The 137343-nt window shown below is 45.8% G+C and overlaps 17 protein-coding genes and 1 pseudogene across 31 annotated transcripts; 10 read left to right on the top strand and 8 right to left on the bottom strand.

Annotated features, from left to right (window-relative positions):
• Positions 1–8463: 8463 nt before the first annotated feature.
• LOC112877517 lies at positions 8464–13444 on the bottom strand (annotated as a pseudogene).
• Positions 13445–15580: 2136 nt separating this feature from the next.
• Positions 15581–17958, top strand: LOC112876590 (protein HOTHEAD-like). The gene is made up of 5 exons (XM_025940734.1): positions 15581–15807; positions 15888–16535; positions 16641–17059; positions 17138–17715; positions 17829–17958. Exons 1-5 carry the CDS (start codon positions 15714–15716, stop codon positions 17890–17892), a joined length of 1803 nt encoding a protein of 600 aa, XP_025796519.1. The 5' UTR covers positions 15581–15713; the 3' UTR covers positions 17893–17958.
• Positions 17959–19034: 1076 nt separating this feature from the next.
• Positions 19035–24134, top strand: LOC112874348 (hydroxymethylglutaryl-CoA synthase-like). Its single transcript, XM_025937626.1, has 13 exons — positions 19035–19281; positions 19416–19519; positions 20915–21021; positions 21465–21597; positions 21773–21916; positions 22060–22218; positions 22316–22389; positions 22471–22546; positions 22716–22771; positions 22886–22973; positions 23062–23202; positions 23293–23442; positions 23612–24134. Exons 2-13 carry the CDS (start codon positions 19448–19450, stop codon positions 23804–23806), a joined length of 1395 nt encoding a protein of 464 aa, XP_025793411.1. The 5' UTR covers positions 19035–19281; positions 19416–19447; the 3' UTR covers positions 23807–24134.
• A 720-nt stretch (positions 24135–24854) lies between these two features.
• LOC112874347 (ataxin-10) lies at positions 24855–27809 on the top strand. Its single transcript, XM_025937625.1, has 3 exons — positions 24855–25739; positions 26090–26931; positions 27430–27809. The coding sequence occupies exons 1-3, from the start codon at positions 25076–25078 to the stop codon at positions 27433–27435; spliced, it is 1512 nt and encodes a 503-aa protein (XP_025793410.1). The 5' UTR covers positions 24855–25075; the 3' UTR covers positions 27436–27809.
• A 502-nt stretch (positions 27810–28311) lies between these two features.
• On the bottom strand, positions 28312–30256 carry LOC112874350. The gene is made up of 4 exons (XM_025937627.1): positions 30055–30256; positions 29390–29637; positions 29102–29288; positions 28312–28659 (listed from the first exon to the last, which is right to left on the bottom strand). The coding sequence occupies exons 1-4, from the start codon at positions 30235–30237 to the stop codon at positions 28537–28539; spliced, it is 741 nt and encodes a 246-aa protein (XP_025793412.1). The 5' UTR covers positions 30238–30256; the 3' UTR covers positions 28312–28536.
• Positions 30257–31823: 1567 nt separating this feature from the next.
• On the bottom strand, positions 31824–36047 carry LOC112876013 (phospholipase D beta 1). The gene is made up of 10 exons (XM_025940040.1): positions 34983–36047; positions 34571–34687; positions 34267–34461; positions 33904–34152; positions 33745–33813; positions 33501–33648; positions 33156–33304; positions 32851–33021; positions 32492–32689; positions 31824–32289 (listed from the first exon to the last, which is right to left on the bottom strand). Exons 1-10 carry the CDS (start codon positions 35871–35873, stop codon positions 31996–31998), a joined length of 2481 nt encoding a protein of 826 aa, XP_025795825.1. The 5' UTR covers positions 35874–36047; the 3' UTR covers positions 31824–31995.
• A 2528-nt stretch (positions 36048–38575) lies between these two features.
• Positions 38576–41233, bottom strand: LOC112877711 (subtilisin-like protease SBT1.2). The gene has a single exon (XM_025942068.1). The coding sequence runs from the start codon at positions 41083–41085 to the stop codon at positions 38833–38835; it is 2253 nt and encodes a 750-aa protein (XP_025797853.1). The 5' UTR covers positions 41086–41233; the 3' UTR covers positions 38576–38832.
• An 8391-nt stretch (positions 41234–49624) lies between these two features.
• Positions 49625–77104, top strand: LOC112876295 (callose synthase 9). The gene is made up of 51 exons (XM_025940373.1): positions 49625–50050; positions 50836–50933; positions 51428–51591; positions 51736–51859; positions 52174–52287; positions 52373–52498; positions 52902–52991; positions 54154–54251; positions 54342–54459; positions 55474–55596; positions 55667–55743; positions 55847–55925; positions 56316–56432; positions 57150–57252; positions 57355–57478; positions 58192–58369; positions 58469–58521; positions 58614–58674; positions 58751–58832; positions 59053–59102; positions 59737–59823; positions 60836–60921; positions 60996–61020; positions 64849–64943; positions 65015–65096; positions 65207–65367; positions 65538–65658; positions 65831–65931; positions 66030–66120; positions 66230–66390; positions 66525–66634; positions 67956–68090; positions 68595–68663; positions 68752–68926; positions 69125–69239; positions 69522–69641; positions 70004–70119; positions 70205–70288; positions 70385–70497; positions 70691–70743; positions 71591–71767; positions 72190–72237; positions 73049–73207; positions 73764–73877; positions 73963–74051; positions 74143–74301; positions 74391–74493; positions 74870–74989; positions 75878–75928; positions 76027–76209; positions 76529–77104. Exons 1-51 carry the CDS (start codon positions 49852–49854, stop codon positions 76763–76765), a joined length of 5718 nt encoding a protein of 1905 aa, XP_025796158.1. The 5' UTR covers positions 49625–49851; the 3' UTR covers positions 76766–77104.
• A 256-nt stretch (positions 77105–77360) lies between these two features.
• On the top strand, positions 77361–79549 carry LOC112876294 (pentatricopeptide repeat-containing protein At1g52640, mitochondrial-like). The gene is made up of 2 exons (XM_025940372.1): positions 77361–77605; positions 77835–79549. The coding sequence occupies exon 2, from the start codon at positions 77963–77965 to the stop codon at positions 79220–79222; it is 1260 nt and encodes a 419-aa protein (XP_025796157.1). The 5' UTR covers positions 77361–77605; positions 77835–77962; the 3' UTR covers positions 79223–79549.
• A 705-nt stretch (positions 79550–80254) lies between these two features.
• On the top strand, positions 80255–80792 carry LOC112876123 (histone H4). The gene has a single exon (XM_025940174.1). The coding sequence runs from the start codon at positions 80341–80343 to the stop codon at positions 80650–80652; it is 312 nt and encodes a 103-aa protein (XP_025795959.1). The 5' UTR covers positions 80255–80340; the 3' UTR covers positions 80653–80792.
• A 481-nt stretch (positions 80793–81273) lies between these two features.
• On the top strand, positions 81274–92773 carry LOC112874412 (NAC domain-containing protein 86-like). 8 transcript variants are annotated; one of them, XM_025937715.1, is made up of 12 exons: positions 81274–81415; positions 81563–81650; positions 85272–85341; positions 85660–85727; positions 87627–87757; positions 87860–88200; positions 88444–88769; positions 90058–90335; positions 90574–90933; positions 91018–91509; positions 91626–91704; positions 91840–92773. In XM_025937715.1, the coding sequence occupies exons 7-12, from the start codon at positions 88613–88615 to the stop codon at positions 92514–92516; spliced, it is 2043 nt and encodes a 680-aa protein (XP_025793500.1). In that variant the 5' UTR covers positions 81274–81415; positions 81563–81650; positions 85272–85341; positions 85660–85727; positions 87627–87757; positions 87860–88200; positions 88444–88612; the 3' UTR covers positions 92517–92773. The 8 variants fall into 8 exon arrangements, with proteins under 8 accessions (XP_025793500.1, XP_025793498.1, XP_025793502.1 ...); XM_025937713.1 differs by having other exon boundaries at positions 81298–81415; positions 81550–81650; XM_025937717.1 differs by having other exon boundaries at positions 81298–81415; positions 81550–81650; positions 87854–88200.
• A 326-nt stretch (positions 92774–93099) lies between these two features.
• LOC112874416 (THO complex subunit 7B-like) lies at positions 93100–95897 on the bottom strand. Of its 3 annotated transcripts, none has more exons than XM_025937727.1 (3): positions 95607–95897; positions 93883–94515; positions 93100–93454 (listed from the first exon to the last, which is right to left on the bottom strand). In XM_025937727.1, exons 2-3 carry the CDS (start codon positions 94474–94476, stop codon positions 93326–93328), a joined length of 723 nt encoding a protein of 240 aa, XP_025793512.1. In that variant the 5' UTR covers positions 94477–94515; positions 95607–95897; the 3' UTR covers positions 93100–93325. The 3 variants fall into 3 exon arrangements, with proteins under 3 accessions (XP_025793512.1, XP_025793511.1, XP_025793513.1); XM_025937726.1 differs by having other exon boundaries at positions 93883–94498; positions 95607–95889; XM_025937728.1 differs by having other exon boundaries at positions 93883–94463; positions 95607–95889.
• Positions 95898–96075: 178 nt separating this feature from the next.
• On the top strand, positions 96076–99537 carry LOC112874413. Its single transcript, XM_025937722.1, has 11 exons — positions 96076–96616; positions 96728–96830; positions 97234–97247; positions 97532–97750; positions 97846–97917; positions 98059–98148; positions 98248–98286; positions 98389–98493; positions 98746–98911; positions 99034–99143; positions 99247–99537. The coding sequence occupies exons 1-11, from the start codon at positions 96380–96382 to the stop codon at positions 99331–99333; spliced, it is 1242 nt and encodes a 413-aa protein (XP_025793507.1). The 5' UTR covers positions 96076–96379; the 3' UTR covers positions 99334–99537.
• Positions 96830–102997, bottom strand: LOC112874414 (ALA-interacting subunit 1-like). Of its 6 annotated transcripts, none has more exons than XR_003224951.1 (11): positions 102779–102996; positions 102151–102202; positions 101944–102002; positions 101774–101848; positions 101574–101681; positions 101357–101427; positions 100786–101112; positions 100405–100689; positions 100169–100275; positions 97090–97320; positions 96830–96993 (listed from the first exon to the last, which is right to left on the bottom strand). XR_003224951.1 is itself a non-coding variant. In XM_025937723.1 (10 exons), the coding sequence occupies exons 1-9, from the start codon at positions 102797–102799 to the stop codon at positions 100215–100217; spliced, it is 1059 nt and encodes a 352-aa protein (XP_025793508.1). In that variant the 5' UTR covers positions 102800–102996; the 3' UTR covers positions 96952–97320; positions 100169–100214. The 6 variants fall into 6 exon arrangements, 3 of the variants coding, with proteins under 3 accessions (XP_025793508.1, XP_025793509.1, XP_025793510.1); XR_003224952.1 differs by adding an exon at positions 99172–99323 and having other exon boundaries at positions 96952–97320; positions 102779–102997; XR_003224953.1 differs by adding an exon at positions 99172–99318 and having other exon boundaries at positions 96952–97320; positions 102779–102997.
• Positions 102998–104220: 1223 nt separating this feature from the next.
• On the top strand, positions 104221–104484 carry LOC112873453. The gene has a single exon (XM_025936399.1). It carries the CDS (start codon positions 104221–104223, stop codon positions 104482–104484), a length of 264 nt encoding a protein of 87 aa, XP_025792184.1.
• A 230-nt stretch (positions 104485–104714) lies between these two features.
• LOC112873452 lies at positions 104715–107542 on the top strand. Its single transcript, XM_025936398.1, has 3 exons — positions 104715–104896; positions 106504–107236; positions 107342–107542. Exons 1-3 carry the CDS (start codon positions 104715–104717, stop codon positions 107432–107434), a joined length of 1008 nt encoding a protein of 335 aa, XP_025792183.1. The 3' UTR covers positions 107435–107542.
• A 6090-nt stretch (positions 107543–113632) lies between these two features.
• Positions 113633–113908, bottom strand: LOC112873968. Its single transcript, XM_025937084.1, has one exon. It carries the CDS (start codon positions 113906–113908, stop codon positions 113633–113635), a length of 276 nt encoding a protein of 91 aa, XP_025792869.1.
• A 735-nt stretch (positions 113909–114643) lies between these two features.
• Positions 114644–118379, bottom strand: LOC112876158. Its single transcript, XM_025940207.1, has 6 exons — positions 118229–118379; positions 117344–117458; positions 116889–117251; positions 115763–116216; positions 115397–115478; positions 114644–114987 (listed from the first exon to the last, which is right to left on the bottom strand). Exons 1-6 carry the CDS (start codon positions 118265–118267, stop codon positions 114784–114786), a joined length of 1257 nt encoding a protein of 418 aa, XP_025795992.1. The 5' UTR covers positions 118268–118379; the 3' UTR covers positions 114644–114783.
• Between the last annotated feature and the right edge of the window lie 18964 nt (positions 118380–137343).

The raw sequence follows: 137343 nt of genomic DNA, 5'->3' as shown, positions 1-137343 counted from the left end.
CAGCGGCTCAAACTTTGTGCACTGCTTCGCTCAATTATTTCCTTTTCTGCTTGCATTGACGGATGGCAGTATGGCACCGCCGCTCTCGGTGGGCCGTCGTGGTTGACGAGTGACGCCGCCCCCTCTCGCCGCGAGTGACACCGAGGCGGCGAGGCCTGCGGCGACACGTTGCACCGGGCGACCGCTTGGCTGGTGCCACGCAAGCCCAACGGCTGCGTCAGCCGTCAGGAATTTAATGCTGACGTATGGTCCTCAGCCGTTTTGCTTGCATTCTCAAAAAAGAAAAAAAGAAAAAAAAAAGCCGTTTTGCTTGCATCGCATTGCTTCTTACCTGGATCTTCTGTTTCGCAGCAATCACAATGCAGAGAGGATTGGATGGATACACTTTGCTGTGTGACAGGATGCCCAAGACTAAGAACCGTCTGTTTGCATTTGTGCGAAAAGAGGTGAAGAGAAGGAAGTGCACATATGTAGAGTACGAATTCTAACTTTGGGATTGACCACTACATAAGCAAACAATGGTTCAACACTTGCTAACAAAATCGCGACCATGACCGACTACATTAGTGCAGAACACGAGGCGGTGAGCGGGAGCACATAGAAGACGAGCTCTCTGCACGAAAGATGCATGGCTGCTAAAGACGTCGTGGTCTGTGGAGCAGTAGATCAAACAGAACACACACACACACACACACAACATAAGACCGGGAATTCAATCAAACAAAGAAACAATGCCGCATAAGACCTGGTTGAAACAGAAGTGAATACGGTGATAAATCAGGGATGCGTTTGCATGCAAATGGGGCACAAGGGAAGAGATTCTTTGGATGAGCGTACCCGACCCCCATTATACCGCCCGCGTTGAAGAATGCTGGTTCGAAGGTCAGGTGTGGCATGTTCCGGAGTCCGGGCACCTTCAGCAGAGCAACGTCCGACCATCGGTGCTGACTTCCGAATCCGAAATAGCCGGTACGAATCTTGTTGATGATGACAGCCGCCGCCGCCGCCTCAACCGCCGGATTGGGATTTGTCTTCGACATCTCTGTTAAAACATGTTGATCAAAGACTCAAAATTCGCAAACGTCGGAGGTTTGCGAGGCCCACGAGCGGCCCAAATAAGAAAACAGTCCCAGCAGAAGAATTAATAAAACAGCAAGTACAAAAATGAGTAAGTATCCAATCGCCCCACCAAGCTAATATCCCACCAGCCACCAGAAGAATTAAGAAGCATGTCCTACTAAATGTCACTACACTTAATCTAACCTAAACTAGGGCTTTAGGAAAACTGGGGTTTTGTAGCGTGGCTCTGTCTCTCGCCGTCGGCGAGAAGCTGGTGGCCGGCCGGCAAGCCGGACTTTATTGACTGCCGATCGGAGGAGCCGCGCCGGTTGGGGAGCAGGGAAAAAAGTTGTTGTTTTTTTTGGCCCGGGGGTTCCTTCGACCTCCCGCTGCCGTGCGCCATGGGATTGGGGATATCCGCGCCAGCACGGGGAGGCAGGCGGCGAGGATGCAGTAGCGAGCAACTGAGCAAAGCCGCAAACGCCACGAGATGCTACGGCGATCTTTACCACGGAGGGAGGTATACATACGGCTCAGAGGGTGAGGGCAAGGGGGAGGGTGGGATGAGGCGGTGTTACCTGCTCCTAGGTACGAACTCCTCGTCCCGGCGGTGGCAGCGGCGGCGGCTGCTGCTGATTGTCACCGGAGCAGAAACGGCGGAACTCACCACAACTGGCGGAAGTCTCGCTGCGGACTGGCGAGTTGGTGGATGGGTGGGAGAGGGGTGCGCGGTCAAGAAACCGTCATCTGATCATGTCAGGGAGCCACCGTGGCTGACGTTGTGCGAGCAGCGAGAGCGCTCCACAACGCTACTTTTTTCCCTCTTTGGAAGAAAGAATCTGACCATGGAGGGCCACAACGCAGTGATACAAGTGGGAGGCATGGCTGTTTTGTCGTACCCGTGTGCTACTGTGCTCTATGTATGCCAATCCGGCCGATGGAAATAGTTATCGCGTCAATTGTTTCCGCTTTCATTGAGTAGTTAATGACTTGTTTCATAGGGTATGGGCAATTGGGGCCTGTTAGGATTGGTTCTGGTCACTCTTGAGCATAGTTCAACTCACAACCTAGGGCATTGGATTTTTCTTTTTATATGTGAAATGTTTGACCATAATTTTCCAAATAGCTTTCCAATGTGATCAAACACAGTCAGTTGAATACTTGAAAAGGAGAGCTTCTAAAAGGTACAATACATATAATCGGGAAAACGAAAGTTACGAGGAAGTTCAACGTTAAGATCATGGGTTAAAACGAGGAACATAAAAGAAAGTAAGAAACTGCTTTGTAGCGGGGACTCAATGGACATTTCTAGTTCGCATTTCCGGCAACGCAGAACTTTCCTTTTTTGGAAAGTTTTATTTTCCGCAATTTTCCATTTTTAGAAAGTTATGAAGTTGTGTATAATTTTTATGTCCAATTTTTTAAAATATCTTTTCAATGAAATTGTTGTTAGAGAAGTTTTGAACAAACTTTTAGGTATAACTTATCCTTATAATTTCTTAGTGATACCCATCATCACAAGTTCACATGAGATAGTGCCAACGAAATTTACGAGTAAAATTATATTGAAAACTTCTCCGCGTAAATTTTTAACCTAATTTTTTATAAATGACCTGTACAAGTGATCAACGTCATCATAAATCTATCCACACAACTTTGCGCGTAACTCTTTCTAGAAAAAAATTTCAAATACATGAATTTATTAGCCATATAGCTAATGGTTGTAGCTACGTACATGTTAAATAAGGAAGATAAGGGGAAATAAAAGGAAAGAAAAAAAATGGAAGAAAACATTCCGTGTACTAATGATCTACCCATGCTAATAATTGTAGCTACCCACATGTTGAGGAGTAAAAACAAAAATAGAAAACTAAAGGAAAGAAATGATAAATGAACGTTACTAATATAAAGTGGGAGTGGGAAAGAAAAACCCCGCGGAGTGGTGCGCGTCAGGCACATCGCGCGCCAGTAGTAGCTCTAGCGAGCAATCGCTCAATTGGATTTGCGGGACTCAATTTGCATTTGGTGGTCTCCTAACATTCTATTCATTTTTGTCACAAACGGCAAGCCTTCCTCTATATTAGAAATTTGATTACTTATTTTTTAATCTATAGAAACTAAAATTGTTGATTACCAAGTTTATTGCTACGCACGTGCATTTATGTTAAGAGCGATCACATGCAAAGAGCGCACCGCAGCAATGACAACATGATCACACCATATAAGCGAAGAAACCACAAACGATCTTTCCAAACAGAAATTGCATGGTACAAGACATGCTTGGTCTAGCCTGGTGGGTTAGAACCAAGCCAGGCTAGCCCTAAGACAGCCTCACCAAAATTAGAGATCATAGATGATCGACACTTCAGACAGTTCACCTGAGGCTGTTATGGTTGCAATTTGCCAAAGACGATCAAACACAAGCCATTCAAATTTCAACAACACTAATGCTGCCGGGTAAGCAAAGCATATCAGTACAACCGCAAACGATGACACATGGATCATTGCCAGGATATCCTTTGGAATGGGTTTCAGGAATCAATACAGATGACTTGGAAACCACAGCCAAGCAAAATTTGAAAATATAATACGCATATAGCAGGGCAGCATATGTTATATCTGCTAGAGAAGAATGACGGGAGAAGAATGACGCCCACCATGGATTGTTCAGATTAGGGTTACATATACACAGATTGGGCCTATAGGCCAAAAGGCCTACATGGGCCAAAATAGACATCTACACTACTCTAACACCCCCCTTCAAACTAAAGGTGGCTGTGAAATTACAGAGTCAGATACATTTAGTTTGAATACATGAAATTGATGTTGATCCCTAGTCTGAGCCTTGGTAAAGAAATCAGCAAGCTGAAGTTCAGAAGGTGTGTACTGAAGGTCAACAGTAGACAACTGACAATGTGATCTTATGAAGGAGGCATCAACACCAATATGTTTAGTGAGTTCATGCTTGACTGGATTGTTGGCAATTTGAATAGCACTAGTGTTGTCACAGCGGAGAATAGTAGGATGAGCAGAATCAACACCAAAATCAGCCAACAGCCAACGAAGCCAAATAATTTCTGCAGTTGTTGTGGCAAGGGCTCGTAGTTCAGCCTCAGCACTAGACCGAGAAACTGCAGTTTGCCGCTTGGACTTCCATGCCACTGGCGAGCCACCAAGACAAATACAATAACCAGTGACAGATCGTCGATCAACAGGATCACTTGCCCAAGTAGCATCTGAATAAGCATGCAGTGTTGGTGGACTGGATGTGGCATAAAAAAGACGATGAGAAGCTGTACCTCTCAAGTACCGCAATACCCTAAGCAAATGAGCATAGTGAACTGTGGTAGGACAACTCACAAACTGAGTGAGAATGTGGACTGCATAGGCAATATCCGGTCTGGTAGCGGTGAGATAGACAAGACTGCCAACTAGATGACGGTACCTTGTCGGATCATCCAGAGGAGAACCATCTGATGACTTCAAATGAAGATGAAGTTCCATAGGAGTAGCAGCAGTCCGAGTATCAGTGAGGCCAGAACGAGTAAGAAGATTTTGAATGTACTTGGCCTGAGAAAGATAATAACCAGCAGCAGTTGATTCAACCTCAAGGCCCAGAAAATAGCCGAGAGGGCCCAAGTCAGACATCATGAACTGGTCACAAAGGCATGCTTTGACAAAAGCAATGTAGTCCGGATCATCTCCAGTGATCAGCATATCATCAACATAAAGCAGAATTAAGGTACGTCCACGAGAAGAGGTGTGAACAAAGAGAGCAGGATCATGGTCACTGGGAGTGAAACCTGCAGCAATAACCACTGAACTGAAACGTGCAAACCATGCACGAGGGGCTTGCTTGAGACCATAAAGAGCACGCCGCAGATGACAAACATAGCCAGGAGGAAGTTGAACCCCTGGTGGTGGATGCATATAGACATCTTCTTGCAAATCACCGTGAAGAAAAGCATTCTTAACATCCATTTGAGAGATTTTCCATGAACGACTGGCAGCCACAGCAATGAGAGTACGGACTGTGGTCATGTGGGCAACAGGAGCAAATGTCTCCTCATAGTCGCGACCATGGGATTGCTGAAAACCTCAAGCAACCAGACGGGCTTTGTACCTTTCAATGGAGCCATCAGCTTTGGTCTTAAGTTTGTACACCCATTTACAGGTGATGGGAACGACATGAGAAGGTAATGGAACAATCTCCCAAGTACAAGTGCGGTGCAAAGCTTGTAATTCAGCAGACATAGCATCACGCCAAGCAGGAAGTTGAAGAGCTTCCTGATAAGAAGATGGCTCACAGACTACACCAGCAGTGGGAAAAGCATACCGATCAGGGATTTGAATAGCAGAACGATCCCTGAGATTATAATGGTGGTAGAAGAAGGTGCACGGGGACGACGACGATAATAAAAAGGAAAAGGAGTAACAGAGGGAAGTGGAGGTGGTGATGTTAATTCAGGTGGACTTGATGGTGTGGAAACAGGAGGTGGAGTTGGTTCATGTGGATTGATAAAGTCATAAGGTGGTAGAAAAAGAAAGGACGGAGGTGCATTACATGATGACGGAGGAGTGGATGAATGAAAGTAGGGTTTGTTTTCAAGAAAGGTGACATCACGAGAGAAGCGAATACGGCGAGCGGAGGGGTCATAACAGCAGTAGCCCTTATGTTCAAGACTATAACCAAGAAAAGCACACTCAACAGACTGAGCTGTCAATTTTGTGGACTGAGTAGAAGGAAGAAGAACATAACAGGTGCAACCAAAAACACGAAGATGAGCATATTTAGGAGGTGACCCATGCAAGATTTCTCCAGGACTTTTCCCTTGAAGACGAATGGAGGGCTGAAGGTTGATGAGATAAACAGCAGTAGAAACAGCTTCAGCCCAAAAGTGAGTTGGCACAAAAGAAGAAAGGAGAAGAGTCCGTGCAGTTTAAGAATATGGCGATGTTTACGCTCAGCCACTCCATTTTGAGCATGAGCACCAGGACAAGAGAGCTGAGGCAAAGTTCCTTCAGAAGAAAGAAATTCACGAAAAACAGTGGATAGATACTCCCCCCCCTGAATCAGATCAAAAAATGCGAATAGAAGAGGTAAACTGAGTATGAACCATTTGAGCGAAGGATTTATAAATAGACAACAGCTCAGAACGATGCTTCATGAAATAAATCCAAGTATAGCGAGAATAATCATCAATGAAAATGACATAATACTTGTGACCACCTTTGGAAACAAAAGGAGCAGGACCCCATACATCAGAATGTACAAGAGCAAAAGGCTGAGTAGTCTTAGAATCACTAGATGGATATGGGAGTTGAATCTGTTTCCCAAGTTTACAGCCAGTACATTCAAAAGAAGAATCCACAGATACATGACCAAGGACCCCCTGCTTAACTAAGGTAGACAGACGTGAACTACACAAGTGACCTAAACGGTGATGCCATTGAGGAAAGGTGGCTGCAGCAGAAGCGAAGAATGATGGTGGAGAAGATGCTGGTGGCGATGCAGAAGGTGGCAGCTGAAGATGATCAAGGATGCAGAGACCGGATGAGCTCTTATGGCGATGGCCAGTACCAAGAAGAGCTCGGGTGCACCGATCCTGAACACAACAAGAAGTGTCATCAAAAACAACGACACAGTTCAGATCAGCAAGTTGGCCAACTGAGATTAGATTCATGGAAAGTTTTGGCGCAAGAGAAACATCAGAGACAGAAAACTGAGAGCTATTCAGATTGCCTTGATGAGTAACATGGCAAAGGTTACCATTAGCAGTCTGAACAGGACGAGAATGTGAAAGAGGCCGACAAGAATCCAAGACAGAGGAATTTGAAGTCATGTGAAAAGAGGCACCCGAATCCAACACCCAAAAATTAGTACCTGACTGTGATGTCGATGATAAGGATGCGTGGGACGTATAAGCACTGAGTGGAGCAGGCATAGTACTGCTGGGTTGCTGATGGAACTGAGGAGCACTGACTGCTGATTGTTGTGGCACTAAGTGTTGGGGGAACAGCTGGTATTGGGGCGCTGATTGTTGTAGACACTGAGGCATTGCAGCTGTTGCTGAGAACTGAATTGAAGGCTCCGGTGTGCTGGAAGGTGCTGCATGTGATCCTCTACGAGAAGCAGCACGTTTGTCTCTCATTTCAGCAAGGAGGTGAGGATACTTTTTGAAACACCTGGAATCTGGATGAGTGGTCTTCCCACAGTGACTGCAGGGAGTCTTCTGAGAAACCTTCGTAGAGGTTGCTGCGGCAATTTCAACTTCAACAGGTAAAGGAGGAACAGCCAGAACAGAGTGCTGCTCAGACACCATGGACTGTGCAGCAAGAGACTTAAGCCGGGTTTCCTCAGCCATGAGAGCAGATAACGTCTCAGAGAGAGTGGGAAGGGTTGGTCGCCCCAAAAGTTGAACACGGATAGGTTCAAAATCAGATCGCAGACCCATCACAAAATCAAACATAGTGTCCTGCGCATCATATGTCTCCCTAGCAGTCCAGGCTGGAGTACAAGTGGTGCACAAGGAAGAAGGCTTGGGTACCATGGAGGCAATTTGACTTGATATCTTGTTGAAGGCAGCATAGTACTCCTCAATTGACATGTTCTGCTGCTGAAGATGCTGAAGATTCTGACGAAGTGAATAGCGAAGGGCTGAGCTGCTTTGTTGGTAGCGATTCTGCAAGTAATCCCACATTTCTTTGGCAGTCTTGTGATCCTCAAGACAAGAGCGAATACTGAGATCAGTACTCATGCAGATGATGGCCATCACACGGTCATCAGTAAGATTCCAAGCTTGTATCTCCTTTTTATTGGTAGCAGTAGCTGCAGGAGGAGCATCGGTGAGATGATGAGCAGAACCACCCCATTTCAGCAGCATCTTGAGGGAGAAGGCCCATTGTCTGTAGTTGGAGCCATCTAGCTTCACATCCAGACCGGGAGACCCAAACGAAAGGCCGCTGAAAGGAGCAGCAGCCGCAGAGGACCCCATGGCGGCGCGAAGCAGAGGAGCTCCGCCCCGACCGGCGGCGCGGAGCAGGGTAGGGGAGGGAGGGATGACGCCGACGGGGGAATCACCGCGGTGACGGGCGGAGAGCAGCGGAAAAAGTGGATCTTGGCTCTGATTCCATGCTAGAGAAGAATGACGCCCACCATGGATTGCTCAGATTAGGGTTACGTATACACAGGTTGGGTCTATAGGCCAAAAGGTCTACATGGGCCAGAATAGACATCTACACTACTCTAACAATATCATCATTCAGGCCTATGTCTTAACTGGAACAACAATATTTCTCCCATAGATTCAAACCGGACAAATACAATAGCAAGATGTGACAGGTCTCCTTGAGCCTTCAAAACTGTGGTCACCTACAAAAACAAGTCACAAGAAAGATGTGGACCTAAGCCTTTTTCTTAGATTTCTTGAGAGGTTTCTTCTGGGGCTTGAGCTTATCAGATTTCAAGGACATCTATTTGTCTTACCTCCTTTGCTTTTCCTTCTTCACGTTGTACATTGTGATTGCCTGCTTACAAAATGTTAACAGATGCTGTTAGCTCACTCAAATAGAACAATCAGTGCCACTGATGGTGGGCAAAACACAATTTAATGTACTCCATTGAATCCTGGAACTTGCCTTGCCAACATCAAGCTGTTCAGAGTTTCTGGCAAGTAGAGAGTTCAGGATTTTGTCATTCTGCTGTTTCTCCAGGTTGCTCATTCCCTTCCCTTCAGCAACTGGGAGAAACTGCAGAAATGACGTGATTCAGCTAGTGCACAAATTCAGCCTACAAAGGCAGACTCATAAATCAACGCCATTAAGATATAAAAACCTTTCTTTGTTTGCCAGGATGCTTTGCAGGTTTCTCGCTAGGCAACTTCTCATCAAACTTCCCACCACTTGCTGTTGCAGATAAAGCCATGCCAGCAACATTCTCAAGATCCTCTTTTCTAGATTTTTTCGGAAGATCAGCTTTAGTTCCTGTGATGGGCAAGGCCTTTGCAGCAAGTTGTATGACTGAACACAAAAGATATCGGAGAGCTGTTAAATGACTATACTGCATAATTCTCAAGGTTCCTTACTGGTACGAAAAGGAATTCATGGGAGAGGGAGGGGGAAGCATTAGGTGAGTGAAGGATTACAACCTTGGCAAAGCACCAACTTTTGCAGCTTTCTTTAAGTTCTCTAGTCTGTTTTTTTCTTGCTTCTCTACCCGCTTCTTCTTTTTCTTTCTTTGTGCAGAAGAATCAACTCCAGGCTCTGTAACAAATGAAATTTTCGATTAAAAGGGTATATCAGGTTATCAACCAGGTTTAGGATACATGCACTTCTGGAAAAAGAATCATTAATGATAAGAAAATATTTGTCAGATTCAGGTCCTAAACTATGAAATGATTGCTTATCAAAATAAATGGAGGTAAAGCATTGCATATGAAAAATGCTAGAAAATTTGCTGGACGGAGTCAACTAACATAAGCAGATGAATATGACAGCTGCAATACTGGATCAGGGAGAGACAGCAGTCAGCACAACAGTCAACAGGATTGTTGGCAAAAAGTTCATGAAGACAAATTACTAACCATCAGTGGATTTAGCTTCAATAACCGGAGCCGATAAAGGGATTGTGAGACCAAGGAGCTTGACTTTCCGTCCCAAAATGTAACTGCATTGCAGCTGGCCAAAAGAGTCAAAAGCTAACTTATCATTATCATCAGATTCAACATCTTCAGGATGGCACCAGCGTGGCTTGGGCACAGGCCACCTGCAGTTCATTTCAATGAAATAATTTATATATCCAAAACTTAACTCCAGCCTAATAAATAGCAACATGGATCAGAGCACTAACCTGTTAACCTTATTTTTGACATCTCTAGGCATTCTCCAGAAATTCGCACCAGAGGCATTGCCAATATCACCACCAGATTCACTGTCAGATTATGCTTCAGCAAGCTTCTTAAAGTGCTCCAAAAAAGAACAATGCTAGAATACTGACATTAACAATGCTAATACCTTTTTGTCTCAAATGATGCTAGAATATTTGCAGATCTCTTCCCATAACAGGAAAGGAGTTCCTATTCTCGTGTCATAGAAGTTCATGCCAATAACATTGCCATCAAGATTAACAAGAGGGCCTCCAATCCCAGCCTAGCAAGTTGACATAAATATGTTGTGATTTCTACTCAAAATATTGCTAGCTAATTCATTCCAATGCAGCTATATGCTTCCTTTGTTCAGAAATACAAAGCAATGTTTTGTCTGTCCTATTTCAAGCTTTGACAATTGATTAATCCAATATTATCTTGGTTTCATCAAATGATAATGTTAGATTCATATTCCAAAGTACTTTACCATGACTATATTTTACTATCAAAGCTCTCTTTTAGACAGTCAAATTACACCTAATAGAAAAAACAGAGAGTATTTACTATCACCATAAAAAAGGCAATAAAATGATTACCTTAGTGATTTTACATGTGGAACGTGTGAGGAACTCACAGTCAAGTGTGCCTGTCTAGGGAACTAGACAACCACTAGTAGCCATTAACGTGCCTGATTTGAAGCAGCGCCCTACAGCCGCTACTCTATAACTTGATTCCCAATCAAGGCTCGTATTTAATGGACGAAGAGCACGGCACTTTACACTGACTAGAGCAATGTTGTAATGTAGATTGCAATGCTCTAACTTCCCTTCTTTGCTTTGGTTGTTAAGCAATACTTCAATCTGCAAATAATACAGTGATCAGACTTAAACAGCACCTTAAAAGAATATCAGACACAAAACAATTAACACCAACCCTTAAGTTTTCATCAATCTTGTTCTCATCACCAGAATCTCTAACCAAGCTTGCTGATGTCAAAATCATCGTAGATCCATTCCATTCAATAAAAAAACATGTGCATGAAAAGAACCTTTTTTCTCCTGCATGCCATGATTCTGTTTACCAGCTAGTTGTAATCAAAACAGAGATGAAATAGTAAATATCACATCATTGTAAACTCACCATTGAATGAAGCCAGTGCGACAACATTGTGATTTAGGATAGAAGCTCTTTTGCTGAATTTTCTCCAGACACCTTCACCACGTATGTCACCAAAAGGGTCTTCAAAAGAATTAACCAAGATCATGCCAGCTGGAGAAATACATTGTAGAATAGTTGTTAGTGGTACATGAGAGCTGTAAAAGGTCAGCAAATTTTAGAAGCACTGACTCACCTCCTAACATGGAGGATGGTAACTTAGGGTAACCCATGGAGTCTAGATCTAACTGTTCCTGGTTGAGAAAGTCTCCATGCACTGGTGCAACAAGGTCAAGTGATCAGCACTGACATATACTAATACTATACACAAAAAGTAAATTCATATAAACTCTGTGCATAACAATAGCATGTAACATTAGTTATATCATGATAACAGCCTGAGCAACAATTAACATTAGAAGTCAGCGTGCATGAACATACCCATAGTGTACATATGTTAACTAATAAGATCTAACAATATGAGAGTACAAGTGAAAGGGCCGGACTAGTTGATGTACAAATGTAAACGCTAAACTTGCACAACTTCTAAATAGGTATCATTACGAACTGCAACAATTTGCATAATAATACAATGTTAAGCAGTTTTGATGAGTGCCTGTGTGCTCACCTTCTGGATGGCTGTTTGATTTCTCACCTATGGATCTTGCTCCAGGCCTGCAGAACATAAAAATGACTAGTTGACTACTAACCAAAAAGTAAAATGGTCAAACCAGTACACTAATACGCAAAATGGTGCCGAAAACTACGTGGGTAGAATCATAGGCAAGGAACAAGATAGAGAAACAAGGAGAAGTCGTGCGGAAAATGTTTCATGAAAACATGATCATAATGCACATTCCAACAAGATTAACATACAGTTTTCAACATTGGCACAAGAAATAAGACAAACATAGTACAGGACAACTGTGAACCTGTGATACATGCCAATGGTCACTAAATGTTTTGATTGGTAAACACTGAGGACTGCAAAGCGCAGATGCCAAATAGGCATAGGCTAAGGTATAGCAGCAAATGATCCAGATTATTGCATACATATTTTGTTCGGCACGCAATAAGGCTTACCTTATAAGCTCTTTTAGGAGAAGAGCTAAGGTAGAATAGAGAGGTGATCTAATAAATTGCATGCATTGAATAGAATAGACATACCTGTGAACCTTCATTTTTTTTTATTGTGCAAGACCAATCTTCTTTTGCACGAATTCCTTGAGAGTTGTGCCCCATGGTAGAAAAACGGCTCTTCTATTAGTCAAAAAAAGGTTCATGCCAACCATATTCCCATCAACAGAAAGAAGCGGCCCACCTTCCCAAGGCTAATAAAAAAAGGTGACAAGCAACACGGGTTACATTTGAACAAAATGAAGTTGTACAAAACAAGAGTTAAGTATAAACAAGAAATCATCTCTGTTGCCTCCATGCATAACAGAAATAGAATGAAATGCTTGTACTGTCATGCAGGTGTGCCTTCGAAATTTTACAATAAAGATCTTTATCATCCTTAGATACCCTTGAATCACCATTCATTTCCACAGTCTCAACCATTATTTTGCCAGAGATGTCACGCCCTACAGCTAATACCTCACCATGTGGCAGATTTTCCAGTGCACTTTGGAAAGGTCCAACCTGAACATCACGGACATTATAGACTTCGACAACAGCAAAGTCATGATCCAAATCAGATCCAGCCATATACCCATCATACAGTTTGGTGCCGTCAAGGCGCACTTGAATCTAAAAAATGACAAAGCAAGAAATGAGCACACAATGATCAGAAGTAAAAAAATTAGTAAAGGATGACTTTCAGCACCAACCTTTAAGTCATCATGGTGTTTGCTTGTAGCATTAAGAGCTTTAACCAGAGTTGCAGTAGTCAAAAACTTTGTAAACCACTGGTGTTCCATAGCTATGCCTGAGCATGAAAATAAGATTCTGTCTCCTACAGAAGATCACAAGTTAAATCATTTATAACTGGTGGCATTGCAATATATACTTGTTAGAAAACTGAGAAGACTAAGCGTATAATCACCATTGAACAAAATAATAGAAGCGACACTTTTAGAAAAATATGATTTAAGCCCATCACTGAGCCCAGTCCAAACATCTTGCTTAGAGTTCCAAAGGAGGTCACCTAGTTGAAGAGAATAAAACATTAAGGCAGCTGTGAATAATCATATAAACTGTGAAAACGCCGGAGGCGTAGCAGAAAATATAAACTGTGAAAACGCTGGAGGCGTAGCAGAAAAGAGGAAAAGATCTAGCAGACCTGAGATCCACTCGTTCTTGAAGGCTCTACTGTTCTTATGAAAGCTTCTAGGGAGATCACCACCGCCCCACTTAGGCTTCCTCATATTTTTCAAGACTGAAGCAGAACTTTCTTTTAGAAATAAAAACAAAGGGGAAAATGTGGGGTCATAAGCAGTGAAACAACAATATAAAACTATAATCGAGCAACTAATCAGGAACGCGAATAATGGCATTATATCAGGGTTGCTGATCCTTGGTTGCCTGAAACACCAAGAAGGTAGCCAAAAAGCATAATTTCTTAGCAGTAGCAGAGCTTGCTTCTAAATTGTGGATGGCCAACAAGTAGATAGATTGATTGTTCATAAATCTTAGCTAGTTGTTACTGTACATGTCTTATGGTGTTTGCAAAAACCGTGTGTGTGACATGAAGTTCTGCCACTGTTAGCTCAACTATCAGCTATAGCATGCAGTGCTTGACATGACAAGGACAGTGCAATGTCACACCTGATGTATAAGCCTATTCCTTAGGTTGTGTCCAACTGTATTTCAAGTGCCAAGTATGTTCCCCAAATATACATTTATTGTATCATCTTGGAGCAAAGGCTGTTACCACAAACACAACTGAAAGAAAAGAGCTCACTTAAGCCTCGTTTTTTTTTTTTTTTTGGGGGGGGGGGGGGGGGGGGGGTAGGTTAAGGTGGTCACTAGTCAAACCTAGCTTCACCTTCCAGTTGGAAGGTATGTAACATGTTCTCTTCTACTACTTAGTCTAGACGTACCGGGCATACAAAAGCACCAAAGAAGCAGTCAAGCTCTTCATAATTAAAAAAAAGAAAGAAACACTATGGAACTAATCTGAAACTGCACAATATTACATGTTCTACTTTAAGATACGTTAGTGATATTTTTTTTTGAATTCCATGTGCTGCTGTTACTCTGGTAGCGCTGCTCGTTGATTAGAAATCGTACTAGATTCTTTAAGGGGATTTCTAAAGAAACACAGTATACTTGAAGATCAATATCTTTTAGAATTATAACACCAATATTGTACCACCCAATCAAGCGCGATGAGGGTGATGCACGTACCTGATGTCCGGCCTTAGATGGCGCAGGCAGGGCGGCGCGGCAATCCTAGCAGGATCGCCCGGCCTACTAATTTACATATCATTTGTTAAAAAGCTATTATCTTGCATATGTTCTATGTGCCCGTTTCAAGGTACGGGCTATTACCTAGGGAACATTTAAGTGTTCATAAACGGGTCTGTTGTGAACTTGCGACGCGCCTCTTCTAAAGATTCTGATCATAAACTGACAATCAATTCCCTTCATTTTCATGTTTGAGCTTGAGCACGTGCTTGGGCATCCTTGGGACGGCAGGCATAGATATGTACGGAGTAGCACTTAATTGAAGATGAAAACTTCAGATTCAGATCTCAGCTTCTGCAAATAGGGCACCCTGAACGATTCAAAAAAAAAGAAAGAAAACGATGGATCATTAAAAGGTACTTAGTAAAAGCCATCGGTTTAGCAGGTTCCACTGTAAACAATCTAACCAATTGAGGTAAATTATAATCGAAAAATAGAGTCGGAAATGATAGAATATTTGGGCATTTGCGGGCTCGTTCAAGTGGAAGATTCCGGTGGTTTCCGTACGTGGTGGTGTTGGGGGAGGCTCAAGTGGCGAAGTGGAGCACCTGCTGCGCCTCTTCAGAACACTGGACAGTGGCAGTCACAGGTCGAGACGGACCACCAGCTCAACAGAGTAGACGCACCAGGCACCACCCGTAGAGGTCGTCGATGCTTGTAGCAATACCTTGATCGTCGTAGCGATCGAAGATCCAGGCAGCCATCATGAGAGAGGTGCTTGTAAATGCTGGTTACTTTCGAGCGATAAAATAGGATCTGACCGTTGTTAGGCTAACGGGCTAACTGTACCAACTTTTACAGGCCCAACAAAAAGAAAGGTGGTCACTTGTCCAGTCCACTATTCACAGGCCCAAACCCATTTAAGGATTAAGGCCTTAGCCCAATTAATAAAGAATTGCTCTCTCTTGGGCCAGGCACCTCTCACCCGTCGTCATCATCGATCACATTTTGATTTGATACATGGATGGATGGTTTCGCGCCATTTGATCGATGCACAGGCCCAGCAGTAGTTTACCTACCATACACGCAAAGGTTCTGAAGACGCCGCCCGCCCCTGTCTTTCTGATGGCCGTAGCACTCGGAGACCATCTTTGCACTACGGAGGGAGACACCCGTGTGTCCTGACAACCTACTTGGCATCTACTCCTCATCTGATCCACCCACAGCATCCTGCATATACACACAAAGCCATCACATTCCATCACCGACGCTGAAGATTCCGTCACCATGTCGGCCGGCCACATGGGCAGAGCGGCAGTGATCCTCGCCACTGTTCTTGGCTCCTTGTGCTGCATCAGCGCCACCACTGCCTCTCAGGAAGGTGCGTTCAGCAAATCCCACGCAAGGTGACGAACAATTGAATTGCAGCCGCTTTCCTCTGTGACGATGCTTTGTGCGCAGCGCAACGTTACAACTTCAGGTTCGTGCGGCACGCGCGGGACGCGCCGCTGGTGTCCTACTACAACTACATCATCGTGGGCGGCGGCACGGCGGGGTGCCCGCTGGCCGCCACGCTCTCGGAGCACTCGCGCGTGCTCCTCCTCGAGCGGGGCGGCCTGCCCTACGGCAACCGCAACGTCTCCAGCGAGTACCACTTCGCCGACGCGCTGGCCGACACGTCCCCGCTGTCCCCCGCGCAGCGCTTCGTCTCCGAGGACGGCGTCGTCAACGCCCGCGCGCGCGTGCTCGGCGGCGGGAGCTGCCTCAACGCCGGATTCTACACCCGGGCCAGCAGCGCCTACGTGCGCGCGTCCGGCTGGGACCACCGCCTCGTCAACGCGTCCTACCGCTGGGTGGAGCGCGCGCTCGTGTTCCGCCCCGGCGTGCCGCGATGGCAGTGCGCGCTGCGCGAGGGCCTCCTCGAGGCCGGCATCACACCGGACAACGGCTACACGCTCGAGCACGTCCCCGGAACCAAGATCGGCGGCACCATCTTCGACCGGAGGGGCCGCCGCCACACCGCCGCCGACTTCCTCCGGAAAGCCCACCCGCGGCGGCTCACCGTCTTCCTGCACGCCACCGTCTCACGGATCCTCTTCAGGCGTGCTGGTACGCTTGCCATCTCATCCCAAGCTATATACTTCGTGGTGCACATCCTGCCCGATCGCTCGATCAGGTGACACAATTGCCATGCCGATGCCGCGCGGTCTGCAGAGGGGTTGGCGAAACCTGTGGCGTCCGGGGTGGTGTTCACGGACCCGCTGGGCGTGCAGCACCACGTGTACCTGCGGCGAGGAGGCTCCAAGAACGAGGTGATCCTGGCGGCGGGGACGCTGGGGAGCCCGCAGCTGCTGATGCTGAGCGGCATCGGGCCGCGCCTGCACCTGGAGAAGCACGGCATCCGCACCATCCACGACCAGCCGGGGGTCGGGCAGGGCGTGGCCGACAACCCCATGAACTCGGTGTTCGTCCCGTCGCCCATCCCGGTGGCGCTCTCCCTGGTCCAGGTCGTCGGCGTCACCCGCTTCGGCAGCTTCATCGAGGGCGTCAGCGGCTCGCAGTTCGGCATCCCGCTCCACGGGCGCGGCGCCGCCCGCCACGCCGCCCGCAACTTCGGCATGTTCTCGCCCATGGTACGTACTACGTATTCCTCATCAAAGTCCACAGACAAGAAAAGCTTTGTATTGACCGGCCGGATCGTTGGGCAACAGACGGGGCAGCTGGGCACGGTGCCGCCTAGGGAGCGGACGCCGGAGGCGATGCGTCGAGCGGCGGAGGTGATGCGGCGGCTGGACCGGCGCGCGTTCCGCGGCGGCTTCATCCTGGAGAAGATCCTTGGCCCGCTGTCGACGGGGCACATCGAGCTGCGGTCGACGGACGCGCACGCGAACCCGGCGGTGACCTTCAACTACTTCCGCGACCCGCGGGACGTGGAGCGTTGCGTGCGGGGCATCGAGGCCATCGAGCGGGTGGTGCGGTCGCGCGCCTTCTCCCGCTTCACCTACGCCAACCACACCGCCATGGAGGCCGCCTTCCGGCGCGCCGCCGGGACGGCCTACTTCCCGGTGAACCTGCTGCCCCGGCACCCCAGGGAGACGCGGCCGCTGCAGCAGTACTGCAGGGAGACGGTGATGACCATCTGGCACTACCACGGCGGGTGCCACGTCGGCGGTGTCGTGGACCGGGACTACCGGGTGGTGGGCGTCCAGGGGCTGCGCGTCATCGACAGCTCCACGTTCAAGTACTCGCCCGGCACCAATCCGCAGGCAACCGTCATGATGCTTGGCAGGTGACTGATCCCTGGCTGCAAAATCCACGAGTCCTCTACATCTGATTCTGAATACTTATGTTCAGAAATAGTACGTTCTTGGGGTTGGCTGAAAATTGAATTGAAATGAGCAGGTACATGGGGCTGAGAATCCTGAAGGAGAGGTGGATCAGGAAGGGTGCTGATGACAAGCATTAGTTAGTTCTTCCCAAGATTGTTTTTGTATAATCAGTAGTAGGTTCTACACATGCCATTTCCTTGTTGGTATAATGAATGATGCGCGTGGGATTGCATTCGCATCGCCATCGAACATTCGTGCTTCGGAAAACAGAACCTAACGAGAATTCGACGGCCCATGGGCTTGTTGCGCTCAAGGCCTTGAAGCACGATTCCTTTTTACGATGATGCATTGGCTGCTCAGCCAGTGCCCGCAGCGACGATGGCACTCGTCGCTGCTCATTATTTATTCTCGTTTCCTTGACCTGAAACTCACTATTTATTCTAGTCAGAACAGCTGAAGGCAACGCTCGGGCAAAACAAAAGTAGATGGCTAGAGAAGAGATCGAGCTGACCTGATGCGACTTGCCATGCCCATGATCCACGCCTGCCGTCTCTGCAGTCTACTATCCCCCCACCAACACCGCGGGACTGAATTTATTTCAATTAAAATGACGAGGTGGGCACTGAAACTTGCAGGCCCAGCGCCCAACTAATTCTCGTCTCGTTTCCATGCCACGCCGTTCACGTGCATGGTACGGTGCACTGTACGGTACGGGCGCGCACGGATAAGCATGCACGTGGAGGTGGGCCTTCTATAGGAGGGAGTTACTAGACTCTGCACATACCATCCACAGTTTAAGCAGGTACACGCACACCCTCTCTATTCGAACCAACACTACACCGTACACCGGTGGTAGAGAATGGCCGGCTGATCGAGCGCTGGAATCACCTCGGATCCACGAAACCAGCCGTTCTCTCTTGTTGATCGACGGGTAACCTAACCAGACTAGCTAGTTGGAGAGTCGAAAGCATGCAGGCAGGATTAAGAACGAGTGAAGTCTGATCAATTTTTTTAGCAACACACGTGGGCTAGCACGTGGCGGGTGAGGTTCTAAAATTAGCACTCAACATCATCGTCCAGTACTGTATAAGAGTAATTATTATTTTATATAGGAACATGATGACCCAAGCGGAAGCCGGATCCGATCTGCAAGTGAGCAGAGCAGAGGTGGCGACGTGCTGCTTGCTTGCCTGGACCTACACACCCCGAGGGAGGCGAGGCGATACGACCGAGGGCCGTCCGCGGCCGCAACAAGAAGCGCCACCACCAACCATCCATCCCCATGGTCCATGGAGGCCGACTCCCTCCTACCACCACACAACACCCCCCAAGTCCCGAGTCCTGAGAAGAATCGCGAAAAAGAAAAGGAAAAGCGGCGCTGCCGAGAGCGGAGAGCCCGAGCCCAGTATATATACGGGCGGCGCCGAGGAGCCGAGGAGAGTAGTAGTGGTAGACCACGCCCATCCCGCATCTCTGCCTGCGATCCGCTCTTGTAGGCTGCCCCCATCCGCTCCTTCCTCCCACTGGTACGTGATCTTGTCCCCCGCTCTCTCTCGCCCCAATCCGTGGCCGATTCCCATATTGCAAGGCCTCGTTCGTACTACTCGCCTGCCGCGTCTCGGTTAATCATCAGTTGCTCTCTTCCCTTGCACGGTTCCAGCTTCTTCGGTTCCGGCGGCGGCGGCGGCAGAGATGGCGTCGGGGGCCAAGGACGTGGGCATCCTCGCCATGGACATCTACTTCCCGCCCACCTGCGTGCTCCAGGTACCAACGCCGGACTAGATTCTCCGCGCCACGGATTCGCATTCTCCGCCGCCGCTTCCTAACCTGTTGCAATTCTAATCTGCGCCCAAGACGCGCCGCCGATCCAATCGAGCAGACGCGAGACGCTAGCTCCTCGGATTGGTCCCCGGGCGCTCGTCGTCTGTTCCAAGCGCGGCGGCGTAACCGCGTAAACGCCACCACGCACTCTGCGTGGTTCCTCGGCGCCTGCGCGGGTGCCGGGGTGTGTGTGTGTGTGTTTTCTACGGTTGCCGTGGGTTTTAGCCCCACGCTGTTCGTTGGTTCCGGTAAGAGCGAGGATTCCGACGGGGCTGGGTCCCTAGGCGACGTGCGTCGGTGTGGACTGGGCTGCCCGGAGCGGACCACGCGGGGGTCCCTTGTCCCGACTCCCGAGAGCCGCCGCGCTGCTCCCGTGCTCCGTGTCGTGCCCATCAAAACATCGCCTTCGTTGCGCTGCTCCGTGCTGTGCAACAATGTCACTCCTGTCCCCTGCTCACCGTAGCCAACTAAATACGCCAATTAATCTTATTAATTCTTCATTATTACCACTAGCTGTACTCAGAAAACCATGCATGGATGCAGCCGTAGGAAAACTGTAGCCCAAGTTTTAGTGAGCAATCTTGCTACTAGCTGTAGGGTTTTGGCCAAGAAGCCAGCAGTCAAGGAGCACTGGTCCTCCCCAGATATTGCAAAAGGGACAGGACGTAACTGCTGACGTGGGAATTGCTGGCACTTGTTGAAACAAAAAAAAATTGCTGTGTTGGGGAGGGAAAAGGCCTAGACGATGCCGACTGAAAGGAGCTTGCTACCAGTAGTAGGGCCCTTTGTGGCCTGTTCAAGGTGCTGGTGGCATTTAAGCACCAGATGCTAATCAACAGCTGTCAAAACCTGCTTTAGTTGTACACAGCCATACGGACCATGGAGAATCCATCACGTATTGCTGTGTAATTTTACCATTTTACAGAAACCTATAGGGTTTCACTTCAACCGTGCCTAGTAGTTTCAGTCTTCAAGTGTATGCCACTATTTCTACCATGTATTTTGTAAGAGTGGAATAATAGGTCAACATCTCACACCTCAATTTACATTTTACGAGTAGGGTAATAGGTCAACATCTCAAACCTCCTATAAGATGTCTACATGTTTGAATAGGAGAAAAAAAAAAGACTGTAAATCAAATGAGAGCTTCAGACACTGAGACACAGACATAAATGAGTACCATTTTATTCAAAATAACTGCTGCTTTTAGGATACGCTCAGTTTTCTTTTGTAATCACCTGCTACTGTCTGGGTCTTTCTTCAGCTTATTAGTATGCTATCCATTTGTTTGATACTATTGCTTAAAGCATATTGCGAATTTACATGCTATTGCTACAGGAAGAGTTGGAAACTCATGATGGCGTGAGCAAAGGGAAATACACCATTGGGCTTGGGCAGGATAGCATGGCATTTTGCACTGAAGTTGAGGATGTTATTTCAATGAGGTATTACTATTTTTCTGAGTACTTAACGCTCCTATTATCATTGTTTTTTGTTTTCTTTATATCTTTCTTCATTTCTTGTATTACACTTGCACCTTCTCCTTATGGTTGTTCTTTTTTTTCTATTAGCTAAATCTTTCTTTGATTTGCGAATTATGTGCATAGTTATCATGTACAAACTTAAGCAAGGCGAGGGCCTATTGCAAAACTAGAGCACCTTGCCATGCTTGTTTTCAAGCTATTTGGTTCTGCCTTCAATGTTTGACAGTTCCCATGTTTGTGAAAATAATTGTGTTCTTAAGGTTCCTTAGCTTCAAATGGTTAGGGCCTGTTTAGATGGTACAATTGGAAACCTAGTATTTCATTCCCAATGCACAGGCACTATTTTGTTTTTCTTTTAATCCTCCTTTTTTTTGTAAATCTAACTTGTTAAGATATTGGTTCAGCTTGACAGTGGTGAAGTCCCTCCTGAAAAATTATAACATTGACCCGAAGTGCATTGGACGTTTGGAAGTTGGCAGTGAAACAGTAATAGACAAGAGCAAGTCTATAAAGACATGGCTGATGCAAATTTTTGAGGTCTGTTCCTTTCAATGCAAATAAGATCTTAGATGGCCGAAACTTTCAGGCATGATCAAGTGGCCCTTGTTGATAAAACTAAAAAGCAAAAATTTTCTTCTATTTTCAAAAATATTGTCTTGAATTTTTGAACTTTCAGGCATGAGTAGTTTCTAACAGGCTTATTTGAATTCAGGAATATGGCAACACTGATATTGAAGGAGTTGACTCCTCAAATGCATGCTATGGTGGAACAGCTGCGTTGTTTAATTGTGTTAACTGGGTTGAAAGCAACTCATGGGACGGGCGTTATGGACTTGTTGTTTGCACAGACAGTGCGGTAAGCAACATATTATTAGTCTTCCTGTTTAACTTGAATAATTCTGATATTTGGCTAACAACATTGTTGGTACAGGAGCTTTTTGAGTCCTTGCTATTTCTTGTGCTGACATTTTTTTATCCACTTTGATACCTTTTTTTCAGGTTTACGCTGAAGGTCCGGCTCGTCCTACTGGTGGTGCAGCTGCTATTGCAATGTTGATTGGACCAAACGCTCCTATTTGTTTTGAAAGCAAATATAGGGGATCTCATATGGCCCATGCATATGACTTTTACAAGCCTGATCTTGCTAGTGAATATCCGGTCCGTCTCCAGTCTACATGTGTCTTGCAAACCAAAACAGACGCAATAAACTTGAAATTTCATGGAAAGAATTTCATGTCATATGCAATTTGTGTAGGTGGTTGATGGAAAGTTATCACAGACATGCTACCTTATGGCATTGGATTCCTGCTATAATGTATTTTGTAAAAAGTAAGTTGTGTCCTCTATTTTAGCACATTAACCAAGTTGATTGAGCTGACTGAATCTGAATCCACTATTCCCACATTTCAGGTATGAAAAGCATGAGAGAAAGCAATTTTCAATTTTTGATGCAGATTATGTTGTATTCCATTCTCCATACAACAAGGTATCAGAAAACCCCTATTACATGATTTTAACATCTCAGCAGCACATTGCACGTGACAAGTGGCGTTACAGCGATGGCCTTACCAAGGCAGCTTAACGTTTGGTACTCTCTGCAAAGTTTTTTTTTATTATTATCTGCTTCCCTTATTATAAGTTTTTGCTTTGCGCAGCTTGTACAGAAAAGCTTTGCTCGTTTGTGCTACAACGATTTCTTGAGAAACTGCAGGTTGGTCATTTACTGTATTATCTTTTCATGCATCAAACAAAAAAAACCCTAATTTATTTATGTGTCAAAAACTGAACTTGGTCAACTAAAAGATTTCCTGCTCATTTCAATCAGCACGGTTGATGAAGAGTCTAGGGGAAAATTGGCACCCTATGCTGGTTTGTCATCTGAGGAAAGCTACCAGAGTCGAGACCTTGAAAAGGTATAAAAAGGATAGATTACTAGAATTAGAAACATCTCTGCATGGTCAAGTCATCTGGCACGCTGATAAATTAAGCTGTACTACACAGGCATCCCAGCAAGTTGCGAAGAAACTGTACGAGTCCAAGGTTCAACCAACAACATTGATCCCAAAACAAGTTGGGAATATGTATACAGCATCACTCTATGCCGCTTTTGCTTCAGTTATCTATAATAGACATGAAACTCTGGTATAATACTATTACAATGTTTCTTCTGTTTTTACAAGATCGTGCAATCGATGTTGATGTATTTTCTCCCTGTCCTTTTGACTTGTCCAGGCAGGCCAGAGGATTGTTATGTTTTCATATGGAAGTGGCTTGACATCAACAATGTTCTCTTTCAAAATTAATGAAGGCCAGCATCCATTCAGTCTGCTAAACATTGCAAACATACTGGATGTTTCCGAGAAACTGGTGGCAAGACATGTGGTAAGTATTAGTGATATTCTTTCAGAAATTTCTCCATTTATCACTGAGGCCTACCGTGTTTTAACATAAAGTGAATTGGCTTGGGTTGCTACAATAGTTCAATTGCTGCATGCGTCTTATGTCCATGAACATCAACATTGATATGAATCCACTGGTATCTTCCATGCAGGTTCCCCCGAAGAAATTTGTCGAGACACTGAAATTGATGGAGCACCGCTATGGGGCGAAAGATTTCGTGACCAGTCAGGACACAAGTTTGCTTCCTGCAGGCACATATTTTCTCACCCACGTCGACTCCATGTACCGAAGGTTCTACGCCGTGAAAGACGACGGTGTCACCACTGCAGTGTCCAATGGCCACTGATTTGTCTTCAGCTTGAAGCTGCAGCAAGTCAAAAACAGAGGCAGGTGTATTAAGCATGCGAGTTTTCTTAGATTATCTGTTAGGAGGGGAAGCTGGAGGCTGGAGCTTAGATCAATCTCCAGTCCTAAGGTTGTAAAGTTAGTTGGAGCTACGCGATTGTTGTAATGGTTGCTTAGTAAAAATGCTTGCTTAGCAGGAATCGCAGTGCCTGCGAAATTCAGATAAAGCACACTGCTGGTATGTAAGAATTCTGAATAATCTGCCGATGAACTGTTGGAGCAAGTTATGCTGTTGAAATGGATGATTACCTGTACTAATACGTAATACAGTTTATGCTTCAAATCTTGGATTAGGTGTTTTTTTAAGTTTCTTAGATTCGTGTGTCTGGATGAGCTGACTGAAGGGAGCTGAATGGCAAGGGTGTTTTTTTGGCTATAGAATGTTTCTTCGCCTGTGAGTAGGGCTAAAAGATACCCATAAAGTTTATACGAATACTAGTTTCTGTACACAGAAAATATGGATGCATATGAATATGTATAGAATTGTGGCATCTGAATTATCTCTATCAATGTTTGAATTTGGGAAACAATATGTCCTGCAGTTCGTGTGCCAGTTGAAAACTTTTCGAACTTAATTTCATATTAATTTCAGTATATCATTCGATTTTATGTCCGAGCAAACCTGCATTCAAATTCGATTGAACAAAATGTCGTGCTTTGATCCGTACAGACTTTGCCCGCAAACGGCAGACTTGAGAATTCCTTTTATATCATGTGAATTACCAAACCCTTGAAACATTGTTGCTCTACTACACGTAATTGGATCGTTGTATCCTGTACATGACTCTAGATGAGATGGTTATATGTTAATCCTATGAATTTTAGTGAAATAAATAAATCCATCCACCATGGCTTGTGGGGGATAAGATGACGTTGGATCAACACATTCCATTTCTGAAACCAAATCAGAATACATGTAAGAAGAGATGGGTCGCTGCATTTCTCAAATCCTATTACAGTTCCTAACCAAATCTACACCATACTTCGTAGGGGCGGATCCAAAGGAGGCTTATCTTCCCTTTTTTCTTTCTCCTCCTTCAATTTCTCTTCTTCTCCCTCCTCCTTTTCAACCATAGCTGAAAATTGTTAAGAAGATTTAAGCGGGGCTCCACGAACCTCCATGGAGGCAGGGCCGGTGGATCCGCCGCTCCATCCCCCACAGGCCACAGGCCAACACTAGCTACACCTGATCGCAACGGTCGATCGCTTGATGCTTCATCGAACGGCCAGACGATGCCGCGGCGCGCCGTGTACGACGACGCGCAGGGCAAGACCGCAAGAGCAGCAGGGCCAGCAGCTTCTCTCCTCCCTTGAGAAGGAACAATCGGGACACCCCAAAACCCCCGCCGCCACCATGTCTTGCTCCGACGAGGAGACCCTCGCCGCCCTCATAGAAATTTCTAGAACCCCGGAGGGCCGAGAGGGCCTCTCCGACGTGCTCGCCGACACCCTCCTCCTCCTGCCCGCCTCCCCGGCCCGCCTCCTGCTCCTCCGCCTCCGCCTTCTACGCAACCTCCTCGCCGGCGACGAGTTCAACCAGCACGCCTTCATCGAGCGCTCCGGCCCCTCCGTCGTAGCCGCCTCCGTGCTCTCCTTATCCTCCCTCGCCCCCGACGTGGTGCGCGCCGCGCTCCAGGCGCTGGGCAACACCGCGCACGCCGGGGAGTTCCACCGCGACGCCGTCTGGGAGGCGCTCTTCCCCGAGGCGCTGCGGGTGTTCTCCGGGGTCAAGGACACAGGAGTCCTGGACCCCCTGTGCATGGTGCTCGACACGTGCTGCGGCGGGGAAGGTGGTCGCCGGAGACTCAACGAGCTGTGCGACGAGGAGTTGGGGCTGCCAATCCTTGTCCAAGTTGTCAATACGGCCTCGCAAGGTGAGTTGAGTTCGCCGAATCACCACAATGTTGTTCAGAGTCTTTTTAGGGCGAACACAATTAGTGATATGAACTTGTACGATTTATTCAGATACTAATAAATTATTAGGTCTGTAAGTAATTTGACTGTTGGAACTATGATGAATTTTATCAGATTATTGGATGACAAGATGTATGAGCTTGCTATCATAGCTGGAATGCATTATTTTGCCTATATCTGATATATAGTAGTCTTCAACACCAGGGTTAAGTTGTTGGTTGTGTAGGAGTTCACAGTTTCTCTCTGTGTTGTTTTGTTTGTACAAGTTCAGAGCTGTATATGACCCTAACCTGAAATTATGTAAATGCAGTGGAGCACAAGGAAGAGTGGTTGGAGTGGCTACTGTTCAAAGTCTGTGTTGAGGAGCAGAAGTTTGAGAGCTTGTTTGATGCCTTATGCTCAACTAATGATGTTGACAGTGGCGAATATAATGCTAAGCATGCGTTTCTTTTGGGCACGCTATCAAGGTGTTTGAACAACCATCCCAAAGAAGTTACTGTCACAGACAGTTTTGCACATCATGTTTTCAATGTACACAAGCATGCTGCTGAAACCGTGAATTTTACTCACCGAGGTACCTCTCCTCTTCCAACTGGGTGCCCTGCAATCGATATCCTTGGATACACGCTGCAGCTCCTGAGGGACATGTGCGCTTGGGAATTGCCCTCACCAGAGACTCAAGGTCCTGTTGACTCATTGTTGCAGACTGGCCTTGTAAAGCAACTTCTGAAATACCTAGGTGAGCTTGAGCCACCCAGTACAATCAGAAAATCAATGTCAAAAGGACAAGGAGATAACCATCCAGCTCTTGAAAATGCAAAGGTCTGCCCATACATTGGTTACAGGAGAGATTTAGTTGCGTGCATTGCCAATTGCTTACATGGAAGGAAGAAGGTGCAGGATGAGATTAGGAAACTAAGTGGGATTTTGTTACTGCTGCAGCAGTGTGTCATCGATGAAGATAACCCATACTTGAGGGAGTGGGGTCTGCTAGCTGTTAAGAACTTGCTTGAAGGAAATGAAGAAAATCAGAAAGAAATTTCTGAACTTGAGATGCAAGAACCTGTTATAACTCCAGAGATTGCTAACATAGGTCTCAAGGTGGAGATAGACAAGGAAACACGGCGACTAAAACTGGTCAATACTTCTGATGTAAGTACCTGTTCTAAAATAAGTCTGTATTGGGTTTTATGTATAAATGCATCTGCTAATATCCACATCCTATTCTCCTAAATACTTGTTAAACTATATAACTGGTTCATCAGTTTGCTTAATTGCTTATCAAGAGCATTGGATTGTATCTGAAATCTGGGTTACACTGCAGCTGTGTCCTGTTGTATGTAAGTATTGTCTCAATTGGTAATTCTTTCTTGATCTACTATCTGGATGTAGGCACAAGTTTTTAGTTTTTACATGAATATGGTAGTGCTGGAATTGTTGTCTTTCTGCCTTCCCTATCATTCGTATAATTTGACAATTTGACCAAAATACATAATGATGCCTGTGGGCCGTGGTTTCATAAAGCTGTGTTAACAAATCTCAAGTATTTGCAATTTTGAATATAGGCTGCCTGCAATTTGTCATTAAACTGGTTATACTGTTGCACCGTGTCAGCAGCAGCGTTATCTGACAGCATACTTTGTTTCGCAGACTTAATTTCTCACAGGTCATGTTGCCAGGAGCAAAGTTATGTTGATACTGTGGCTAGGACTAGGAATACAGGTGCTACCTTTTCGTTGAAAGATCAGCAATGTACTCCAATGATGAAGACTGAAGAGATCTATTGTATACCAATATCTTGTATAGATGTTACTATCTTTCCATGGTGATCATGGTTGAGAAAACAGAATTTTGCGACAAGAGTGATATGGATTTCTAGAAAAGTAATTCGTTGTAAGCAAAGCTGTGCTTTAAAAGTATGTGGTTAGCGGTTTTATTACTATAATCTGTATGCAGCAAGCACTGCTATGTGCTAAACATGTGGTCCTTTGTGTGTGTGGGAAATTTAGGTTTATGCCATTAATTTCACACTTTCCAGAGTTTCCTTTCTGTATCGATCAATTAGTCTGGGCGGCCATGTTGCTAGTAAGTTGGTCACTATTCACTATGCAGTGTTTCTGAAACTCAGCAGGTAGTCCTTGGCTCCTTGCCCATCAGTTAGCCTGGGTGAACGAGGTGTCTTCATACTCAGTAGTCCTCCCTCTGTTCCAAATTATAATTTATTTTGACTTGTAATTTGGGAAGGAGGGAGTAAGTAGCTACACTGCGCTTCTGAAATTCTTATTTGGTTTGGTATATGGTCACTACGCTGGGTGACACAGTATATGGGTCTTGATATGGTTAACAATTCAGAACCTGGAATTCTTCTTGTTCTGTACGGTTAATTGGATTACACTTCGCTTACTAGAGATCTCATAAAGTTGTGTTCATATTTTGTTCGGATTTGCGCCACTACCAACACTAAACCCATCTGTTTGGCTTCAAGCCATCACAGCTAGCACAACGAGGATCTGAAACTGCAGCTGCCAGGTCTAGTCAAGGTCCACATATATTGCTTCTTTTGCACTTCCAAGCAATAGCAAATTCAGCAACAGAAGAGCACGATTCTGATGTCAAACGATCACTCCCAACACTGCAAAGGTTACATGAATCTTGTATCATTGTATAAAATGGGAAACTAACTAGAAGTACTTCCCAGATCCATCGTGCCATAGACGGGTAGTTGATCTGAAACAAAAGCTTGAGGCACTTCTTTAGCTAAGAAAATACAACATCTGAACGGAGTACATACTTGGCGTTCTTTTTCACAACCCGGGCTTCATGCAACATACATTTGGCGCCGTGTAGGTGGAGGAGAGCCATTCCTTGCACTGGAGCAACCTATCACACAGCAGCCTCAGATTAGGATTATTCTGACAGTGACACTATTCCATCTGACTTCCATAAGATATACAGGGTCGTGCGATTTTTTCACCCTACAGACCCTTTCAAAATTTTGTATGGGTAATTACAAGATTTTCGCTGCTGCCCAACATAATCTATATGAAATTCTAAACTGCAAGAAAGACTTGTAAACTGTCATTTGCACGACATACTCCTTAATCATTACTTATGTTGGGCATAATTCTTCCAATCTAGACCACTAAACTGGATAGCAGCGAGTGCATATCCAATAGCATGTGTGACAAACCAAAGACATGATAAACTTCATTTCCTTAACAGCAGCAGCAGTTCTCCATGAACGAATTTCTTTGGATGAAACAATCAGACAAACTTGATGTGATCTTATCAAAGATATGAGGATTTTGGAACCAGAAAGTACCTCAGCAACAATTCCACCTCTTTGATCATAAAAGACAGTCTCCCCTCCAACAAGAGCTTGTCCTGATGAATCCTTAGCACTTCCTCTGCCGGAAAGGTATATCAACAGCGTATAATACGTTTTAGAACCATCCCCAAGGTCGACACTCTCATCGATATGCCTACCAAAACGCTGACCTTCAGTGTACCTGTACGCAACAAAAATCAGCACTTATACCAGTAGCGACTCGAGCTTTCTAACATTATAGTACTAGCCCAGCAGCAGATCAGTGGCATTAATAATGCATACCTGTAGAACCTTATATTTGGATTCAATCCTGTAGCTACTTTGCCAGAGACGTTGATGTCTGTAAATATTCTGTTTATTCCTGATTCCCAAATGGCTTGAGCAAGCAATGGATCTGTCACAGATATCCGATCATTGTCTCTGTAAGCCTCCCCCTTTAGTGGCCCCAAACTGCTCTGGTGGGTGAAGCCCATAGACTCGGCGACATCAATGAAAGCCTTCGCCTCCGCGGAAGTGAAGAAGTCTGGAATCTATACAAAGTATAGCAATAGCTCAGAAGAGACATAATCGAGTTAACTTAAGACCTAATAAGCAACTCCTTGTCAATCGAACAACATGACACCAGAGATGCCTTCTACTTTCAGCCTTTCAGGAGCTTTTCTTATTAGGAGTCTAATCATGGTCTACCAAGATTTGCGTTTACTTACAGAGAACAGATTGGCAAATAAACTATTTGCTTGTCTAACGCTCAAATCAAGGTTTTCATCGTTTCCCCCCAAAAAGAAGCAAAAATCTAGGTTGGCTCGTCCAATCATGGCTGCTTCTTCGCAGCATCAATCCTAGTAATTTCTCATTACCCTTTTCACATGTAGTTCGAGCTAAAGGATGTTGGATACAACCATGGGCGAATACGGATTCCCGGGCCAAGGGGGGTGCGGTGTGCTTACGGTGAGGAGGTGGGTGCCCTTGAGGCGATTGATCTGGAGATCCTTCTTGGGCTTGACTGCCGGCCATCTGCCGCCGCCCTTCTTTGCTTTCTTGCCCGCCGAAGCTTTGTTCTGGCGCTGCTGACCCGCGCCTCCAGCCGCGGGTTCCATGGCTGCTGCTCGCCTCTTGCGGTTCGGTGGCATCAGGGAGATGGAGACTACCGGGGTATGGGGTTAATACATTTTACAAAATAGTCCCTCAAAGTATGCACAATACCCCCTAACTTGGATCGCATTTACTAATCGCGACCCGATAATATGTACAATACCCCCTGAATCGGATCGCAATTAATTAAGGGGGTCTTTTGCATATTATCGGATCACGATCTAACATTTTTACATAAAACACCCTGTAACTTTTCTAGATTAATCCCTCGTTTGCTGTTCGCCTCGCTCTCGCTCTCCCGACCTCACACGGCGCCTCTTCCCCGGCGATGGCGACTGCCGCCTCGTCGTCGTCAATGGGCTTCTGCTCCTTCCCCGCCCTTCCGACCGGATACAACCTGTCGCTCCCACTCTTATTCCCAACCTCACTAATGCCATGTCCCTCCTCCCCTCGCCTCCTCTCACACTCGCTGCGCCGACGGCCCGACGCCGCTGCTTCGTTGTCTAATCTCAAGTGTGCATACCCCCCCTGGTTGGAAGGGTGATCGGAGTTTATTGCGCGGTGTTTCCCCTCACCGGATGACTGAAGCAGAGGGAGACCGGCGGTTGTTCCCGTTAGTTGCGAACTCGGTGGTACACCCACTGAGCGCGGGCGGAGATGGCCGATTGCGCTACCGGAGAGGCGGAGACAAGAGAAGCTCGACCCCGGGGACCGCAATGGCGCAATGTCGTTACGATGCGGCCGGTAGGGGATGCGGGGAGTGCCCGTCTGCTTCGGTAACAACGAACAACAGAGGTGAGCATTTCGCTCTCCAGCTTGGCGATGTTTTCTGCCGGCTGCTGTAGTACTTGCAGAATTCGGCTGATTTCTTATTTAAGTTCGGCTGAGATTTTTTTAAGAAAAAAAAAGAAACGGCAATAGCATCGTAGTCTGCATTCTGGGCCTCTGTTGTGCGTGACTTTGACACATTGCAGTAGTAGAACTTGGACTGCAAATTACTGCCGGTCAATGAATTTTGTTTGTTTAGTTTTTCCTTCTTCTTTTTTGGTATACTAGGCTTGGCGATGTTTGAATTTTAGATGAAGTGCCAAATTTTTCACGAATTTTCATGTTGGCAACCAGTAAGTACTCCCTTCGTTCCAAATTGTAGGCCATTTTGGTAAATTTAAATATGTAAATTTTACTATGCATCTAGACATGATATTTATCTAGATGCATAGTATTTATCTAGATGCATAGCAAAAGCTATGTATCTTGATTTGCCAAAACGACCTGCAATTTGGAACGGTACAATTTGAAACGGAGAGAGTAGTTGCCAAAACGACCTACAATTTAGAACGGAGAGAGTAATAAGTACTAAGTAGTAATATTGAAATGCACTTAGGCAATTCTGAAAATGCTCTATTATCTATATGTCAGACAACTGTTAGTAGTAGCGCACTCCAAAGTTCAGCTACAATTCCTTTTGAGCTGCTGCAGAAACTACCTTATCTCTGAATGATTTTTCCTCTGTCAGGAACTAAGTTTTGAGTAATAAGGCTAAGATACAGGGAAAAGTACAGAACCAAATCCACTAATCTGTTCATGTTACAGTTTATGCACCTGAACTGACGAACCATTTGGTGACATTGCTGTTGGTTACGTGTATTAAAACATTAATCTCTGTTAATAATAACCTTTGTACAGAAACTAGGTGACCACTTGAATCAATCAAAAAGGAAACATGGAATTTTCTTTTCTCATGACAAGGAATGGCACAACAGCACCTGTAATGACTTCCCCATATAAGTTTCTGCTCATATTGTAAGGTTTTCTTGGATATTCATGAACGAGCCGCAGATGTTCCCACCGAGGTCTGGGAACGTGGCACACTCGGGCAGAGGGTTCACCTTGCCGTCGGGATCAACACTAACGGGGTACTTGAGCAGATGGCCCTTCATCTTAGTCGCATGGCTGGAGAAAAACTGATCCCAGTTTTTCTGCCCAATGTGCCGCACCTGCCTTATGCACTCAAGGCTCTCCGGCCTGGTGAAGCTCTCCTCAATGGCTCCGATATGCTCCGCCCATAGAGACATCCTGTACCCGAAAATCTGCAGGTGAAAACACAGTGAGCACAGTTCATTCCTCTCTATGTGAAAATATGTAAGTCTCCTGTGCATTCTTGAATGGAAAATAACATCCAAAATGTAGTTTAAACTTCTTTCTTTCTCACTTTGCTGCAGTAAATATGATACAGTAGATGACACCACGGCATTACCAAGTTACCAACTTATCAGAACTGAAGCACATTACCTGTCCACGAGGGGCAGAAAGCGTATTTGCCCATGTGTGTTGTGGTTGGTATGCACCCATTGCAATCTCTGTATCTCTAGTTCCTTCCATGGACCTCTGGTTGATGTTAGCCGACCCGATGATCACATACTCATCATCCACAATCATTCCTTTCGAGTGCACATAAACCATGAATCTCCCGTTCTTCCGAGCTTGGTCCTGATTGATTGTCCAAGTTGAGAGAGAGAGCGAGAAACATGAGTTCAGCATAATTGTATTCTTTCTTTCTTTTTCTAGAAAAATGCAGCCTGCAGCTTTGGCCACTTGCGAAGTGGGCCGCAATCAGCAGTAGAAAACAAAACTACAGCCTGCAGTCTCACCTGTGGGTTGCTGGCTGAGAATGATCCGCTGGAAGAGCAAGAAGTGTCCTCAGCTTCACGATTGCCAAGGCAGAAGAAGTTCAGGTAATCCTGCGGTTCATATTTACCATCTAGCCCTACTTCCTTCAGCGCCTTATAAATTATCTCATACATCATTTGCATTGTCTTGTTCTATAAATGACAAAAGGAAAGAGAGAAATGAATTGCACGAGATAAGTTACTATATTGTTTCATAAAAGGAGTTTATAGGGGAGTACGGTAAAACTAAACAGATTCAGGACAATACAAGGGTTGTAGAATCTAACCTGCCAGTAAAGAATTCTTTGTGTAGGAGTACCGGTAGGGTTACCCTCAGGCCACATTGGGATTAGTATATATGCTGAGAACCTCTCGTTAGCATAAATCTTGTTTGCAATTTTGAGTGCTATCTCAATGGGTATCAAATTATTAGCACCTGCAATGTACTGTAATTCAGTGTCCCAAATTATGGAGTACTTTTATATTTCTTTTCTCTCATTATTTGGGAAAAATGAAGGGACCAACAGAATTTGGACTGGTGAACACAATAGGGGAGTGACATGGGAGTGTGTGAGATCCAAGTACGTGTTCAGGACTCCAGATCAAAAGGGAAAAAGAAATGTTATGCTCACCGATATCTTTATTCGAATCCCAATTGAATGAAGAACCAAGAAAATACTGGTTCTCAATGTAGATGAAACGTTGAGCACCTCGGATTGCATTCACATAAGCTGTATGCACGCTCATATCAATCAGTACATTTTTCCCGCAAACAAGATTCTGTTGACCAAAGCAAAAGGTTGTATTATTTAGTAAAAATAAATGGAGCCCTACATAGGTGGTTAATTTGATTGTGATGTAGTGCATTTCAGTTACCTTACTGGTGGCTTCTCGTGGATCTTTTGGAAAACCCTTGACAGAGTTCGAATCAATTGATCGAAAAATCTGCTTTCCAAGTACAATTTGCTCAGGGTTCTACCAGATGACTGGAAAATTTGCTTTGCAATTAACAATGGAATACTTTGCAAGACTTACCTGAACATCCCATCTCTCTGGATCATTGTCATTTGAATAGACTTCATCGTCAATAGTTGCAATATCAGGTATCTTTTCAATCCATAGCAATGTATCATTGCGTGATTTCGTCAATTTCTTAGACCCACTGCGCTTCGATGCCTTTAACCACCGCTCCTCAAAGTTTTTCAGGACATCATATGCTGCTGGACCGTCGATCTTGGAATGCAGGTCATGCCATGGCTCTCTTGGGCCACGGGCATCTTCTACCTGCAAGGAAATGGTTTGTGAGGATCTAACAAATTGCAACAAATCTCCAAGATCATTGCATAAAGTTGACAGCTAGCTTAGTTGAAGATGATATATGTGAGAGAGGATATTCACCGCAAAGTTTGGGTTGTAATAGTCCTCCTTGTGAAATGTCTGAAGAGTCCGAAACAGAGTATGTCTTGGTGTATCATATCGCCCTCCGCATAAATCAAGGCCTCCGACAAAAGCAACTATCTTCCTTCTATGGTTGTCGGCATCAGCATCCACGATTACCGTTTTCTGATGATGAGTGAATATAGTCCCTGTTTCCTGGAACCAATAGTTACCATCAGTGCACATCCCAAATGAAGGATGGAGGTGTACGCATGCATAATCTTGTATGGTCATCAGAATAGTCAGGCTGGATTAAGGATAAGACCTGTTGCTTCACCCAGCTGTGCCTTTTCCCAGCAGATCGTGGGCAAAGCAGTATCTGAACTGAAGAATGCTTGAAAAATCTACGTGTCTCTTCATCCCGTGTGCCCATGTAGCCTTCCTACAGATAAGAATGCCAATGAGCAGCAAACAAGTTTTGTTCAGATTCTATAGCCTGGCATAGTACCATAGTTTTTTTTTTTCAATGGACATATTCATGAATTCCTCTCTTTTTTGAGATCCCAATTGCCGCAGCGGCGATGAAATTCAGAACAGAAATCAAATTTATATGAGAAGAAAATGCAGCAACGTGATTTTTGGAAAATGAAGCCCTTGCATATAAAGCAGGAGAGCACTGAAAATGTCAGACATGACACAACAAACAGATTTGAAGCATATACTATACTACAGCGTACCATCTTGATGCCAAGGACGCTCCGGGACGTGGGATCGTCCCAGACGAGCAGCAGGACCCGCACCCCCTCCTGCGACTTCCTCCTGAGCAGATCGCCGAGCGCCATGCCGCCGGTGCCGTCGCGCACCAGGTGGATGGTGTGGAACACGGACCAGCCGGTGATGTAGATGAGCCTCCTGGCGTGGGATATCGCGTCGTAGACGTCGCGCCAGCACTGCCCCTGGCGGTAGCAGGCGCCGTTCCCCAGCCTGATCTCCGGCAGGGTCCCGTCGGGCACGTGCGCGTCCTGGTACAGCGTGACCCTCCCGCCACGGCGCAGCGGGAAGTAGGTCCTGGGCACGCCGGCGAAGTCCGGTCCCGGGGTGACGCCGTGGTGGTACATGGTGAGCCTGGCGACGGGGAGGTACTGCACCGACAGGCGCAGCACGGCGCCGGGCGCGCACTCCTTGCCGTTGCGGTCGAGGACCGGGTACGTGCCCTCGACCCTGTCCCCGGTCTTGAGGCAGTCGGCGCGGATGGAGACGACGCCGATGAGCTCGGCGCCGACGACGTCGCTGTCCTTGACGACGAAGTTGACGGCCGCGGCCTCGTGCGCGACGTTGACGACGAAGTGCTGCTCCCAGACGGGGTTCTCGTCGTCGGGGATGACGAAGGTGCGGGCCACCACGGCGGAGGCCACCTGCACGGTCACGTAGGGGTCGCTGGTCATGGCCTCGGAGGACTTGGACTTGCAGATGAGGTCGCGCACGGTCTTGGAGAGGATGTCCTTGTTGGGGAGGTTGTGCGCGTCGTGGATCCAGATGTCCAGGCTGCCGTGGAGCAGCACCGGCGGCGCGTCGCCGGTGCCGTCCGCCACCACCCATGCGATGCTCTCGTCGTCGTCCTGAGGCATCGCCTCGTCTCGTCTCTAGCTGCTCAGATCCACGGTCGCCCTGATCCAATGGTTCCCTTCCCTTCCCTTCCTGCCGTGTGGTGATCTCGTTACCGTCGCGCGCGAGCGTGCATGCCTCCTCTCTTCCTTCTCTTCTCCCTGTTCTTCGTCGTCGCGTTGGCGCTGCTGGACCTGGATCGCTCGCTGGTCGCTGCTTCCCCTGAATTGGAGGGGAGGAGTGGCCGCGTGGCAACGACGCTTCGTTTCGTTCACTTGGATGGGCTGATTTAAACATGCAGCCCACATTCCATGGGCGCAAAGCCCAACAGGCTGCAAGCGATATCTGACCGAGTCTGACTTTTCCATCAGGATTTGAATCCAAGGAGAGAGCGCAGGTACAGTGCTGTACAGCTGTTGTGTCCTGCTCCTGGCAACATCTCGCACGGGACACCCCTGCGTCTGCATTCGATTTGGTTCTTGATCCTCTCCTCATTTCCTGACGCCACGGCGCCTTTTGGCAGGCTCATCCGCTCCGGGTACGGTCAGGGTCGGGCTGTTCCTATGCCGCCCGTGGTCCAGGCCAGGCCGCCTGCAACACTAGAGAGCCCGGCCCGCCTCACCTCCACCTCCTCACCCTCGCGCGGGATGGTGCGGCAAACATGCACCCACACAACAGCCGTGCCTGTACTCGCCACTCGATTGCATGGCACACACCAACACCTTCCCTGTTCCTGTCCGCGTGCGGTGCGCGCCTCGTGATCTCGCTGACCGGTTTGTTGGTTGACCTGGCCGGCCAAAGCCCAGCAGTTGTTCGTGTGCCCGGAACGTTATCGCATCGACGATCCATCCGGGTCCAAAAGCGACAGAGCACAACAGAGTGGCGCCCGTGCCCCCATCTATCTTACTCCTAGTCCTATCTAGCGCAGCGCTTACCGTGTGATTGGTGGTGGTGGTAGTAGTAGTAGTATAATAGGACACGAACGTGCAGGCTCAAAGCGAGATGTCCGAGCACGAGAACGGCAGCTGACGCAAGCGGGACCCCGCGACGTGGCTCCACGGCCCGTCTATGCGTGGTAACTTTTGGCAGATGCCGTCAGCAAAAGATCGGGGATGGACGCAAAAAAAAAGAAAGAAAATTTCCGTGAGAAAAAAATGGAGCGCTTTCGGCAGATCAAGTTGCTTTTCTTTTATTTGTATATATGTAAAATCATCATGATGGATCAGTCCGGGACGGCGACCAGAGTGACTGGCATCTACCTCATCTGTTTTCATCTGTCCATGTCCTTGTTGCTCCTTTTCCTCTTTGGCTCATGGAAGAGTCATGCAGCGCACAGTGACGTCCACGCCAGATGCTCGAGTGGAACGAGGCACTGTACTGACCACACCAGAGCAGCAGCTCTCTCCTTTACGGTAGAGGGCAAGGGAGTGGAGAACTCCTGCTGGATCGCCATTACGGGAGCTTCTTCCTTTGCTCGCTGTCAAGGGCATCGACTGTTTTGGAAGCGGCCGGCGGCGGCGATCTTGCTTACCTGATCCCGTCACCTTGCTTCTTATCAGCCTTCTAGCTGGAGGTAACTCCTCCCTGTTTGGGTAAGGAACAGCTCCTTGATCCCTACTACAGATCGATCGGTGCGAGGATCCCTCGCTTGAGCTAACACTAGAGTTGCTGCAAGACCGAAGAAGCTGAATGCTTGTTTGGGCAGGCAGGTGTGCAGTGCATGTTAACCAACTTTACGGTCAAGGTGGCAATGAACGAAAAGCTAGATCTATCTCGGCAGTACCAGGTACTACCCACCAAAGCGTCCCTACTCATCTCGCTGCCGCTGTTACCCACTTAATACAGCGTCACAGGGTGCAGAGATATTTCCAGCGCCACCGATTAAACCCTGAACAGTGGAGCTGCTAACTGCTAGCGTGCTGTTACATTACGCGCCCAAAAAACCAGGTCCTGTTGCTCGTCAAGTCGTCGCCACCGTGCCTCGTACTCCCTCCTACGGCATTGCGATTAGCGGCCGTCGTAACCGCCACTCTGATCGTGCGAGCTGAATTGTTTTTTTTTTTTGAGGAAATTGGCGTGTCTACTGCCAGGACCAGCAGTACGGGGCAACGTATGCTTGCTGCGGCTTCAGGATGCAACGATTGCCGGCGCGTACAGAACAGCAGCGGCGGCAGGAATTCATTGCCCCGTTTTCACTCGCATCACCTAGTAGTACGGTGGCGCAGGAAATGAATTTTTACAGGCTGGAAAGGAGAGGGAAGGTGAATGTGATGTCGCCGTCTTTAAAGTTGATGAAATGGAGCAGCGCGCCTTCAAAACGGGGGAGTAATGGGCTGGCCGCCTTCTGTACGCGTACGACGACGCGGACGCGTCTTTCCTCAGTAAATGGCGCGAGCCCAGCGCCTCAGCCCACTGCCTCTCGCTCGCTATTACTCACTCCGGTGACGGTTCCTGGCTGGCATTTTACGGACACCCAGACCCAGGCGGCAACAGCAACGAACGAACGCCCCTGAGCTCCTCTCGTTCACAGCTTCCACCAGCCAGCAGAGGCAGAGCTCCAACGGGCTCGACTTGTTGGGTGAAAACAAAAGCCTCTCGCTTGCCAACACCGAGCGCGTTGGCATGGTCACAGGGACCCTTCAATCCTGCAAGTACCGATCGCCAGCCATGGATACTGTGATTTTCTGAGTGGAGCAATAGCTGGGAGCTAGTGGGACATAGCAAATGAGTAAGCAGGGACATACATTTGGGGGATTTTTGAAGAAATTATTTTTCCGCCATTTTTTTTTACAGAACGCCATTGCAGCTGAGCTTGCTGCGTCGCAGATGATCTCGTTACCTTGCTGCCTATACAACAACAAATCGCCTACTTCCTTCGCCATACGTACACCGGGCACACTCACGATAACCTACCACTCACTACTACTGGTAACCTTGGGACTGACCGACACGATCGCGCCGCCATCAACCGGATGGATAAACCTACGCGACGGCCTTGGCCGGCGGGATCACGATCGGGCTCCTCACGACGTGCTCCTTCGAGACCCACTTCAGGTTCCCCTCGGCGCCGCCCACGGCCGGCTGCCCGTTCCACCGCACCGTCACGCTGAAGCTCTGCTTCTCGTTCGCCCGGGAGAAGCGCAGCATCGGGGGCCGCACCACCACGGACACGTCCTTGGGCATGTCCACCACCGCCGTGTACACCGAGTTCGCCGCCCCGACGTTCGTCACGGTGCGCCGGACGGTGATCGGATGGGAAAGCAGCTTCACCACCAGCGACGGGTAGTTGAGCTCCGCCTCGGTGATGGCCTTGAGCTTCGCGCAGGCGATGCGCCGGCCCGTTATCTCCTTCACGCCGTCGTCCCCGAGCCCCAGCCCGCAGAGGTAGGCGATGTACTCGTTGGTGCTCAGGTCGTACACCAGCCCGGGGTCGACGGCGCGGGACGGGTTCACGTACCCGGCGCCCATGCTGTAGAAGCTCGCCCGCCGGTACTGCTCGTCCTTGATGGGCACGCCGGCGTGGTCCGCGACGTTCGAGGACGTCATGATCGCCGACTTGATCGCCGCGGGGGACCAGCTCGGGTGCAGGCTCTTAACGATGGCGGCGATGCCGCTCAGGTGAGGCGTCGACATCGAGGTGCCGGACTCCATGAAGAAGTTCAGGCTCACGTCGTCCGCGAACTCCGGGTGCATCTCGCTGGGCGCCCACGCCGCCAGGATGTTCATGCCGGGTCCGGTGATGTCCGGCTTCAGGATGCCCGGGCTCGCCTTGTTCGGCCCGCGCGACGAGAAGAAGGCGACGGACGGCGCCGGGGACGAACCCATCACCGTGCCACGGAAGCTGATGGTCGCCGTGGGCTTGGGCGTCGACTTGATGTAGGCCTCGATCTTTGACCCAGCGGCGTAGCTCACGTGCGACGCGGGCAGCACGTGGGCGTCGGCGAAAGTGGTGTACCCCTCCGCCGCCTTGTTCATCAGGATCATGCCGGCGCCGCCGTACGCGGACACCATCTGGCCCTGCTCGACGTGCTCGCCGATCGAGCGGCTCTCGCAGAGGGCCACCTTGCCGCGCACCTCCGCCTCGACCAGCGTGCTGCAGTCGCGGGCGTCCGGGTCGCCGTTGCGGCCCGGGAACACGAGCGGGAGCTGGCGCCCGGCGGTGTTGTTCCGGGGCTGGAACAGGGACTCGCCGTCGAACTCCTGCCCGTTGCCGAGTCTCACGGTGGTGCGGATCGCGCGGTCCATGGTGCCGGCCGCCACCGTCAGCATCCACGGCGCGCCGTTCCGGATGGTGCCGGCGACGGGGCCGTCATTGCCGGCCGCGGCGCTGACGAAGATGCCGTGTTCCATGGCCTTGAACGTGGCGACGGCGATGAGATCGTAGTTGAACTGCGCGCCATCGGTGGCGCTGATGGAGAAGGAGAGCACGTCCACGCCGTCCTTGACGGCGGCGTCCAGCCCGGCGATGATGTCCATGATGGAGCAGCGGCTCCGGGCGCACACCTTGTATATGGCGAGGTGCGCGTGCGGCGCCATCCCGGACGCCGTGCCGTGCGCGTTCCCGCGCACGTCGGCGTTCTGGACGAAGTTGCCCGCCGCCGTGCTCGCCGTATGCGTGCCGTGGCCCGCGTCGTCGACCGGCGGCGCGGTGTTGTTGATGGCCGCGCTTCCGAACGCGCGCGCGCCGATGACCTTGTTGTTGCAGCCGCCGGCGGCGATCGATCTGAACTCGCAGGTGCCCTTCCACTTCTTGGGCGGCGGCGGCAGGCCGGCATCGCCGAAGGACGGGTGGCTGGGCAGGATCCCGGTGTCCAGGAGCCCAATCACCACGCCCCGGCCGAACCCGGAGCGGCTCCAGAAGCCGTCCTTGCCGAGGTGGAGGCCGAGGAACCCCGGCGAGTGGGTGGTCGCCAGCGGCAAGAACTCCTCGGGGTAGAGGCGCAGGCAGCCCTCCTTGCTCCTCAGACTCTCCGCCTCCGCGTCGGTGAGCCGGGCGGCGAACCCGTTCAGCACGTGGCTGTACGAGTGTATGATTCTCGGGCCGTCGTCGCTCGCCGAGTCCAGCGTGGCCTCCGGCAAGAAGGACCGGTGCCACTCCTCGACCGAATCGGTGCTGCCGTCCTCTCTCGGCTCGAGATGAACCACATAGTTCTTGCGCTCCTTCGCGAAGGAGACCGCAAGCAGCGCAGAGGACAAGAGGAAGAGGAGGCCAAGGTGGCCTCTTTGGGTCCTCATGAGGCCGGGACTGGAGGAGGAAGACAAGGGGAGGTCGCTGCTGCTATTGCTGGATGCTGCCTTGGCCCTTCTGCTCCCTAGCGCCGAATCGATTTGAAGTGAGGGGGCAGGGCAGGGGCGGGGGGGAGTGAAGTGGCGTGGCAACGACGAGGGGGTGCCGGGGTTTATGTAGGCGGCAGGCAGCGGCAGTGGGTGGGGGAGGAGTGAGCGAGCGAGTGATGGGCAGCGCAGAGCACTGGCGGTGAGCTGGAGGGCAGAAACGAAGCAGGAGAAGGGGGGAGGGAGAGGACGGGGTTGATTTTGAATTTGATGATGCCATGGGTAACTGTCCCCCGGGTTGGGAGAGGCCACGGCGACCGTTGGATCAGAAAACGACGTGTCAATCGGCCTGCTCGCCCCTCTAGAAGTCTGGGGCCGGAGTTCACTTTCCGGCGAGGTCCATGGATTTCGCGCGGGCTCTCGCTGCCTCTCCTTTCGTGCTGTTGCTTGACGCATTCCTGAAACAAATGTAGTGACGTGGGGTAGCAACTGACTCCATCAGTTTTAAGGAAGGTAGGGTAACTTTTAGGATGGGAGATGGATCCTTGTTGCGAAGTTAAAGTAGCAGTACAAGAGTACGCAACAGATTTCCGGAATAGTTTTGTGGTATCACGCTTCGGTCGTGCGAGAAATGATCCCGCATTTTGAAACCCCCGCGGCGCTGGGATGCCACTGCCAGCCACAGACAAGGCTAGTGTGGTGTTGTGCTCGGAACAGCACGGAGTGAGAGCCACGGCACCACCGCAGCGAGCGGCAGCGACATGATTCCAATTCCAACCCTGGATGGCTGACCGCTGCTCGCCAACGCGTGAGCTGGACGGTAGCGACTCTCGCGTCGTCTCCTTTCGAATCGGGTCGAGCTCTCTGGAGCACTGTGCATAGCCTTTGCATGCAGAGCGCATTTGCCTCGGTCAGTGGGGGCTCGAAGCTGATGCCAATCGGCGCGGGTGCTTTCGAGCCGGGGCCCACCTGTCGGCGACCGCGCTAATGATGCGCCGGTGGGCCAGTTTTCTGCGGCGAGAGGGCTGAGGGTCAATCATTCTTTGACCCCGCCGCGGCCTTCCCGTCCACAGACAGGTGTCTGAACAGAACAGGGAGGGCCAGGATTCGAAAACGTTTCGCCGGAATCGCTTGTCGCTTTGCGTCGGGAGAATGATGGAGATCGAGAGTGCTTCGGATTATAGAATTGGCAGGAGGAGCCTTTGCCAAGGATGATATTTATCGCCCATCGAGTTCGGCTTCGCTTTCGTACCCCCAACACTAGTAGGATGCTCCAACATCTTGACGTGGACAATGGCCGCATCGCATGCTTTTGCCGCAACGATGAAACGTTCTCGAGAAGCACGAGCCGGGTGTAGATTATGCGTTTCTCACTGGCGAGCACTACGATCTCATGGACTTTATAAGTACTTTACTAATCGCGGCGGATGATCAGACATCAGTAGCACCAGCAGACTAAGTTTCCGGTGTTTCAGTTCGACTGTCTGACGACGGTCAGCAATGATGCAGGGAAGAAGCCCTTTTGCGGATCCACCAAACCCTGGCATGATGGCATGCATGCTGTGCCCGCCGATGAGAGCACGAGCACCCACCACGTAGCATCTACTCCCACGTCGAGCGCACCACCAGTGTTCATACGCAGAATGCCAATAATGGGAGGGATAGAGAGGCGCACGAACAAGTGCGCGCGGTTCCTTGGGAGCGAAACGCTCGCCGCTCCCCTCGGCGCTCGGCGGCCTCCTTTTTCCCGGTAGTCGCGCGCGCGGCCGGCCGGCCGGCCGCCCCACTAGCTCGGTTTCCCAGCCGCACGAACTGCCTCGGGCGCGCACTCCCTTGGCTCGTCCCTCCCCCCCGCGCTGCTAGTGCTGGTTCTGGTTGGGCGCAAGCAACGTCGCCCCACGCGCTCCCGCGCCGCTGTTCCGGATCGCAATGCCCGAGCCAGCCAAAGCAAAGATGATCCACCGCGGAAATCACCTGCCGGTATGGCAAAGAACCGCCCCGTCCTTGTTTGGATTATAGTCGGTCACTCGGGCCGCTCGGCACGGCCCGGGCCCGACTCGGCCCAGCACAGTTAGGCCCGATTACTTAATCGCGCCAGGCCGTGCCGGCCCACGTGCTGAGGTCTCGTCCAAGCACGGCACGAAGGTCTGTTATCCATGCCGGGCCGGCCAGATTGTCCATACGGGCTCTGTCTGCTATGCCAGCCCGTGAGCCCGTACAGACATATACACATAGATAGACATAGATATCAAGCATTCAAACATACACATTCATAAATTTAAAAAGGACAACATATATTAACTTGAGCTGTTTTATTTTATTTGTTGGCTCATCAAACACTTTTTTAGGTAAACCCTCACATCTCGTATAGTTGTGAGGACAAAACTTCGTGCCGGGCAAAAAAAAAAACCGAACCGTGAGCCAGCCCAAAAACCTCGGACCGGATGGAAAACTTTAATTTGGATTAACAGCTAACCGTGGTAGGCTTATCGCGATTCAACCGACCACCAGCACGCCAAGGCAGCACGTGCGCGGATACCGGCGTGGCGAGCCGCTGCCTTTCACCGGCTCGGCGCCTTGCGCTTGGTTGGCAGCTGGGCGAGCGCGCACGCTTGCAGCGGATACCCTTGCTGCGGCCATGGCCTGGCCCATATATATATTTATTTATTACACCGCCTGCCCTGCTTCAATTCCCATGCCTGATGCAGAGTCCTGCAGGCAGCAGGCGGCTGGCCCCTTCCTGCTGCTGCTGTTTTCGGCTTCTCGCTAACAATCTTATCCTGGTCCATAAACTGGAGCATTTGCAGTTGGAAATGAACTCGCCGTCAGCGTTCGGGCACTAATGATCGGCTCGCCACTTTGCTCCCCATCCTCGCGTTCGCGGCCCCTGCTCACGGCTTCTGGCACGCACACGGTTGGGAACGGGTGGCCCGGGCCATGCCGGCCGCTGGCTCAGATAAGCCCCGCGCCGAATTCCTCCGCCCGACAGGCATCTAAAAGAAATGGTTGCGTTGCATCGCGCGGCTGCTGCAGGTCTGATGATTGATCGCCCAAGGCAGGCAAGGCATCGAGTGGTACGTCTGCCTAACCTAAAGCAGGAATATTTGGTACGAGTATTTGCATTGCCTCCATGATGGCCGATGAGTAGGAGTGTACATATACTACACCCCCATCGATCACATCCCAATGCAAGGCTTTTTCTGTCTATGGGCAGGCACAGAGTTGGCCGGAAAGTATCCTCTTCAATCATGCACGCTGATCCATGCTTCGGGTGATGATTAATTGGCCGAGTTGGAATAATAGGCACCGGTCGTGGATAAGAATGTCACCTTCCCCTACGCTCAGCTATACCAGTAGTACAACCGTACAGCATTCCCCGACCTTGCTACTTAAGATCAGATTTATCAATGGCCAAAATGTAACAAAACCTTTGCTGCCATGTAAGCATCGGGCAGTACCGCAGTACCTGTACGGGTGGAGTCGTCTTGATGGTCAAAAACCGCCAACACGCTCGGATGCACTTGCAAGCGTCCAAGATACGCCGGGGCATGCAGGGGGCGCGGATCGGAAGAGAAGATTAAGTCCAATTAGGTAGTCGTCGTTCGGAGTGAGGGTCAAATCCCAGGCTAGCTTCAGACGAAAACGAAACCCAGGCCACGCCACGTAGGCACCCAACAAAGGCTCTCTCTCTCTCGCAACAGCTTGCAAACTGCTATCGCCTTGCGTTGCTTCCATGGCGTGGTGATCGTGGAAAGCAATGCCAATGCATGCACGCCGATTCCCGGGACGACGACCGCGCACCCACCCAGTATCCGCCGCCATTATTCGCACCAAATCATTCGTGGGGGAGCAAGCCGGCCGGAGCATCCGAACAAACTGGCCACATCACATCAATCATCGCCGCGCGCCGCCGAACCCGAACGGCGCGGCGCCGGTGGCCGCGCTTGATGACCAGCCCGCGCGGTGGTAAAAGTTGGCGGCAGGAGGAAGCGTCACACGGCACCGTCCCACGGGACGCGGCCGCGTACGCGCCCACGCACGGGTGCTGTACGTGGCGAGGGGCGAGACCATTGCCGCCGGGGAGAAGGGAAGGGGGCGCAGCAGCGGCCGCGGCGTTTTCCGTGAGCTCGCGTGGACTGGACGTGCAGTGCAGCGCTGTGCTGGCGACCAGAGGCACGTCCTGATCGACCGGCGTTACTGCGTCGAGCTGTCGGGCTCAGGCGTGCCCCGGCATGGACGGAGCTAGTAGTAGAAGATATCATTGCGCTGACGCGGACTTGGAGGGTTCGATTTCGACGGGGACGGAGCGGATGGCCATGCCAGGACGCCGGCCTTGCCCCAGCGGCCCAGCGCGGCTGCTGTGGACCGGAGGGTGTCCCTGCCTGGCGCACCTTCCCGGCCGCCCCAGAGCGTGCACGGCCAGGGGCGCGCGCGGCAGGGTTGGGCCGGCCACCCATTCGTTTCCACTTTCCAACGCTATCTCTCTCCTGTGCACTTGTGGCTTGCGCGAGCGCGGCCAAGCCAGCTAACCATGCGACGCCGCCCGTGGCCTGCGCCAACTTGCGTGCATGCCCCCATCCTGTCCTGGAACAGCCGTCAGATGGCGACCCCACGCCGGCGCGATAAAGAAGGACTACGAGTCATCGTCCCTGCTGCCTGCCAATTGCCAATGCGGCCACCTGCGTATCCTTTTCCTCGCATCTGCTCTGCTCTGGATGACCATGCGCTGCACCGCCCATGCTCTCTAGTCCCGCGGAAGAGAAGGGCCGGCTACGCGGGTCAATTATTGTGCGGAATCTTGTTACCGAGCACGGCATGTACTAGCGACTGGGTATGTACCGACGTACCATAGCGTAGGAGGTGATGGAGTGCTGCTGTCCCAAAGCAGTCCTACTAGGCTACTACTACTACAGCATGCAGTTCGCAGTAGAACACAGGTGTAGTAGAACTGTAGAAGACGACTCTGTTCCCGAATGCAGCAGCAGTAAGCTTGAACTACTAGTAACCTTACCAGCTCGCGGTGAAAAGTGAAAACAAAAGGGGGAGGGGAGGCCGATGATGACGAGCGAAGCGATGCGGTTATCCACGCAGCTGTCGTAGCTTTCGTCGCCTGAAAAGCTGCGAGAATTTTCAGTTTTTTGAGGACCGATAAAGCCCCCCCTCTATAATGACAAGCAGCAGCGGTACTTTCTGTCCGAAAGACGCCATTGTCGTCGAGCAAGCCGCCGCTGTCTGCCCGAGGAGGAAACCTCCGCCATGCGTTCGGGTCCCTTCTTCGGCGGCTAGCTTCCGATTCCGGGGCCGCCGCGCATGGAGCACCGCTTGCCAGGAAGATACTGCCTTCCGTGGAACGAAATGGTCGTCTCGTACCAGGAGAGATACCACGGCTTGATTGATGCCATGCCACACGTTTTCTACGTCTCGACTTCGCAACAAGAAGGAGGAGGAGGAGGAGGAGGAGGAGGAGGAGGCAGCCCGTTTGTGCTGCCTGCTTTGGCTGCAGAGAGGAGCTAGTACCGGAACTTGCGTGATCTAGTCTGGAAAGTGCAGGATGTGTAGCTGCTTACAGGGCGACTGGTGCAATCAGTGCAACCTTGTGTTCTGTCTACGTCTGTGCGGTGTGCGGGCTGTGCAAATCCTTTTCGGTGTTTCGGACTCTTGAGCTGGAGCAAGAAAGGGATCGCGCTGGTCTGGCAGGGTGGATTAGATTTGGATTCCTCATGGACTGTGGAAAAGTTAGTTTGCTGCTATCGATGGCGAAGTGAGTAGTGGAATTACATGGTCGCATCAATCGGTTGACCACCTGATCGTCGCTTTGAACACACCACTCCATCTCCATGTCTTGACCTCGACTTAGTTAATGAAGGGCAATTAATTAATTGTGGCATGCTGACCAAATTGTAGACCACCGCACGAGTCTAGAAACAAGTTCAGTTGAGGTTGCCGCCCATGTCCAATGGGGCCAAATTGCCCCGTGAACTTAAATCGGATATTCAACATCTCTGACTATTGAAATCGTCCAATTTAATCCTGAAAGGCGGTTTTGCCAATGTGGTACAATATCAGCAATCCTACATAGCACCATATCAGCCATAAGAGGGTAAATTGGACCGTGTTGATAGTTTAAGATGGTCAACTGGACTTTATCAAAAAATAGTTACAAAAATATTTCTTTCTTAGAAAATATATGCAATTAAAATTCCTAAATCTGGTTTCATCATAGAAAAAATATGAAAAAATAGTTTCATACTTCTTTCTAAAACCATGCTCTATCTTATGGTTCCTAGTTAGGAGTTATTAGATCTTTCAAAAATATTTTGATTAAAATCATTTTTGTTTTCCAAATTAAAATTAGGCGTTTTCAATGGAAGTCAACTTCAACTCGGCTCGTTTAGCTCGTCTGAAATGAGCCTCAAACAATACAAGAGATGATAATAAATAAGTTGAGACCACCTACATTAAATTTACAATAAATAACAGAACCAACTTTTAGCAAAAAAAATAAAGTATGACCATAGGATTTCAATAATTTTTAAATGGACACTATAAATAGAGCATGATTTTAGATAAAAAATAAAACTAGTTTCATATATTTGTGAGCTAAAATGAATTTTTGAGACTAAACCAGATTTTAGAATTTTTAATTACATATATTTTCTAAGAAAAAATATTTTATAATAGTTTTGGATAAAGTTCAACACAGTCCAATTTACACCGCTGATATGGCGCCACAAACCGCCTTTCGAAACCATCGAGGGGGATAAATTGGAGGGTTTGAATAGTCGGGGTGTTGAATATCCGGCTTTTCGATTGAGTGGGGTAAATCATAGTTGAGGGGTTGAAAAGACTTTTCGCTTATAAAAAATACTTGGGCCCAATCTTCCATTCCCGAAATTTCGGCCCAGAAACGTCTCCCGACGATAAGGGCCTGATTGGATGGCTGGAGGTACCCAGCCTGGCTCGCACGGATGAACCAGGCCCCCGTCGGCCAGGCGGCGCGCATGAAGGGGCAGCATGATTGGTTGCATGTATGTGTAGATCCCGTTCCCTCAGCGCAAGTGATTAGTTGCCCAACTGCATGCGCGAGTTCAGAGTAATTCGACCAGGTCTGCGCGTGCGCGCTGCACCGCGCGAGCCAAGTCCGCCGGATACGCCCGATTTTCTGGTATCCCCGAAGCCAGGCTACGGGTCAGCTGTTGCATCGCGGGAGCCAGTCCCAGTAGACGGTGCAGGTAACCAAAAGCTAAGCATGCGGAATACGCCCAATTTTCTGGTATCCCCGGAGCCAGGCTACGGGTCAGCTGTTGCATCGCCGGAGCCAGTCCCAGTACACGATGCAGGTTAACCAAACAGGCAACAGCGCGCAATTGCACCTGACGGGTCTGGCCCAGGACCGGATGTGGATATCAAAAGTGTGTATATTCGCTGCCTAACACGCCGCAGCCTAACCTTAGGCGCGCCACGGCGTCGGAGGTATGCATTTGGTGAACAGCTAAACTTAGGCAGCCATATTTTTTTAAGGCACGGTTCCATCGAATGCCACACGATTTTCACGTCACACCTGCGGCGGTCGATTTGAGCGCCATACCCGTGGCGGTACGCTAAGCTTAGATGTGGCGCCTTAGGTAGCAAACCAAACATGTCCCAATCACGCTAACTCTTCCTCCTTCCCGTCTTTCTCGGTTGACGAGGAACGGAGAAGTCGTTTATCTCGTCCAAAACATCTTTCGCCCTTCTTATTTATATTGGCCATGGCCAGTTTTAAATCTGGCATTGATGAAGACTTTAGTCCCGGTTGAAGCCATCAACCGGGACTAAAGGAGCCAACCCCACACTAAAAGGGTTTGAGCATGGACTGAAATATTATTCACGGATTAGTTTAGAAGGAAGATATCACATTCAAAATTACATGCGCTGTATAGGTGAAGTGGTAAAAGAAACTATGCGTGATGAAGTGGTCTCGAGTTTGAGTTCTAAGCATACAGAGTAATTTTTTATCTTTCCACATACCTTAGTCCAGGTGTCCAGAGCGTGGGAACCGGGACTACCGGAGGGTTGTGCAGTAGTGGTCGTTTGTTTGTTCGTTTTCCTCTCGCGTTTCCAGTTTCCACGGCAACTCCTCGCTCAAAACCGCGTTACTTTGTCCGCGTCGCCAATCGCCGTCGCGTGCTCAGTACACTACTCACGAAACCACCGATCACCAACGTGTTTGATCTCAAGCGGTTAGGCTCACACCATAAACGTCGCATACTATCCTCAAACTGTCACGCGCATACGGTAAGCTTTACCGAAACCAAAACGGGAAATAAAGAGATTTCGTGCAGTTTTTGACGGAACCTTCCATGTTAAAGACTTGGCCGGCGCCCAGTAGGAACGCACTAATCGCACCACTTCCTTGCTTAAACCCTCCTCCATCCACGCCAGGTGGGCTGGTCCGGTTCCGGCTAGTGGCTCCTTTGGACGCGCAGCCTGCACATGACACCCCGCACCTAGATCTCACCGAGGCCAAAGTTCTGCTTATCAGAAGAGAGACCACACCTCTACTCCCTTTCCCCCGCTCACAGCTCGACCGCCACCGCCACCGCCTCCGTGCGCTCGCGGATTTCGAAACCCTACCTTCCCGTCTCCCTCGCCAGTCGATCGCAGCAGCTTGAAGGCGGCGGGGCTATGGCTGGCGGCCTCTGAGCGTGCGAGCCAGCGGGTGTCGAGATCCGAAGGGCTTCCGCGATGTCGAGGGCGGAGGCCAACTGGGAGCGGCTGGTGCGGGCAGCGCTGCGCGGGGAGCGTTTCGCTGGCGTCTACGGGCAGCCGGTCACCGGCATCGCCGGGAACGTGCCGTCGTCGCTCGGCAACAACGTGCACATCGAGGAGGTGCTCCGCGCCGCCGACGAGATCCAGGATGAGGACCCCACCGTCGCGAGGATTCGTAAGTTTTGCAAACCATTTCTGTTCCTTGGAGCTCGGGAGGAGTACACATAGTCTCGTCCCCTATTTACTAGTGGCTACGCTACTTTATTACGCTAATCATCTCGTTTTTGGCACAATTCTGCTGCGCTTCAAGCCTGTTACACTTGTATGCCATCATCATTGGATAGTTTGATTAAGCTGACAGTTGTGTACTAGTGACCGCAGGATTTTACGATTATGCTTAATTTGTACGTGTCTGCTGTGCTAGCTTGCTCATGTGTATGGTGCCTGCGACAGCGCTGCCTTTTGTTAACCTAAATTGGGCTGTGCATTATGGCCCACATATTCCACTTTCATACCCTCTCTGCGATAAACTGTCGGTTAGTTTTAGTTCTATGCATCTAGTAGCTCAATTGGACTTTGCTGACATAATGTATCCGGCACTCCCATCAGTAGTGCAGTTGTGTTTCTTAATTTACATGCTTGTATCATTGATTATACTTTTAGACATCTTTCCACTTTCCACACTCTGCTTAGTTCATTGTTTTAAGCATGGTTCTGCAGTTCTGCGGCACTCAGCTACAGAATATCAAACTCTGTTTCTGTCACTTGTTTTTCCAACTAGCTGGTGGGGTCTGTGTTTTTATGTTAATTGACGAAGACACAAAAATAAGGCAATGGTGCAATATGGTTTGGTTGGGAAAAGGAATATTTACAATTATAATAGTCACCTCCCAAGATTTCTTTAATATTCATATGCGATTTGGTTGATCTGGTAACGTCTAATCTTTTTACCTTGTGCAGTTTGTGAGCATGCTTACTCACTAGCCCAGAATTTAGATCCAAATAGTGAAGGACGAGGAGTATTGCAGTTCAAAACAGGTTTGATGTCGGTAATCAGGGTATGTCCATTTCAGCTTGATATATAGTGTGATTTCATAACAATACTTTCACTTTTGATTTCAGTTATATTTTGTTGAATGTTTATAAATGCTATAGAAATATGTTACCATGAGTCTGTGGCTTTGTTTTTATTTGGTTGATGAATCTACAAATATTATTCTTGTAAGACCCTTCTAGATTCTTTTACTGATGTTAATGCTCACAAGTAGAAATGTTTGGCTGCAGTTGTCTAGAATACTTATGAACTCCGTGAGTATTTTGCAATTAGTAGATTGTTCACATTTCACTGTGGTTACTGCTATTTCATGTGTGCCTTGAAGTCCATGATGCTGTAGCATGCAATGATGCCTTGGGACTCATTCCCCGTTGCACCACAGTACCACACACCATATCTCTTGGACCGTAAAATGACAAAGTGTTCTAAAATATATCTTTTAGAAGTTGTAACTTTAAGTATCTTATTCTAACAGTTCCTTTTGGTTTACTCTTTTAGCAAAAATTAGCGAAGAGGGAAGGTGGTGCTATAGACCGAAGTCAGGATATTGCTAAACTGCAAGAATTTTACAAGCTTTACAGAGAAAAGCATAAAGTGGATGAGTTGATTGAAGATGAAATGAAGTTGAGGGAATCAGCTGTATTCAGCGGTAACCTTGGAGAGTAAGTATTTCTCTGCAACTTAATCGACTTAATAGAATGCTATTTCTTTACCTTTTGTTGACATGTTATCGAGCATAAGTGAAATAAATTTGTGGCACCGGACAATGTTCACGGTCTGCAATTTACTACTCATTGTTTGAGCAGGTTGGAAAGGAAAACTCTGAAGCGGAAAAAAGTACTTGCGACATTGAAGGTCTTATGGTCAGTAATAGAGGATATGACAAAGGAAATTTCACCAGAGGACGCAAAAAATTTGATATCTGAAGAGGTTTGTATTCCTATCCTTGATATTTGATTGTTTGTTTTCGTTCTTGGTGTTGGGAAATTTGAGTGTAAAGGATGTTCACTGTCCATCATGTTGCCAGCTTTTTAATCATCTAATTTTGTTAAAGTAACATGGGAAATCCTTTTATTTTTTTATACAAATAGCACGGCTGAGTACGTTGCACATGAATCTAAGTGTTCAAAAACTTTGTTATCTGCTGTTTACGAACTTGTGCTCCTTTGAATTTGCACCGTTGAATATAATCAAAACATGTAAAGGGTTTTACCTTTTGTGATCAATTTTTTTATTTTGTTCAGATGAAAAAGGTCATGCAAAAGGATGCAGCGAGGACAGAGGATGTTGTTCCATATAATATTATTCCTCTAGATGCATTGTCTTCTACCACAAATGCAATTGTGACTTTTCCGGAGGTAATTGTTCAGAATAAGGCCTTCTGTTATTGCCAATTTTCTAGATCTTGAGGTTGTTATACCGTTTGCATTGTTTGAATTTCAGGTGAGGGCGGCAATATCAACTCTTCAGTATCATAGGGATCTTCCCAGGCTCCCTGGTACCTTTTCAGTCCCTGATGCTAGGAACTCAGATATGCTGGATCTATTGCAATGTATATTTGGTTTCCAGGTTAGTGTTTTAAGGTGCAACTTATCAATCTTTGTCATGTGCATTTTCCAAAATTTAAGTTGATAACTACTGTAATGATATCAGAGCAGAACAGGCTCATTTTGTAATACTGCTAACAGATGACGAATGGTAGTTGCCAACCTAATAATTGACAAAACGTCTGATCAGACTTGCTTATCTTCATGGTCAACTATATGGATCAAACTGCTTCAATAGTAAATCTGTATGGATCAAGGTGCAACCTATCCATATCATTGTTCATGCTCTGTTTTAAAATGATTTAAATATATATTCTAGTACATTTATAACTTTCTATGGAGTCTTAAATTTTAATGCATTCTATAGCAATATTTTAGAGGTCATTGCCTTTGTGGAAATACGCTGTAATCCCTCATGTTTGCAGGAAGGGAATGTGAAAAACCAAAGGGAGCATATCGTTCACCTATTGGCAAATGAACAGTCTCGGGTGGGCAAGCCATCTGGGAATGAACCGGTATGTGATTGTTCGACAGCATTTTACTGTTTCTGCTCATCATAATTTTGGATCTGATTAATGCCAGATTTCTTTTGAAATTCAACAACCGTAACTTGTCATCTTTGTAATAATTTCGCATTTTTCTGATTCTTTTCTTGAGTTCAGTCCTTTTCTTTAACATTTATAATATGGCTTTGCATTTAGCAAGTAGCTCTTTTCCGAAGTACCTTTTTGGATTCATTAAAAGCTTGTTCATGATCAAGTGGGGAATTTTCCCTAGAGTCCTTTCTGCACTCTTGAGATACCATGTGTATGAATTGTTCTCTTGTAATGATGCTGTGCTCACTTTCAAAGAAGAAAGAATGATATTGTGCACAACTAAAGTATCTGTTATCCATTTATAGCCTCATTTTTTTGAAAAATATAAATTTCTAGTTCTGTGCTGGCCATTAGTCTATGTGACGCACACACTAGATATTGACATATTGTTGATCCTTTTGTGCTGTTTCCTGAATTTTGTGTGAATGGATGTAAATGATTGAACCAGTAACACCATCATCATAAGTGGAAACTTTTCATGTTTTTGTGTCAGTGAAATTGATTCTGCAATCTGCACCTGTGAACTCTGACAATATAACATACTGAACTGTAATGAGGGCATCGGCTATGTTTACATCCTGACATTCAGGGTTGAATTTTTGTTTGGCCATGGTTTCCAATCAAAAAGTTTTATTAGATCTACATCTACTTGTCAGCTGTGTTAGTTTTAATGATACAATGATTTTTCCATGATCAGAATTAGTGATTCTATAGATATAGAGAGCATGCTGATATTAAGAGGTATATCTGGCTGTTCAATGTCTCATCTGTGGTATCTTCTTTCCTATTCTGTTACCTTACTTCCTAGCCATGCCATCCTGACCCGCTTCTGTACAGTGTTTACCCTGTCATGGCATAGTACTCAGTACCGACTAGTTTCTTGCTTGACCATTGAAGTTGCTACACAATTTTGCCATTTAAATTCAAAGACCTATCCTTTTATTTTTAAAAGATGCGCTGATATGGTAAGAGTTTAATGAGATCAGTTATCAGGTTCTGCCCCCAGGATAGCATTCTCTTTATTGCTTGATTTTCACACCTTCACGCCTTTATCATTAACATTGTTTCTGCTTCCTGCTAGAAAATTGATGAGGGTGCTGTGCATGCTGTGTTCTCCAAAGCCCTAGATAACTATATCAAATGGTGCAGCTATCTGCCTCTTCGTCCCGTCTGGAATAAGTACGTTTTCTTTATATTATGCACCAATCTAATTAACTCCTTATTGTTCCCTTATTTTGGTTTTAAGATATTGTATTGTTTTTCTCGTAGCACTGATCCTTTGACGAAAGAAAAGAAGTTGCTATATGTGTGTTTATACTACTTGATGTGGGGTGAAGCTGCCAATGTACGATTTCTTCCAGAGGGCTTATGCTACATATTTCATCATGTAAGTCTGTAATTCTTGCGAACTTATCTATTATAGTTTTTCGTGGTGCATGCTTTTCCTTTATTTTCCTATTTTTACGTGAAAATATTTTGTAATCAATCTGTTAGGTTCCTCCTTTAGCTGGTGGCAGTTTTTTTTTTAAACGATGCACACATCAGTATGACATATCCCTTTTTCTCCCTTTTCTTGTGTTTCTGTGGAAGTATCTTGTGGAAACTGTTATTTGGGTGTTACTGTGCTAGCATTGAACATTCTCCCTCGTATGAGGCTTGAGTGAATCAGACTTTAAAATTCGTAGTTTGTTGGAACAGTACTGAGAGACTAGAAGGAAGGAGAGAATTACTGTCCACAGGTATATGCTAGTGGGAGCACGTACTTGTAGGAGTCCTTCCCTGTTTTTTTTACTGTGTTGACATGTGGTTCATTACTTTCTAAGGTATATGTCTTAATTTAAGCAATAATCAGCTGTGTGATATGGAGAGGTGCGTGCTATGGGAGGATTGAGGGATATGTGTGTGAGACGGAGGAATGTGCTTGACAGGGAGCAGATAGGTAGAGGAGGATGCTAATGCCATCTTTTAGATCCAAAGGAAATGTTGGAAGGAGCTATTCCTTCATGGCCACTCCATGTCCACATTATGCTAGTTGGAGTTCAGAAATGTGGATGAACCTGTTGAGGTGAAGCCTTTGTAGATTGACAGCAAACTTCTGAGACTTATTTATACCTTTTTCCTACTGACTGTTTCTTACTTGGTGGTTTATGTGCTATTAAATAATTATTTATACAATGTAGTAAAATAATATCAAAACTCATTTTGAAAATATAGATTCTTTTTCATACTATATGGACCCAAATCCCAGTTCTTGAAGTTTGCCATGTTGGATTCCAATGTCTGGGTTGGATTTCAACACATATGTGTTCGAATAGCTCTGGTCAGAGCAAGTTACTCAAAACTCGATAATCTTTGATGTTATCTTGAGTTATATATGACGCCAACTGTTTGAATTTTACAGCTAGCAAGAGAACTAGAGGAGATTCTGCGAAAACAAACCGCAGAGCCAGCTGAAAGCTGCCCTAATGGCAGCGTGTCATTTCTTGAAAATGTCATTTCTCCTTTGTATGATATCATTGCAGCGGTAAGCATGACTGCTGAGTGAGGTAATATCACTTCCTATGATTGGTCCTGTAATGTTGATTCTGCTGCAGGAAGCAGCCAATAATAGGAATGGGCGTGCACCACATTCTGCATGGAGAAATTATGATGATTTCAATGAGTTTTTCTGGTAAGCAATAATTTTTTTTGGAAGGTGTAAGCAGATCAATTGAGTTATTTGGTTTTGTTGATTTGTTTCTGTTTTTCATTAACCTTTTGATTGTGCGTTCTAGGTCTCTCAAGTGCTTTCACCTAGGGTGGCCGTGGAAGCTGGACAACCCATTTTTCTCAAAGCCCAGTAAAAAGGAGAAGGTTTGTTTTGATTAGTCAGTCACAATTATTTGAGTCTTTCAGATGTAACCAGATCAGTATTTGTGTATATGTTTACTTTCGGTGATTGCTAATATGTTTTGCTCTTCTTGACCATCATGCCAACTTATGATATATGGGCCCCCTTTAACCAAGCTTTAGTGTGGGCTTGTCCTTTTACAAAAACTGAGACCACACCAAACATAATTCCTATCTTCCTGAGTTGACTTAACTTGAACTGTACATTTAAGCTGCTGCCCTTCAGTGAGGGCTGATGCATATCAGTCTTCCCCGCCTGCCACACATCCCATTTTGATAAATTGATATCCTAATGACATAAGCTACCGATCACCCATGTCTTCATCATTACAAAATGCGCATTTGGTTTTGCAGGGCATGTTTGGTAGGGGCCATCACTATGGAAAGACATCTTTTGTGGAACATAGGACTTTTCTTCATCTTTATCACAGCTTTCATCGCCTTTGGATGTTCCTAATTATGATGTTTCAGGTGAATGAATATTCTTACCATGCAATCATTATTGTTCTCCACTATTTTGTTTGGGATTCAGCTGGCACCTCTTCTTTAGTAATTACTTCATTGAATTCTTAGATTAGTTTTATTCCATTGTGTTGAGTTGCTAGATGTAGAAGAACACAAGTTTTTTGGCATCCCTTTATTTACTATGGCAAGTTTATCCTGATGGTGTTCCCTAGGTTAAACTCATGGCCTCATGCATGGACACATGGCAGCAACATCGTGAACACCACAAATATGCAACAAATAATCACACACAATTTTTCTCCAACTACAGGTTCTCTCACCATAATTGCACTTACCATGACCTTGTGAGTGGAAGAAAACGAGGGAGAATTTAGCTGGACAGTGTTCGAGTTTTTTTTTTTCTGGTTTCCTGTACTGATCTATTTATGTTCCAAGATTGCATATTACTTGGATAGAATGAGCATATATTCAGTTACATATGGGTTTGACTTTGTTTGCATGTACAATTTTGTACGCCCACGGTGAAAAATTACCAGGAATGGTATCTTGATATTGATGTTTAGCAGGAGATATGCTTACTTCTTTTGTTCTTAGGGCCATGACGATTGATTTTGTTTGCTTATTTCTTCTGATGTATCATAAGATGCTTTATATTGCCAATCGTCAATGAGTTTTATGTGCCTGCAGTGTAACCTAAGTGTGGTTCTATTTATGTCGATGCAGGGACTAACTATCATTGCTTTTAACAATGGTAGTTTTGACATGAAGACTGTATTGCAACTTCTTAGTCTGGGCCCAACTTATGTCGCTATGAAATTTATTGAGAGTTAGTACAGAAGTTTTTTTTTTCTTACTGTAATATGATGACCTATGTAAACTATCTTGTTGATGACTAATTTTGTTCGTTACCTTTTTGTTTTTGAGGAAGGTCTATTGGACATTCTAATGATGTATGGTGCCTATTCAACTTCTCGTGGATCTGCAATCACCAGAGTGCTATGGCGATTCTGCTGGTTCACTGTAGCTTCATTGACGATCTGTTACCTATACGTGTATGTTTTCTTCCATTTATGAGCTCTGATAATTTTCATTTCTACCCTTTTTTTATAAAGAAATTTCTAGAATGAAAGATTGTGCGGAAGGTATCTGGCATTGACATAATTGAATGTCTTGAAACACAAAGGAACAACAAATGCCATATTTGCTGTTTTACGTGATTCAGAAGCCATAAAAAATATTTCAATCCATGTACTCAATAAGCAATTCTTTGTAAAGAGATGAGACGGTTATAGACTTGTAGGGGCTCTGTTGGCCAGATAGGCCTGATGTTGTTGCGCCATTCAAGACTTAGACACTCAGAAGTGAGAACTGGTCTTTCTTATCTAATATTATCTCTGCTGCCCTGGTTGAAATATGGTCTGTTTTGATGCTTGGAGCATGCTCTATGCTGTTTCCAATTTTCTACCAAATGTTCAAAGTGTTAAAAGTTATTAAAATTTGATGATGGGTTCGATTTTGAATAGGCCCATCAACCTGATCATGAAGTGAATTAAATTACGTTTAGTCTGCTGGCCCCTCAACCTAATCATGAAGTGAAATTATTTGGCATCAACTCCAGATCAGCACTTGATATTTAATTGACCTTCTTGTCCTGTAGAATCACTAGAATTCCTAACATAGGATTTATTATTCAGGACTCGATACTTTTCTCTTGTTATGTTTTTACCATTGTGATGAAACTTCTAATAGTTTTATCATTTCCCAGCAAGGCACTTCAAGATGGGACACAGTCAGCAACATTCAAGATATATGTTTTTGTAATCAGTGCATATGCGGGTGTTCAGATTATTTTGAGTCTCCTTATGAGCGTCCCTTGCTGCCATGGTTTGACTGAGGCTTGCTACCGTTGGTCTGCTGTACGCCTTGTCAAATGGATGCATCAGGTCTTGTCCTTTTTAGCACTTTATGGCTTCCTGTTCTTTTGAATTCTTTGTATACTATATCTGCTGCTTAGGATATCTGACATTTTACTTTTGTTGAAGGAGAACAATTATGTTGGAAGAGGCATGCATGAGAGTCCCCTTGACTACATCAAGTAATCCTTTAGAACTGTCAAGCATGATACTGTGATTCTGCTAAGTGCTAACAAACTGGAAGCCATCATTACTTACTATATTTACTGTGCAGATACGTTGCTTTCTGGATTGCAATTCTTGGTGCAAAATTTTCATTCACCTATTTTCTTCAGGAAAGGTTTAGTTTATCAGTTTCCACTATCTGTAAGCATTGATCTTTGCAATCTAAAGTGTGGCTTTATTATGCAGATAAAACCTCTTGTGAAACCAACAAGAGCTGTAATCAATTTCAAAGGCTTGCAGTATGCCTGGCATGACTTTGTTTCAAAGAGTATGTAAATATTACTTTTTCCACACATATCACAATGCCTTTTTTTTCTTTTCAGCATCCTCGGATCCTATAATATTTCATTATTGTGTATTTGAAATTTTATTCCTGTGAGAAGTGCCTATCTCTTTGTAAATATTAATAGTTTCACTACTTCGTATCCTTATGAGATGGTTAAAGATCTGCATCACTTGTAATCGATTGGTTCTTACATTGCTTGCAGATAACCATAATGCTATTACAATCCTTTCTTTATGGGCTCCAGTGGTTTCAGTAAGTAATATTGTTTGCTTCTAGTTCTAGCTCTCTGAACATTTGTTATGGCGTAGGAATCACAGGCAGCTATGTTAACTTTTGAGCAATTACCATTAAAAATTAAACAATAACATATCTAGATGACACTGCCATAAACTTGTCAGAAACAATGAATTGATTATCTATCTGGTTTCTCACCTTGACTGCTCGTTGCATTCCCAGCGCAATAAAATGAAAATAATCATGCATTCAATTTCCAAGTAGGCCTTGAAGTCAATTCTTCCGTCATAAACTCATAATGGCAGTTTATGTTTCTAGTTATCTATAAATTGATTTGTTACGTTGTGGGAATTCTCAGCCTTTACCATAGTAATATGTGCTAAAACATGACTGTTATCATAATAACCTTCCTCAATCAGCACCCTTGTCACCATTGCTTCATGCACCATTGGGTCAAACATGGACCAAATTGTGCTGGGATGTTCCATTACTTCATGGTTTGATGAACTAAATGTATTGATGGAAAGTATTCTGTTGATATTGCTTTAGTTATCATTTGTATTATATATGTCCCTATTTTGCAGAGCTTACGTCAAATCTGGAGTTAACATTTGAAAATTATATTTTTTAATCTAAATATTCTTTTATGCAGATTTACCTTTTGGACATCCATGTATTTTACACTGTTATGTCTGCTATTTATGGATTTCTTCTTGGTGCGCGAGATCGCTTGGGAGAGGTTACCAACTTAAACTTTAGATTTGAACTACTGTCACGCTTTTTATGAAGTTGATCCTCGCTGATCTGTCAACCTTGTAGTTTTATATTCTTATTATTGTGCAATGCCATTTCTTGTCCATCCTTTTGTATCATCTTAAGTATTGTTTTCTATCATTTTTATGCTAGCACAGTATGCCTGCAAGATGTAAGTCAATTGCAAGTGCATTTAGTTATGCGAACAAACTCTGTTGTAGTTTAACGCTAGATGAAAAATAACTCGCAAAATTTTGTCCGATCAGTTTTGCCATTCAACCAGTGCAGATAATTTTATTTTTTTCTAGATATTTTAGACAACAACACTTGAACAAGGCAGTAGTCGCTTCCTCTTTGTACAATCTATTTACCCTCTTCATTGTTTTTCTCCTGCAATCCATCACTCCATCATACTTATTCGAATCAAAATGCCAAGTCCTGATAGCCTTTGGCAGGGTTTCTTTGGGAAAGTACAACAATATATTTGACCACAAAACAATTTCTGAACCATAGAAAAAAAAATTGTGGAACATACATGATTTGCTGTTGTCACGCTCCTGTAGTGTAGTGGTAAGCTCCCCAGTTGAGGGATACACCAACCAGGGTTCAAATCCTGGTGGCATCAATAAAACCCCCTTGCTGGCAACCCAAAAAAATAGTGGCACGGTGCCTGGCTTGTAGTATTTGTGGTTGGTTTGGGCCTCCTACGAGGGGATAGTTGCAGTGGTCGCCAGCCAAAGGGGACGTGGTCGGCCTAGGTTACGGTGCAACCCTATAGGGTGAAGTTGGGGTTCGGAGATTTGCCGGTCGGGTTGCCTGATGTTCCTTCTCAGAAAAAAAACATGGGGGCGGTCTTCCCCCACCGGCCGAGTTTATTACATGCTTTGCTGTTGTCTTCTTTTCTTGCTGTTATTCGTCAGTTTATAGCAAATATATTGATGATCAGTTTTGTTTGTTTGCTGATTCATGCTGTCTGTTATTTTTGTTTGTGTTTTCAGATTAGTTCTGTTGAAGCAGTTCACAGATTCTTTGAGAAGTTCCCTGGAGCATTCATGGACAAACTTCATGTTGCTGTTCCAAAAAGGTTTGTGATGTCCTTCTAGTTTCTTGCTTATCGGCTTCGTTGTCATACTCTAAGCCTTTTAATCCTTTATACAGGAAACAACTGCTATCTTCCAGTCAGGTATGAGTCAGTTGATATTACTGTTTAAGGCTAGTTCTGTTATGGAACTTCTCTGTATATTGATTTTGACCTCTGAGCAGCTCTGCATTTTGACCCTCGTGTTTTATTTTTTCTTTTTTTCCTCTTCAAATATGGCACATTTGTTTGTTTAAATGATAATAGTGGGTGCGCAAAATTATACACCCTCCATCCCAAAATATAAGCCTGAGCGTGCATTTTAATATTCAAATCTTGTAACCTTTGAGCAATAATTAACGCCATGTAATGTAAATTTTTTCTAACAAAAATAATATCATTAGACCGATATTTATAAGTGGAGGGTTGTGTTAGGTTTGGCGAACCAGCGTAAAAAAAAAATCAGCCACTCTAATGGAAATGAAACCCATAAGAAATTCGTTGGGGCGTAACCCTCTTAGCGACGCGCTACATCGGAACCCGAGTGTGGTGTTAAATGGGCAAGGGCTGGGTCATCATCCCCTCAGGGGCGCGTCGTATCGTGATCCGGGTACGATGATAAGTGAGCAAGGGTCGGGTCGTCGCAGCCTCTGTGGCGCGCTACATCTGCGCCCGGGTGTAGTGAAAAATGAGCAAGGGTCTTCGCATTTCTCTCGACGGGTGCGAAGGGTAAGGAAGCTAGCCGAGCCAACTAGGATTCGTCTAGGTAGTTGGAACGTAGGGTCTCTAACAGGTAAGTTAAGAGAACTAGTCGATGTATCAATTAGGAGGCGTGTAAATATTCTATGCGTGCAGGAGACTAAATGGAAGGGCCAGAAGGCGAAGGAGGTGGAGGGTTCTGGCTTCAAGCTTTCGTTCACGGGGACAACTTCGGGTAGGAATGGTGTAGGCATCTTGATCGATAAGAGTCTTAAGGATGGAGTTGTAGATGTTAGGAGGCAAGGCGACCGGATTATCCTAGTGCGGTTGGTCATTGGAGATTTGGTTCTGAATGTGATCAGTGCCTATGCCCCTTAGGTAGGTCTTAGTGAGAGCTCCAAGAGTCAGTTTTGGGAAGACCTTGATAGCATGGTTAGTACCGTGCCTATCAGTAAGAAGCTCTTCATAGGAGGAGACCTCAATGGCCATGTGGGTGCGACTAATGTAGGATATGAGCGAGTACACGGGGGTTTCGGGTATGGTAGTAGGAACGAGGGGGGGGAGGATGTTTTGAATTTTGCGTTGGCCTACGACCTGCTGTTAGCGAATACCCTCTTTAGGAAGAGGGAGTCCCATCTAGTGACCTTCCATAGTGGACAATACTTGAGCCAAATCGACTTTATCCTTGCTAGGAGAGAGGATAGACGTGCCTGCTTAGATTGTAAGGTGATACCTGGGGAGTGTGTTGTCCCCCAACACGAGCTTGTGGTGGCGGATTTTCGTTTTCGGGTACGTGCCCACCGGGACAAATGTGCCAAGATTGAGAGAATGAAGTGGTGGAAGCTTAGAGGGAAAGAGGCACAAACGTTTAAGGAGAGGATGCTAGGCGAGGGGCCTTGGGAAGAAGGAGCAGATGTAGATGATATGTGGCTAAAGATGGCGACATGTGTTCGGAAGGTGGCCTCAGAAGTGTTTGGTGTGAGTAGGGGAGGCAAGCAGGAAGTGAAAGAGACCTGGTGGTGGAATGACGAGGTGCAAAGGGCTATTAAGGAGAAGGAGTGTTTCAAACGCATTCATCTCGACAAGAGCGCAACCAACATCGAGGGCTATAGATTAGCGAAGAGCTCTGCAAAGCGAGCTGTAAGTGTAGCGAAAGGTCAGGCTTTTGATGACCTTTATCAACGGCTAGGTACGAAGGAAGGAGAGAAGGACATTTATAGGATCGCTAGGACCCGCGAGAGGAAGACAAGGGACATAAACCAAATCAAATGCATCAAGGATGGGACAGATCGACTTCTGGTGAAGGATGGGGAGATCAAGGACAGATGGCGAGAATACTTCGACAAGTTGTTTAATGGGGAAAATGAGGGTCCTACCTTCGAGTTGGACGACTCATTTGATGATACCAACAGATGCTTTGTGAGAAGGATTCAGGAGGCAGAGATCGGGGAGGCTTTGAAGAGGATGAAGGGAGGTAAAGCGATGGTCCGGATGGCATCCCCATTGAGGTGTGGAGATGCCTAGGCGAGAGGGCGGTAGTATGGTTAACTAAGCTTTTTAACCTAATCTTCCGGTCAAACAAGATGCCGGAGGAATGGAGGAGAAGTATATTAGTACCGATCTTCAAGAACAAGGGAGATGTTCAAAGTTGTACTAACTACCGGGGGATTAAGCTGATGAGCCATACGATGAAACTTTGGGAGAGGGTTATCGAGCATCGCCTAAGAGGATTGACAAGGATGACCCAAAACCAGTTTTGGGTTCATGCCTGGGAGGTCGACCATGGAGGCGATTTTCTTAGTACGACAGTTGATGGGGAGATATAGAGAGGAGAAGAAGGACTTACACATGGTCTTTATTGACCTAGAGAAGGCGTATGACAAAAGTACCGAGAGACGTCATGTGGTGGGCTTTGGAAAAATACAAAGTCCCAACTAAGTATATTACCCTCATCAAGGATATGTATAAGGATGCGATGACTTGTGTTCGAACATGTGATGGGATACCAGTGACTTTCCAATTAAAATAGGACTACATCAGGGTCAGCATTGAGCCCTTATCTATTTGCTTTGGTGATGGATGAGGTCACAAGGGACATACAGGGTGATATCCCGTGGTGTATGCTCTTTGCTGATGATGTGGTGCTAGTTGACGAGAGTAGGGCAGGGGTTAATATGAAGTTAGAGCTGTGGAGACATACGTTAGAGTCGAGGGGGTTCAGACTGAGTAGGACCAAGACCGAGTATATGATGTGCGACTTTAGCCCGACTAGGCATGAGGATGGGGACGTTAGCCTCGAAGGTCAAGTGGTGGCCAAGAAGGATACTTTTCGGTATCTAGGATCAATGCTTCAGAAAGATGGAGACATTGATGAAGATGTTAGGCATAGAATTTCAGCCGGTTGGTTGAAGTGGCGGCAGGCTTCTGGCGTCCTCTGTGACAAGAAGGTGCCACAGAGGCTAAAAGGTAAGTTCTATAGAACGGCGATTCGCCCGGCGATGCTATACGGTGCTGAATGTTGGCCTACAAAAAGGCGACATGTCCAGCAACTGAGTGTAGCAAAGATGCGTATGCTGCGTTGGTTCTGCGGGCATACAAGAAGGGATAGAGTCCGGAACGAAGAGATTCGAAATAGGGTCGGGGTGGCACCTAGCGAGGAGAAGGTGATTCAACATCGGTTGAGATGGTTTGGACATGTACAACGGAGGCCTCCCGAGGCGCCGGTGCGTAGTGGAGTTTTAAAGCGGGGTGATAATGTAAAGAGAGGTAGAGGTAGACCTAGACTAACTTGGGACGAGACGGTTAAGAGAGACCTTAAGGAGTGGAATATCGCTAAGGAATTAGCTATAGATAGGAGCGCTTGGAGATTAGCAATTAACGTACCTGAACCGTGATCTTTGTTACTTTTTGTTTAACCTCTAACTCTTCCTTCCGTGGGTTTCATCTCTAGCCTACCCCAACTTGCTTGGGACATAAGGCTAAGTTGTTGTTGTTGTTGTTGTAGACCGATATTTATAAGTACTTTTCCAATGGTTATGATCTTGTTGCTACAAACATTATAGTATAGGAGGAATTAATATTCAAAAGGCTAGTTTTGGAAACCGTGCCAAGTCAGACCACGCTTTTTATTTGGGGACAGAGATAGTATATTCCCTTCTTTAGTTTTTTTTTTAACTGCACCATTCTTTGTTGTTACTTACAAAGAGTTGACACTGGAAACACCAAATTTACCAGCTTACAGAGTTAAACAAGTTTGATGCATCTAGATTCTCCCCCTTCTGGAATGAAATTGTGAGGAATTTAAGGGAAGAGGATTATATTAGCAACGCGTAAGTAATGCTTCTTCAATAATTGTTGATCGCCATATGTAAATTTTGGTTGACCCTTGTCCTATTTGCAGTGAATTAGAATTGCTTTTGATGCCCAAGAATGACGGAGATCTTCCAATTGTGCAGTGGCCACTTTTCTTGCTTGCTAGCAAGGTCAAAAGTTTAAAGCAATTTTAACTGTTAAAAATTTCCCCTGCATGATTTGCAGTTTTTATTTTCTGTTTCTGTTTCTTCACAATGGGCACCTTCCCTTTCCAATGTAGGTTTTCTTAGCTAAAGATATCGCAGCTGACTGTAAAGACTCACAAGAAGAACTTTGGCTAAGGATATCAAAGGATGAATACATGCAATATGCTGTTGTAGAGTGTTTCCATAGCGTTTATCATATTCTGACATCGATACTAGAGAAAGAAGGACGTCTCTGGTAATTAAGTTTTTCTATAATGTTTTTATTAATTATTTTTTAAAAACTTTTATATCATCTCTATCCTTCCCCAACTTGCTTGGGACTGAAAGGCTTTGTTAGCGCTGTTCCATTTCGCCTTGTAAATTCAACAGATTTTTTTATGGTGCATTGTTCTTTGGAAAATTTAGGGTGGAGAGAATTTATGGTGGTATCCAAGAAAGCATTTCAAAGAAGAACATCCAAAGTGATCTTCATTTCTCCAAGTTGCATATTGTTATTGCCAAGCTTGTTGCTGTCCTTGGAATACTGGTATGTACTAGGGTTGGCATTAGTTTATATGTTCATTAACTCTTTGTATTTCTGGGCCTTCTTTACTATGGGTAACCTTAATAATGGGCCAAATCTCAAATTTAGATATGGGATCACCTTATTCATGTGTCAAGTCTCAAGTATGTATAACTGTTAATACACTGTTTTGTAGAGGGGTACCACAGAGTCAAGTGATATGAAAAAGGGAGCAGTTAATGCTATTCAGGACCTATATGAAGTTGTTCACCATGAAGTGTTTTCCGTTGATATAAGGTCTGCAATCTGTTTGTAATCTTTTCTATTCTAACCTTATTATTTTCAGATCTGTATGTTCACAATTGCTTTCTATGCCCTTTGTTTATAAATATTAGGGATTACCTTGATGAGTGGACTCAGATAAATAGAGCGAGAGCAGAAGGCCGCCTCTTCAATAATCTTAAGTGGCCAAAGGATCCTGTATTGGTATTGTCTTGAGCACTGGATGTTCTTCTTTGTTGAGTGTTTATTTTTCTGTTAGTCTGCATCTTTCTGTAGTCATTAGTTTTGATCTATGCTGGTGTTATTTATCCAGAAGGACTTGATCAAGCGATTGTATTCACTTCTGACAATCAAAGAATCAGCTGCAAGTGTTCCTAAAAATTTGGAAGCCAGGCGGAGACTTCAGTTCTTTACAAACTCTCTGTTTATGCAAATGCCTGTTGCAAGGCCTGCTTCAGAAATGTTTTCCTTTAGGTGGGACTCCTTTTGTTCCTCTGTTGCCCCCTTTACTTTAGTTAACAGTAGATTATCTTGTTACGTGCGATTTTGTCTTTGTGGTTCAGTTATAGTTATTTGTATACCAATGGTGTTTTTACTTTGTTATGCAGTGTGTTTACTCCATATTACTCCGAGATTGTTCTCTACAGCATGGATGAACTCCAGAAGAAAAACGAAGATGGTATAACTACACTGTTTTATCTGCAGAAGATATACCCAGGTTTGTTCTTTCCCTTTACATGAACAGTGCAAACAGTCCTGGAATATGAACCTTGAAAATGTAAAAAAGTGTCAATCTAGGTGTAACGTTTGAGATATCCCCTTGTTTTCTTGCTCAAGCTGTGCACATTTGAGTATATCTGTTTTCTTGTGAGGTGTATGTATTGTATCTAATGAAATTGAAATTTCTTTCGAAACGGGTCAAGTGTCCACCATTTGCTCATGCATGTCTCCACCATGCAAGATCCATAAGCATAGAGCTTCATGGTTGCTAGGTGGTTCGGTATTTTTAATGTTGCTAATTAGGGTTCTGCTGTGCTACGGTGACAACCACTTTCAGTTTTTAGGGTGCTTGCTGTCTGGAACTGAAAGTGCTACAAGCTTAAGAACGAGGGGATAGGGGGAGGGGGAGGGGGAGGGGAAGGGAGGAGGGAAAGGGAGAGGGAGCACCTGCCGGAAAGTTGACGCTCACCCCTCATTGGAGCATTCAATAGGTGAGCACCTGCCGGGATTGGGGCCTCTCCAAGCAACACTGACACTCAAACTTCCTAGGCAGTGGCAACAATTGGTGATAAACATGGAACCCTTTTACTCAACTCTAATGCTGTCCTAAGAAGTTGAAATGGTCAAATGAATAAGGATGGCACATCCTAGGAGCCTCCCAACTGACTTATATAAATCTCCTCCTGCACTCATTTTGCTCCAGAATGTACATCTCATTGCCTGGCTTTCCATGGATCAAGTTTATTCGGTAGAAGTGGTCCTAGGGTGTATATTGCCCTCTCCAAATTGTAGCCCATATTTGCTCGAAATAGAAGGATGGACCTGTCCACACGGCCCTTAATCGACATATTCTGCCCGTGCAATAAATGCACTCATAAGGTTCATAAGCCCATTGTATCTTAGGATATATCTGTATTTTTGGGATCTATTGCCTAGGTACTCAACAAATGCCGCTATAATTGAATACAGCTGTACTTCCTATATTGATTCCGATGCTGTGATTTTAGAATTATCACATGAATTTAATATTTAAAACGCCATTGGATTTTTTTCCTTGTCAATAAAAAATGGCAATTAATGTTTGATATAGTATTATGGATCTCCCTGCCTGTTTGCCCCCAAAATGAGAAGAACAGAGGGTATTTTCTACTCTATTTTGCTTATTCTTGAAACCAGTATGGGTGCCTGCTATCTGATGTCTCTTGCAAGCTAGCATTATGTGTAATGACCTTTCTGGTGTATTGATGGAACTTTCACTTACTGTATGAAATCATGTTTCCCCGTTTAACATTTCTATTGTGATTGACTTATGTACACAGATGAATGGAAGAATTTCCTTACTCGTATCAACAGGGATGAAAATGCAGCAGACTCTGAACTTTTTGGCAACCCAAATGACATACTTGAACTACGTCTGTGGGCTTCTTATCGTGGGCAGACCTTGGCACGAACTGGTTTGTTATCCTCTAAGCCTTTGTGTATTCTACATATGGTATATTATTTGATAGGCTCATGTTTGCTTTCACTTGATCCCGTTTTCTATACTAAGACTTTTTTTTATCTGAATTTGTGAACAACAGAATTTATTGCTAGCTTTTTATTTCATTCTTGTTTGAGAAACCATACACTTTCCTATTTTGGGTTGGTGCCCTTGATTACACAAGTAGCTAAATTTTGTATGGTTGTTTATTGATGTATGAATCTTGAATAGTATATCAGTACTTTGTATTTCTCATCTTTTACCCTATTGTTTGAAGTCATGTTTGCTCGTTATTGATTTCTGATCTGTTGGTGACTCCCGTGTTTTAAGTCTTGTGTGCTTATTGTTGATTTCTTATGCAATGAGCAATGACTAACCCGTGACCGTATGAGTATTTTCTAATTGTAACTTGTTTTTCATTCTCTTCGAAATTTGAATATAATCACATCAACACCTTTTGTACTATGTTGCTCTGCAGTTCGTGGTATGATGTACTATAGGAAAGCCCTTATGCTGCAGAGTTATTTGGAGAGGATACAATCTGAAGGTATCTGTACTAATTAATTAGCTTGCAAGATGCATTTATGCTATTTGTCTGAATGAATATCCCCTTTTCTGTTGTTTTTCTTTGCTAGATCGGGAATCTACATTTGCTTCGGCTGGTTCAGCTGATACACATTTTGAGTTGTCTCCTGAGGCGCGTGCACAGGCTGATTTGAAGTTTACCTATGTGCTCACCTGCCAAATTTATGGAAAACAGAAGGGAGAAGGCAAACCCGAAGCTGCAGATATAGCCCTACTAATGCAAAGGTGCTTTTAGTTTTATGTGCTTGAAATGTCTTTGCTTGCTCTTTTGTCTCTCTTTGTTAAGAACTGATGGGCCTAGTTAGTTCTCTGTCTCTCTTTCACAACAAGCACACAAGCGCATGCACATAAACTCTGAGGGCCCTTTTGTTCTGTTATTTGTTGTGTTACACCACCTATAATATTTTGTACCATCTTTCTTAGGAATGAAGCTCTTAGAGTTGCTTACATCGACGAAGTTGAGAGCGTTAAGAACGGAAAGCCCAGCACTGAGTATTACTCAAGGCTTGTTAAAGCCGATATTCATGGGAAGGATAAGGTCAGTCATTAATAACACTCTATTTTGTATCTCCTTTTCTTTGTAAAGAGCAAACTTTCTGTCCTTTATCTAATCATATGTCTTGTTAGAACTACCTTCTTGAGCGTCAGTAGTTTGTACACCCTGGTTGATTACATGTGACATGGTTTTGAACCCTTGAGTGCATTGGTTGTCCATTCCAAATTTTTTAGGGGACTAGAATTTGCAGTGCAGTGCAGCAAGGAAATTTATTTAAACATTACATTCATTCTCATATTCAATAGATTAAACTTTATCTTGCAGGAAATTTATTCCATTAAATTGCCTGGCAATCCAAAGCTTGGGGAGGGGAAACCCGAAAACCAAAATCATGCCATAATATTCACTCGTGGAAATGCAGTGCAAACTATTGATATGAATCAGGTATACAAATGAGCTCATTTTTTTGCCTTTTTTTTATTCTGAGTTAATTACTAGAATTTTTCTTTGAAGTTTGAACCTTTTAAGTTAAATACTTGTTCACTTGATGATAAGTTGACTTTTAACCTGCCTCCAGTTTTATGTGATGCATGTGATATACTGACTTCCATTTTTCGTAAAACTGCTCGTGTGATTGCCCACCTTCTTCCATATTCCATGTGTCTTTTGCAGTTTGAAAAAAGGATGGAATGCAGACAAATAGATGATTCTGTTGTTGATATTTTTACTGTTTGAGACTTTGACTAGTGTGTCAGTTAATAAATGTTGTGTTTGTTTATCCAGTGCTTAGTTGTTCTGTTTTGTAGGACAACTACTTCGAGGAGGCACTTAAAATGAGAAACTTGCTTGAGGAGTTCTCTCTGAAGCGTGGCAAACATTACCCTTCTATTCTTGGTGTTAGAGAGCATGTCTTCACGGGAAGGTATTATTCACTAACTTTTAGTGAATAAGTTGTGTGAATTACTTCAACAATAAAATTGAGTTCTAACAACATTATGCTTCTACAGTGTTTCCTCCCTGGCCTCATTTATGTCTAATCAGGAAACTAGTTTTGTGACTTTAGGACAGCGTGTTCTTGCTAACCCACTGAAGTAAGTGCTTTTACATAATATATTTTCTATTTCACATGAGTATCAGCTAAAATTATGTGCAGTTAACACTAGAAACATTTTTTTTTGTTTTTGCAGAGTGAGAATGCATTATGGCCATCCAGATGTTTTTGATAGAATTTTTCATATAACAAGGGGTGGAATTAGTAAGGCCTCACGAAGCATTAATATCAGTGAGGATATATATGCAGGTTAAAACTTGTAGCCTTTTTCTGCTTTTCCTCATTCTGAGAGCTATTTGTTTAGTCTCATTATAAGTACGCACCACTATGATGTACTATTATTTGTGTGATTCTTAGGATTATCCCTGTTAAATACTTAAGTAGTTGTTTCACCCCATTAAGATTTTGGCGCAGAGCTTACTGATGCTTCTATGAACTGCAGGATTCAACTCAACTCTGCGTCAAGGCAGCATAACTCATCATGAGTATATTCAGGTTTAATTCTCCTGTCCTTGCTGTTTGAATTTTCTTCATTGGTATTACACCCTTGCTTTCCACTAGCTATATCATTCAAGAAAACCTCAAACCTAGTTTGGTTGGTAGACCATAAAGACAAGCTATTAAGGCTCTATATGGAGACTTGGTTAAATAACAAAATCGAACCCATACATCATCACAATTTCTTTTGTACTCTTGCTGGGCAATACGGTTGTGTGAGAAAGATTATTTACTGTTTTGTTGTAGATAGTTAAAGTTGGTTCCTAAGGACAAATGTAACTGACTCTTGTATCTAGCTTGCAGTTATGGTTGTGAGTTAAGATTCTCATTAATCATACAGTAGCATGCCCATGCATTTATATTTGTCTGGTCCAAAGAAATGATGACTTAACCTTTTAAGACTAATTATTCAGCATCTGACATGTTACCAAACTTAAGCATGGCTGTTGTCACTCAGAGGTTTATGGTTGTAGCTGGTTAATCTGTGATTGGATCATTTTTTTTGGCACTTCTATGGTGTCTTTAGAGGCTGGTCACTGCTGCCACTTGAGGGATAGGGCTTATCTGAAAATCCTGTCTACCTTATCAAATAGGATATGTTATTTGCACTGTTGATTCTACATGTACACATGCAGCGTGTATGACACTCTGCCTCTAACTGGAACTTATGTTGACCAGGAATTCTTTAATTTAGTGAATCCATTGCTCAAATATTCTTACTGATGGTGAACCTCTTTGCTATTTTGCCACTTATGGACCTCCATTGCTTTCCACTGTACTAATAAAACAGGGGCAACATTGCTTTCCTGCAAACACTCTGTTGACGTTAAAATTATTCCTGTAGGTGGGCAAAGGTAGGGATGTTGGACTTAATCAGATTGCAGTATTTGAAGGAAAAGTTGCTGGAGGAAATGGTGAACAAGTTCTTAGCCGAGACATATATAGACTTGGACAGCTTTTTGACTTCTTCAGGATGTTATCCTTCTATGTGACAACTGTTGGATTCTACTTCTGTACTATGGTAATTCGATTTTCCTTACTTCTGTACTGGTTACATCCTATCTCTACATCAAGGCTGATAAAACAGTTTTCTATGTTTACTGTTGATGTTTCTGAATCATCAGTATGACATCGTCAGATGACAGCAATCTTTGCTGATCTCTTCTGTATGATCTTTCCTATAATAATTTTTTTTATCAATTAGCTTCTTTAAATGTCAATGCTACTATACTTGGTTTTTCCACCAATGATTAATAAATTCATGTTCTAACTTTTATTGTGTTCTTGATTGTTCACACTTTCTGTTCTTATCAAAGCTCATTAGTTATTATTATTAAATTATTGAAGGCACATGGGTAAACTAAATATGCTGATGCTCATGCTATTATGTTTGTTGCTTCCATCATCAATGCTTCTGATCTTAAATCGGCTCTTCTTTTGCAGCTTACCGTGCTGACTGTGTACATATTTCTCTATGGGAAAACATATCTGGTAAGATGGAATATTTGTGTAGTATCTACTCATTTTTTCTTAAAAAAAAACCTTTTTACTGTAGGATCTCCATTTGAGTCAGACATTCGTTTATTTTTGCATGTATATTTCGTTCATGGAAGTTTCCACCTGTTCCTGTACTGTAGTGCAAATAATGAGCCATGCGCCCATGTCTTTTTCCACCTTTAATTGTTGCATGATTTGATATAATGATACGTACTTGGCCAGATGCGCGTCAACAATCATAGAAAAATCCAAATAAATTTGGTTGAAATTAAAATTGGGAATACTGTGGACCACCTGCTGGAACTGAGGATTTAAGCATTGACATGCATGACAGGTGTCTGTTTCTTGCCTGAAGATAATGTTATCGTTATAACATAAAGCCAAATGTTCAATGCAAATGAACACATTTATAACTGGATGTATTACATTATTGCCAAAGTAACATTATTAGTATTTTCTTTTAAATACATTGACAGCTTTCCCAGCATATGCACTGCATCATTGGTTCATGTATTGTTGCCATACTTTGTTTTGTACATGAATAGCATATCCGAGCTGTTATTGAGGACTTCCTCAACTATCAGGTATTGCATTCATTTTAAACCTAGCATGAACAGCTTCTTTAGTCAGATGCTATGGCGGTTCATAAGTTTCTTGCATCTGCGAAATATATACTTTGCACCTGTAGATCTCTACTCCTTTTCTTTTGATTTCTTGGCCTTGGTTTCTGACAGTTTTTTCTGCATATTTTCTAGCTTCCTCCATCGTGATCTTGACATATTCTGTTTGCCGTTTGTTTGATTAGGCCTTATCTGGTGTTGGAGAGTCAATTCAAAACAGAGCTGATATATTGCAGAACACAGCTTTGAACGCTGCTCTGAACACTCAATTTCTTTTCCAGATTGGTGTGTTTACTGCAGTTCCCATGATTCTTGGTTTCATCCTTGAATCAGGTGTCTTAACGGTATACCCTTTTCCCTGCAGGCTTCTGGATTAGCCTGTGAATTATGGTTGGTTACTTTTGTTTCTGGTGTGCCCTTCGATTACAAATACTTGATTTTTGGCTTTATCCAGCCAAACTTTTGAATTTGAGTATGTGACCACCAATAACTTACAGAATATTTACTTTGGAAACATAAAATCATGTAAATAGATTTGCCTTGAAAAACACACTTCCATAACTAGTAGATGTAGCCAAACATCATACAGTTTATTTCAAAGTATTCTTTTATAAATATAGTCTAGCTGAAAAAAAGAGTGGTCAAAGTAACACATACACTGTGATAAGTAAAATAATTCAAAGTATTTTTTGTTTCCAGAGGGAGTATATTTCTTAGAATTCCAATCAAATTTGTGGCATCATTAATGATGTTTGGTTACGTGAACTAGTAGTTTTCCTGGCAAGGCAGTGATAAGGAACATTTTCACTAATTGTCTGGTTGATTCATAAGTCACAATTGCACTTTCTAAAATTTAGCCAAAGAGTGATAAGGAATTTATTTTGAATGCATGAGATGCAGGCTTTTGTCCAATTTATCACAATGCAGTTCCAACTATGCTCTGTATTTTTCACTTTCTCACTTGGAACGAGGACTCACTACTTTGGCCGCGCAATATTACATGGAGGTGCAAAGGTAGGCTTCTTGTAACAAAAGGTGGCACTCATTAGTTTCTGTGTTTCTCGATGCTGATTTGATTTCTTTTTTAATTTATTACCAGTATAGAGCAACTGGCAGGGGTTTTGTGGTAAGGCACATCAAGTTTGCTGAGAACTATCGCCTTTATTCACGAAGCCACTTTGTGAAAGGGTTTGTTATCACTTGAACTTACTTTCGAAATTACTATGTGCAAATTTGGTAGTACAATATCATTTGTGTTGATTGTTCTTTGTTTTTGTAGGATGGAGGTTGCGCTTTTGTTGGTGATCTTTCTAGCATATGGTTTCAACAATGGTGGAGCAGTTGGCTATATTTTACTCTCTATAAGCAGTTGGTTTATGGCGCTGTCTTGGCTTTTTGCTCCCTACTTATTTAACCCATCTGGTTTTGAATGGCAGAAGTAAGCAGCTAAGTTATCTGTATCAATGTACTGTTACGTTACTTCAAATTGTCAGTATGAAAATTACAAACCATTCACCCTCCTCTCAGGATCGTCGAGGATTTCAGAGACTGGACAAATTGGCTATTTTATAGAGGTGGTATTGGTGTCAAAGGAGAAGAAAGCTGGGAAGCTTGGTGGGAAGAAGAACTGGTAATTGAATTTGCCCTGTATTCACTTTAGTATTCTAGCTCAGTAGATCTGTTGTCATGTCTGTCTCCATCGTCATTCTGTCAATTCCTGAAATCATTTTTGTGAGTAGAACATTATTGGCATGGCAGGCCTGAAGGGAAAAAGGAACTGTATAGCTATATACTGTTGCACCTGATAACATTGAAGTTTAATGCTTCGTTGGTTTTCCATTCTCCATCAGTAACAGAGCTGAAAAAAAGAACAATAAGCCATTAAGAACTATTGTATTAAATATATGTAGTGTGCAAAAGTTTCAAACATTTACCAATGTAATATAGTAGATTTGTTTTTACTAAAGCCAATGTATCTAAAACTACTCGATTGAAACACTTTTCAGCAACATATTTACACCATCCGAGGGAGGATACTGGAGACTATACTAAGCCTAAGGTTTTTCATCTTCCAATATGGAGTTGTTTACCACATGGATGCAAGTGATGACAGTACAGCGTTATTGGTATGTTAATGTTTCTGCTCCTATTTGCTTGGTGACGTTAAATTGTGATGCGATTGAATGCATGGGTTTCGTGTATGCACAAATTATAGCTTGATCTGACCATTTGACCTGGTCTAGGTTTTGCCCGCAAGGCCCCATGACTACCATATGGTATATGGACCTAATTGTTAGTCATTAGATACATCCTTAGAGATAATTTTCACTTCTCTCTTCATATTGCTTAAAAAAGTATGTTTATTCAAATATGCTATTGATATTTTTGACTTGTAACTATGGGTGAAAGTAAATAAACTATTTCTAATGCGAGTAATGCAAGAAACATAGGTCGTAAGGCTAGTTTTTCTCCTACGAATTGGAATCTGACTTCCAGAAAGTCATTCAAATTCGAACTTTCAGTTTGAACCCAGCAAAGAACTTCTTACATGCATGTCATTTCAGTTTTTCGCTTCCTGCAAACCTTGCTTGGGGCATGGGGCTACCACTCGCAGGCAGTCTAGCATCTGAGGCTTTGAGTAATTATATTAAGAGTGCTGAAACAACTAGTTACATGAACGGTCAAAGCGTGCCACTTCATGATCTCGAATTTTTGTACTGTAGAGTTTGACCATTTAATAGGTGTGACATTGCATGTAAAAAAGGCGATGTTTGAATTTGGCGGCAGATCCATCAAACCTATTGGAAAAAACCGATCCTATGATAAGCAACTGATGGAAAAGCCACAAGGGAGAGTTTTTTTTTTCTGATAGCATTTCTCCCTTTTGTTGTTAAAGTGTATGGTAACACTGAAAAAATATAGTTCTCTGAATGTTTTGTGGCTAAATGCATCCAGTGACATATTTGTTGGCGTAGATGATCAGAATAATAGTAGTCAATTAATTGGCACTGCAGGTGTATTGGATTTCATGGGCTGTGCTTGGTGGCCTTCTTGTCCTCCTCTTGGTATGTACTATGTAGAATTTCTTATTTGTCGGTAACTAAATTATACTTGGCTTCTGTTGATTAGATTGTTTATTATGTTATATTGTATCATTTTGCAGGTCTTTGGTTTAAACCCCAAGGCCATGGTACATTTTCAATTGTTCCTGCGTCTGGTCAAGAGCATAGCACTGTTGATGGTTTTGGCTGGTTTGATTGTGGCTATTGTGTTTACGAACCTTAGTGTCACAGATGTTTTTGCTTCCATTCTAGCATTTGTGCCAACTGGGTGGGGAATTCTTTCGGTGAGTTTTCTGTTGCCAACTTCTATATCCATGAAAGCCCGTGTGTTCAGTTTGTTTTTTCTTTATAGGTTCACTGCAAAAACTTGATATTCAAAGTTGTGCCTGAAACTCTGAATTATTGCATAACACATGCTAGAGTGTACACTGTAAACCTATATCCAAAAGTTTTTTTTTTTTGTATGTAGCATTCGTTTTTAGTTTTGCTGTTCACTCCATTTGCTTTCCTCTCGACCAGTCAACTCTTAGCATTCGAATTGATTGGTTTGCACTCCTAGGTACACTACAAACGTGTCATTCACATTTTTTTTTTGTTTTACAGATTGCCGTGGCATGGAAACCGGTTGTGAAGAAATTAGGTTTGTGGAAGACGATGCGCTCCCTAGCCCGTCTTTATGATGCTGGAATGGGGATGATCATTTTTGTTCCCATTGCGATCTGCTCGTGGTTTCCATTCATATCTACTTTCCAGACGCGTCTTCTGTTCAACCAGGCCTTCAGCAGAGGTTTGGAGATTTCACTTATCCTTGCTGGCAACAATCCAAATGCAGGGATGTGATTGTGGCAGCTTTATTAGTTTAATTGATCCTGGATTCTCAGTTAGCAGTAGCGATGTATATATGTCTGTGTTGACCTCTGTTGTGGGTGTGTATCTCAACGGTTTAGCTGTAGTTATGACATTCCTTAATTTTGACATATTGATATGTGGGGGCTGATTGCGTATCCAGCTAATGTAATGTAATGTGCAAGTATCCATTGAGGTTAGCTATAAGTCGCTTACATGTGATGAAATAGTGCGGCGTTCCACAGATCGAGCCCTCTGCACTGCTGTCTATTATGGGATTGTAAGTGGGTGCCCCAGATGGAAATTAAGAAACGTAAGGGTGATGATTTTCTTCAGTTGCTTGAAAATAGGCCTAATTTCACTTTACCAATTGCAACCGCCAGATTCCAATCAAATGGTCCAGAAGTGGCACACTGTTCATTTGCTTGGTATTTTTCTTCCCGTCTTCGTATGGTTCTTCGTCCCCACGGTGACATCCTCTCCCTCTGGTGCCAGAGTCAGGCCTAGCAGCCATGTTTACATGTACTGAACTTGGTAGAAACTAGTCTCCGCTCTCCTCTTCTTAAGCCAGCTACTACATCACCGGCAGCGGCCCCATCGTTGGAGAGTCAGCTGCAAGCCACTCCCCTGCTAAAACCGCCTGTCATGGAGCGGCCATCTGCTGCCCTCCCCCTCCTCTCCTGTTCGGTTGTTGCTGTCATCTATCGGTCAGCTGCAACACTGCCCCTGCGTCTACCACTATCACCACAATCAAACCAATATGCCACATAATGACATAAGGGATACATCAAACCAAAGCCTGCGGCAAACGATTAAAAAGAAACGATTCATGTCGTAAGCAATTATTTAGATGATTCCTTTTTCTAATATTATAGAGTTTCCAAGCAACCAACCATTAAGCTTACAGTATGTCAGTATATCAGGAACTTTCACTATGTCAGTATAATATTATAGAGTTTCTAATATCAGTTTGTGTACGAAGGTCGTTTCTGCGTTTTAGGGTCTGTTTTGGTAAGGACTTTGCAAACTGATTCAGGTCTAATCTGATGTGACTGATGGATAGGTGGGATGCAATCCGAGCCTGAATATTGATATCCATTGTCGTTCAGTCGTTCCCGGTCCGACAGACTCGCCATCATACTCTCCACCGCCAGGGCGCCTCGACTCGTGCCACTCCCATCGCCCCGTCTGATGCTCCTCCGCCCCCGCCTCGTCCGCGCTCCCCTCCGCCACGCCTCTGCCCGCGCGGCCTTCTCCGCCAGGCACCTCGTTCCCCGCGGCAGCGACGCAGACGCCAGCACCGACGCCACCGCATCAGATGCAATCGTTCGCCTCGTCGCCGCAGGCGGCGGCACCCTCGAGGCCGACCTCGATCGCCTCTTCCCTGCCCTCTCCCACGGCCTCGTCGCCAGCACCCTCCGCACGCTCACGGACCGTGGCGTGCCCGCGGAGCGCTTCTTCTCGTGGGCGTCCCTCCGCAGGGGCTTCTCCCCCAGCGCCCACGCACACAACCTGCTCGTCGACAATGCCGGGAAGCTGGCCGACTACGGGGCGATGTCGCGCGCCCTCGCGCTCATGTCGCAGCGGAGGCTTTCGCTGACCGATCGGGCGTTCGATTTCTTGGCGCCGTCGGGGTCGTCGCGGAGCAGCAGCGTCGAGGATGCTGCGAGAGCGGTCCTGCGGGTTTTGGACGACGTCGGCGGGCCCTGCCGCGCGTCCGGCGTGTTCTCGCTTGTCAAGGCGCTGGCTTCCACCGGCGAGTTCGACGCTGCGGTGTCCGTGATTGAGGCGACGCAGAGGATGGCGCGCTACTACAACGTCCTCGTCGCGGCCAAGTGTAAGGCCGGCGACTTTATTGGCGCCCGCGAGGTGTTCGACGAAATGAGAACGTCGGGGTGCGACCCGGACGCCAACACCTGGAACTACCTCCTCGGCTGCCTGCTCAAGAACGGGAGGACCGCAGAAGCGTGCGGCCTTGTGGAGACCATGGAGAGGTCTAAACTTGGTGAAGTCCCAAACTCACTCACATACGAGATTCTCACGCACCACGCCTGCAAGGCTGGAAAGATGGATTCGGCAATGCGGATTCTTGATCAGATGCTCTTGGCAAATCTGACACCCAGGATCACCATACACTCTGCATTCATCAAGGGGTATTTCTACGCTGGGAGAATAGACGATGCCCACAGATATATCAGTGACATGAGTACCAGGGACAGGCATTCTACGAATCGGAACTACAGCCTGCTTGCAAAGCTGCTTCGGAAGTCAGGGAAGACCATTGATGCAGGCAGAGTTCTATATGAGCTAATGGAGAAGGGCCTCAGGCCTGACCATTCTGCTTATGTTAAAGTGGCCAAAGATCTGCACAAGATGGGCAGGGGCGATCTGGCTTCGGAATTGAAGTCGATGTTCGAAAGGTTCAGTTTGCAGGCAGATATTGGGCGATGATGTGTTTAACATTGGCTATTAAGTTGAGTGAAACTTGCCTGTACATAGAAGATTGATATCCTCCACACCTATCACCAGGATATGCACCTCAAATGAACCATGAACGCATGCTCAATATATTTGGGTGATGAAATTTATTTATTTATTTGTTTTAGGTAAACAACCGAGTGTGAATCAATTGATGTATATGGCTCTCTCACTATGAGTGAACTAGCTGATTTTGATGTTCATGATCAGGTTCATGGAGAAAAGTAACTTATATGACTCATAGAGGCATAGTCATTACTCTGAAAGATCAGATAGTGATCATACAAACAAGAAACGTGTGAGCATGGGCCACTGCATCTGTTCAATTTCAGTGCGCTCGCGCTAGGGATGATGGTACAATGAAAAGACATGTTTGATCTACTGACACTGATGGTGTCGCAGTTGTCAGTATCCCGCAGATATCACACTTCGAGTAAAAGCCAGGTGCAGTATATGCATGTCCTTTGCATTGTATCGAATTTAAATGATCTGCAAGGGGAAAAGAAAAAGCGTTGTTACAATTTGAGTAGTTCTGTTCTATGGCCTTTCTCAAGGGGAATTTTTTTTTTGCGTCGACAGAAAAGAAAGGTTGGGCATAACAGAAAACCAAAGGCCTGTTTCGCGAGAGAGAGAGAGAGAGAGAGAGAGAGAGAGAGAGAGAGAGAGAGAGAGAGAGAGAGAGAGAGAGAGAACCAAAGGCCTGAACTGCAACACAACAATCTCCATTCTTCGGCCCACCAACGGAAGCCCACTCCTGGCGAGGCGAAACACCAACGCCACGTCACCGATCCGCCATCACTCCCACGAACCAATCAACACGCACGACGACCTCCCGCGGATCGGCCTCCGTCCCCGCCACGTCACCGATCCACCCCTCCTGCACTCACGCAACGCCACCCGTCCATCACTGATCCAACGCGCCAAACTCAACCTCCCACGGATCGCAACATCTCCACCACCCCGCGCCCAAATGCCCCCTCCCGCCGCTATAAATTGGCCCCGCACCCAACTCCCCTTCCTCACCAACGAATCCCCAATCCCCTACATAACAACCGAGCTCTCGATTCCAATCTCACACCTCCGAGGGAGCCATGTCGGGCCGCGGCAAGGGAGGCAAGGGGCTGGGCAAGGGCGGCGCTAAGCGCCACCGCAAGGTCCTCCGCGACAACATCCAGGGCATCACCAAGCCGGCGATCAGGAGGCTGGCGCGCAGGGGCGGCGTGAAGCGCATCTCCGGGCTGATCTACGAGGAGACCCGCGGCGTGCTCAAGATCTTCCTCGAGAACGTCATCCGTGACGCCGTCACCTACACGGAGCACGCCCGCCGCAAGACCGTCACCGCCATGGACGTCGTCTACGCGCTCAAGCGCCAGGGCCGCACCCTCTACGGCTTCGGCGGCTGAGCCCTGCCTCTGCGTTCCGGCGGCGCTCCTGCTTTTGGGCCCATGCTGGTTGATGGTGCTAGGGTGTGTTAGGCGTTCGTTCTATCTGATGTCTGGAGGAGTCTCCGTGTCTTTTTTGTGCAAAGTCTTCTGTTCTGTGATGGGAAATGGAGTGCGAAGCTTATGAATGCCGTGTTGGGCAGATCTGTTACTCGATGATGCTCTGGGTTAATGTTCGTACTGGGGCATGGATGCTCCCCCGTGCATTCCCGCTCGATAAATTTCACAAATGTCAATTCGTAATTTTCGGGTCCGCTCGGCGCTTTTTGAACCTGGGCCGGAAGCCCAACTCCAATGTCAGCCCTTCCATTCCAGTGTTCCCCCGTCGGCGGCGACGGCCGCATTCACAACTGCCGCCCGCTACCCCCTTGCGACAGTGTTTGGCGCCGCCTATTCCACTTGGCGCCTCCTCGCCGCCGCAAACGGAACACTCGCGGCGCGGGGCGGAGTCGCGGATTTCGAGTTCCTTGGAATATCTGAGGCGCGTCGGCGGAGGCCGGAGGGGGCGCGTGCGGTCTTCTCCCTCCCAATGGGGATTGGCGCCGCATCGCACCACATTGGCTTCCTCTCCGCAGCGCGATTCCGCGCGCATGCATTGTTTGATCTTGCCGCCCGCTTCTCCAGACCACCTGGCGCGCAGCCTCCGAGAGGCGAGAGCAACCTCCCTCTGATGGCTCCCCACTTCATCCAGCGGCGGAGCCAAGGTCCTCGGTTCCAGCATCCGGTACGTGCACCAAACTCACCAGTTCTGCAGCCACGGGACGCCGCCGGCCGCCGTGTGCTTCGTTTTGGGTTATATTATTGTGGAACAATACGTTCAACGCGAACGAGTAAAAGCAGCCCACTATTGCTGATCAGATGCACACTGCAGTGCAGTGTACGATGGCACGATGCTTATCAAACTGAGCGTGGCAGCCATAATGTCACAGCAAACCGTTTGATGGCTCCCATACGCACAGGTATGCTTGTTCCACCGATCACCCCTTCGTTTCATCCAGTCGATTTAACAGTGCAAGGTTAACTGAATGTGATGTTTGATCTGAAAATACGGAATGCCATATACTATTGAGGTTATTTTAACTGCGTGGCATTTTGTTGTTACGAGCACATCATAGGCAGCACGATGTTGTTTCCTTTTGGCGAAATGAGAATATGACATGGTGTTGGTGTGTAGTATCTTGAGTGCGCTCTGACACTTGGATGGGAAATATAGAGCAAGGGAAGCAAATAGCAAGCCTGATTTTCTATCTGGTTACAGAAAGGTTTGTTGAATCAGTAATGTTGTGGTGATGCTTGATTTCGATCTTGTTGGGCTGTTCTACTGAATATTTACCTTTGTCAATCTTGTACCTATCGCTGGCCAGATAACATCTGAACTTTAGGACTAAATAGATTCAGTCAAGTAGTTATGCCAATGATAGTTCAATGAAAGACGGAATATTCGAAACTACTAGCAGTGTTGATGACAGTTGACAGGCGTTGCCGTTTAGGTGTCAAAACTCTCATTACTAATGTATTTCCCCATTTGGTCACCGTTCACCAAGCTTCGTATGCGGAACTCTTAGTTTCAGTTGAGCTTAGGAAGAACCTAGCTGGTTTTGAGATCTTGTATGATGAACAAGAAGGATTTGTTCTCCTGATCCGTTAAGATCGAGTGTGTGGTTGCTTATACTTGTGCTTTATCTTTTTTCGATAAGGACTTGTGCTTTATTTACAGTGCTCTGAAGTTGAAAACTTGTAAGATCATGAAAAAGTCTTGAAATGTGTAACCGACATGTAAAAGTGGACACTCGCGCTAAAATCAATTTTTGTATAAGTGAAGTGAAATTCACTCCTTTCTGAAGGCATACATACCCTCTTCAGAGTTAATTGTGAGGGTGCTGCAATTGTATATTTCCTTCTTGGCATAAGCTCAAGCTTTTGTTCCTTTTTCTAGTAATCAAATGTGAGCATGCACTTCTAAATTTAACAGGAGCTTGTTATTTTCTTACGTTGTTGTGTTTGCAGGCATTTGTTGCAAATATTGTGCAATAAATATGTGCACAGAGAGGAATGATAATCCCTTGGGCTTGCTTAACTTAGTTCTGTCTTTTGTGCAGTATAAGAATTTTAGTAGAATATCCATGAGACAGTTAAAGCAATGTTCTTTGGTTGAACTTTTTCTGCTGCTAGGACAAGGAACTCATGGCCAATATATGTACAAATATCTGCTGTAGGCATCTAATGTAAATTTCTGTAGTACTAAAATGTAAGTCCTGGTTACTTTACAAATCAGTACGTCTTAATTATATGTTTTATGTATAATGGTTTCTTGTTGGCATTATTTTTACATGAGGGTCTTAAGCTAGCGATGCATTTGTCTGGGTAAAATGCATGCGCCATTTTGAAATGAACCTTTCTCACTGGATTATGACTGTCCGCTTTCAATGTTACCTTATATGCCACATGTCACATTCATTTGGGAAGAAATTATTTGAAAGCCTCTCTAGTTCAGAATTCTGCCTTAATTCTGCAATTTCTTTGGATGCCACTTGCCATTCAGTCATGTAGCACAACTGAAAATGACAGCTCCTTTTTATCTCTTATCATCTTCTTTTCCTTTTCATGGAGCTGGATACTACGATTCTGGTATCTTGATGTTGCTTCTGTCAAGAGGAACCGACCATGTAAATAGGCAATGTGTTCTGACTAGAAGTTGTTATCTGATTGTGTAGTTTATTCTCTAATACCGTTGTTTCACGTGCATTGTCCATCCATCGTAAAATCAATAGAGTTCTTTGTTTTGCCTTGAACTGTAAAATACAGTAAGAGAAAGCTAGCACTTAAATATTGTTACAGAAATACCTGTTGGTAATAATCAGCTAGATAGTGGTTGTTGGAGGCTATCAGAAGCTAACAAGATTTCTTGCTTTCTCGATTTGTCATGAGAAAAGTAAGCATGCTAAACATGTGCAAGTTCCATCGTTGTATATTAGAAATCTGCTTGTGGAATCCAATGAATAAAGAGAGAATTCTCTTTTTGCTTGATGTTGACCTCAGTTTCATAATTTGCTTTTTTCCTGATGATGATTGCATTTTGTCATGTTTTTCTCATCGTTGTGTTCTTCTGCTACAAGCTCTGCAGGAATGCGTCTTCCATGAAGCTATTTGCTCGCTCAAGTTATTCTTTTTCTTTAACGAGGATATACTATGAGAATATTGACGGAGCAAGTTTGTCTTTCCCCTTCTGTTTGTTCTACCTTCTAACCGTTGCAGTGGCTAGCTTGCTCTGCCTAAGATGAAATGTATGAACTTAGCAGGTGGTTGTAACATAATAAGACAAACATAATCATAATGACTTGTGACTATAAAGACACATGCTTACTAGTAGGTGGTGAACATTTATCACAACCAGAAGTTGACCAAAGTATTTACAGCTGATGTCCTGCGCCCTACACCCTGCACATTACGCTGCTAAGATCGTTAACTTGTTCCAAGACACTAGTATGATAAGCATTATGTACCTAGGGACTGTAATAAAGAGTAAAAGAGCCAATATAGAGGTCTGAGTCTGAACTCTGAAGTCAGCAAATCAAAGCTAGTGCTAACTTTTCCTAATGAACCAAATTGTAGTTGAGCCTTGGCTTCAACTTAGTAATTCACTTATCCTTATGCTACTTTGATAGTAGGTTTGCTTTAAACTATCCTTTATTATGTGTCCAGGACTTTACCACTAGGGGTTAGAAGTGTCATCCAGCACTCCAGTGTTATGTATTTTTTTTAAAAAAACAAACTTGAGTAATATCTAAATCACTTCTGGTTTGATGACCAGAAAATAGACCCTTACGTTTGTTGTTGCTGTTTAAAGACAATTTGCTAAGCTTACCTTGAAGCAATGGATTACGATTATAGGGAATGCTAATTTTTTTGTCTTAGTAAATGCTTAACCAATTCTTGCTGCCCTCAGATAGCACCGTCGTGCAGACATACTGAAATAGTTCTATGGATATGTCATTATGAGAGAAGTGAACTATTGAATGATTCACGTAGTGACTGAACTTGACATAGATAAATTGTTTGCAAGTTGCCAAAACTGCTTTACTTTACAGGACACATATGGTCCTGCAGTTGTTAATCGTCATAGTCAAGAAAAATGGTACTAGTGGGAACTGGATTTGCAGTTTGGGACTGCTACAGGATAAATTGGAACTTTATGCATTCCCAGTTGAACCCCGAGAACTGTCTACATGGGAAACACATAAAGTTTGTTCCCTAGTTATATTATCTGTATCGTATTGCTTCACCATTTGGTGCAAGGTATTCAGATCTCTTTCTCTGTTTGGGTACTATCAGATTCCTGTGGAAGCCAAGATACTTGAACAATGGCCTACTTTTGGGCTTTCAAAAGTGGGAGGCTAGGGGTGGCCTATCCTTTCGGCTACACACTGTTGCTGTTTCTTTTCTTTTGATTCCTCTTCTCTGATAATCAGAACCGACACTGCATTCAGCTCTGCAACCTTTGTGAATAAATAACTTTCCTGAAATGCTTTTGAATGGAATATATCTCAGCATATCTTGATTGTAATTATTTTTGTATCCAGGTTGAAGTACTTTGCTTGCCGCTTGCTGAGGCCACCCATCTCTTGATGGATGACAATGTGGGCACTCAAGGTCTGATCCCACACCACCTTCAACGTTCTAAGAATTATTCCTTAGCACAATTAGTATATTGCTTCTCATTCATCTTTTATCAAAATTAGTACAGTCGACCAACTGTTAGCTTGAACTCTGGAACCTCCAGGAAAGAAATGAAAATTTACTTGATTATTTCCATTGTTCTAAATTTCAATGTTTTCAAAACATAAAAGCAAAGTAATGATTTTGTTCAAAAATAAACAAAGAAGATGACACTTTTTTTGGGTGAGGATAACAACCGTTTTTTTTCTTCAAATTGAATTGAACACATGCTGATTAGACCTTAATCATTAGTTGATCAGTACGCAATTTTTGTCTCTGGCATCATTGGGAAGATACATGAGCTGATCTGCTGGGACCAGGTGGGCTAAATTCTCCCTCTCTTGTGTCTGTATTCCTTAAAAAGCACATGTGAAGGTGTGGAGATCTGGGTCTCCTTATGAACCGAGCTGGCTAATCGTACTTTACATTTTTTTATGTTCATCATTGCTAGTTAAGACATAACACTTTTAAATTTTAAACTGACTGCGTCATGTGTGCTCTTCCTGTTCACTCTAGGCTGTCGGATCGACCGACTTGTTTCGCCATATCTGTCACATTGCACACCATATTCTTTCAGCTTTTACATAAGAGCCACAAATCATAAGCATGGTTAACAGAAACTAAGCAAATAGATAACATATAGTAGAGTTTTCTTCCTGTCATGACAATACAAAATCTAGTGCCTCTAGTACTCCCTCCGTCCCAAATTACAATTCGTTTTGGCTTATTAAGATACATAGTTTTTTTTGTATCGAGACACAGTGTACATCTAGGTGCATAGCAAAATATATGTATTTAGAAAAGTCAAAATGAATTGTAATTTGGGATGGAGGTAGTAGCTTGTACTCATTTATTCTGGTTAATTTTATTTGGTTGTCCTAAGTTAATCTGGTTAGAATTACAATTTACATGCCACTTTCTTTCTTTACTGAGAGAAGAACTATATTTCACATGTGCACAGCACTATATATGGGTATTCCTGGTTTGTATGTGTACATGATACGCTGGTGGTCGGAGGCAGCTTAAGATTGGATGGTTTTAGAGATACCCGCTGTGTGCGGTGAGGAGAAGCATAAACTCGAAAAGGGGAAAGGAACCTAAAGCTGGGACGGATGGATTGATAAAAAGGAAAAGTGGCCCACAAGCTATGCATCAGCAGCCGCAAGTTGGGGGCCTCGAAAGCTCTCGGGACCCAGCCCTTGCACTTGCCATGTAGGCCTAGCAGGGGAACGTGTCGAAAGTCTGGGCATCGCAGTACCTTCGGTGGATAACTACCTTTTCCTTTACGTTAGCTGCTGACTGCTGCATCATTGGCTGGCTCATTGGATACTGAGAATGGGCTTTTGGAGGTTAAACTGGATCATCGACCAATGGAATCGGCTGTGTGCTGGAGAACACAACCTGTCTTATTCAGCTCAGATGTTCTGATTTGGACTTGTTTTCCTTTCTGCTCTTTTGAAGAAAATGGCTCTTATTAGTCTTAGGTTCCTGCCGACTTCATAAAGGGCGGTGGTTTAATTTGTGGGTAATGATATTTTACCCCCAAATTCAGTAAAATGAGATCATTGTGGGTCAGATGTGAATGAAGTCTTGTGAGTATTAGTGGGTCCTTCGGCAGTAATTGTTGCCCGCTAGCTCCAACAGAAGCCTTTTCAGTCCTTCCAGTGTGAACTCTGAGCACAATCTTTTCTAGGATCCTGGGTTCTTGGCGGCGCTGGTTCCAGTGTTAGAAATCGAGTTAGCAAACACAATCACAGTGAGCATGTCAAACTCACACCGGGTATATGCATTACATTGCAAACTGAGCTGAACTACAGTCGTCTAAACCTTTCGCCTCATGGTACTTTTGCTGCACCTGAGCACCTACAGTTGCCATGTCTTTGTGTTGGCAACAGGTGAGATTTTAGTGGTGAGCAACCTCCTTGAACTAGTTTCTGGAAAGTAGATTTCACTGGTGGACTAGCTATTTCTACTCATCAGGACTGGTTTCCAGAAAAGTAGATTTCACTGGTGAACCAGCTAATCCAGTCAGTGCCTTTTATGAACGATTCAGCTGTCATAGCTTGACTTGCAAGTGTCATTCTTACATCTTGCAGATACATTGGTCCAGAATATATACTTTTTGACATAATACGGAATATATACTCATGTTCTGCTGGCATTACTAAGTTCTACTGGAACCAAACAATGCTGCTTCTCTCTTGACATTGTTTTGGCAGGTGAGCTGAACACTACTGTCGGCATGCATGCAGCCGTCGCCAGGATCAGTAACAGCACTGTATGCATTGGTAATTCGGCAGGCATATATTCACTCTGGAACGCCGAGAGGCGAGATCAGAAGTAGAAACAGGTAACTTTAACCGCAGTTGCCACTCAGTTGAGACAGTTAATCGTTCCTGGCAAAGTATTGGTAGTATAGTACATGTATTAGCTGCTAATCATGCAGGCACAGGCATCGAGGCAGGCAGGGTCCCCCGGCAAATCTTCATGGGGCCGCGTGTGTGAACGTGACTGACGTAAACCGTCAAAGGGAAGTCGCGGGAAAAAAAGTGGGGGAATCGAGTACCAACCTTGGGCCCCTCACCCTTTCCAACGGGAGCTGACTAGGCATCGCTCTGGTGGCCCACAAAGCAGCCAATAGCAACCCTACACAATCCTGCAGCTACAACAGCTCGCTTTGGCTGCCAAAGACAAGAAGAGAAGATTGGGATATTTCTATTCACCGATATAAAGCCAACTGACACAGGACACAACAGAAAAGCAAAAGCCAAAGTTTAAGAGGGAGACAGAGAGGTACGTATATAGCTTCATGTGAAAGATGACAAGAATCCCAGCATAAAATAATCTCTCGACTTTGCTATAAAGCCAGAGTCCCTCCTCTCCCCGTTTCCCTCCCTCCCTCCTTCCTCATGCATCTGCCATTAGCCAAGGTCTCTTTCTCCTCCGATCCTCTCTACTACACTTCTTAGTTACATATGCGATGATAATCTTGGTTAATTTTCTGCAACTTACGTCTTTCTGCTATTCATGTTTCAGGTTTTTTACATTAATGGTAGCTGATCATTCATTCATATAGAGCTAGTTGAGCAGGCTTGGTGTGGCTGTCCACATTTTTGCTTCGGATAGCCTTGCTGCCAGCCGCCTGCCAAGCTCTAATAAGCACACTTTTGCTGTGGGAGTTTTGAGAGGAAGGGAAGAGGGAGCAATGGCGCCCGTCAGTTTGCCTCCAGGTTTCAGGTTCCACCCCACTGATGAGGAGCTCATCATCTACTACCTTAAGAGGAAAATCAACGGGAAACAGATAGAGCTCGAAATCATTCCGGAGGTTGATCTTTACAAGTGCGAGCCCTGGGATTTGCCAGGTATATGCATATTCATTCTGCAATGATCTTTGTTCAGTATTGACTCTCGATGAACGAAGTTATTAGCACTATGTAGTTCTCATCATGGTTTAATTTGCTTGCTATATTGGAAAAACGTAAGCATTCCAAGTAGTTGTTAACTTGTTGTGGAACACCTTCGATTGTCTGAACTGCAAGGTTGTGATTTTATTGCGAATTACTGTATTTGCATGGGATAGGATTTTAACATACTACGCCCTTTTTTCCCTCAACGGAAAGAACATAAATATCTCTCTCCCTGATTGTCCTGGATGCCGTGCCGTGGTGTGCAGACTATAAGCAATCTTATTCAATCCTTATACTATTATGCTCTCCCAAGAAACAGCAATCCTTTCTCTTGAGGAAAGAATAACCTCATGTTCCCTTCTTGGCGGGCACTTCACCGACCTATACTATACTTGACATGCATCACTAGCTCTTGCAAATTGCAGTCTAATATATACGTTGCCTTTATGTATTCAGTGCTTTTTTAGCATTCCAGTTATAGTTGATTGAAGCATATTTGACTCTGTTTATGTCTGTTTTTTTTGGTAAATAAAAAGGTTCCATATTTGCCATACTAGCTTGAGTTAAGACTACATTAACCATACTATGAAATTTGCTTCTTAGTTTCAAACGTTTTATTTTTACCTAAAGGGGGGAATATAGGTAGATCTTGCTCTTTTTGGTTGAAAGAACCATAAGGCATAGCAAAATTTTGCCAAGTGTAAATGTGATCGCGTAGATATATATCTTGTCCATGCATTGAGCTGCTTGAAAAGGAAAAGAAATCCTTTATCCCAGTAGCAACAAAGCTAAAGCTTATATATTTTGGTCCATGTCACAATCACACATAGATTTGAAGAAAAGATATATTCTCTTTATCCATTTGTTGGCTTTCAAGCTTGTCATTCACGTACTAAAAATTACCTGTAGCATTGTATGAAATGAGTGCAGTAAAACATTGACTGAAAAGATAAAATAAAGATGATTCTTTTATCTTCTTTGAGTGGCAAAATAAAGCAAGAAATTAGGAAAGGGACTTGAGATATGGACATAAGTCAAGAAGATTGGGAAAAAAAAGTGCACAGCCTCCAAGATATAAAGTGATCTTGACCTAATTCTGTTTTCAACTATGGTAGTCTATCACGGTTAATCTTTGAGTTCTACAGTTTGTTCTAATGATGATTATCACATCTATAGAGATAAAATGGTAGCATTCATGCTGTGTGTTTTTAAGTCTGACATCATTTTAACTATATGTTTTCAGAAAAATCCTTCCTTCCAAGCAAAGACCTTGAATGGTACTTCTTCAGCCCTCGAGACCGCAAGTACCCAAATGGGTCAAGGACAAACCGTGCAACCAAATCTGGATACTGGAAGGCAACTGGGAAGGACAGAAAAGTGAACTCGCATAGGCGTCCAGTTGGAATGAAGAAGACGTTGGTGTACTATCGTGGTCGAGCTCCACATGGTTCTCGCACTGACTGGGTCATGCACGAGTACCGCCTCGACGAGAGGGAATGCGAGACTGATACCGGCTTACAGGTGTTACATTACTACCTATGCATAAATCAATTTTTACCTATGCATAAATCAATTTTAAGTACTGCAATTTGAGGAAGCACGAAGTGCTTGTATGTGAGGGTCTTTATGTGCATTGTTGACCCCTTATTTTCCTGAAACCCTAGACACCTAACTAGTACGAAACATCACACTGGGCGCCTGATATAGCTTATTAGGCTTCTCTGACATATATATGTGCCATTTGCATTTCTGTTCACAGGATGCGTACGCATTATGCCGAGTGTTCAAGAAGACAGCACCTGGGCCAAAGATCATAGAGCATTATGGCGCCGTGCACCACCCCATTGAGCAACCGCAGTGGATGGCAAGTAGTGTCGACCGCTCCCCAACTCTGGACCTGTCCAGTGATGTTAGGGGCGACGACTTCGAGAGCAGCAGTTTCTCATTTCCGACCGAGGCGCCAATGGACTCGATGCAGCATGGTGGGTTCGGGATGCAGATGAGCGCTGGTCACGAGGATGGCAAATGGATGCAGTTCCTGAGTGAAGACGCCTTTAACGCCACCAATCCTTTCTTCATGAATCCAGCTTCTTCCAACTTCTCGTGCCTCCCATCCAAGGTATGTAAAGTGGCAGAACTGCTAGTATTTCAGTGCAGTAACACAGGACAAGAACGCTTATTAATTTAGTGCTTATTACTGCAGGTCGATGTCGCGCTGGAGTGTGCAAGGCTGCAGCACAGACTCTCCTTGCCTCCCCTGGAGGTGGAGGACTTTCCACAGGACGTCAGCCTCGACACAAAGACAAGCATACTCCGCAGCAACCCCAACGAGGTTGACATCCTTCAAGAGTTCCTCTCCGTCGCGTCGGCCTCGCAGGAGCTAATCAACGGCACCAGCAACAGCTTCCCTGCAGAAATGTGGCCAGGTGCTGGCACAAGCAGCAGCAGCAGTACCCACTACATCAACGAGCTATCCTCCCTCGTTGAGCTCGGGGTGAAGGCCAAACAAGAGGTGGACAATTTCTACCATATGGGCTGCATAGGTACGTCTGCAGGATTCGCCTCGAAGTCAGTCCATGTCGATGAACCGGTTCGGTTGGTTGAGATTGCTGACATGGAGGAGGAGCTCAAGGAAGAGAAGAAGCAAGTGGAGAACCTTAGAGGAGTGAGGCTGCACAACAATGACCTAGGAGAGGTAATTACCTCATGGGAATTGCTTATGTCATGCTTGTACACATAACCTCTCACCTTCCTGCTTTTAGTTATGAGACTAATATTTACATGCACACTTCAATTTTTCTGATCAAGCAGATTGTCGTAGAAGGAGACGAAAGCAATCCAACAGAGTGCATCACACAATACCCCATATCAGACACTGCTGACAATTCAGGTATATAAATTTAATTTTTTGGTGCAACATGTATGCGCTCCACTTTAAATGATCTATATATAGTTAACTTTTAGCTAGCCTAGGGCACTTGATGATCGACCTTCATGCATGTACTAACTGAGAGCTAGATTGCAGGAGAAGCCGGTCACCTGACCGATCCCACTGACGCAGGAGGCCTAGACACTGCCCCCATCTTCTCGCAATCTCAACCTGACGACTTTGCTATTGGCTTCGATGACGTCAACCCTAACACATCCTTCGACCTATACGAGAAGGTTGACGTCAAGCATGGGCTCTTCATCTCGAGGGTCGGCGCGGCCAAGACATTCTTCCACCGCGTTGAGCCGTCCAAGAAGGTCAGCTTCCACTTGAATCCCCTAGCAAGCGACGTCAGCAAGGCGATCGAGAAGCAGTTCCATTTCCCCATTAGTAGTGTTACGACCAAAGTTAGTGGCAGGGTTTCCATTTTTAGCAAGTTCAAGGCGCTCATCAGGGACAAGTTTCTGGTGACGAAGCCGTCATCTTACCAAAGGTCCTTATTAGGCAGCAAAGAAACAGCAACAGTGAGTGAGCTGCTGCAGATTGTGTCGCTCCTCTTAACACCAAAGGAAGTAGCAGGCCCTACGACTACTGAGCAAGAGTTGGTCAAGAAGAAGGCGGAGAAGCCGGAATTCGGTTGTGAAGGAAGTGATCATGCGTGGCTTGTTCCACTCTCCAAGAGGAGCAAAGGCATTTCCAGCATGTTTTTTAGTGGGAAATGGGCATTTCTGACATCTGCATTGGCCATCCGCACTCCAGGGTGCAACCACTGAAAAGGTCTTTCTGATCATAACTCTCATGTAAAAAGATACGGCTCTTATTAATTATGCTAGAGACGACTCGGTAACAGGTGCCTGGTGCATGGAGGTTCATAATCTTCGTGCGTTCATTAATTAACTGGTGTATTACTGGAGTATGTAACCATTATTTTTCGTCCTTACGTGTATTGACATGTCTGAAGTCTAACCATGTTGTAATCAAAACATTGTTTATCAATTGTAAGTGCACATACACACACATATATATACAACACGATATTTAGTGTAATTCTTCATTGTCAGTGCTTGTTACATATATAATCCTTTTCTTCTAATGCTATCTTTTAAAGTCAAATCAATTTCAGTCGTTATAGAAAAATAGAGATGTTCATCCTCTACAACCAGTTTAGGAGAGGTTAAAAATAGTTTGTGCGCAGCATGGATGACAAACCCAACTTCAGGGTTCTGATAGCAGATCATGTAGAATGGATTCATGTCCTATACATATACGAGTGCTTTCTTTTATCACTTCGGAGACGTGCAAGATCAAAGTGGGTGAGATTGACCATTCCACTTAAACCAGAATGACAGTGCAGCATTATTCCGTGCACAAAAATAATGGAGTGCACAACACACTTGTTACACAACAATGTGTGCTTTAATTTTTCTTCATAGTACACAAAGAGCCAGTTACAAACAGCGTACAACTCAATTTACAGGAGGTACAAAACCATCACATTAGACATCTACCAACTTGTTAGTATTCAATATGGCCCACAAACCATGTGGTTCAGTGCATTTGTGCATTGCAAGATGTATCTTGATCAGTCTACAGCCATGGCATCAGAAGCACTGCCGCTTTCTTCTATGCTCATCTTCTCCTCAGCGATAGCTCTCAGCTCATCTGCTATACTCTTTTGCTCATCTTCAATCGAGATCTGCAATTCCTCAACCTGTAGAAGGTATACAAACACATGAACAGATATTCCCAAATCAATCGACTATGCAGAAAGTTGAACTAGACTATGGCACATGAGTATGTAAGGAGGTTTCCAGCAGGAGAACTGCACGAGAATTATGATTTGAAAGGGAAAAAACTGTACACCAGTCCAATGAGAAAGGCAAGTAGATAATCAAATGTTCAACTCAGAATTAGGTGATCACTCATGTAAAACTCAGAAATCCATGTATAATCATAATCGAACTTCTACTTCACTAAAAAATATACTGTGCATATTAGCACATACAATTCATTAATTGTCATACATGAGATACTATATTAATTGAGTTCTATTTCTATGTGCCACTACTAGTCTGCTATATATTATATATAGAGAGAAAACACAACCTAAAAGAGAGAAGACATTAAGCATAAACTCACCACATGTAGAAGAAGGGCAAATTGCTTCTTCCGTAGTTCCAAAGTCCTTACGCACGCTACATTCTCAGCCTCCAAATCAGCTATCTCCTTCTCAAGATCTGAAATGAGTTTCTCAGTTTCTGACCGTGGAGGCTGCAAATATATCAGCTTCCGGATTGCTTCACACTCCTCCTTGTGCTGCCTCTCGATCTTGCTCTGCTCAAGTTGCTTCTTAAGATCCTCAATATCAGTCTGAGCTTGCAAGATCTGTCGCTCAATCTCAACCTGAAGCTCATTAAAGCTCTCCTTCTCCCTAATGTTTGCATCAACAACAGCCTTGCTTTTCAGAAGAGGTAGTTCAAAGGTGTTAATTTCCTGTAGGAAGGCCTTGTACAGTCTCTCGCAGTCGCTTATGTTATCTGTATCCTTCTCAATCTCAGTGGCAAAGGACATGAACTTCTTCTGAAGCTTCTTTAGTGGTGGTTCACCCCTGGTAGTTGTCGTCCTAGTTAGAAGCCTGTGCTTAATGATCGCATCATCCTCCTGTGGTCCAAATGCATAATGTGCAGACATTTCTTCACCCCTTCCAGCTACCTTCCTCCCTTTGGCAAGCATTTCACAATCCGGGATCCAATAACTGAAATTAGCACAGTGCTATGAAAAAAATAATATTTATTATAATCTAAAAGTCAGGTAATTAGGTTGTTTCATCCATGACATAACAAATTATATACAGCTATAAATTTGAAAGCCTACATAGATACGTGGATACCCATAAAACTGACATTAAAGCTTATGCATGAATATATGTTCTGTCAAGCTGTAGTAAAAATGCAACAGAGTGATGGGGTAGAGGGTGAATCAAAAGCAGAGCAAGGTCAAAAAAAACAAGTTCATCATAATTAAGGGAATGGATCAAATGACTACTAACAGTAAAAGAGCAAATTTCTACAGCTAACTGCCATATATAATTTAACAGAAAAGCCATTGCAAACTTCTGCTAATCACTGTATTTTTCTATTTGCCCCTATGCTAAATTTTCAGTAACAACCAAAGAACATTTTTTAACAATTAAATGAGCACATCAGGTTCTGGAATGGTTAATTATGCTGAGACACAAGTGATCCAATTACAAAAGGTGGAAAAGTTCCATGGGCATCAATGCACACCACTCACTCAAAAAACAATGAATTATAAACAGTATAGCAAGAACTACTCGCTAAAGCTTGTCACTTCTTCTTGTTACCAGATTACCAGTGTCTACAGACCCCACCCTGGCACAACAGCGCAAGATGCAAATCATGGGCATCCTAAACTCTCCATTAAGCCCAGCTCAAACAACACCAGGTAACCAACCATAAAGGAGGGATCTCTGCTAACAAAACATCTACCTTGTACTAACCACACATGAACCAAGCTATGTATCACATTCAGTATTCAATTGCATAGACAGAATTCTCTAATTAAGCATGTATGAAGCATGTACTACTCCGTGCGGCTCTCTATTTAGACAAACCAATTTAGAGTAAGGTAGTGAATAATTAGATGGGTGGCAGAAGCATGTACTGCTCAATCAATTGAATATAGAAAGTAAATTGCTAGAGGGGATTCAAACAACAATCAGATCAGATTTGCAAGGATTCAACACCAGGCACCCGTCTATTCTATCGAGTAAGACCCGCCGATTCACCCAAAGACCAGATCACTATCAAGAGGGGCTGACCAGCTGAGGAAGAGCTGTTTACCTGGTCCTTGGTTCTTGATGGTTGGCGGGTGGTCGCCTGCTCTATCCTCTAGAGGTCTGCACCAGCGGAAGCCAGGGCGTGACGCACGATTGCCGGTGCTCCCTCACCACGCCGCGCCGCCGCCTAGTTTAGGGTTAGTGCGCCGGCTTGTTGAGCGGGGCCGTGTCCCGTGGGGGCACCGTACGGATTGCAAATTCGTGGGCTGGGCAGGGTGAAATTCTGGGCTTTGAATTTGGCGAGGGTTGGATTGTGCAGCCCACGGTTTCTTTTACCTAATTTGCTCACGACAAGCTCCTCCTGACACCGCCAAATGACCACGGTTTCATACTGTACTTGTGGTAAAAAGAAGGTTTAAAATGTAATCTTGTGTTATGAAATTTTTTTATAAGCATTCAAAGATTAATATCCTTGCTCAGCTAACCCAAAAGAGTTTTCTTTTAAGAGTTTGGAGTAGCGATTAAAGTTAATTATCTGATTTCTACTGTTCTACAACATCATTTTTTGAAGAGCGGATGGAACATCATCGACTAGGGATCACCGACCAAAACGCAACCATCCAAGGTATGTATCGCAATGCGCCAGCACGCAGCACATGCGCTGCCGTCAATTCATGCATTCACAGGAATCCTACCGATTCCGCGCCGTGACAAGAAGAGCTTCCCAACGCGTCTGTCACGGCCGCGCACGGTCACGGGCTCTCGTGTATTCATTCGTCCTATCAGGCGCCATCACAATTCACGATCTCCTCGAGCTCGTGAGACACATTCAGGCAAATGGCGGTAGCCTGTAGTTGTAGCTGCTGCTTGCAGGTGCTGCTGCTCTGGGCGGCGCTGTGGGCGGTCGCTTTAGCGGCCGTGGCCGTGCCGGCAAAGCTCAAGGCCGCACCGGCGCCCGTGGTGGCCGGGCCGGTGTCCAGGGTGGAGGACGCTAGGATGTTCCAGATATACTACGGCCAGAGCTTCAAGGTCATCAAGAACTTCGGCGACGGCAAGAGCTACCTTCTCATGCAGGTATGCATCACTCGGAGCTGCCGATAGCTGAAGCATTTTGCGAGTTGCGGCATCAGATTCTTCGACAGTTAAAATTCCGAGTGAAAAATTGGGAGAAGTGCGCGTGTGCAGAACACGTCCAAGATGGCATCCAAGACGAAGTACTGCACGGGGAGGATCAAGTCATTCGTCATCCCCCTCGCCAACTTCTCTGTCGACACCACGGCTTCTCCAGGTACGTGCTTACCGTGCAATGAGAATACAAAATTGAGAAATTTCTGTCCAAACACCCCCTCGAACACAGATACTGCAAAATTGGGAACGCACATCAAATGCATACCAAGCCACGGTGAATGATCCAAAGATATGCAGCAATGGCATTTCTGAACTTTTCTCATCTGAAATATTCACTTCATCATCAGTTTCGTTCAGTTAGCACCGAGATAAATATATCAGTTTTCTTTTTGAAAAGAAACAAGGTTATGAAACCTCACTCTTTTTCCTTCTGCTTTCTTTCCTTGAACTGAATGGATAGTCCATGACAACTCCATTTTGTTGCCAAGCACTTTTGCTCTCTTTTTTTTTGTACATAAATCCGTACCGGATCGGAGTAATACTGTTTCCACCTTTATCTGCAGTGTCATTCTTTGAGGTGAGCAACGCGAGACACAAACTGAGACTCTGCAGCATAGTCCAATGGCCAATGGATCCTCCTGCCAGAAAATCTGAGAAAAATATGTATTCTATTCAATTCCTCATCTAGTCTGTACCAAAAGCTATGAAAATTGTAGTTAGCAGTTACTAATAAGCAGCATGCATACACAATGGAACAAGAGGCAGCCAAAAAAACAGAAAACCCAAGATAGTGCAGAAGTAAATGTCCTAAGCTTATGGCGTTTATTATTGAGTTCATGAGTAGATCTGACATGTCTGCAGCTACTTGGAGTGCTAGAAAGCTTGAAGGGAATAACATCAAACCAAGTTGCTTCTCAGTGTGTCCTCCAATCGTACACCAGTGGAAATACCCAACTTGTTAATAGGACTGATGCACAGACACTCTCGCAGTTTAGTGCACAATTCATAAGCAATATAGATGACGATAAAGGTTGCAATTTTGCAGCATATGTACCCTTGGAAGAGGATACACCATTGCAGGTAGAGCAGTAACAGGAACCTGAGCTCCTCTGGAACTTGTCTAGTTGTTCATATGCCTAAAACTTAGATACTGTCTGTTCAATGGTTCTCTGCAGAGGGCTGAGTGGATCAAGTACTTGGGAACTTTCGCAAATTCTGAAGACAGGGCAAATGCTGTCTATGATGCAGTTAAGACCACCAAACGTACTCTATTTGAATTATAATGCATATCAGCATATGCACTAAAGTATGGTTTTATGTCATATGACAGTGCCATCAAACCACGCTTTGCGGACTATTTGTTTCATTTCTGTAGCATGTCATTGCAGATAAAGAGAAACTACTTGTGCTTAAGCAAAGCAGCAGCAAACCTTAGCACGAGATTCAAGCCTATAGTAGCGTGGATTGTATACACACAGGTATGCAACTACAAAACCAGTAAAATGGTAACTTTCTCATAAATTCAAGTTAAATAACATATGCTCTTAATCACAAACCTGCTCCATCTACCGCTGTAGGGAATGTGGACATTCGTCAAAGAAAGTTATGCCTTACAGGTATGATCGCTTTCTATCGAAGGCTACATAGTGTAGTTGTCAAATAAACAAAAGAAATGTGGAGTGTGGACCGCTGATGTGCATGTTTGGTTTCATGAGCAGTACGTCACAGATGCAGGAGCAGAAATTGTCGATGCAACTATTACAAATAAGAGATTTAATAGTTCGGATTCAGAGGATATGGACAACTTTCATGCTATTCTTTGTGTGAGTATCAATCGTATTGAATCTAATATTACCACTTTATAATGTTAGATACTTGACCCGCTCGCTGTTGCATATGGTGCACAAAAGGCCCCTTCACTTTTTTTTCTCAGCAGAGTAACTTTGAAAAAAAATTAACATTTGAATTATATCAAATAAACAGTTCCTGCAAAACACCAAATGATCTATTACTTGACACATTTTTCAATGACAACACTTATCATCTAATTAAGCTTGGTTCACATATATTTCCAGACAGTGGACGTGGTAATAGATCAGACATATGCTTTGGAGCCTGCAGAGTACAAACTATCCACGTTTTTGGAGAATATTAATGTTAGCCAAGACTCCTGTTTTAGTTTTGTATCAAACCGCAGCATATGGAGGTTTGACAAAAGGATAGGAGTTTCTGGGACACTTGGTAATAGAAGCATTCTTATTGCTAAAACTCCAGATTCATATCTTTCACTCGTGTAATGATCTAATTGATTTTTCCATCTCAAAGAAATGGTATAATAGACATTGTCCTTCTTTTTCCTTAAGATTGGTATGATGGAGCTATCTCCCAGCCTCAGTTGGTTCTTGGAGATCTAATAGAAGTTTTCTTCCCAACGGGGAACTACACAACAATTTACTTCAGGAACCTTGCAAAGGTATTGGGCTGTGTTTTCTCTATGCTACCTTTTTCCTTTCATTTAATGAATTAACGACATCTTCAGAACAAGGTTGCTGATCAGCGGAATTATAATTACACAGGAAGAAGGGGTCACTGAGATTGGCCCTGAAATGTGCACCAGGAGCATGTCCGCACCCATGGAGCCTATAACCCTGCCCTGCCAATGATGAGCCCAGATGAACACAAAGACTTTTCAAGCTTTAAGTTACTAGTTGATAGAATCACTTTTCAAGCTCTAAGTTACTAGTTTTCAAGCTTTAAGTTACTCGCATACAGTGGCAACTAGTTGATAGAATCACTTTAAGTTACTGACAAACTGATCTGAACAGAAGGTTTGCAACACGGATTAGATTACACAGTTGAGAAAGATATATTGAACTTTCTTCAAAATATGTTGAGAAGCAACTGCTATTTGGTCTGTTGATCATTTTTATTTTCTTTTTTTTTATTCAAAATGAGGACGTCTGTTGATCATTTAATAAGTTACTACAAACCAAGACCAATGTGTCCATGTTGAAGAAATTTTATGCAATTATCAAATAACCCGTTTTTGAAACTGAAACAGTTGTTCTCAATTCGATATATGCAGGTAACTTGTATTTTCTTGACTGATCTGTCCTAAAAAATTTACAAACTGAGATACTAGTTGCTTGCACAGCTTGATTAATGATTAGTCACAGTGTTCAGGTTACAAGTAGATAAAACACAAATGACACAAAGCTGAAATGAAAACTCTTTAGAGAAATATATCAAAAATAACATTAGCCACTTGGGCTTGGAGGCTACTATCTTTGCGTGATACAAGTAAGGAACTATAAAAATAAGAAGTGGATTATGAATCGAAGTAAGTATTTTAGTCAAGTCACAACGTGTTGCCAGGTGAAATTAATACAGTACATTTTCTACCATAAATCATGTTATGGCTCTGGAGTCAATAGCACACTACACAAGTTCAAGAGACGAGGGGTCAATAGCAAGCTCATTTAAGTGCAACATACTTACCCATGTAAGTGCTCTTCTATGTTCATAAAGAACAGATTCCAGCGTATTAGTTTGGATAGTCCAGAGTATATCTGTTCCATGACAAGAATGAGGGGTCTCCAAGAGTCCTGAAAGGAATGATGTAATGTTCCCACTGCTACAGTCATAATACGAGGAAGACAACCATTTGGCTCCTAGTATTTGCATCACATAATCAAGGAAAATACATTAATCTGAGATAAACAAATATACTATACCTCGGCTTAAACATGTAGAGAACTACGAAAACCAGTGCAAGAAAAAGGCACAAACCACCTACAATCAGATATGCAACACCAATGAATTTATTTTTGCCTCCAATCCAAGATGTAGTTGAAAGGACCAATGCTTTAGACCCTCCAAAACTATATGTGTTATAGTTGTTCTGTATAACAACAGTTATTTGATCGTTTGCCATAATATCTGTCTCAATTCTGCCATAAAGCTTTCTGAAAGTTGGAAGGGCAGCAGTTCTCATCCAAACAATGAGATCTTCTTGCTCACTTAACTAAACAATTCACAGAGAAAAATGGAAAGAAAATGATTAAATTAGGTCGATATCTAGAAGAAAATAGATGTAGAAGTGGTGAAAATATTACATGTTTGAAGATAGAGAGAAATGTACCGGTATGCTCGCATTTAGCCTAGCACCACCTATGAGATTTCCATTCTGAAAGTTCCTGGGATAAACATCATTGCCAAATTTTTTGTTCTTGTCACTCTGCCAAGCTATATCTTTTTTATTCACTTCAATCGCTTTCTTGTTGACTGAAATTGTATATGTATCATTGAACAAACTCCAAGCCACTAGGCCACATGGAACGATTGGAGCACCATCAGCACTATAACCTTCAGGATCACAATCTTTTGTCAAGTGTGCAGCATCCTTATACAGCAATTGTTTATCACTACGACTTTTCACGTACCTTAGAAAAAATGAGTAATAAAATGGTGTCTGAATGTCAGCATAATTTCTAAGTAGATAACATCATCAAAGTCAATTCATAACAGTTCAATGTTCCTGCTAGTGCAGTAGATATAAAAGGACATATGATATTTAGTTCAACAGTGACATGGTTCAGTGTGCCTGTTAATGACTTAATGCATTTGATATAAAACAACTGGAAGCAATGAAGTTTTTTGGATAAAAGATTTGGTTGAAGAATATACCGTCGATGGTTCTGATAGAAGTCACCAATCTGGTAATATATTTGAATTGGGCTCTTCATATGCTTAGGCACCTAGTGGCATACAGCAACCATTTAGTTCACTACAAATTCTGGTGGGTAAAAGATGAAAGATTGCATCTTAACGCACGAGCAATAAATAAGGGTAATCCTTCACACTTACTAACTCAAATAAACCAAACTTTAGCTGTCATACTCACAGTTAGAGTTCTTGTGCATGATTTATTAGTCTTAGAGTCCTGAATGTACCCAACCTTATCAGTCATGGGCCCACAATTTGTATCATATCTATCTATCAGCTCCACAATCTGCATTGAAGTCAAGTCACAGACTAAAAAACTGCACAATATATAAAAACCAACAAATACAAAATGCATTCAAATTTTTTTTTTTGAAGTACCTCTTGTGATGCAGAAAACGATGCAAGACCAATTGGGACAAATAGGATGCCAACCAGTAAGAAGGCAGAAATGACCTGTTCTCATGAAAGAGGCTCATAAATCCAATAGACAGTATAGCAAACATTTATTCGAAAATAATAGAATATTGATCAGTGGGTTAGCTAATTACAATTGCTGGAGTTAGCAGTGGTTTGCATGCTGGAAGCTCCTGCTGTGTAAACTTAGAATCTGCGCATAGGAAGGTCAGAGTCTTAATGTACACATTATATCGCACTCAACATTTTATACAAATAATGTTACACCCTAATAAAATCTTTGGATAACACAACATGCATTTGCAAGACAAACGAAAAGAAAAGGGCACAGGGGCTAATACATTTGGGCTTATTGGATTTCTTCGAGTTATCCCGAATTTCGAATGGATCCATCTGCAGCAACAAGCAACAAGGTTGGAGGCAGAGTTAACAAATTACAAATGTATCGCGAGAAGCAGATAAGAATATCAAGCTGAAAATGGCTGCAATTCGGCGAGTGGATAAACAAAGAATCGTCAAACCCAAAACACAAAAACTGTAGAGAAGTCTAGAGTTGACTAAGCTGAAAGGAAAATTTCGGGCCCACCGGATCCTAAGCAATTGAAAAATATGATAGAGAAAGACCGTACTTATGACTGCTGCTTTCGCCGCTTTAACTTTGTCCCTGTCTAAGCCACGATTATGTGATGATTATGACATCGACAACCCTACCACTACGAATTAGGATGACGGGAGTGTACGGTAGTCGCATGAGGATCACGACCTTTGAACCCAATCGCATACGAGGAACGGAATTCTTGGGTCACAGGCGTCCAGAATTCCCCGGCCACAACAAAATTGCGATTAATCACTTACCAAATAAAACAAGGCGATTCGCCTAGGCACTGAGACTCGCAAGGGTTGGACGCAATCGGATCATATGCTCAAGGATAAGAGCCAACGAGGTGGATTGGGTCATCGGGAGCTTACCGGGGAGGCCTTCGATCCCATGTTCCGACGGGGAAGTACGAGAGGTGAAGTCCGGAGGTGGAATGGTGGTGGAGGGCAGAGAGCGACGGGGGGGAGAGGCCCCGACGAACGAAATGGGTCGCGGGGATGGACGAGAGAGAGAGCGTTTAGGTGGGCCGGTCAGTCTGTTCATGGGCTCGATTATAATGTGCCAGCCCGTCACCGATGGTGGGCTTTTGGTGGCGGTTGCAAGCCCGCAAACCACTCAAGGGCCAACGGGGTAGGGCCAGCAGAATACGGTCAATCTTCGCCAAACCTATATAGCTTTCGGTAGTTTTTTTTCTTACGTGGCTACCAGCGTTTGAGATTCGTGCGCGTGCTCCCATCCATCCGATTTCGTACCCTACGCCTTCTCTCCTACCGTTCGCCGCCGCCTCCACGGTTTCCTGCCGGCCGCCCGCCGCACCCGCCCGCCCTCTGCCGCCTGCTGCTCCTCGCCGCCGCGTGCTCCTCCCGCCGTCGCGCGCGCCTCCGCCACCTGCTGCTCCCCAAGCCCCCGCGTGCGCCGCCGCCTGCTGCTCCTGCTACCGCATCTGCTGCTCCCCCCGCCCCCGCCTGCGCGCCGCTGCTGCCTTCTCCCAGCCCCGCGTGCGCGCGCCGCCGCCGCCTGCTGCTCCTGCCGCATCTGCTGCTTCCCGGAGGAGGAGTTAGGAAGATCCATTTAAAAAAATGTTGATTTAGCTTTAAAAAATGTTGAATCCATTTTTTTCAAAATGTTGAAATAGATTGTGAAAAATGTTGATGGTAGTACTTCTTTTTAAAATGTTGATATCTGTTTCTGAAAAATGTTGAATCTAATATTTTTAAATATTGATGTATTTTTTAAAAATTTTGAATTTAATTTTATGAAATGTTGAATTTAGATCTCTAATTTGGACCGGATGGACTTTAAAGCCATATTGCCACGCAAGTTACATAGGAGCCCGCGTAAATCTTGGTATTCTGGTACCACCATTAAACTTTTCAGATTCCCAATGCTACTGATTCCCGATGCGTCATTTTCTCCATGACTTCAATTCGACCTATCGCAGTCGTAGACGATGCCTGTAATGTTAGCTGCGCACCATCGTTTCTTGGACTTCAATTTGGGCCCGTTTAGATTGCAAGTTTTTATAATTTTTGGAACTTTTTAATACTGTAGCATTTTCGTTTGTATTTGACAAATTTTATCTAATTATAGACTAACTAGGCTTAAAAAATTCGTCTCGTGATGTACAATTAAACTGTACAATTAGTTATTTTTTTACGTACATTTACTGCTCCATGCATGTGTCCTAAAATTGATGTGATGGAGAGAGAGTGTAAAAATTTGAAATTTGGAAGCGATCTAAACAAGACCCTGAATCTCATACTGCAGCAGTCTGCAGCCATAGGGTCCGGAAGCAGAAAGGGCTGAGCGAGCTATGGCCGGCATCAAGATCAGGCTCGCCGTGGACAGCTCCCGGGACCGCGTCCTGTTCGCCGACGCGGGCTCCGACTTCGTCGACGTGCTGCTCAGCTTCCTGACGCTTCCAGTCTCGGCCGTGCAGTTCTGCGCGGGCGAGGCGTCGCCCGGCTGCCTCTCCAGCCTCCGCGCGAGTGTGAGCCAACTCAGGGGCAGCAACCTGTTGAAGGGTGATGCGTGCCACGGCATGCTTCTCAGGCCTCACGTCGAGGAATCGCAGTAGCAGTACGTATCCCCTCTCTCTTTCATGATACTACAGTTTACTATCACATTGAGCATTTACGCAGCTGTTGTACTTACACCGATCTAATTCATCATCATCAACAACAACAACCAAAAAGGCATCATCTTCGGTGTCCGTTGCACTGGATGCCGTGCGACTGCTTCCGTAAGATAGTCATGAGCCAGCCAAGTGAACAAGGACGCGGCTCAGACTGCAAGTGTTGGAAGGTCATGGGCAGAGTTGTGCATGTGTACAACCAACTAGTAAGAAGAGAAATGTTCGTTAAGGAGAAACAGCGATTTGTGATCGGTGATGACTTGGTGATCAAGCCTGCGTCAACAGTCAGCACGCTGTCGATGTTTCAGAAGGTCGGTTCTGATAGGATCGGTCATGGATTTGAGGAGGTCGAAGTGTGCGTCGGCTGGGCAGAGGTAACGTGCGCAACTGGGTATTATTGTGCAACAAGTACATAAAATTTTACTGTAAATTTTAAGCTTTTAACTTGTGGACAATATGCTAGATAGTATTTATGCTGAAGGCCTCTATTTGTTCCGAAACAGCACTCAGTACTCACCAAGGTCTTTCTTTTTTTTCACGAACGCGCCTAAGCATATATTTCATTAAAAGTAAAGCAGTACGACCAATACAAAATTTAGTAGGCAGAGGCTATTAAGGCAGATACAAACCATCAAGCAAGTGGCAGGATAACCCAACAACAAATAAGGACAGAAAGAAACAACGGGGGAGGAAACTCTCACGAACCTATAAACCTACACCCGACCACACTACTGAACCTGCAAAAAGGAACTACAACATCTAGGGAGCGGAGGTCGACAACACAACAAAGATGGCAAAGCATCCACTCGACCAACCAACCAAGGCGGTAAAGCATCCGCTCGAAGCGAAATCCAACCAACACGACGACGGCAGCAAAGCATCCGCTAGCGAAGAGAGGGGCAGCAAAGCATTCGCTAGATGATGACCAATGCAACCTAGACGATGCAGATGAAACTGAGCGAAGGCAGGCGCAGAAGCGTAAACTCTCCAAGAAGAGTAGAAGACCACCACCAGCAGAGTTTCTAAGACGACGCATTAAGGGAGGGAGTGACACCACAGACGCCATCATCATCCGACCACGTGATCAAGGCTTTCAACCTAGAAGCTCGCCGGAGATTAGGGAAGAGGTGGAAAGAATGACGCCTTCGTGAAGATAAACTACGCGATCAGACCCTACACTTTCGCCTCCACCCGGTTCCCTCAAAGCCGAAGGCCGAGAAAACGCCACCACAACGCAGGAGAGCCCGCCGGCCGTCCACCAAAAAGAGGCAGCCAGCGTACGCTGGAGGCCAGCGGCCGGCAACTAGCCCCCACAAGGACGGTGAGCACCGCCGGAGGCAGCGCACGTGAGACGACGGCTCCCCTGGGCGGGTGGTGGCAGTGGTGGCGCCGCCATGGGCCCCCGGCCACCCAGGCGCCCGCCATCAGAGCACCCCAGGGCGCGGCGCGGCCACAGGCCCCAGCCCCAGGAGCGAGCGGCGGCGCAGTCACATGCCCCAGCCTACGAGCGGTGGCGGCGCGGCACCAGAGCGCGCCGACCCGAGCGGTGGCGACTGCGGCACGGCCACGTCCCCGGCCACCGCGGCCCCCACCGTCAGAGCACCCCGGAGCGCGTGCGGCCACAGGTCCCGGCCCTCGGAGCGAGCGAAGGCGGTGGCGGCGCGGCCACGCGCCCCAGCCCACCCGAGCGGCGGCGGTGCCAGCCCAGCGTGCCGACCCAAGGGAAGCGGCAGATCCAGCCCAAGGGCCGCCGGATCCGGCGAAGGAGAGGCCGAATCCGGCCCCTGCGGCTGGCAGTGGGGCGTCGAGTCGAGGTTTGAAGGCCGGTGGAGGGGAATGGTGAGAAAGGGAGAGGGGAGGGGCGAGCCGAGCTGACTTCAGCTCGGCCGTGGGCCGCCGCCGTCGCCGTCCGGACGGTCACCGGCGACAGCGACGGCCACAGGAGGCAGCCTAAGTCGGGAGGCGGGCGGCAACGCGGGGGGTGGGGGTGGGGGTGGGGGGTTATCTGCCTCCAAATTGCCCCGGTTTTTCCGAGACTCAGCGTGGTCTCATCACCAAGGCCTTCCTGTCCAAGGAATCAGACCCGCCTCCTCATGTTACTGATAACCAAATCATTGTTGATCCCAAGATTCAGCATCAGTGCGACAGAGGTCCTAATTCTTCACCACATTTCAACATCAAGATCTTCTATAACAGACACAGAAAGAAGGTCATGTATGCTGAATGCAAACATGATTTCGTGGACCTGCTCCTCAGCTTCTTGACTTACCCCGTGGGCTCCCTTTTCAAGAACCTGGGTGGAACCTCCCATCTCGGATGCAGCTTGGATAATCTATACAGCAGTGCGGTTGATCTCGATGTGTCTAGCTTGTTGACAGGAGTTTGCTCGCCACAAAAGACGTTGCTTGACCCCTGCATATCCCCGTTTAATACTGTTTTTGTGAACACTTTGGAGCGAACCATCCCAGAATGGTTCAACTTAGGTCGCGTCGTTCTATGTTCCCAGTGTTCCAGATATGATGAGATCGTAAAAGGATGTGGCTCCTGTGGCCCACAGTTTAGCAGAGATGCCAACTATGTTGTTGATGATGATTTACTTATCTATCAGGCTTCAGCAATGCTGGTGATGAAGCATTGGTGTAAGGTAGACAAGGAACATGTTTTGGAGATGGACGTTGCAATCAGTAAACTAGAGGTAAAAGTCCACACGTATTCATGTGCTATTCCCACCCCAATTAACTATACTTATCCACCTGGAGGTTTTATCAGATCAATGATTGTTTGGATCAATCTTTAACAGGCTGTTGATCTGCTAAGAGCAGCCTTGACTTCGAAGATGGCATTGATGGATGTGTTCATCAGCAGGCTGGAGGAAGCATGCCAAGTCCCGTGATAGCGTTACGGTCCTGATGCTAGAACTTCAAGTTTCAGTGGTAGTGGGACTATATTTACCTGTAGGATGTCTCCATTAAGTTTTCGTCTAATCTGGTATTTCTATATATGATTCACCCATGCCTCGGCGGGCTACGAGGATGTCCACATCGTCAAAAATTATGGACATCCTCAAAAATTATTTCGCCCGTCCGACCACGATCCCACTGCTAGTGATGGACCGTTGCGGCCAACATTTTACGTTTAGGCCCTTGCATTTCTAGCAAATGGAACCCGTGGTCCTTGGGTCACGTCGTCAAAAATTATTTAGCCCATCCGATCGCGATCCCACAGCTAGTGATGGACCTTGCCTCCAACATTTTATGTTTAAGCCCCTACGTTTCCAAAAAATGGAACCTATGGTCCTTACCTCAAAAATATCTTCCCCTCCCCACACCGAAAGGGGCGAGCGAGGCGCGGGGTTAGGCGGCGGCCAGCGCAGGTGTGCAGTGGCACTGCAGGCCGCGTGCCTCACCGGCGTGCACACCTGCCGTCCCGCTCGCTGTTGGCTGCGACCCTACCCTCACACCACCGTCGACCCGCCGGATCTGGGCGAGGCAGCCATACCGGCGTCGTTGCTCCCTGCCTGCGGCCGGTCCGGCAAGGTGGCGTGTGCGGCCGGCCTAGCTTCGCCGCTCCTCGCCCACAGCCGGTCTGGTGGCGCCGCCGCCTGCCTGCGGCCTGCCTTGCGCCCCGGCTCTTCGCCCACAGCAGGCCAGCGGCGGCTGTCGCTCCCCGCCCGCGGCCAGACTGGCGCTGTTGATTCTCGCCCGCGTAGGTGGCATTGCCAGCTCAGCGCCGCAGCTCCTAAAGAGCGGGATGCGCGCAATCTCCCCGTCAGTATTGTACAAGCCTTATTCATTTCCTCACCCCATCCTCTCTCGCTCTCGCAACTTCTCGCGCTGATACTTCCTCTTTTTGCCGTCGCCTGGTTTGCGTCGCCTCAACCACCGTTGTTGCCACGCTGGCTTTGCCCTAAGGCATCACTATCGCTGCTGGGTGTTCTTGTGCTGGTGCTGTTGGGGGCTTTCACTCCACATTTCCTGTTCTGGCTTCGCTGCCGCTGCCTGCTTCAGGTTTGCTTCGTCTCTCCATTCCCCCACTTCCCCTCCCCCTTCCTCCCTACTGTGGTTTGATCTATTTGTTCTTGTTTTCTTCCTTGGTGATGCACGCTTGTTGGTGGTTGAAAGGACCTCAAGATGCCTAGAGGAGGGGATGAATAGGCTAATCTGCAACTTTAAAACACTTTTCAAATAGTCAGTAATTCAAATATCCAGATACTCCGGATATATGTCCGGATACTCTAGACTTGAAGTTTGAAGTTTCTGGATATTATATCCGAAATATCCGGGTATGAAAGTTCAAAGATAAACACTAAAGTAAAGGTGCTGGAAATTTAGATTGAGAAAATTTGCAAGTACCAGGGGTTCCTTCTAAGCGTTTCTCACAAGCTGGTTCAAGCTAGAAGTTTGTAAATAAGTAGATCAAGCTCAAATTCTAAAAAGTTAGTCTCACAAGCAAATAGACAAAAGCTTAAGTAAAGAGCACACGGAGAGACAGAGATTTGTTTCCCGAAATTTACTCCCAAAGGAGCTACGTCTCTGTTGAGAAAGAGTTCAAGAGATGGTGCTCAATAACTCATATGCTCTTCACCCAAGGGCGAGACCAACGCTCAAGCCCAAGGTCACTTACTATAAGTTCCTCCAAGAGAAAAGATGATTACAAACTTCCCATGATGCTCACAACTTCAGCATTCACGAGCACGCCTAGCCGTCTAGGAGCTCAAACCTCCAAGAGTAACAAACTTGAATCCACCGGTTTGACGAAGACTAAGTGCTCAAAACGATGGAATGGCAGCTTATTAGCACAGATTTCTTCTCTTGCAACACTCTCACTTGAATCTCTCAAGAAAATCTCTTAAGAAAGGAAGAGAGGGAGTGAGAGAGCTCTTGAAAGGCTTGTGAGTCTGTTCAGCTCGAAAAATGGGCAAGAGAGAGTTGGATGAAGGCGTATCGGAGGTATTTATACCCTCACTCATAAAAACTAGCTGTTGGCGAAAGGGTACCCGGATACTCTGGGTTTATATCCGGATACTCCGGATATTGTTCCCGGACATTCCGGACAGAAATCCGGAGACTCCGGTTTTAGCAGAGACACTCTTAAAAATATTATTTTGAAGTGGTTTTTGTGGCTCACAAATATTTCTTTGGATTCTCTTGAGCACTAGTTCTAAGTCCAAACGTGCAGACCAAAACCCCTCTTGATAGTACGGGGTTCCTATACTCAAAAATAAAATAAAAGTCTACTCTTCGAGTAAATTTCAACCACCACTTTTTCATTTTCTTGAGGGATCGTACTTCATCATATATTTTGCTTGTTCAATTTTAGCACCTGCACATATACTAGATAACGAGATTAAATGTACATGTGTTTTGTCATCTAAACACCAAAATCCACTTAGATGTCTAGATATCTTTCAGTGGTGCTGCTGGATCTAGCGAAGCTATGCTCGCTTCCTGCACTGTGCTACTCCCAGGTGAGGATATTTTGTCTTTCCGGTGCCCATAGCTAGGTGTATTTCTTTGCTATTATACTACATGCTGTGCATTGGTCTCGGCCTAATTTTATCTTACCTGTTTTGTTTGCCATTGTGCCTAGGTTTTTTATACTTTTGCTTTTTATTTACCCTTTTAAGCATATCAGAAGGTCAGGTAGTGTCTTCAAGGGTAGGCTCATGGTCTATGGCTGGCCTGTCCCGAATATGGGGACTTTGATATTAGCATCCAAGAATTCATTTCCCTGCTTGTATATCTAACTTCAGTATATATAAATACCTGGTTGTACATCCAATTTCATTGCTATGCATTTATGTATACCGCTTCTCTGTTAGTATTCCAACCTCTATTATGGTTCCTCATATAATTCGTGTGTTTATAGATGTAATGAAAGTGTTGCAGATTCATGTACTGATTGATTCGCCTTTCATGGGCAAGTTCAACTTTTGCTATATATTTCATGTTCAAACTTAATTGGTTTGCTTTTTATAATCCAGGTTCTGCTATGTGAAAGAAAATTTGATTTGCTTACAGCTTTACTGTAGTACTGCAGATCTGGAGTATTATCTTGCTCTGTGCTAAGGTGGTGGATTGTTTTCTTTATTTCTAATGCATTTTTCCCATTGTGAACATGTATTTGTTTTAGGTTGATTGGTTGTGCCTGTGGTTTGATTGTGAACCCTAAATCCTATTTTTCTTTGCAGAGAAAATCTTGGGTTGGATTGGTTGGTTTGTCAAGAGCGTAATGAAATTGCTAAACTTCTAAAAGTAATTGTTGTCTGGTAAGGAACTGCCATTGTCTCATTGATCATTGATTTGGTAAGCTACTGTTGCTGTGCTATCCTATTCCTCCTTTCCTATGTCATGTTGGTTTTATGATGCAGTATTTCCTTTGTTCCATCATATATACATATATATAGTAATATGCAAACATAAGACAACAAGGTATATGTATATGTTCATATGCCCATACATGTATTTGTGTGTGCCTATACAAATATTAAGGTATATATGTTTTATTTTTTCCTCAACCCTTTTAATAGGCACAGTTTGAAAATTAAGAATGGCTATTGGGCTGACATTGTTCTCTAGGATATTTTCTCTTAAAACAAAATGGTCTCTTTCCTCTTCTATGATTAGTATTTTGATATATTTGTTATTTTCTCCTTCTCTTCCTATTCAAATTGATCTCTTATCCACTTGCATACTTTTTTTGAATATGTTACTGCATTACATGTTAGTACTTTGTGATTCTTCGAAATTAATATGATGGGATCCTTTTTCTAAATCTGCTTCGATCAAATTGCATGCTCCCTGATCTCATATTGTTCCACTCAGAGTTTGTATATTGCTAATCATTTTTTCTCTTTACTTTTCTTTAATCTTTTCTCATTTCTTCTTCTTTACTACCTAACAGTGTTTGAACACATACAGGAAAGGTTAAGCCGCTGCCTACTTTTTATAGACTCAACCACTGCCTTCGCAAGTGCATCAACTACAACAAGCCAAACAGTATACGAACGCAGGATGTTTGAAGCCTGCGCCTGCTCCTTCATTTAAACAGCGTGTTCTGTCAGCTGCAGCTTCATTATGAGCACAAAGAAACAGCGTACCAGGTTCGTACAAGTACTTCTTCAACTATGGCCTCTATTCCCATTTCTCCTTCTCTTTGCAATGGAATCTGAACTTCTCATCTCCCAAGGAACTAACCAACTGGAATATGGTGAAGTTGGTGCACTTTATCCTTCTTCATCACAGTTGTTAAAGTAGATAAGTTTCCCCCTCTCATCTTTTTCATTACTTTGGAAGCAGTAACTGATTATTATTTTGTTACATGCTACCTAATTTAGTGTAGAGCAGAGTCAACTTGGAATAACTTTAAACTGTAGATGAATCTCTTTTTTTTTTAAAAAAAAGCTGGCAGTCGTCAAAGCAATGCTATGTAGACAACAACAGCCAGCAGTTTCAGTAAACTGTAAGTGAGTTTTATTTTCTTATTGTCACTTCTTATTCTCACTTGCTATGTACAGCTCAAGTTGCAATGTGACTTTTGATACACGACAACATTGACATGACTTGAGGCAAGCAAGAGCATGATTTACTGTAATTGAAAAGAAACAAAAATTAGACTACATGCATTTTTTATCTCTTCTTCATTGTAGTGTATAAAGGCAAGTTAATTTGTGATTGATTCCTCCTTTATTAACTATAAATTCTGACAGCCACTCTCTCAGCAAGTGTCCTGTGTTCCATTTTAATATAACTGCAAGTGCTAGAACTCCTTGTCAAGAACTCTTATATTTCGTTATAATGTAAAATGTGGATTTTTATTTGTCCTTCTCCTTCATAATATGGATCTACTAAATTTACAAATCCTATAATTCAAACCAATAACTAATTAACAAATAAGTTATGCTGATAACTGTGAAAAATCACTATATGGATTAAACATGAGCGCACGCCAGTCACTAGTTTCCTTCAATGTCTGCATTAGATAGTTGCACTAGCAACTGGGAAAGATTCAATCCATGCTTATCTGTCCAAGGCACAAAAAAAATGTTGCTCTATCTTAGCTTGTAGCCCCTAGTTTGCACTCTGTTTGTTTCCATGCTCGATTCTAAAGACATGCATTTCAAGTCTTGTTTCTAATTAATCGCCTGTGACACTGCTGCGCCGGCAGTTCAGTTCTGCATCTCTGACGAATTCAACTAGTTTTTCACTTTGCATTGCGACACATGTGACTAGAGGAAAAATCATGAGCGCAGCTGTATCAATCATAACAATTAAGCAAGCGATTCCGAGATGTTGAATGTTATCGTCGCGCTAATGTTTTAGAAAAAAGGTGGTTTACGAATTACATTGCATACGAATCAAAGTCTGTCCTTGCTAATGGTTGTTATCGTGTTCGACTCCCTTGCAGATAAAAAGATAGGTGCAATCCACCACGCTCAACCCAGATTAAATAAACCTTAGATTAGCTAAAAAAGCATGTGTCGGAAAGAATGTTGTTTTGCTCTTTCACTTCAAATCAAATTGTTTCAACCAACAAATGTTGTCAACTCAACTCTAAGAAAAATTCCCATATCCGTGAGCATTTGTTATGTTGATATGGGAAAGATTTAATGTTCTGCACATATTTCTGGCACGGTACGGTGACAGTGCTATGGCACTTCAATTCATACAGGATCATTTCCCTGATCCCGTGCTTATTCTTATAATATCATTGAGGGCTTGGATCGAGTTCAAAATCAGAAAAATTGCGTAATTTTTCTAGCTCCCATGGCATACATACGTGCACGTATCTCGATCCCAAATAGTATAATCGATGAAGAGCTTATGGCACCATTGCTGAAGGTAATAAGCAGGTCAAATTTTTTTTCAGACTCCGTGTGATCATGGTCTACTTCCTAGTATGATCGGATCCCAACAATTAATCCAAGACGCTCCGCACAAATATTCACATAATAAAAAATTTAACAAAAAATTAAGCAGAGGCAGAGAAGAAGAAAATCTTGGTGGTGCGCGCATCCTGGCTGGGGCCAATCAATGGTGGATCTGCACGTCCGCACGCAATGCATGAGCCGGTAGAGGTCGTAGAGAGCGGATCAGCGATCGGCGGCGGCGGCGGGGCGCGGGCGGAGGATGCGGCAGCGCTCGGAGACCTTCTGCTGGAGGTAGTAGGGGTGGAGCGGGTGGTCCGGTGCGAGGAAACCCCAGCGCCGCCCGTTGCGCGTGATGCTGAGCAGGCGCAGCAGCAGCTTCTCGGTGAGGTCCCCGTCCCGGTCCCGCGCCACGCAGCGCGCCACCCGCTCGATCCGCCGCTTCTCCTCCGCCGGCAGCGACGGCGCCGCGCGGTGGTCCATCGCCGCCGATGTCTCCATCGGTCGAATCGATTCGAGATGAATGGGAGGAGCGAGTCGTCGGGGTTAGGAACAATAATCGTGTGCGCTTCAGAGACTCTGTGTGCGCTATATATAGGACGAGGAGGAGGAGGGATCGGAGGCAGGCACAGCAGCACAGGTGGCTCCAGCCTACTCTACTCCTATGCAAATGCAATGCGTGCATGGGCGGATAAAAACGATGCAGAAACGGAAGGTCTCCTATTCATGGGGGAGAACCACCACAGGAGCCGTTGGGGTTTGCGCGTGTTCGTGCGCTTGGCGGGCTAGGTCTCCTGGAAGTTGTGGGGATGGGCTGAGGAGCCTTCCTCGGAGCCCATTCACGTCCTGCAAACCGAAAATGTCGCGATCGGATTCATGGGCCGAGTTTGCATAAGCCCAGCTCCAAACATCGTCCACCGGCCCTATTCTATCTACGTTGCATGCGAACCGGGGCCCGTTTTGTATGCGAGGCTCACACAAAACTGACATGATCCAAGCAGCATCGGTTCGGCGGCCCTCGGGGACCCGCCGCCGGCAATTCTCGCCGGTGATACGCCGCCTTCTCGGGCAAGAGCTCGTCGCAAACCCTGCCATGGTTCAGGCATGGCATGCCGAGACCACAGAAGACCAGGAGGCCGCCGCTTCTCAACCATGGAGATTACGCGACGTTTGCTGGATTCGCAACTCCTCCCGAGAACATGCAATTTGGGTATGTTTCAGATCTGAGGCATCCAGGACGACAAACACTTCGCATTCCTTGCTGAGAAAGATGAGCCCATGGCATTGCATTACAAGGTCGTGCGGCCAACAAATTTTCTACCTCACCCAGACACGACGGATCATGCTATAGGCGACTGAGCAGTCGAGGTGATGATTCAGAGGCACCAGCACCAGCAGGAGAACGAGGAAGGCGCGTGCCCGGTTTCTCGGATCTGAGCTGCCAGCTCTTCTGTCCGCGCTGCCTCTTGGCTCCTCCTCACCTCCGCGGCCTCCCTCTTTGCCTCTGCTCGGTGGCTTACTGCTGCCAGCTTGTTGACGAGCCTGTCCTGCTCGCACGCCCGTTTTCGTTCAATCTTGGCCTGTATTCAGAGGAACTTCTGTCAGAGTCTGCAAACTGAGTTTCCCTTCAGTTCTCTTGAACCAATATATCGAATTCATAAGGTTCATTCTTGTCCAGCAAAAGACATTGGAGCTTGGAAGTGCTAATGATGCAGACATCCAGTGGGCACTAGGCAACAAAAAGAATGTTCTGGAGACTAATTCAGGCATGGTATACAGTACTAAGTTACTAGAATTGGGCAAACTAAGTACTACTGCTTAAGTATTCCAGATTCAATCTTATTACAGGATAATGAGATTTTTCAAGGGCGATGTGCTTTATGGGGTTCAGCTGTCGCTTATAATGGAAACTGCATATATACAAGCTCCAAGTAAAAGTTACGTCTATGGTACCTAGATTATGAAGTAGCAGAGAAATCAAAATTTTACCTCTATCCTCTTTATTTCAGCTTCGATTTTCGCTTTCTGGTGATTTTCCCAAGCTTGGATCTTTGCTTCCTCCCTGTGAAACCTACATAAGTTCAAGGATTGGAGAAATAATTAATTAGAAACTACAAAAAAAAAATTGCAATCCTCCATTTCACGTGGCTTGTAATCCACACAATTTGCAGTTGTATACCATTTTACTATTGTTGGTTAGTGTGCTGTTTTCATGCCATGTAGTCAGCATTTTGTATCAAACCTTCTATTGTTCTAATAGCAATGCATACAAATTATGTGTGTTCATTGTTCAAGCAAACGAAGATATTATGAAGATAAACAACAGATGAATTTAGCCAACACGAATCAAATAACCTTGCAAGATACTTTGCCTTCTCTGCCTCCTGCCAATCTGTAGCTCGAGCCTCCCTGTTGATATCAACAACCTTATCGGTTGTACTACTTGTGAAATGTGCAGCGGCTTTCTCTTCCTTACTTGCCCATGCAGCTATAGTAGTCTTGCCTAACCTTTGGCCAAGATCCATAATTTCCTGTCTCGTATTCATTTGTAGCTCCACCTCAGACATCTCCTTCTTGTTAGAATCAATATTACTTAAACTGAATTCAGTAGTACGTTGCGGAGTTGGTGTCCGAGAGGATGTTGGACTAGATGCAATGATAGGCGTCCCAGTCCGAGAAGGCTCCTGGCTCGCAATTGGAGTCATTTCTGTTCCCATGTCCCTCATCGAGACTGACCTAATTGCAGCCTCTGGTTCGTCGACTATTGGAGGACTTTGTGCAGGTTTAGATAAATCAGACTGAGTGAGACCTGAAAATAGAGTGTAGCATAAATTTTCAACAAAAGCGCGCTGAAATGCACCAATATTCCAGTAATATAGAAACTCACGAAACTTCATTCTGTAAAATATCTGTGAACTTTTAAATCACAGCAGCTATCATCTATAAGAGAATGATGCAATATGCCTGAAATATATCCTGATCTGAAAGATGTTTAACCTTGTAGTCATTTCCCAAAAGGAAATAAGTAATGCATTTATTTAGTGAGCAGATTTAGGTAAATTTGACTGTCATCTTTATGTACTCCGTATTTGTTATAAAAAATTCAGGGATGGTAATGAATTACAGTTTAGTTTTTAAGGGCCGAAGAGCCTGCCATGATGAAAAGAACAGCTGAACAACAAAGCCAGACTTTTCTGCACCAGCAACTCGTGATGCTACACTTTACCTATCCCCAATTCAACCGCTCTAACATTTCAAATTTGGCAACCAAATATTCAAAATAGTCCTTAGCTGAACTCTGCACGCTACATTGTAAACAACTACTGATTGTTCAACATCCAAAGTACGGCATGCAAAATAGGCTGAAATCCAATGGCATTAATCAGAAATATGGCCCTCACAAGTCTCTAGGATAATATATCATACTAATATGAGTTGAAACATTAAAAAAGAACGATGGCATGGCAAAGTTCATGCTTACCATCTGAATTCTTAACCAAGGGTCCAGTGCTAATGGGCACATCCGCGACCGCCTTAGCAACGGCTGGTGGGCGGCCTCCATGTTCAGGAAATGCCAATGACGACTTCTTTGGCACAGTCCCAGTGGCAGGCCCCGCGCGGCCTGTACGGTTTGACGTCGGGCTGGAAATCCACTTCTCGGCGTCGTCCCACTTCGAAGGAGTTGGCCGGGAGAACGGCAGCAGCGCAGCCACCGCCGCGGACCTCTTCACAGTCGGCGGTCCCGATGAGCTGCTCTCGGAGTCGAAGCTATCGTCGTCCGGAGCTGGGTTTCTTGATCTGTGACCACTGTTGCTCGACATGGAGGTGGAGCATTCCAAGCTCCCTGTCGACACATTCACTATTCAGTTAGCGTTCAGCAATTGGTAAAGGTTGAATCACGAAGCAGTTTGATGGTTGTTCCGGCGGGGGACTTACTTCGGTCGTCGAGCTCGCCGGAGTCGTTGGCCTCTGGTGATGTGTCATCGCCGCTGCGCTGTTTCTCTAGCCCGCGAAGCATTGCTCGTAGCTTAGCTGGAGAGAATCCACCGGACTGGAGCATAGTGAACGAAGAATTGAGTCGGTGAGGCAGCAAGAACGAAGAAGGGTGAAATGTGGCGGGCGAAGAACCAAAATGGTGAAATAGAGGAAAGGAGGCAAATCGAACCAACAAATTGCCAAATTAGAACCGAAAAAAGCAGGAATCGCAACGGAACGTACAAGAAGATCCCAGCTTTTTAGTGAAGTGTGCACTGAAACGCCCGACCTATCCCAATCCCATCTTTGCAACCGCCAGCAATTGAAAGCTACGGAACAGAAAGGACCACCAAATTTGAGAACAACAGTGATGAGTAACATCAGATTGCAGGACAAAGCTGCAACTTTTCGGCGAAATGCGGGTCAAATTTAGCCGCACAAGTACCAAAGCGGCAGCCGAATTCGAAAGAAGAATGGAGAAGGAAAAAAGCACTTCAAGGAATCTGTCCAAACGGCAAAAATCCTGAACTATCATCGAATTCAGCAACGACAGGCGTGCCTTCTTTCCGAGAACTAATTATTAAAAAGTCACACCTCAAGTAACATAAACAGTATGGAAAGCCTCAAACTTTAGTTCAGTAACATCACGAACCCAAGACGAGCAGGCAAGAGCCAAGAAGGCACGAAACTTAACAAATCGAACGAGATCATCTGTGCCAATGCCAGGTTCCACTCGATCTCGTCACCCAACTCGGCATCAGGACGAGGACTCAAGCAAGATCCGGAAACGAAGCACTCAGAAAAGCAAATTCAGACGGGGATCGCGGCGACCGGCGAGGTGCGCACCTGACGAGAGAGCGGCTCGTGGATGCGCTCGTAGTCCATCAATGGCGGACTCTGAATCAGTGGCGGGGCCAGGTGGAGTGGGAGCTGGGGAGGCCGGATGAGGAGAAGGGAGGAGACGGCCGCCGAGACAGGAAGCTTAAGTGGGGATCGGGGGGCCGTGGACTTGTGATTTCGTGATGTCCAATTGCAATATTATAGTGGTAGTGCGCTTAGTGGCGGTGGGATTTATTAATGCTCATGCTCATGTGGAGGATTAGCAGCAGGAGTTTGTGCGTTAGCAATTGCAAGCAGAGATTTGGTTTTGATCCATTCCCCGTATTTCGTGAGATAAAAGAATTCTTTGTTTGTTGTTGCGTGTTTGGAAGGGTGCGAAAATTCAGAAATCTTGTGCAAATATCATGGGAAAGAGAACGTGCTCCTGGGACCAAATGCACCTAGCATCATTTTGCATCTTTTACTGCTGGCTGAGGTGAATTTGGTTTTCATTTCAGTACTTTTTTCGTCAGAAAAAGAAAAAATACATTTGTTTGATTGTTTTTCAATAACACAAAATTCTTCCAACAAGCCAAGTGAAAGCACGTTAGTAAGAAACTACAGTTTATTTTTACGGAATTTTTAAGTTGGCAGATTATTCAGTTGCAGTGCTTACTGCCTACTACAGTGCTTAGCCCGATACTCTCTGTTGAAAAGGAAGTAGTCAAATAGCTGATCAATGGCAGTGCTAAAGATTTGTCAGGTGATCAACTGATGACTGATCGTGGAGGAACATCTGCTTGATGCATGTCTGGATGCAGAGAAGCCAGAGAGAAGAAGCTTTTTAGGTTTCCTACATCTCGAGCTGTTCACCTTTGCCACTGCAGCAAGCAAACGCAGCAGATTACGTGCGCTGCGGTCTGCACGCAGCAATTGCTCTGAACTTCTCTGAAGCCAAGCAAGTCGGATAGCGTCTGCCGCAGCTGCCGCCGTTTCCGGGTTCGCAGAACGAAGCAAATTTAAAATTTCCTCCTTTTTTTCTACCACAAATTTTACTGAATGGCCCTGCAGCTATAAAACAACTAGTAGTGCACTGTGGTTACTGGTAAAAAAAAAGGATCTGGAAACTTTACTCTTGCTACCAATGGAGGAAGCTGTGACAGGGAAGGCACGTGTGGAGCGTACAATCTGAATCTGAGCGTTGGGCAATAATCAATCGAATTCCTCGTCCATTTGGCACGTACTAGGAAAAACTTGGAGATGTGGGCAAAATATTTGTGTCAGGCAGGCAAGTGGTGCACTGACGAGACGTGACAGGAGGACCCAACGGGCACACATGGCATGGGAAGTGTTCAGAAGGGGCCAATATCCAGTAGACAGTGCCACACATGAGGGAGTGTTCAGAATTCAGTCTTTTTAAGCTGGGTTACTGCCTTCTTCGGTTCTGTATCACACCCTGGGCAGGCAGATGTTCTGGTATATTTTTTTTGGTCCCCAGCTCGTGAGTGTCTTCAAAAGAAAGATAAGATCACAGGTTTGTTCATGCCAGGTCTGGGACTTCCTTGATTTCATGCACCAACCACACTTCTTCATGTGGAATTCAGGTGTTAGAGCTTGCCTTTTTCCAGATTACTAGAACTTTGATGAGTGCATCAATAATGGAGTGTTGCTTTCCTGAAAAAAGTGAAAAGGCCACAAGAATCCTGCAGGGGACACAGAGCACTATCCTGGTTGGCTGTTTGCTGATACTTAAAAGGCATGTCATTTCCAGATGACCAGGTCTCTCCTTTGGAGTTTTTTTGTTTTGTTTTTTGAAGTAAACTCAACCTTTGGAGTTGGACAGCAACAAGGATGTATGCAACGGTGCAACCACAACTGACAACTTAGACAAGCATAAGCTGCTCCGACAAAGATGCCCAATAATTCCGTGTCGATCGAGAGGCATACAGAGAATTGTCATCACTGCCCTAGTTGCATTTCCTGTGACCATTCTTGTCCCTGTGCCCCGGCCAAGACCGGCCGATGGTGCGTATGATTAGTGGGTTAGGTCCATGTAATTATGCAATCACGCGATGATATGCTACTCCATGCACACGACTTTGACCAACAGCAACAGTGTATGTGGTGTAGTCTACCTTGGCTTTGTTGATCGATTAGAGAAGGTGTCGTTGTGGCAATCCACTTCGTTGGCGCCTCAACCGAACAGGGGAAGGTATAATCACCTTCCAATTAGCGGTTGACAAGAGAACGGATTAGGTGCAATTAATCTGATTAAAACAACAGTACTAGCTAGCTGCAACGCTCTCGTGTGTCGTATGCCTGACCAGCTGGAGGTAATAGCTTCCTTCATTCAACAGCTAAGAAGAAATCTACCAGTACTAGCTTCCAAGCTGGAATCAGTTTGCCTGGCTCCTTCAATAATCAAAGAAGGTAGCTAAAAGAAGATGCATGGATCAGGCCTGCACCGCCGGCTACGAGAGATAGATAATTCAAGTTTAAGATTGATCCAGTTCAAAACGAAAGGTAGTGAATTCAGATAAGACCACCATTCTTGCAAACGCATGATCCCAGATCCGGGAGCGCAACCAACTGCTCCAAGATTGTTTTCCGTGTGGCTTCATTTGTGCGTGCTTTTGTAGGCTGCCATGTTCTGTGTGAACATTGTATCCTTTATGTTTGTTTGTCCATTTGCAATTGAAGCATATCAATACTGATGGAATAAATAAGAATTTCAGTTTTAAAATAATTTGAAAATAAATCATGACCATGACGATAATTGTGTACAGAAAACGAATAGATCTAAACATGCTCATAATATAATTTAAGATAAAATATTGCAGCAGCAAGATTAACTCTAACAAGATCATACTAGGTATGAAAGGCATAGTTAGGACCGGAATAACCAGGCAACGAAGACGATGGCAACGATCAGCACCTCCGCGCGCTTGACGACGCCGAGTCGCGCCCCACTGACGAGGAGGTAGACGAGCCGTGGTGACGAAGACGTAGAGGACGGCGATGTGGAAGCGTTCGAGCAGTCGCGTAGAGCGCTTCCCAAAAACCTTATTCGCCCTCTCCCAGTGCAGGATCGCTGAGGACGAGGTTCCGGAGACCTGCTCTCCCGATCGCCGGTGCACGCCGACGAACTGGATGAAGTAGCGTACGCGTTGGCGTAGCAGGCAGGTTGAGATGTGTTATGCGTTGTAGGTTTTCTCTCTTCTATCTGTGCCGCCACCCGCGCGTATTTATAAGGAGAGCCGCTAGGGTTCTGGCGTCCCAAAAACCTAGCCGGTTACGAGTTCTAAAATTTTGCGTGCGATATCCGTAACATATTCAAAGTGGAAAAAGGAAGCCACCGGGGAACAATCGGCTTTCTATAGCCGATTTCGGGACCTTTCATGCGCACGTCGCGCGCCCTTCGCCCGAGACCGGAGAGCCGATCATGGGGAACAATCGGCTCTTTCGCCCGAGATAACAGAATACAAATCTGCAAAAGAAAGCCGATTTCCCGCAAGAGTTGGACCCGGATTTTGGTGGACCATTCACGCGCACGTCGCGCGCCCGCGCTCTTCACCCGAGCCCGGCCCGGCGAGGCGAGCGAGCGCGCGCGTGTTCTTTCTTCTTCCTCTCACCCACACTTGCAAGAGCATGGAGAGCATCTAACTATTTAAGTTAGGTTCTCTTCACCTCCACTAGCAAGGTGGGACTAACTTGTTGCCATGCACCTATGCAGTATGGGCCTTTGAGATTTTATAGGAATTATTTGGATTTACATGGACTAGGCCCAAATATTCCAACAATCCCCCACCAGATCTCAAAGTCTCATTATAACTTCGCCTCAACCCACTGTTGTTTGATATACCAGTGTTTCAATGGAGACTGTTAAGTTGAACTTCCATCTAGAACAACGAGTTACACTTATTCACAACTTGAACAATGGACTAAGCCTTGAATTGCAAGTTTTGTGCAAATAAGTTTCACTTATAGTCAAACTGATACTTGACCTCTAGTAGGCTATTTCGCGGTTGGAGCATATACTTGACCTCCAGTAGGCTATTTCGCGGTTGGATCATATAGGTCGTACTCCCTGGTCTCTTTATGAGTTTAATAGAGATCACCCGAATCTCACAGACTGCGACTGTTCAACAGTCGGGCTCATATAGGTGTATTCTTTTAAGAACGTTCTGCAGGATAACGTCTTTGCTCATTAAAGCTAACAGAATACATTAAGGCCAATGCCAACCTGCCATGCAGTAATCGAGAGTATTGCATCCTTCTCGAGTGAGTTAAAAGGTTACTCTCATGCTAACCTCTAGCTTGTTCTTCCCAGATTCTAATTCACGGGATCTCCGATCACATAGGTTGGGTTTCCACTAGGGAATAGCTTATGCGGGTGTCAAACCCATCTCCTTGGATGCATTGTCTATCATATTGCGTGACAGCCCCTTAGTGAACGGATCAGCCAGATTTTTCTTAGTGTGGACATAACCCACAATGATAACTTCGGAGTTTCTCATTTTCCTGACTGATTTTAACCGTCTCTTGATATGTCTTGAAGACTTCATATCGTCCTTTGAACTGTCTACCTTGACAATCACCGTTTGATTGTCACAGTTCATCATTATTGCCCGACAATGGTTTCTCGATAATAGGTAAGTCCATCAAGAGCTCACGAAGCCAATCGGCTTCCACTGTAGCTGTATCTAGTGCTGTGAGTTCTACCTCCATAGTAGACCTCATCAGGATCGTCTGTTTGCATGATCTCCATGAAACAGCAGCACCGCCAAGAGTGAAAACGTATCCGCTAGTGGCATACAGCTCATCTAGATTCGATATCCAATTAGCATCACTGTATCCTTAAAATCGGAATATTGAATCCCATATTCTATAGTACCCACCAAGTAGTGCATTACGCGCTCAAGCGCACGCCAATGATCATCTCCCGGATTACTAGTGAACCGGCTCAACTTGCTAACAGCAAAAGAGATGTCAGATCTCGTTGCACTCGCAAGATACATGAGTGAACCAATCATCTGAGAATATCTCAATTGGTCTCTGCCAATTCTTTTATTCTTTCGAAGGATCAAGCTCGGATCATTGGGAGTTGGACTAGATTTGCTATCCTTATAGCCAAACCGATTCAACATTTTCTCCATATAATGGGATTGCGAAAAAGTAATCCCATTCTCTCCCTTGATCAGCTTGATGTTAAGAATAACATCAGTCCCACCAAGATCTTTCATATCAAAGTTTTGACACAAGAATATCTTGACCTCGTTGATTACATCAAGACTAGTGCCAAAGATCACTATATCATCGACATACAAACATAATATAACTCCTTAGCCCCACCATAGCGGTAATACACATATCGATCAGCCTCATTTCCTGCTGATATGAGTGTCGAGTTGAATTTCTCATGCCATTGCTTAGGTGCTTGCTTCAGGCTATACAAAGATTTACACAACTTGCACACCTTATCCTCATGACCCTCTACTACAAAACCATCAGGCTGTGTCATGTAGATTTCCTCTTCCAGCTCTCCGTTGAGGAAAGCTGTCTTAACATCCATCTGATGGATGAGAAGACTATGCGAGGCAGCCAGGGAGAGTAAAATATGAATAGTGGTCAATTTCGCAACAGGTGAGTAAGTATCAAAGAAATCTTCGCTTTTTTTCTGGGCGTAACCCTTAGCCACAAGACGAGCCTTGTACTTGTCAATAGTACCATCAGGCTTAAGCTTCTTCTTGAACACCCACTTGCAACCCATAGGTTTGTAACCATACGGTTTTTCGACCAGCTCCCAAGTTCCATTGGAGAGAATGGAGTCCATCTCGCTACGGACAGCTTCTTTCCAGAATGCCTCAGTGATTGTTTTTTGGAGAATCATCTATAAGATAAACAGTGAAATCATCACCAAAAGACTTTGCAGTATTTTGCCTCTTGCTCCTCCTAGGAGCATCACTGTGAATCTCCTCATGATTTGATTCAAGTTTGTGTTCATCATACTCAGAAAATTTAACAGATTCAGAAGTTGTATTCATTGTTTCATTCAGAGGTAATGAAGATATAACATGCGAGTCTTTCATAGGAAAAATATTCTCAAAGAAATTAGCATCACGAGACTCAAGCAGTGAATTTACATGCATATCAGGCACGTCAGATTTAACTACTAGAAATCTATAAGCAATGCTATGATGTGCATAACCCAAAAAGATACAATCCACAGTTTTAGATCCTAACTTGCGCTTCTTGTTGATTGGCACATTCACCTTGGCCAAACAACCCCATGTGCGCAAGTAAGAGAGTGAAGGTTTTCTCCCAATCCACTCCTCGTAAGGAGTCTTTTCCTTATTCTTCATGGGAACTCTATTCAGAACATGACATGCAGTCAATACTGCCTCCCCCCACCATGCCTTAGATAATCTAGCGGTGTCTAACATGGCGTTAACCAAGTTAGACAACGTGCGATTCTTCCTTTCAGCAATCCCGTTTGACTCGGGTGAATAGGGAGGCATCCTCTCATGAATAATACCGTGTTTCGCACAGAATAAGTCAAAATCATTAGAGAAATATTCACCTTCTCGATCGGACCTAATTAGTTTAATCTTTCTCTCAAGTTGGGTTTCTACTTCAGCGTTATAGATTTTAAAGCAGTTAAGAGCCTCATCTTTCGTTTTCAACAAGTACACATAGCAAAATCTAGTTGCATCATCAATCAAGATCATGAAATATCTTTTTCCACCTTCTGTTAACATGCCATTCATCTCACAGATATCTGAATGGACGAGTTTTAGAGGTGCCAAATGTCTCTTCTCTGCCACCTTGTGAGGTTTTCGAGGTTGCTTAGATTGCACACAGCTATAGCACTTAGAACCTTTGCTATGGAAAAATTCGGAATTAAACTCATGGTGGAAAGTTAAAACATAGAGCCAAAATTCAGATGACATAAACGCGAGTGCCAAACAGATGCATCGCTTTCATTTATACCATTAGAAATTAAGTTCACGGACTTATTACAATAATCTGAAACTGAAAAACGGAACAAGCCTCCGCACTCATCGCCTTTACCAATAAATTATCCACACTTAGATACGATAAATTTATTGAATTCAATCACTACTTTAAAACCATCCAAACACAAAAGGGAGCCACTAACTAGATTCTTGCCGATAGTAGGGACATGCTGCACGTTCTTCAGTTGCACGATCTTTCCCAAAGTAAGTTTCAGATCGATCGTGCCAACACCACGAACAGTAGCATGCGACCCATGGCTCATCATCACTGTAGAATCCCGAGCGGTCCGGTAAGAAGAAAACAAGGTAGTATCAGAACACACATGAACATTTGCACCAGTATCAAGCCACCAACTAGTAGATTGAAATACTGAAAAAACCGAAGGTAAAGAATTATGCCCACTGGTTTCCACTCCGGCCATGGTGACCGTGTTCGCAGTCTTCTGCTCATGTGAAGGCTTCTTTCCTTTGCGGTGTGGGCACTTCTTTGCCCAATGATCGGTAGATCCACACACAAAACAGCCTTGAACTTCTTCTTCTTGAAAGTAGTGGTAGGCTGCGGCCTAGTATTTTTTCCCTTGCCCTTTCCTTTGCCGTGAGACTTCTACACCATGTTGGCACTAGTCTGGCCCTCAGCAGCCTTAGATCGCCCATCCTTGGCCTGAGTTTTTTCCTCAACATCAAGGGATGCTATCAGAACAGACACTGATATCTCCATCCTCTTGTGTTTGAGAGTAGTGGCGAAATCCCTCCATGAAGGAGGCAACTTGGCAATGATGCCACCAGCCACAAACTTGTCGGGTAGGTTGATCTTGAGGTGCTCAAGCTCCTTGGTCATGCACTGTATCTCATGAGCCTGCTCGACTACAGATTTCCCATCGGTCATCTTGTAGTCATGGTACTGCTCCATAATGTAGAGCTCAGCGCCAGCATCTGTGCCGCCATAGTCGGCCTCCAGGGCATCCCACAACTTTTTAGCATCTGTATGATGAAGGTACACATCCTGTAGACGATCTACAAGTGTACCGATCACAGCACCCACAAAAAGTGTGTTGTCCTCGTGTGACGCCCCAGAAATTTCAAATTTAAAACTACGCGTTAAAGTGTCCCGACCAAAAATTTATTCGTCATAAAACCCTAACCCTAACCGGAACGCTGTCCCGTTCCGCATCGCTCGCTGACTTGCCGCTCACGCGCGACCGCCCGCCGCGATTAGCGCCGGCGTTCCTCGTGCAGCGCGCGAACCCCGCGCGCGCGTGGCCGACCGGCCGCGGTCACCGCCGCGACCGGCGCCGACACGCCCCCCTCTCTCTCTTTCTCCTTTTCTTTCTCTCTCTCATTTCCTTTCTTTTCTTTCCTTTTCTTTTTCTCTCTTCCCTTTCTTTCTTTCTTCTCTTCTTTCCCTCCTCCTTTTCTTTTTCCTTCCCCTCTCCCCTGCTCCCGAGCGCCGCCCCTCCTGCTTGGCACTGAGCCTCGGCCCGTCCTCCCTCGTGCACGCACGCGCCAGCCCTCCTCCCTCGCGCACGCACGCGCCAGCCCCCCCCCTGCGTCACGCACGCGAGCGTGCCCGTGCGCACCGCGCACCCCTGCCGCGCCGCGCGCAGGCCCCTGCCGGCCGTGCCACGACGCGCGCGCACGCGGGGCGCGTGGCCGAGCGCCGCGCCGCGCCGCCCGTCGCCCGCGTCCTCGCCCTGGCCCGCGCCGTACCGCGCTGTTCGCGCACGCGCGTGCCCCCCTGGCCCGCGCGCCGCGCCGCCCGCCGCTGCCGCGCCTTTCCTCGCCGCTTGCGCCACCTCCTGTGCTTGCACAGCCCCTCCCCACGTGCCACGCTCGGCGCCCTCGCCGCCACGCCGCTACGCGACACGCGCGAAGGGCCGAAGCGCCATTAACGGCGCTCCGCCCCGGCCCCTGTCGCGCCTCGACCTCCACCACCCCGGCCGCCTATAAGAAGGGCCGAGGGGCGCCTCCAGCACCCCACAATCGCCGCCGCACGCCTAGCCCTTCCTCTCCTAGCCCACCACGCCGCCACACCGAGCCCCCGCACCCGCCGCCGCCGGCCTCCGTCGCCCCGTCTCCACAAGCCGTCCCGGCCCGAGGTGAGGCCGGGGATCGGTCCCCCTCGCTCTCCTCCCCCTTTTCCCCCACCCGCAGGGCCGCCATCGAGCCCGGGCCGCCGGGGACGGCTGGCGCCGGAGCTCCCCTCCCCTCTCCTCTGTTTCCAGTAAGGGGAGGAGGAAGAAGGTGGCCCTTTTATGCAAAACCCCCTGGCCTTCTCTGTTTTTCCGAAAAGAATCCCCTTTTATGTGTCACTTTTAGTGGCAGGAACCCCTGCTCTTGGTTATTTAGAAAATAACCCCCCGCCGTGTAAACCAATGTCAAATAAACCCCTACGCCTTCCTAACACACCCCAAATAGTTCAGGAAATTACAATCAAGTCCTTTCTATAGTATAACTAATTACGAACAAGTCCCTGGACCCCGTTACAACCCTAAATCCCTCTTTAGCGCGTCATTTTATGCGCCAAACGACCTCCGATTGTCCCGAAACTTCACCACTCCGTTTCTAGTATAGTTCTAACCATGCCATTAAGAAACCACCCAAAAATATTACCCCTGTCTCCGTAACTAAATTATTTCCGATTCAAGCTCAACGATAAAAACTTTTAGTTCTTGCGCTTGATTGTGTGTCTGTTTGTTTGCGTCGTAGGACACGGAGTGAACGAGGAAGGTCCCGACTGTGATCAAGCGAACGAGGACCAGTTCTGCGACTCCGAGCCCGAGGGACAGTGCTACGATCAGGACCTCCCGCAAGAGTTTGACGATGGCAAGTTCAATTCCGCCCTTTGATGCATGTTTTTGTCCTAGTTTTTATAAACACAACCCAGTGGCCTGTTTTATAAAATTGCATGGTTTTGCTTGCTGAAAACATGGTAGGATAGCCACCCTTGTTTGTGATAACCATACCTTGACCACTTGGTTTTATAAAGAAAATGCGTGTGTTTGGGAAGGGATAAAATGTGGTTTTGAAAAGTGAGTTAGACGGGATGGATGGCAATTCTGTGTGAATTGCCGTTGGTGTGCTCGTACCTGTGTGGTTGAGCGTGGAAGGGAGATATCCATCTTGTCACCCCTAAGGACCGAGTTGATGTGACATCTCACCTAGCTTCTTGTCGTGCGAACCACTTGACCGTTGTATGGGCAACGGCTTAGCATAAATCCCACTAGTTAGTCTGGTAGCCATCAGGAGAGCTGGGAGCAACGGGTGATCAAGGAGAAGGGATAAGCTCTGTGTGACTTATGCCCCGGTTAAACCTCGGAGATAGGTCAAATGACCCCTTGATGGATCCTGTGGTGGCTAGTCAGGTCTAGCTAAGGTGGGTAATGGCTTTGTTGGGATCTGCACCGACACTAAGGTGATCGTGCTGTGGTACCCCACCTGTGGGTAAAGTTGCACACCTCTGCAGAGTTAAAATCTATTCGAATAGCCGTGCCCACGGTATTGGGCAAGTTACGGTGTGGTCACATAACTAGTGTTTCTCTCTGGGAATGGATGGGCTGGTGTGAGTTGTTTGGAAAGTGTCCGGCAGTTGTGCCGTGTGCTACGGCGGACGGGGAGTCCGGTAGCAGTTTAAAACTTGGATCCTGTGTGGATCAACATCGTGTGCCCCTTGGTATTGGAAAACTTGTTTTGAAAATGTTTTCAAAATGAACCCTTGCATATAACCGAGTTTTCCGCAAACAAACCCTAACCGCACCCTTGGATTGTCCTTTGCATTAATTTCTGTTATACCCCCTCCGTGGGTGTGATTGGACTTGCTGAGTACATTTGTACTCACCCCATTCCTATTTTTACAGTGGAAGACCCAGACTACGTCCCCGAAGACAACGAGTAGGGTTTCGTCCTGCACCCAGTCTTGCCTGTGGTTGAGGCCACCGTTGGATTCCGCATGGCGCAAGACTCTGATGATCCTCTTTTCGTAACTAGTGTAGTGGTGTGGGTTTTAGTTGTAATCCTCGCGATAGTGGCGCTTCATTGCCTATTACCGCGAAGAGTTGTACGGTGATGTACCATCTGTTGTAATAAAAGTGTTATCAGCCTCCTTGGACTGATAAATTCACACTTTTAAGTCTTCCCTGATGGGGGGACGCTTCACCTCGGTAAAGGCCTTCTCCTGCGTAGGGGTAAGAGGCCCCACAGGTTTGCCCTTGGACACCCACAGCACGTTCATGGTAAAGAGCCACAGAATCACTATCGTTTGCCATCTCTTAAAGTGCTCGCCGGAGAACTTCTCGGGCCTCAAAGCATCAACAAATCCAGCCATGAAATTGAAATTCTTATAATAAGGTTTTTGAATTGATGGAATAAATAAGAATTTCAGTTTTAAAATAATCTGAAAATAAATCATGACCATGACGATAATTGTGTACAGAAAACGAATAGATCTAAACATGCTCATAATGTAATTTAAGATAAAATATTGCAGCAACAAGATCAACTCTAACCAGATCATACTAGGTATGAAAGGCATAGTTAGGGATAGAAAACCGTACGTTTCTTGTCCGACCGGAATAACCAGGCAACGAAGACGATGGCGATGATCAGCACCTCCGCGCGCTTGACGATGCCAAGTCGCGCCCCACTGACGAGGAGGTAGATGAGCCATGGTGATGAGGACGTAGAGGATGGCGATGTGGAAGCGTTCGAGCAGTCGCGCAGAGCGCTTCCCAAAAACCTTATTCGCCCTCTCCCAGTGCAGAATCGCTGAGGATGAGGTTCCGGAGACCTGCTCTCCCGATGGCTGTCAGACCCGGAGCCACAGGACTGTGTACATAACGTAGTTTAAAGAGTTTTAAGATATTAAGTCCATCTTATCTCTTATTTATCTCGTTTATCTCTTATTTATCCCGTTTAAATAAGAGATAAAGCTAATCGATGCAGAAGGAATCTACTCAAGATATGTTCTAGTACGATTCCTTGGCTGGTATCGGTTAGGATTCTTGTAATCCTGGCCTCCCGGATATATAAGGAAGGATAGGGACCCTCTCAAAACAGGATCATCGGATCATTTTACACCAAAGGTAATACAAACCACCATACAGGACGGAGGGTATTACGCGCCTCGCGGCCCGAACCTGTCTAAGTTTTGTATTCCTTGCACCTTCAACTTCCTGATCTCGACATCTCCTCACCTAAAACTTACCACCTTGGGTATACCCTTCGGTGGGCAGCCGGTAAAACACCGACAGCTGGCGCGCCAGGTAGGGGAGCGCATCGAAGATCCACCGGCAAACTCGATGGTATCTTTCCAGTTCACCAGGTCAGTACCTTCTCAGGGTACAACTTTTGTTTTTGGCTCGTGGGTCTGCGTCGCAGATAGCGAGGGCGATTTCCGTCACTTCCTCATCGACATGAAGCCGAAGACCCCCGTGGCTTCTTCTCAAAGCGACCTCGACAAGTTCGTCGATGATCTCGACGATTTGTCAATTTGTGTGTCCGTGACAAGTATCGGAGAGGAGTCTGCTTCCAGCATGACTTCATCCGGCGCTGCGGTAACTTCCCTTGGGTTGGACTCATTCCAATCTAAGGATTCGCGTAGCCGATCCCGACTCGGTTCACGCAATTTGACCACTGATCTTCAGGAGGCCGACATCTCCGAGTCCCTCTATGCGTTAGGGAGGGACCTGGATTCTTTGCTCCAACTTGGAGCGCCCGAAGCCACCGTATGTTGGGGAGCTTCGGGTTGTTTTTGCGCCAGTGATCTAATGATCACCTCCACACCGGAGGGGCATTTCGTACATTGGAGGGGCATGAAGCTCTCCAATCTACTCGAGACTGAGGATCGACTTATGGCCCACCTCGAGCCTTTGCCTTTCCAGAAAGGCAGGCCGTTAGCGACCGTGGTGGAGGAGTCGACTGAACTAGTCGACGCGAGCTCTGATGAGCTCGTCTCCCGCCAGGTGCTAATGGCAGAAGAAGGCGAGGACGATGGCGATTTTCCCATCATCGAATTTGATGCAGTCTCCGAAGATGAGGCCACAGCCAACGCCGGCGACGAGAACGACGCCAATCGTGAGGCACGGAGGGCCAGGAACAGGGCCCGCACAATCCGACGGAGGAGGGTCAGCGAGCGCAGGCAATCTATGCATCGTGAGCTTGACCCTGAATTCGCGGCCATAAGCGAACGGGGCTTCAGAACCCCGATGGCCAACATCGCCAGGGTTACGGCCATACTCGAGCGCAGAAACGATCCGAATGTGTGTCAAGCACTTCTTTACACGCAGAGGGCCTGGATTCAGCTGGATCAGAAAAACCCAGCGTCTACTATCAGGGAGGAGCGTGTGGGCGAGAGTCGGAGCAAGGCTCACAGACGAACGTCTGGCGGTTGCCCTCGACTTCAGCCCAGCCACAACAACGACAATGCTCGCGGGAGCCAGGCCCCTGGCGGGAGGCAGCAGCCACCTCCAGGGGGTAACCCGCGACAGGTCAATCATTGACCTCCTCCAGAAGACCTGTGCCAACACATTAATGAAGGCCGCGATGCGCGGTCCGGGATCGACTCCTGGTGCAAGGTTCATGAAGAAGTCGAGACCGAAGGTACTGACTGCAGCGACCGTTTCCCAGCTTTCTCCGCGCGGTTCAGCAGCTACAAGTACCCTGAGGGCTTCAAGCCGATCGGCATCACCAAGTATGATGGCAAGCAGGCTCCTCAGCAATGGCTACATTGCTACTCCACGGCCATTGAAGTCGCAGGGGGCTCGAACATCACCAAGGTCATCTACTTTGCGATGGCTTTGGACCCTGCACCGCTCACATGGCTGGAGAGCCTCAGCAGCAATTCGACCAACTCCTGGGAACGGCTCAAGAAGGTCTTCATCGACAATTTCCAGGGAGCGATCGCTCGCGCAGGTACTCATCACGATCTTGCTCAGTGTAAACAGGCACGTAACGAGCTCCTGCGGTCCTACACACGTCGCTTCTTCAACGTTCGCGCTACCATCGCGAACATCTCGGACGACAACATCATCGATTTCTTCTACAATGGCATCACCGACCCAGGCATCTACAGAGACTTCAGGCGGAACAGGCCGAAAACTATTGCGGGCCTTCATGACATGATGCACGACTGGTCCGAACAGGAGGAGAAGATGAGGGAGCGGTTCCCGCGGCGCCAAGATAACAATCTGAGGCGTCCAAATGACAACCGCAACGACAAAGGCCAGCGGGACTACTCGGGTCCACCCGAAAATGCAGGCCAGATGATCTCATCGCGGCTGTGGATCGTCCTTCACGGGGTAAGAAATCGACAACGTAGGAGGAGTTTGAGAAGCTCCTACAGAAGAAGTACCTGTGGCATCCAGGCTCCAATCACGCGGCTATCGACTGTTACCACCTCAGGAGGACATTCAGCAACTCCAGTGGTGGCAAGAAGAACAAGAAGCGGGCGGACAAGGAACCTGAGGATGATGACCAAGAAGACCAAGGGCGCAACGTGAAGTTCCAAGATGCTTCGAAGACCATCAACATCATCTTCGGGGGAGATGGAGGCTTCGGCTCCAGGCGGGACCAAAAGCTGCTTCTCCGGGAGATCATGTCCATCGAGCCAGCAGTACCACGGCCACTCTGTTGGTCGGAGGTCCCCATCTTGTTCTCCCGAGACGATCAATGGACAAGCTTCTCGGAGCTCGGCAAGTTCCCCCTGGTCTTGGATCCAGTGGTGGCAGAGGTCAGGCTCACCAAGGTACTCATCGACGGTGGGAGTGGTCTCAACCTCATCTTCGCCAGCACTCTGAGGAAGATGGGTCTGGACCTCACGGGCATGCTGGTTCCGAACAAATCCCCCTTCTATGGTATCGTCCTATGTAACGCGGCGCACCCACTTGGTACGGTAGTTCTTCCAGTCACCTTCGGCACGAGGGAGAACTACCGCACCGAGTTCATCAAATTTGAAGTGGCTAACTTCAAATCTTCTTATCATGCTATATTGGGTCGTCCGGCACTCGCCAAATTCATGGCAGTGCCACATTATGTTTATCTACTTCTCAAGATGCCAGGACTAAGTGGAGTACTTACTCTCCGAGGTGACTTGAAGAAGTCATATGATTGCAATCAGGAGGCGATCCAGTATGCTTTGACTACTCATGTGCCAAATGCTTCAAGGGAAGTACTCGCGGCCGCGCAGTAGCTCTCCCAGTCCGGGCTTGAGATCCCTTCGAGAAAGGCCAGCAAGTCGAGCATCCAGTCGACTGACGACATGGCCCTCAAGACGATCCAGCTCCAAGAGAGTGACTCATCTAAGACCGCCATCATCGGCGTGGGCTTAGGTGAGAAATAGGAACTCGCGCTCATCAGTTTCCTTCGGGCTAACCGAGACATATTCGCGTGGAAACCAGCGGATATGCCAGGGGTGCCCAGGGAGCTGATCGAGTGTAGTCTGAATGTACACCCTAAAGTTGTGCCCAAAAAACAACACCTGCGGAGGTTTGCTCACGACAAGCGTGAGGCAATCAAACGGGAAATAGCTAAACTTCTCGCGGCTGGATTCATTAAAGAAGTAATCCATCCAGAATGGATAGCTAATCCCGTTCTTGTAAAGAATAAGAATAACGAATGGAGAATGTGCGTGGATTACACCAACCTCAACAAGCATTGTCCGAAGGATCACTTCGGGCTACCGCGCATTGATCAAGTCGTCGACTTGACGGCGGGATGTGTGCTTCTCTGTTTCCTTGATTGTTATTCGGGTTATCACCAGATTGCGCTCAAGGAGGAAGATCAAATCAAGACCGCGTTCATCACCCCATACGGGACATATGCTTATAAAACTATATCCTTCAAGTTAAAAAACGCAGGAGCAACCTATCAGCGTGCGATCCAGATGTGCTTCGCGGATCAGCTGCATCGGAACGTTGAGGCTTATGTGGATGACATGGTCATCAAGACCAGAAATCCCGACGGCCTGATTGCAGATTTGGAAGAAACGTTCAGCAGTCTACGCAGATTTCGGTGGAAGCTCAACCCAACCAAATGCATTTTCGGAGTGCCATCAGGGAAGTTGCTCGGGTTCATCATCAGCGACCGCAGAATTGAAGCCAATCCTGTAAAGATAACGGCCATCACCGATATGGAGGCTCCGGCCACAGTCAAAGATGTGCAGAAGCTGACAGGATGTATGGCAGCCCTGAACAGGTTCATCTCCCGACTCGGGGAGAGAGGACTACCCTTCTTCAAGCTCCTAAAGCGCCAAGATAAGTTCCAATGGATGGAGGAGGCCGAGCGGGCCCTGCAAGATCTGAAACATCACCTTCAGTCTCCACCGATCCTTACTGCACCATTGCCGGGGGAAGATCTACTACTCTACATCGCGGCAACAACTCATGTTGTCAGCAGTGCTATTGTAGTCGAGCGAGGCGAATAAGGCCATGCGTTCGGAGTGCAGAGGTCTGTCTACTTCGTCAGCGAGGTACTCTCCGAGTCTAAGGTACGGTACCCGGCGGTTCAGAAACTCTTATATGCAATTTTGGTTACTTCACGAAAGTTGCGCCATTACTTCGACGAGTACAAGATCACTATGATTATGGATTTTTCTGTTGGCGGATATTCTTTATAATCAAGATGCCACGGAACGTATATCAAAGTGGGCAGTGGAACTGGGGGCTTTGTCTATCGATTTCAAGCCACGCACTGCAATCAAGTCTCAAGCTCTAGTCGATTTCATGGCTGAGTGGAGAGAGAATCAAATTTCAACTCCAGTCGACAAGTCAGAGCATTGGACCATATATTTCGATGGATCTCTCAAGCTCGACGGCGGCGGCACAGGAGTCCTATTTATTTCTCCACGGGACGAACAGTTGAAGTATGTCCTTCAGATCCTTTGGGAGGTATCCAACAATGAAGCCGAGTATGAAGCTTTGCTTCACGGGTTTCGTTTGGCGATATCACTAGGGATCAAGCAACTACTTATGTATGGCAATTCTCTTCTTGTCGTTCAGCAAGTCAACAAATAGCGGGACTGCAATAAGGAGACGATGGATGCCTATGTATAGGAAGTACGCAAGCTGGAGAATAGGTTTTCCGGCCTGGAGGTTCATCATGTGGTACGGGAGCATAACGTTGGTGCTGACATGCTCTCCAAGCTGGGTTCCACCCGTGCACAGGTCCCAGCGGGAGTTTTCGTCCAGGAGCTCAAATCCATTAAGTTCTCACCTTAGGTAACCACTGATGATGGCCTTCAACAGCCTGATCGGGAGGTTATGATACTCGGGGAGGACTGGAGAGAGGCTTATATCGACTTCATTCGGGATCAAAAACTTCCGGCAGGGGTGGACGCAAGAAGCGCAGAGGCAACTCGTGTCATGTGCAGAAGCAAGGGTTTCATCCTGATCGACAGCAAGCTCTATCAGCACGGCGCACGATCTGGGGTGCTCATGAAGTGCATCACGAAAGAAGACGGCTACGACATATTGCGGGAAATATATGAGGGTGTTTGCGGCAACCACGTGGCTTCAAGAACGCTGGTGGAAAAGGCATACAGAGCTGGTTTCTGGTGGCCCACTGCAGTTTCCGATGCTGAAGAACTCGTGAGGAGATGCCAAAACTGCCAATTCTTCGGAAAGCAATCTCATATGCCGGCTCACAGTCTCATCACCATACTGCCATCTTGGCCGTTTGCTTGCTGGAGCCTAGATATGGTTGGACCCTTCACAACGGCGCCAGGCGGCTTCACCCATATCTTGGTGGCTATCGACAAGTTCACCAAGTGGATCGAGTACAAGCCGATAGCAAAGCTCACGCCAGATCGGGTTGTTGACTTCATCTCTGATATCTTGCATCGCTTCGGTTTCCCGACTACCATCATCACGGACCTGGGCTCAAACCTCACGGCTAACCAGTTCTGGGAGTTCTGTGAAAATGCGTGCATCGAGGTCAAATATGTCTCCGTTGCACACCCAAGGGCCAATGGTCAAGTTGAACGGGCGAACGGCATGATAATTGAGGGTCTCATGAAAAGTCTTTATGAAAAAAACAGCAAGAAAGGAGAAAAGTGGATACATGAGTTGCCACATGTCGTCTGGGGGCTCCGGACTCAGCCGTCCAAAGCCACAGGACAAACTACGTTCTTCCTCGTCTACGGCTCTGAAGCTATCCTGCCAGATGACATCATGTGGAAATCCCCACGGGTCGAAATGTATGATGAAGGCGAGGCGGACGAAGCGAGGCAGTTAGAGCTCGACTCTGTCGAGGAGGCTCGCTACACCGCTCTTGTTCAGTCACCCCGATACACAAGCTCAACCCATTCGTCGTCAAGCAGGTCACAAGACCGGGGTCGTATCGGCTACAGTGTCCCAAGGGCCAAGATGTTCCGAACTCTTGGAACATTCAGAACCTGCGCAAGTTCTACCCATGAGGAGATAGCCGCTCTCCGGGCGCTGAGGTGGTCATTTTCTTCTGAATCAATTTGGAGGCCTCGTGCTACAAGATTCGGATTGTAAATTTCTCTGCGAAAAAACGGAGGCTACGGCCACGTGCATGTTTTATATAAATCGACTTCTTGTCATGAGTTTTACGGAGGCTATGGCCACGTTCATGGTACATCGACTTCTTGTTGGATGGGCTCGCATACGGAGCTATGTCGACTACGCCCAGAGTCATTGCACTCGGGGCAATCTCGACTCCTTGCCAGAAGCATGGTAGTTGCGCGATGATGCTCACGTTCTTTCCCAACAAGATCGATCCGTTCGATTGGTTTATACCTCACTTGTTGGATGGGCTCGCGCATACAGAGCTATGTCGACTACGCCCAGAGTCATTGCACTCGGGGCAATCTCGACTCCTTGCCAGAAGCATGGCAGTTGCGCGACAATGCTCGCGTTCTTTCCCAACAAATTCGATCCGCTCAATTGGTTTATACCTAACTTGTTGGATGCGCTCACACGAGAAGCAATCTCGACTACACCCAGAGTCAGCGCACTCGAGGTAGTTTCATTTTCGTTGCCATAAACACAGCAATATCGCGACGATGCTCGCGTTCTTTCCTAACAGGTTAGACCTGCCCGATTGGGTTATGGCTAACTTGTTAGTTGGGGTTCCTACTTGGAGCTACTACGACTACTTCCAGGGTCGGTGCAC

Source organism: Panicum hallii, chromosome 9 (assembly GCF_002211085.1).
Source record: "Panicum hallii strain FIL2 chromosome 9, PHallii_v3.1, whole genome shotgun sequence".
NCBI classification, from domain to species: Eukaryota; Viridiplantae; Streptophyta; class Magnoliopsida; order Poales; family Poaceae; genus Panicum; species Panicum hallii.
Note: the sequence above shows the minus strand (reverse complement) of the source record. Positions and strands in the feature narration are given on the sequence as shown.

Coding starts and splice junctions, on each gene's coding strand:
- LOC112876590 (XM_025940734.1), top strand. CDS start 15,714: ATGTCGGCCGGCCACATGGGCAGAGCGGCAGTGATCCTCGCCACTGTT. Junction 15,808..15,887: donor CACCACTGCCTCTCAGGAAG/GTGCGTTCAGCA, acceptor CTTTGTGCGCAG/CGCAACGTTACAACTTCAGG. Junction 17,060..17,137: donor TCGGCATGTTCTCGCCCATG/GTACGTACTACG, acceptor GTTGGGCAACAG/ACGGGGCAGCTGGGCACGGT.
- LOC112874348 (XM_025937626.1), top strand. CDS start 19,448: ATGGCGTCGGGGGCCAAGGACGTGGGCATCCTCGCCATGGACATCTAC. Junction 19,520..20,914: donor CGCCCACCTGCGTGCTCCAG/GTACCAACGCCG, acceptor CTATTGCTACAG/GAAGAGTTGGAAACTCATGA. Junction 21,917..22,059: donor TTGTTTGCACAGACAGTGCG/GTAAGCAACATA, acceptor CCTTTTTTTCAG/GTTTACGCTGAAGGTCCGGC.
- LOC112874347 (XM_025937625.1), top strand. CDS start 25,076: ATGCTTCATCGAACGGCCAGACGATGCCGCGGCGCGCCGTGTACGACG. Junction 25,740..26,089: donor TGTCAATACGGCCTCGCAAG/GTGAGTTGAGTT, acceptor ATGTAAATGCAG/TGGAGCACAAGGAAGAGTGG.
- LOC112874350 (XM_025937627.1), bottom strand. CDS start 30,237: ATGCCACCGAACCGCAAGAGGCGAGCAGCAGCCATGGAACCCGCGGCT. Junction 29,638..30,054: donor AGGGCACCCACCTCCTCACC/GTAAGCACACCG, acceptor TACTTTGTATAG/ATTCCAGACTTCTTCACTTC. Junction 29,289..29,389: donor CCAAATATAAGGTTCTACAG/GTATGCATTATT, acceptor TGTTGCGTACAG/GTACACTGAAGGTCAGCGTT.
- LOC112876013 (XM_025940040.1), bottom strand. CDS start 35,873: ATGCCTCAGGACGACGACGAGAGCATCGCATGGGTGGTGGCGGACGGC. Junction 34,153..34,266: donor ATTACAACCCAAACTTTGCG/GTGAATATCCTC, acceptor ATTTCCTTGCAG/GTAGAAGATGCCCGTGGCCC. Junction 33,814..33,903: donor CAGAGAGATGGGATGTTCAG/GTAAGTCTTGCA, acceptor CTTGGAAAGCAG/ATTTTTCGATCAATTGATTC.
- LOC112877711 (XM_025942068.1), bottom strand. CDS start 41,085: ATGAGGACCCAAAGAGGCCACCTTGGCCTCCTCTTCCTCTTGTCCTCT.
- LOC112876295 (XM_025940373.1), top strand. CDS start 49,852: ATGTCGAGGGCGGAGGCCAACTGGGAGCGGCTGGTGCGGGCAGCGCTG. Junction 55,744..55,846: donor GATTTCAATGAGTTTTTCTG/GTAAGCAATAAT, acceptor TGTGCGTTCTAG/GTCTCTCAAGTGCTTTCACC. Junction 73,878..73,962: donor TATTACATGGAGGTGCAAAG/GTAGGCTTCTTG, acceptor ATTTATTACCAG/TATAGAGCAACTGGCAGGGG.
- LOC112876294 (XM_025940372.1), top strand. CDS start 77,963: ATGCTCCTCCGCCCCCGCCTCGTCCGCGCTCCCCTCCGCCACGCCTCT.
- LOC112876123 (XM_025940174.1), top strand. CDS start 80,341: ATGTCGGGCCGCGGCAAGGGAGGCAAGGGGCTGGGCAAGGGCGGCGCT.
- LOC112874412 (XM_025937715.1), top strand. CDS start 88,613: ATGGCGCCCGTCAGTTTGCCTCCAGGTTTCAGGTTCCACCCCACTGAT. Junction 91,510..91,625: donor ACAACAATGACCTAGGAGAG/GTAATTACCTCA, acceptor CTGATCAAGCAG/ATTGTCGTAGAAGGAGACGA. Junction 91,705..91,839: donor AGACACTGCTGACAATTCAG/GTATATAAATTT, acceptor GCTAGATTGCAG/GAGAAGCCGGTCACCTGACC.
- LOC112874416 (XM_025937727.1), bottom strand. CDS start 94,476: ATGCTTGCCAAAGGGAGGAAGGTAGCTGGAAGGGGTGAAGAAATGTCT. Junction 93,455..93,882: donor TTGCCCTTCTTCTACATGTG/GTGAGTTTATGC, acceptor TACCTTCTACAG/GTTGAGGAATTGCAGATCTC.
- LOC112874413 (XM_025937722.1), top strand. CDS start 96,380: ATGGCGGTAGCCTGTAGTTGTAGCTGCTGCTTGCAGGTGCTGCTGCTC. Junction 96,617..96,727: donor AGAGCTACCTTCTCATGCAG/GTATGCATCACT, acceptor GCGCGTGTGCAG/AACACGTCCAAGATGGCATC. Junction 98,912..99,033: donor AGGAGTTTCTGGGACACTTG/GTAATAGAAGCA, acceptor TTTTTCCTTAAG/ATTGGTATGATGGAGCTATC.
- LOC112874414 (XM_025937723.1), bottom strand. CDS start 102,799: ATGGGATCGAAGGCCTCCCCG. Junction 102,003..102,150: donor GAAATCCAATAAGCCCAAAT/GTATTAGCCCCT, acceptor TCCTATGCGCAG/ATTCTAAGTTTACACAGCAG. Junction 100,276..100,404: donor CTCTACATGTTTAAGCCGAG/GTATAGTATATT, acceptor CATTCCTTTCAG/GACTCTTGGAGACCCCTCAT.
- LOC112873453 (XM_025936399.1), top strand. CDS start 104,221: ATGGCCGGCATCAAGATCAGGCTCGCCGTGGACAGCTCCCGGGACCGC.
- LOC112873452 (XM_025936398.1), top strand. CDS start 104,715: ATGGGCAGAGTTGTGCATGTGTACAACCAACTAGTAAGAAGAGAAATG. Junction 104,897..106,503: donor GGATTTGAGGAGGTCGAAGT/GTGCGTCGGCTG, acceptor CTAAGTCGGGAG/GCGGGCGGCAACGCGGGGGG. Junction 107,237..107,341: donor TTGCAATCAGTAAACTAGAG/GTAAAAGTCCAC, acceptor AATCTTTAACAG/GCTGTTGATCTGCTAAGAGC.
- LOC112873968 (XM_025937084.1), bottom strand. CDS start 113,908: ATGGAGACATCGGCGGCGATGGACCACCGCGCGGCGCCGTCGCTGCCG.
- LOC112876158 (XM_025940207.1), bottom strand. CDS start 118,267: ATGGACTACGAGCGCATCCACGAGCCGCTCTCTCGTCAG. Junction 116,217..116,888: donor CTTGGTTAAGAATTCAGATG/GTAAGCATGAAC, acceptor CTCTATTTTCAG/GTCTCACTCAGTCTGATTTA. Junction 114,988..115,396: donor CTGAAATAAAGAGGATAGAG/GTAAAATTTTGA, acceptor CTCTGAATACAG/GCCAAGATTGAACGAAAACG.